General features: G+C 38.9%; 3 protein-coding genes across 3 annotated transcripts in view; 1 reads left to right on the top strand and 2 right to left on the bottom strand.

Annotated features, from left to right (window-relative positions):
* LOC150081691 (cytochrome P450 4C1-like) overlaps positions 1-14,961 on the bottom strand; it is a 52,177-nt gene extending 37,216 nt beyond the window's left edge. Inside the window, exons 1-2 of the mRNA XM_090380288.1 lie at positions 14,677-14,961; positions 46-161 (exon numbers count right to left, since the gene is read on the bottom strand). Coding sequence (XP_090236414.1) covers positions 46-161; positions 14,677-14,923 — 363 coding nt within the window. The 5' untranslated portion in view covers positions 14,924-14,961. The remainder of the gene's footprint in view (positions 1-45; positions 162-14,676) is intronic.
* Positions 14,962-48,128: 33,167 nt separating this feature from the next.
* On the top strand, positions 48,129-48,539 carry LOC150081690 (uncharacterized). Its single transcript, XM_090380287.1, has one exon. The coding sequence runs from the start codon at positions 48,129-48,131 to the stop codon at positions 48,537-48,539; it is 411 nt and encodes a 136-aa protein (XP_090236413.1).
* A 6,652-nt stretch (positions 48,540-55,191) lies between these two features.
* Positions 55,192-111,112, bottom strand: LOC150081689 (cytochrome P450 4c3-like). Its single transcript, XM_090378809.1, has 11 exons — positions 110,690-111,112; positions 99,887-99,999; positions 95,108-95,193; positions 92,374-92,567; positions 86,889-86,958; positions 86,512-86,638; positions 83,314-83,499; positions 76,892-77,065; positions 73,605-73,671; positions 56,011-56,190; positions 55,192-55,605 (listed from the first exon to the last, which is right to left on the bottom strand). Exons 1-11 carry the CDS (start codon positions 110,931-110,933, stop codon positions 55,400-55,402), a joined length of 1,647 nt encoding a protein of 548 aa, XP_090234935.1. The 5' UTR covers positions 110,934-111,112; the 3' UTR covers positions 55,192-55,399.
* Positions 111,113-116,371: the final 5,259 nt, after the last annotated feature.

Below are 116,371 nucleotides of genomic sequence, written 5' to 3'. Positions count from 1 at the left end.
TATTTAGTTAATTTTAATTAACGTTGAATCTTTTTTCGGCCTTACCTCAAAAGCTTCCGGGTTATAGCAAAGTACGATAGGATGAGGACCAACCCAAAGGCGATACACTTTGTGAGTTTTACCCATAACGATGGGTACTCCTGATAACATCTGTAAAAACACTGAACAATAAAGAGTACTTTAATGACATTCTAGTTAAGTGTTTCTTGAAAAGGAATTGAATGAATAAATCAAGAGAAGGAGATACTTTTACGATACTTTATCATTTATCATTATTTATCATTTAAATTTATAATTTTATGATTATTTTTTCCATACATCTGGCAACGCACTTTATCACTGTGTGATTAGTATTGCTGGTTTTATTGTGTATCTTCAGCTATTACTGCATGATTGAATAGCAACTATATAGCGTGCCAATGCGTCATTCTAATTATGTGGATACATTACTATCATTCCAGAAAGATTTCTGCTTTTTGTGTCAAGTGTAATAACAAAACATGAATAAATAAAATAATAATCCATTTATCTTTTGTCATCCCTCCCAACCTAGTTTTAGTGTTATTTGTTACTAGGATGCTAGTACTACGAGTTCATCAAAGGAAAATGTAATTTATTATCAGAATAATTAACAAGTCTTAGATTATAAACAATGCTGGAAGTTCCCTTTGTTGTTAGCAATGCTTAGATATTGCTAGCGTTAATCATTAATTCGTTGCTAGCATGAATTCATTAATCATTAAAAGAATACTATAATCATTAAAAATGTTGCTAGCAATAATAATTTTTTTGAGCTGCTGAGTGCTTCTTGGATTGCTCTCTTAAGATTTTTACTTTAATAGCCTCCATGAAAAGAAGAATGGGGATGTTAAATCAGGAGACATATGTGGCCAAAATCTTGTGATATCATTCGATCCCAAAAAACATTTGCAACGTTTCAGTAGTTAAGCGTACTGTATGGAGCCAGATGTCTCTTTCATTTTCCTTTATCAGTGCAACAATCTGCATTATGGTGCCTTGGTAAACATCAGAGGTGATAATTTGTTGAAAAAATAATACGTGCCCAACTATCCTTCTTCGTGATATTGGAGATTTTAGGTCTCCAAGTATGCTGCCTCCATACTTGGAGACGACACGTAAAATAAGTTAGTTAATGTACATTGAGTGGACAGAAATCATAGGATACCTACCTAGTAACGGGTAGAGCCACTTTTCGCTCAGATAACGGCAGTCATACAACGACGGCATTGAGTCCACTACTTCACGAAAGCGTTCCGCAGGTATTTCCATCCATACTTGCTGCACCGCTGTCCATAATTTCGTCGCTTTCCTGGGTGGAGGTTCCGAATCTCGATCGGACATTTCCACAACATCCCAAAGGTGCTGCACAGGATTCATGTCCGGTGAACGGGGAGGCCATTCCATGGTGGTAAAATCTGCGGAATGCTCTTCGAACCATGTTCTAGTCGCCGCGGCTCTGCTGGAAGAGTCCATTGCCCTGTGAGTGCACGATGAGACATGAAGAGATGCAGATGGTCTACAAAGATGAACACGTACCTGGACCGTTCAGAGATACGTACCAGAGGTCCCAACGTGTTCCATAATTCCGTCGCTTGAACCTGCCCAGACCATTACTGACCGTTCACCTGCCTGAACAGTTCCTTGTTGACATGACAAGTGCATAACTTCGTGCGGTTTCTGCCAGATACGCACCCTCCGATCCGCTCTAAACTGGAAACGGGACTCATCGGACCAGGAGACCCGTCTCCAATCATCCAAGGTCCAGTGCCGATGTTCTTTCGCCTAGCTGAGACGTAGAGTCCTGTGTCCTGGTGTTAGCAATGGGACTCTGGTGGGTTGGCGGCTTCCATAACATATTGCGGCTAATGATAGCCTCGTGGTCTTGGTGGAGACGTTTCTGGCACCTCTCTCGTTGAAAGTCGGCGGTGATTTGTGCCACTATCGGTCTCGGGTTGGCTGAAACAATGCGAGACAGTCGTCGACGGCTACGTTCATCCACCACCTTTCTCCGCCTACAGCGCTGTCCACGATGAAATGTTATTCCGGAAATGGCATATTCCCGATATGCTATTTCCGGAATAACTTGATACTGTCGATACCTTCTTGATACTGTCGAACAGGGATGGTGCAATTTCTGTACCACCTCCGCGATAGAGTAATCCATGTGTCGGGCACCCACTATCATCCCTCTTTCAAAGTCGGTTAACTCACGACATTTATCCATATTGACATCGAATTACCCTCTACGTGAATGCAGTGTACCCATATACCGGCCAAGAGGTGGGTTTGTCCACTAGCGAGAGAGAGAGAGAGGTGACAGTGTCGCGTTGCCCTGGAATCAGATATATCAAGAATTCTGTCCTTTCAGTGTATAGCGCGTTAAATTTCATGCGTGTTAGATTTTTATTCCTTAAATTAATTGATTTTTTTAAATTTTCTGTGATTAATATGAAAAGTTAATAACAAGTTATCTGGTTACGAATTGATTACTAATTGATTAACAAATAATATATAAGAGTAATTGTTTTCGCTCCACTGAGCATACCTTCCAACGTAATATTCACTCGGCGTTTTGTAATACTACTTAATCAATTGCGCGTGAAATGCAACACGTATTTCAGGTTATATGTTTTAATAAATGAAACAATCATAGTATATTGTCAACGCTTTCTTAATGCAGTTTACGTATTTCTTCTTGGATTTTAATAACAATGGAAATATAACACATAGTCAACGTTTCTGCTGCGATTAATATAAAAAGCAAATTCATGATTTCATGAATAATAATTTATGAAATAATTATAATAATTTGTGAATTTATGTATTTAGTTAACTCATAACAAAAAACGAGTAGAAAAGATACAACTTTTATGCGTGAATCAAAAAATGAGAACATTTCGTTTTTGCGTATCAACCATATTTCACATTCATTCCTTCGGTCAGCCGACCTCAATAATCAAAATATTCATCGCTTTAACTGATATATTTGGCATAGCCTGTTTTATATGTAGGGAAAAAATAATAATTGCCCGATTTCTATTCCGATTCTAATGAAATTTGAGATGGCTCAAGAAATCTTTCTAAAAGAGCCAAATATAAAATATATAAAATCTCTAAATGCATCGTGTACACAAACCTAAATGTCATTCCCTGGATCAAGTTATCGCAGGCCGTAATATCGGAACCCTCACTCAACTTATATCCGAAAAAAATTGAATGCTCCCAGAACCATCTCTTGTCCTCATCACACACGAAAAGTGAAAGCGAATACGAAAGACTTTTCCCTACAATCGCACGAACATGATAGTTGCATGGTAGTAGAATCGTCCTACACACACACACACACACACACACACACACACACACACACACACACACACACACAATAAGACGTGTTCCTTTTCTATTTGACATTACAAAGAACATTAACCTACAGTGGGCTGGCAACGGCCTGCAGGCATATGGATACAGGATCTGCATATATCGTCTCTCTCTATACATATATACGTTTAGTTAATCACGAGTGTAAACACTGTAAATGGTAGCTTTTGTAATTAAACTAAACTATAAATAGTATGTAAAATGAACTTTCCTTACGATCAAGAAACTAAATAGCTAAACTAGCTATTTAATTTTCACACGTGTTCCTTAATTCTCACTTTCAAAATTACGTACAATACTGTGATTATAGTACGCATTACGTACTGTAGCCACAACCAGCTTGCTGAAAGTCTTGCTTAAAGACTGTATGACTTTCACGAATAAACAGATTTAAAAATACTTTAAAATAAGTAAACTGGGAGTAAAGCATGCTGGCCTAAACAAAGGTAATGTGTATGTTTAAAAAACAGCTGTATACAAATCAATCTCTAAAGCAAACCTACTATCGGCACCATTGACTCGACTAATATTTCTGGTTCTTGATTAGTTCCATTACCAGTTTACTTTTGGGAAGGAGGCTGTTCGATGAAGATAGTAGAGAGAGAGAGAGAGAGAGAGAGAGAGAGAGAGAGAGAGAGTGGTGAGATCATCTATACCAATGATAACTGCCTGAGTCCTGGGAATGCATCGAATCATACATCACTTTTCAAGGAACAGCACATTTTGGCAATGCCAAATGCACTATTAGTCTTCTTAGTTTGAATCAGTATCCTTCAGTACCTAAGCATTCCACTATCAGCAAACGTTGAATTCTCAGCCGTCTTCGACCCACAACAATGCTTGTTGAGATTTTAATTGAATCCCTGACTTCACCAACGCCGACCTCGCATCAATAGTCAAAGATTTGATGGCCAGAAGCTTCTTTGAATGATCATAGCGCAACATCTTCCTGGTTTGTTTACCTGCTTCATCCTACAATCTCCCCAATTCGTCATTATAAGTGTTCTGCCCGAACGAAGATCCACAACTCCAGGATAATGGAAAGGCAATCTTTGTCTTTTGCTTATCGTAACATAACAGTGCTGACCAGCAGCATCTAAAGCAGTCATGCTACCTGTGCGAACCAAGGCATGGCGAATACTGCAATGAATAATAAATATAAACGCAAAGGCATTTCATGCTTCGGAATTCCAGGATGTCGGCGTTGTTTTTCTTCCAGAGCAAGGGCTCAGTTCAATACGATGTCAATAGCTATTAAACATCGCTTTTCTTCAACGTTAAGTAAAAGAAAAATTCCAGCATCTGCAAAACAATTACCATTTCCCGAAGTAGCCTGGACTCTCTTGGATGGCGTAATCATTCTTTACCATCTTTTAGGAGCAGTGGCTTCTAGTGAGAAAATCTTCATATTTTTAATTTTTTAGATTTTAAATGCAAGTTTTAATTGTTAAGTATTCTAAACATGCCTTCCTTTTTTTGTGCTTTAATTCATTTCTCCCCTCTTTTTTATCTTATTCATTTCGAGACATAGTTTCGCCCTTGGATAACGAGTGTCAGCAGGGTTTACTTTCAGTACACTGATAACATATTAGAGGAGGAACAAATCATTAGAAATTTTAAACCTCAGTTGTAATGTTACCTGTGTTTTGGTTAAATTATTTATTCAGTTGCTATCAGGTTATTTGTAATTTGTTTCCATATGCGTTCTCTACTCGCTCAGTGTTTAGTCTCGCCATGAAGGTTTTGAAATGCGACTCAAGAATATAGAACCATTTATGTAACAAAATTTCCTCAATTCATGGCGTGATGTAGGCAGAGGATTGTGCTGACGAATACGATGGATCCCGATGTACATTGAAAAGGTAAATCGAGACTCATCGAGCCAAATCCGTTACCAGTCGCTGATACGCCTAAAACCCTCTGTAGGGTTTAGGCATATCAGCGACTTGGTCCATGTTGGGCCATGTGTATTATGCTGTACAGTTGGGTTTGTTCACGGGTCGATTTGCATGTTGTGCTGGATGAAAAACCGGCAATAACTCGTGGGTGAACCCTACTCCCTCCGCTTGAGATTGGCTAATCTAAAACCCCGATTGAAGAAACCTTTAGAAATTACTCCAGTCTATGAAAAGGACTCAACACAGACCTCTCCAAACGAGTGACAAGTAGCGAAACAACTATACAGTCGAAGGAGGATATGGTGAATTGCCTCCAGTTTTCCTACGTCCATCTCTATTGCATCACCTTGGTAACAAGGTGATGTAGGAGAAATGATGGTATTTTGTGGTAGCTGTCGGAGATCAGTAGCTCCTTCCGCAGTTGCCTTCAAATTCCATGTCCATTTTTTTTAGGTTAATGGTTTAAGCTTGATGTTTGTATCATTAAACGTAAAGGTAATGGTTGCGTTGTTTGACGACGAAACAGTTAATTGACGGATGGAACATTTGATCAACCACTCCAGGCCGAGCATCTCCTTCCTTCACCTTACAATTTCTTCCCTAGTCGCGGAAATTGTAAGGTGAAGTATGTTCACGGTTTTTTCGTACCTTTTATTTCCATTTATTAAGAAGTTGAATGATGCTAGTCTTTAAGCATCCGACAAGTGCAGCTGCCTTCTCTGCCGAGTACCTGCCAAACACGCACTGGCAATCATACTTCCTTGAGAAAGTCCATGAGATCCTATCCGCCCTCTATTGCCAGTAACATTTTGGCACTTGTTGTGGTAGAGTAGCTTTATATTTCTTTTGTGCACAAACTACACACCATGTAACCTTTTTGATTTTGAGTTATATTTTTTGCATAGATTCTTGTATATAGCCAGAGGTTCCCAAAGTGTGCGAACACGCGCACCATGGGGGGGGGGGTGCGTGTTGTTTTTATGAAGCTGTTTTTTTTTTTGTTTTTTTTCAACGAAATATAGACAAACCATCTCCCTAATCCAGGTGTGACTAGTATTTTATTTTAACCTTTGATATTAAACGTTTAAGTATATATTAATTTATAAAAGTGCGCATATTTTATATACCATTTTATACAATAGCTAAATTTTATGTCATATTTGTTTATTTGAACTTGCACTGGAAAATGGGCAGCAGGAATTTAATGATATATTTTAAGAGGGCTCGAGTATAAAAAGTTTGGAACTTCTGATATAGCCCAAGTCTCTGTGTTCCTAGTAAAGTGGCCATGCAGTGTACGATATTAACTGATATACATCTTTTCCTGATTGTTTTCCGGAGATAATGTTCTTTTTTAATGTTATTTTCTTTCATACTTGAAATATGTACAGCTAAGGAGACTCTATATTTCCTAAAACGTTGCACTTCAAAAATTTATACGCTAATTTAAGTTTGCATTTATTTATATAAAATCCAACTTTAACAGTCTGAAATCTAACACTCAATAACGAAAACCTTCCGCCATTTTCGTCTGACCATGTGTCTTTCCCGAAGTGCAAACAGAAAATTTATTTGTTTTGGTTTTACTTTTTGGGTGCGTTCTTGAGTCGACTTCGGGCTTAATGGGCTATCCTTTTTTTTTTTTTTATGGGCGTGAAAATTTATTTCTTAACCTTTATGAAGAATTCTTTGGTGAATTTTAGGTCAGCTGTTTCTCTAAACTGCAGAACTACTCCCTTTGACAAAGTGTAACAGGGGTGTTCAGCAAAAAACGACAACCTTTGTCTTTTTAAATGTCTCTTCCTTAAAGTAAAAAAGGGTATTTGCACTGGTATGATTGTCAACTGGAAAAAGGACTTGATTTGTAAAAGTTGTTATTTTAAAGCTGTATATCTTATCATTTTCTGACGTATAGGGAATATATCTAGGGTAATAGCAAATATTTTCAACTGATTAATATTTGAGATGAATAAGTTTTTTCTAATTAGAAAACTGTTCATTACTTTGGTCCTGTAGTAATAGCAGTAGTGTAATAAGATTATCTTAGAACAGTTCTGCTGAATATTTAACAATGACCTTTGAGAGATTCTCTACAATAACTCTCCTGTTATTCCTAATGCCTATGATTAGTTGTAATTATATGCCACTTCCATTTCGTGCCTAGGTGCGAATCCCGTTAGTGAAGCGAAGAACATTCATAGGATTTTTTGCACCGTGGCCAAGTTAGTTAGTTTCAGCCGTGGGGTCGAAATCATTTTTGTTCGGAAAATTAAAAAAAAAAAAAAAAAAAAAAATGCGTACCTGTGTCAATCTGCGCTCAAGCGTTAAACAGAGATTCACTGACCAGCCTCGTGGAATCATTATTTAGGATCGCATGTTCCTAAAGAAGAAATTGGGTTAGTTTATGAGAAAACTAATATTCAACCATCCCTTTTATTCTGGAGAAATGCGTAATAAATATCCTCAGAGTAAGAAACTTCTCAGCTTTGAGTGACCGGGTTCCAGCCCGTGACTGCTAAATACGGTTCTGTTTCTTATATTCTCTCTCTCTATAATGTGAACTCCACTGACCGTGTGGTAGTCCCGGAGTATAAACAGAAAATTTATTTATTTATTTGTCTGAGAAAAGTTCTGAATTAATTTCCTTAGATAAAATGGACTCATTTTGAGCCTGTCTGCGACAGCCCAAATGGCCTTCACTAATAAAAAGGACATTAAGTGATTACACATCGTCCTTGAAGGTGTCATTAATAAAGGAAGATTTCGTAAGGCTCATGAGTTCTCTGGGATTAGCTTAATATTACTCACTATTTCACAAATGCAAGAAAAAATCTTTCAGTCTTAATGATCCAAAAGCAAAAACTTGCGGTTTGCATAACACAAAAGTGGAAAGAGGTACATTATAAATAGATTCCTTACCTCTTTAGCTCTCTACGTATCACCAATTTCGTCTTATGAGAAATTTCTATATTTGGAATACTGGATTATTCGTTGGATTAATAAAATATTAGCGAAACCCCCCCCCCCACACTTTCTCAAAGAATTCTGTTTCAAATTCCTCTAGAAGCTATTTAAATTCAAATTTATTGCGAACAAAATGGACAGACCAGATCAGGACCTGTACGAGAAATTTAGAGGAAAGGATTTTGACTATTCGAAATGGTTGAGGAGTTTTCACTTATTAAAAGGGAAGAGATTATGACTGTTGGATTAACAAGTCTGTCGTACATTTCAGTCTTGAGTTTAGGGGAGGTGGGTTGCACCGCTAATCCCCCATCTCCATACTTATCGCCCTGAACCAGACATCTCTTTTATTGTGCTTTACCCAAGCAGGGGAAGAAGCACTGATGCTGGTATAGTTCTCCTTCGTTACAAGATCTTCAACACGAACTTCAACAGCTTGCGAAGCATGTACCCCGCGAGCACAACTGATATTCTGAATAAATACACCGTGAATTGCTGTGCGTCAAAAGAAAATACAGGAACCCTTCCAAACTAGCTAAAGTTTATGTTCTGGGTTTCTCTGTAAACATTTAGTTTATTTATATATCATTAATTTTTGCTAAGCCTGTCTACTACACACATTTTATGAGTAGTTTTGAAAATGTTACAATGTCAGTGGAACCTACCTTCGTGGAGGAAAATTTTCAAACCACTCATCAGATTCTGTATCTTAAAAACATGCGTGTTGTCTGTTTACAGAATATCAGCATAACTGTAAAATTTAATATTGTAAAGACAACAACGTTGTGATGCGATCCCTCGCTAGTTTGCATACTGCACAGGGGAAAATCCGTGTAATCTACATTGCATATGTTTGATCTTGATGAGATAATACTCCTTACAGATTTATTATGAAATAATAAATAATAAATAAATTGTGAAACATTTCTTTTAATGCATATTAATAATGCAAAAAGGACCATGTAGTAGTAGTAGTCGTGGCATGTGATGCAAGAAAGCAAATGTATGAGCTTATGCAGCATCAGCCAAAAAAAAAAAAAAAAAAAAAAAAAAAATCACACCATTCCCTCAGTGGAACCTACCTTCGTGGAGGTAGGTTCAGTTCCTCCTTAAATTTATCCAGTCTGTCTGTCCAGTTCCTCCTTAAATTTATTCAACCTATCAACTTCCACAACGACAGATGGAAGTTTGTTCCAGCAATTAACCACCCGCTGGCTAAAGGCAAATTTCCGCACATCTATTCTACATCTGTCTTTTCTTAATTTGAATTTATGCCCCCTTAGGTTCGTAATCTGAACAAGTGGAAGGATCCCATCAGAATTCAGCGTGCTCAACCCATTCAAGGCCTTATATACCTCAATCAGATCACCGCGCAGGTGCCTAGTCTCCAGCCACTGCAATCTGCAGAACTTAAGCCTCTCTTGATAAGAGGATCCCTTCATTCCCCTCACCAATCTTGTTGCCCTTCTCTGTACACGCTCAAGTAAATCTACATCCTTCCTAAAATGAGGCCTCCAGACCTGTACGCAGTACTCAAGGCGTGGCCTGACCATTGCCTTATACAGAGGGACAATAACCTCCTTCTCCCTGCTAGCAAAATTCCTATATATCATTGACAAAACCCCATGACCTGCCCTGGCAGCCTGTCTGCATTGCTCAGAAAACTTCATATCTGCCTGCACAATTACTCCCAGGTCTTTTTCATTTCTACCACCTTAAGTGTAGTACCACACAGTTGGTACGTTTCTCTGGGGTTACTTCTACCCATATGCAGTACTTTGCATTTGTCAAGGTTAAACTTCAGTTGCCACTTCTTAGCCCATCTGCCCAAATTATCTAGATCCTGTTGCAGTAGCACACTGCCATTACTGTCATTAACAACCCTGCCAAGCTTTGTATCATCTGCAAACTTCGACATTAAGCCTGATATACCTTCATCAATATCATTGATAAATATACAAAACAACAGTGGACCTAACACCGAACCCTGTGGGAGTTTCACTAATAACATCAGTCCAAGAAGAGCAACACCCATTGATTACCACCCTCTGTCTTCTCGCACTTAACCATCCTTTTATCCATTGTAGCAACTTACCCTTAATACCATTCTGCTCCAATTTGTACAATAGTCTTCCATGCGTAACAGTGTCAAAAGCTTTCCTGAAATCCAAATATATGATATCAAAATTATTTTTTGCATCCAGTTCCTTTGTAACCACATCATAATATCCTATCAAATTTGTCAGACAAGACTTTCCCTTAACAAACCCATGCTGTGTCTGAATTATTGCTGCAGTCTTGTCTAGATGATCCTGCAATGCATCTTTAACCAGCGACTCTATTATTTTACCTGGAACAGAAGTTAAACTAACTTCTGTTCCGGGCCCCTCAATTTAGATCTTTCGAGGGCATCCACCCTGTCCTTCAAACTCTCATATAGGCCCATAACAACGCTGAGTTGTTCGCCTGATTTCCTTACACTCCTTACATCGCGCACACACAAAGACATCCCCCATGGTAATATCATATTCCGTTCCAGATAGTTCGGCAAACATTTCACAAGTTACACATTTTTTTAGGCTGTGATGCGTTGGAGAATAGTCCCCCTCAGTTCTCCCCCGAGTCACAGCACTCCTGCCACTTTGTGCCCCTTGCTTTGCTGCTCTAGTTTGGGGCATGATATTTTAAATTAATAAGATAAATAAATTTAATTTAATTAAATGTCAATACCACGCTATCTAATAGAAACAGTGAAGCATATTACTGTTTATACAATTATACGTTAGAGCTACCTAGCTACCTCAATTAAAAATTTGAATTCCCTATCACTATATACAAAAACAATGCCTGCAAGAATCGAACGAAATAACGGTTTTATAAAGTATTATCGTTAATTTCGTCGAGCAGCGTAGTAATGCGGATTTGTATTAAAGAAATTAACAACAAAGAGTCCGCTTTTGATCGGAGTGACAACATTGAACTTTCGTGAGGGACTTTCGATCAGTTTTCGAAAGCTGTCAGCTGGAAGTTGAATCCATTTGTCCTTCAGTGTAGACAGTCAAAGTTGGCCGCACTGGTCCATCACTCATCTTTGGCATTCCATCTCGCAAAACGTGGCCTGTGGGATTCATATCAGCACTCTAGGCCTCCAGTCCGAATAATTTGTCTTCCTCAAACCAGATTCGTATAAGGTTTGCTTCGTGGGAGTGTGTGATCATTATCGAGCGGCAACGTCAAACCTCTACTTCCAGAGAACTGGTCTAAACACAGCAGTGAGGGTTTCGGTAGTACAACACTTTTATCCAAGCCCTCGTGGTTAGCACAGTTGGTAGGATCGCAGTCATCACCACACAGGATTGAAAAGACCCGAGTTCGAGTCCAGTGGATGACAGGAAGAATTTTTATGGGCCTTTTTCACAACGTGACTGAGTTAGTTGCTCTCAAGCAAGGGTAGCATTGTTTTTTCTCCTGGAAATTCAAGGTTATCGTCCAACGTACTTGGAACACACGCAGTTTACAGACAATATACACGGAGCAATATGGCCTTATTCGCCGAAGCTCCTAAAACCCTACTACGACGACGACTTTTAACTAATAGTAGCCTCACTGCATTGTGAGACTTTTTGCAATATTCGTTAGGTAGGCATATTTTTTCTTGCACTCTACAAACCGAAATTCGGCCATCACATTAAACACTGCGCATCGCGATTCGATGTTTCATGATTCTCTTTTCATTGTTTCCGAGTTCCACGATGGAAGGGCACTTATGAATAATCGTTTCCGGACCTAGAACTCCATGTCAAGTGTTTAGATTACCTTAGAAGATGTCGTAACTGCCTCTCTCAGGATTCGCAATATTCATGGTCTACCGGAATGTCGGTTTACTGTTGTAACTTACATATTTTACAACATCAGCCATCAGTTTTATTTTATTTTTTTATTCAATTCGGAAAAAACTATTCACGTTTTATTATTCACCTTCGGGAAAAAAAAAGTCATATTAGGTTATTCAGAAAGAACCTCAACCCCCCCATATGTGTATTATTCCCACAGATTGTGTCCTCTGTTCGGTTTGCCGAGCGAAAAACCCAATACCCTCACCTTATACCGACTATCTTAGCTACAGAATGAAAAAAGCCCATTAAAGTTTCTTGCGTCATTGGCGGGATTCGAACCAGGACGTTTTCCAACCGGTGCGAAGAAGACGGTGATTATAACCACTGTGCTGAGGCGAGGACGATTACCTCCAGAATTCTGAAATGGTCCTACTGTTAACAGACAGCGCCAAAAACTAACATGGCAAAGACAAGCGAACCTCTTTGGAATGTTATAAGCGCCTTACTGTGACTCAAATTGACTGATGGTGATCCATGGTAATTCATGTCGACCACAGTGCACCTCAGTTTCTTAGTATTCGATGCTACTAGATTCAGGCATGAACGACCTGTTCTACGACTTTCAGTCGTGTAAAATTGGACTGAGATCGGTTGTTTTTCGTTAAAATGTTTGCAGAAACAGCCTAAATTCAGTTCCTGCCCTGTGACACAGATTGTTGTCTTGTTGCCTTGATGGTCTCGGAAGGGGATCTTCATAAACAGTTGCACATGCCAGAAATGATGGGCCTGTAATCGAGTCGAGAGAAGTGCTGATAGATATGTATCAGGATTCCTGTAGGATGTGCCATCAAAACGTGTACCACACCGTTATGCTGTCCCTTCCAGAATGTACATTCCTCTTTCTGCTACAAAGTTGTTACGCCACATTCGTATTCGTCCGTCCGCATGGTGCAGCTGCCATTCTTTGAACTAGACAGCCAGTAACGTTAGTGTTCAATGGCTCCGCTCCTGTACTTGCCATGGGCTCATTTTCATGTGAAGGGTCGTCAGTAATACTTGAGTGGACTGTCGATTCCGATAGTCAAACCATGCTAGTGTCTAGCGCATGCTATACTTTGGAATGGGTGGTGTCATCCCCATGTTGAACTGTGTCTTCAGTTTCTCCACTGGGGCATGTCTGTTCCGCTGGGCAGCACGTTTTGATCTTCCTCTCGCCTTGTGGTCAACAACAGAAGACCAGCATAGGGTGTTTATGTGATGATTTTTAGTGGTTGGCCCACTCTTGATATAGAGGAGACAATGCCATATAAATATCCATCACCATTTATAACGAAGTTGCGGTTGGACGAAGGAAGCCATGTTCGATATCGCTTCTCGCTAATCTGGTACCCACTTCTTTGGTGGTCTCATGGGTAGCATATTCAGTATAATCACCGTCTTCCCCACCTCGAGGAATTTCTATTGGCCGTTTTCACAACGCGGCTGAGTTAGTCGGTTTCAGATGAGGACAGCATGTATTTTCTTCTGGAAACTTGTTTTTCATCCAGCAAACAGCAAATAAACCACAGAACACACGCAATTTACAGACATTTGTGGCGCAATATAACCTAAGTTGCTGAAGTGCCTAAAACCCTACAACAACTTCTTCGACCAGTTCTACCTTCTGAATACTGGTTTACTGAATGCTGTAGAGTCAGGCTCTGCTGTCATGTAGAGAGAGATAGCTTTATTTGGTGACTGTAGCGTCAGACGCCACGCATGAATTCACCGTTGGAGACGTTCCTAATGGAAAGCTATCCATATCATTGTATGCATTTGCCTCTTGTATATTTGCTACTTTCAGAATAATGTGAAATACCTTCTGGAGGATAGTGTATGGGTACTTTGTTCAGTGTGATAAACACACATTGTTGTCCTATAATTAATATTAAATCCACCACTTTTAGATCAGATTTTTGAATTTGATTGATTCTGTTGCTGCTTATTTGTCTAGTTATCATCTACAGCATTTACATCAAAAAATAAATGATAATAATAAAATTTTTTGTACGTAAAACTAATGTACTGTAACAAGGATGTTGAATTTCATACTTTTAAACGAATTGCTCCTGATTTTTCATTTAGATTGCAACAAAATCAACAGATATATTGGTGTCAGTTTATGCCTGTTTTTGTTTAAGCTTAGTGTTCCACTCCACCTAATATGCCAGTAGTCTTTATCATGTCTTGTGTATAGGTGTGTGTGTGTGTGTGTTTGTGTGTTGATCAACCAATTTACATGTTGTGCGGGCGCGCTATGCGAAATCCCGTTAATACGTCGTAAGACTTAAAACACAAAGAAAATCATGCTATACTGGGTGAAAAACTAGAACGTGCCTTTCGTGCATTCCTACCGTTTTATGTCATAAATTAAAAAAATGCACAAAACAACCAAACGTTTTTTTTTATAGTCATCTTAAGTTCATTTAATTTATCTTCTACCGAATTTAAAATCTCATACTTCCCACTGTAGTTTTAGAAAGTTTCATATTATGCATATACGTGATATTTATCCCTCAAGTAACCAAAGTACTTACATTCATTAGGATCAAGAGAATCCATCGCGTAGAAAGATTTCGCTACAGCGTAGATTAAACAAGGAGTGTTACACAAATTTCCAGGAAGACTCTGCACCATATTAAAAAATTTCATCCACCTCCTATAAGCGAATGCGGCGAGTACAGCAAAGGGCAAGATGACCAGGACCCACCAAAACTGTCTGAGGGAAACTGCTGACAAAGTAGTTTCTAGAGAAACAGGAAGCAAGAGATTGTTGCGATTCATTGTATACAGCGATGTTCTCTATGCCCGAGATGAATGAACGTCTTCCGTGTGAAGCATTTTGCTAGCTCCACGTGCTGTTAGTCATATTCACCACGATGCTCCGCCTCCTACCAAGGTGTTCCGCAACGTTAGCGTTACGCAATGGCACGCTCACGCAAACTCACTTTCGAAAAGTACTCGAGCGGTCATTCACAAATGAATTCTCTCTTTCCCTCTTGATTTTTTTTTTCTGCGCTTCTTGAAAGAGCCAGAGTAAGTGTCATATTACAGTGCTTTTGTAGGATGCAAAGTGTTCCTAATTGTTAAAAACCATGATTGTGAATCAGGACTGCCTAACCAGCTGTTGAATATTCTAGCACTACGTTCGATGAGTGCGGTTTTAATTTTTTCTCCAGTTAAATGAAAGCGGAACGCTTTGAATCAACCTTTGCTCTACCTACCGAAAAAGATTTCTCTATAAAGACTTTTCCCATTTCATTAAGGAAAAGGATTCTGTAAGTATCTGTAATTTGAAACGTGTTACTGTTTGTTTCCGAAACCTTTTCTCAAATAATTTCTTGTGGGGACAGCTTCTGAGAAAAGTTATATCAATGGCTTGAATATCAGTCAAGAGGGCTTCTTCAAGGTGGTATGGGGAGGACGGTCCACTGCTATCCGCTCAGACAAGGAGAAATTTCTAAAGCCCTCTTCAATCGAGAGCGTAGTTAGACAGATTTTTTCATGAATTATTCTGGTTTCTCAGCAGCAGGACATGCTAACCGGCCCGTGAGCACACTTTTGTATACACATACGGATATAAGCATTCGCTTGACTGCCTTTAAAATAATTATGCTATTTTATACCTCTGTATGGCACTTCTAATACAGTTTTCCGTATTCATTTCATGTCCAAACATTTACAGATTACAAATTTCACCGTATATGACAAAACAGAGAAGAAACAAAATTTTCAAAAACGATTTGTAATTTCACTGCAGAGTTTCAGAGTTTTCAGCAGGATTTCATAATGTTGAAACCAACCAAGAGAAGCATTGTAGATGTGCATAAAAGGAAACCATTTTTGTAATGCACTGAGCTTCCCATTTCCTATGATTAGCCCCCCCCCCCCTCTCTCTCTCTCTCTCGATCTTGTTTTCCAGTTCATGCTGACCATTGGAAGAAAAGAAGAGCTTGATTCAGTTAGTACTGTGGTCGCACAGTTTATGAGCAAATTCTTTCAAGAGTTTGCCTCTGTTTTCTCTGAAGACTACAGATAAGGCTCATTACTTTGAGTATAAACTGGTTGAAATTTGAATTGTTGGTCTGAGAGACTTTGCCCATAGATGGTTGGGATATCTCTCTCTCTCTCATTTCTTTTTTTTTTTTTTTTTTCATGTATATGGAGTAGAACTCCCAGTTAACAGTTCCAGACTTGTGCTCTCTTGAGCCAGTTTCAAATTATACAAGACTTGAATTACATCGATTTCCAAAGCTTAAGCAACAATCACAAAACGCAGCATATCGCAGGAACCCTTACCAATATTATTATTATTATCTTTATTTTCTCCTAAGACACACCCGCTTACAGCTATTAACCAGGGGGTGCACATTCATATATGCAAATATAATATATATACATAGTTATCTATTTATAATTTATACAAATCAGTCTTTATAAATTATACAAATTATACAATGTCTAAATTATACATTTTATAAATCATAGATTGTCTAATTAATTATATTATACACATCATTGCCTTATTTTACATGACAGGCAGATAGAAAGAGAGCACAAGCATAATTTACAATTTTACAAGGAATTAGAGAATGTTCACATCTACAGCACTATTTACAGAGAGTTCACAGAAAGACAAGACGTCCAATATAAACATAACAGGAACAAAAACAGTCCCGACCAGTTCATTCTTCATTCTCTTTTGTTTCCCTCTGTCGGCATCACTCAACATTTATAGGTGGAGCAATGCCTTTTGAAACACTTCGGTCCTGTATCTCCTCTCTGCGCAAAGCCTTTCTGGGTCTGCTTGAAGATCGTTGAACATCTTAATGGTGTTCAAAGGAAAAAATCGCCGAAGGCTTTCCAGCTGTGTAAGCGCGCTACTGATTGGAAGGGATGTTGTTCTATTCGCCCACCTTTGCGTCATGCGGGGCCGAGTCAGCAGGTGGTCAGTTTTCGGCGAGTCGACTCTCCCGGTCAGTAGTTTTGCAAAAGTGAGGATGTTCTTGGTGACAATAATGTGAGACCAAGGCGTGACATCCAAGTTGGCATATAAAATGGTTCTTGAGATTGTAAATGGCTGCGTAGTGATCCTGTTTAACCATCTCAGCATCCAGTACTCTAAACCCAGGAAAGCCTTGATGGTAGCATCTGAGGCAGAAGACCAAATCTGAGATGCGTAGAGAGGGATGGGGATGACACATCTTAAAATATATTGTTTAACAAGGTCAGGGTTCCTGATACCTACTAGTTCTTGTCTGAAGGTCCATAGCGCTGCGTAAGTTTTCTTCTTTACATGTCCGAAATGGGGTGTGAAGTTTAGGTTTTCGTCCCATTTCAGACCAAGATCAATATGTGTCCTGACTTTTTTGACCACACTGCCATTTACGCGTATTGATATGTGGTTTTTAAATACCTTGTTGGTGAAAACCATTTGTGCTGTCTTGTGTTCATTTAGTCGGAGCATGCAATTAAGGTATTCTTGCAACTCGGCGATTTTGGAGTTTGCTTCGTTGTTGCATTGTAAAGATGTGTTTTGGTCATTCGAGGTGACGAAATATTTCAAGTCGTCTGCATATACGACAAATTGCTTTTGATTTTGGGTCAGGAAGGGATGCAGTGCTGTTGCGAAGAGAGTAGCAGAGAGGACACCACCTTGTGGGACTCCCCTGTTGACTTGGAAGGTCTCTTTGGAAGTTCCATTTATGGCAGTGATGTGTCTCTCCCTCAAAGAACTCGTTATTATGGCTAATACATGCCCAGTTATATGGAAATATTCCTCCAAGATGATAGTAATAGCCGAGATGGATATACTGTCGAAAGCGGATGCAACGTCTAAGAAGACAATGTCTAATTGCTGTCTGAAGTTAAGGGAGTGTTGGATTCGAAATAGAGTCTCCATGAGATTGGTGGTAGTAGATCTTTGTGGGATCACTGAATGAAGGTACCCGGTCTATGCCTGAAGCAGTGATGGTTGATGGTATTTAAAATGGATTTCTCAAATATTTTTTGAAACGAACATCCAATTGCAATAGGCCTGTAGTCTTTGGCGGATTTAGGATTGTTATTTTTGGGAACAGGTTTAACGAAATATGTATTCCCTATCTTCGGAAAGTGGTTTTCACTTAAAATTTTGTGGAAAATGTGAAGGAGCAGATCTATGATGTATACACTGCTGATCTTAATCATGAAGAGCGGGAATTTATATTGGGCTGCAGCATAACAAGTGGTAGCCTTTAATGAATTCTACAGATTACTAAACCCACATTTACTTCATACCTGGTCCTTTTGAGTGATTCTTTGAAAACTCAACCCTCACGGTTACGTGGTGTAACCAGGTCCGTGCAAAGCTGGTAATAGGCCCAGGCCAGATGGGAAATGTAGGCCCCATTTCAAACTGCTTATTAAGTATTTTTGTAATCAGTGCTAAATACATTTGATTTATATATGTACCCCTCTGATATGTTGAGCTTGCGATGAAGGGAGACAAACAAAATTTGATATGGTGGTGTACCATAGAATAACGACGAAATAAGGAGACAGCGAGAAACTTCGGGCAGTTATAAGGGATATTTATAGGAGTCACATCACAGAAGTCGATACAAGATGCTCGAAAATATGGTCACATGATATCAGCAGGGCGTATGATCCCCTACAACGGCTAAATAGGCCTGACAGCGGTGAACCATGATCGATATACAGTGTTTATATGATTCTGCGGCAACAAATCCCATTCTTCCACTAGCGCAGACCTTGGCTCACCAAATGGCCGAGGAGTTGGCTGTCGGCGAGCAATGCGACGCCCAACGGCGTTCCACATATATTCCATCGGATTTAAGTCTGGTAATTGTTAATAAAAGACGTGTATATATGTTTTATTGACTACGAGAAAGCCTTCGATTCAGTAGACCACGACCGCCTAATTGACCGACTGAGAAAACTTGGGCTTGAAAACAATGATATCAACTTTATTACAACTCTCTACTGGAATCAAACAGCCCGGCTTCGCTATGACAACGACCTGACAGACCCAATTCCAATAAAAAAAGGCGTCCGGCAAGGCTGTCCATTATCTCCCATTCTTTTTAACATCTATTCGGAAATAATCTTCGACCAAACACTGGCTGACAAGAACATCGGCATAAAAGTTAACGGACACTACATCAATAACTTAAGATATGCCGATGACACAGCACTAATAGCGGATTCAGGACAAGATTTACAGACCATCTTGAACGAAGTGGACATAGAAAGCCAAGCATGGGGGCTACGAATCAACAAAAAGAAAACAAAGGTGATGAAGGTCAGCAGGACTGCAAGCAAAATCACGATCAAACTAAACAACGAAAAATTAGAGCAAATATACCGCTTCAAGTATCTCGGAGTACTCATTGATGACCAGCTGAACCATGAGGCCGAAATCAAAAGCAGAATTGAACAAGCCAGGCAGGCATTCACCAAATGGAGAATCCTCCTCACCGACAGAAGCTTGAACATCATGCTCAAATTACGCACATTGAAATGCTACATCTGGCCAATACTGCTCTACGGTGTAGAAACCTGGACTCTAACATCAGCCACTACAAAAAAGCTCCAGGCCTTCGAAATGTGGCTCTACCGAAGAATGCTGAAAATTCCGTGGACAGCCAAGATAACCAACGCACAGGTCCTGCAGGACATGCACACGGAACGGGACCTGCTCAAAACCATCATCAGCAGGAAATGCAAATACGTAGGTCACATCGCTAGGAACCAACAAAAATATCACCTACTACCACTCATTCTGGAGGGAAAGATCGAAGGCAAGAAACGCCCAGGCAGACCGAAAATGGCATGGCTAGATAACATCAACACCTGACTTCACATGACAACAGCACAAATTCTACACGCAGCGCTAGACAGAGAACAATATCAAAACGAAGTCGCAAACGCCATTCGGCAGCATTTAAAGAAGAAGAATTGTGCTGGCCACGTCTATCGTATATCTTCATTTCCAAGATATTACTCCACAACTTGAGCTCTTTTTGCAGTGGCTTTTCGTGCATGAAAATAAAATCTGGACCAACTGCACCCCCAAATGTCGCACCTAGGATTCGAGGATCTGTTCTCGGTATCTCTGCGCAGTTGCAGTACCCGTATCAAAAACATAGAGGAGCGCGGCCCATGATCATTATTGCGCCCTACACGAGAACACCACCTCAATAAGCATCCCTTTCTCTGATGTTGGAGGGATGCTACCGCATTCCTTGTTGTCTCCAGATGAAATAATATCTAGAATATGCAGGCTAAAACGGTACTCATCAACTGCGCCCTGTTTGTCAGAGCTCCAAGTCACTTGTTCATGGCGCCAGTTTTGAGAGGCTCTGAGGTGGTTTGGGGTTAATGTGATACAAACCACTGGCTTCCTTGAGTAGAGTCCACTTGAATTGAGCTTTCTTGGCAGAGTCCGGTTGGAAATGTTATCACCCGTGGCTGCAGCAACCTCAAGACACAGTTGATGACAGGACATCGTGTCTTGCTTTTAGAGCCAGATAGCGGTATGTTCTGGTTGACGTAGCCCTCGGGAGACTTTGGCCAGCTCTTCTTGTAATGGTTCCTGTCTGCAGAAAGTGCTTTCATATTGCGGACGACACGGCGTGACGCATTAAGCTAACGTGCCGCCTCCGCCTCCGCCTCCGCCTGGCCGGCTTCAAATCGTCTAACGGTCTGTCATCTCAAAGAATCATCTAAACGACGAGATTTGCCATCCTGAGTATTGGATGTGTGACTGAGCAAGGCAGTGAAGCCAAAAAACTGGGAATGAAATGATGTGGTCGTAACGCGTGTGTTTATAGACATGAATAATTTGCTAATGTGCGGCTGTATAAGGTGGTAGATCGATTTCTATTGGATACTCGGAATTTGCATGCCAGGATGCTTATTATATCAAATATTCTCCTTCGGCAACACTGTTCACACTAAAATATTAATGAAAATCATTTTGTTTTTTCAATTTTGTCGAGCTGTGTAGTTCTGAAATTTCATATAGTCTGTATAATTTCGTGTTTCCTTAATATTTTTTTATCGTTCCAAAATACCTATCGCATGGTAAGAAGCTGTGTCCTCTAATGGAGAAAAAATAATGTGATTTTTCTCAGTGTTTGATTTTTGTTTTGGCCCGAACAGTTGTCTGAAAAAGAAAAAAAAAAATGCTTAGTTCGATAAATTTTGATGGTACCTGTTTCAAATATTCGTTTAAAAATAGCAAACTACATGAGTTCTTGTGTATTTCGTACGTGGGTCTCCATTGATTTTAGCCGGCTTAATTTAATTCGCTTATATTCATCGGAATGTCTCCTTTTTCTCTTCGGAATGCCTGTTGCACTAACTCTACTAGAATCTCTTCAGTCATACTAAATTTAAGTAATTATACACAGAAATAAACAGGTTATTTACTAGATGACTAGAAAACGTTCAGCTAAAAACTAAATTTAATTTAATGTCTAAACAAAGCAACAGGTTGGGAAGAACAAGATGGCTGCCATGCATGCGCTGTCTACTACAAGACTGTGGTAGTTAAAAGAGAATCGCTCGCTGACTCCTGCTCTTTTAACAAAAACCAAGAATTTTAATACTTAATTTTTTATAGAAAATAGCTTTGACTGATGCTCTTTTAATATCAATTGATAGAGCTCCTTCATATTTAGCGAAAACTAAATAAAATCAAAAATGGCCTAAAAAATTACTGATGCCTTTTTAACAAATAGCGATTCAAGTATGGAATTCAAGAAGGTGGAAACGTAGAAGATAAGAGAGGTGGCCAAGTTAAAATATGTCTGGCGATGTGTAAATTAATGTGATTTTGCTACTCCCATAAAACTGAAGCCAAATATCGTGGTCGACTTAAAGGTTTCCAACTTGACTAATTTTACTGCATTTATATTGACGGCCTGCAACGTAAAAAATTGTAAGTTACACACACTTTCGGTAGTTTCTCCACAATTGCGCCATCAGTACTCTTGTGAAGAAAATAAAACTCCCTGAATGCCAGAAGTATGTTTAATGTGTGCTTTGCGTAGTATAATGTGTTGTTCTTCTCTTGTGAATAAAATAAAACTCCCTGAATGACAGAAGTATGTTTAATGTGTGGTTTGCCTAGTATAATGTGTTGTTCTTCTGGCTACTTGGCCACAGAGCCCCTAGTGGGACCCCACATTGCCTGCCATCACCACGGTGAGGCGAGCCAGGTAGTACGACTATCGTTGTCTGGCTAGCCTCCGCCACGGTCGCATGAGCTTTCTTTTGACGGAGACCAAGGAGAGAAAAAAATGTTGAAGAGAGGAAATAGGGATATTAGCGTTTGGTGCGTCCAATGCTAATATAGGGATATTAGATTTCTTTACTTGGTCTCGATCTTCACTTTTCTGCACCGATAGTAGGGTGAAAATGTATCGTGAATCTCCTGAAGCTATGCATGCAGACTGTCTCTTGTCCACCACTCAAGTGGCTGGAGGTGGTATCATGGTAGGCAATATGTTCTGTTGGTACGCAGGGGGTTAGTTCATACTATTAGAAGGTGGTGGTACCTTCAATGATTATCCTTCTGTCGTATCGGACCGGATTCACTCGACAAGGCTTCATTTTTACCTGGATTTCTATGGATTCTTTCAACGCCAAACGCAACTATCTACCTTACAAAAGTTGTATTATGGTTCAGGGAATATTCTTATGATTTCTAATGCCTCTAATGCCTATCTTGGCCGCCTAATTCTCCAGATCTGAATCTATATGAGAATATCTGGGATATAGGGATTTTTCTAGCAATAAAGAGGGAATTCTCCCATTGTATAAGGCAATGGTCAGTCGACATCTTGAGTACTGCATACATGTCCGCAGGCCTCATTTTAAGAAGGATGTAGAGCTTCTAGAACGATTACAGAGGACAACGAGATTGGTGAGGGGAACAAAGGGGTGCTCTTAACAAAGGTTTAATTTCTGTAAATTGCAGCGTCTGGAGACTAGGCACCTGCGAGGTGATCTGATTGAGGTGTTTAAGTCTTTGAATGGATTGAGCAACTCAATGCCTATGGAATTCTTCCTCTTGTTCAAAGCATTAAACACACACACACACACACACACGAGAGGACATAAATTCAAATTGAGAAAGGACGGTTACGGAACAGATGTGCGGAAGTTTGCCTTTAGCCAGAGAGTGGTTGATTGCTGGAACAAACTTCCATCTGTTGTTGTGGAAGTTGATAGCTAAATAAATTCAAGGAAGAATTAGACAACCTGTTGGAGGGAATGGATGGGTGAAATGGGATTTATTTTTCTGGCTGGTGCTTTCTTGCATCATTTGCCACTACTAATACTAACATGTTGGGAATGGCAGTTCGACTTCGCATTTTTCTACCGACCGCAATATAGCAGGTGACAAATATCCTGACGGAATGGTGAAATGTGATGTTAGACTTCCTCGGACGCTTATTGGAATGCATGCCACGACTTGTATTGGTTGTAATCGCCCGAATTACAGCCCAATTTTTTTCGAATTACAGCTGTGTATATGGGACTTACTTATTCGGGTGGCCTTACTAAGCACTGAATAAAGGTTTCTAAATTTTTGGCCAGCTAGTGTAAAAGGCATTTCGACCGCAGAATGAGCACGATCTGAAATCAGTTTATGGTTCTGGTGGTACCACTTGGAGATCGAATGTTTAATGTTTGTATTTTATTATTATTATTTTTTGTTGTCTTTGTTGTAGAAGAGGAAAGGATCCGTTAAGTTCAGCCGGTAGTCAATTTGACAGCATAAGCATTCAGTTTTATCCTTAGTTAACTTATGAACGAATATCTTTTTTTAAATGAGTTTTAGCTAAAATCGCAACACGCTCTCAGATTTTATCCCATCTCTCTGCTGGGGAAAAAAAAAATGCCGTGCACAAAACATGAGCACAAATTAATCTGCGAGTGATGGTTAATTAACCGTGTTTCCGTGAACAATAAGATTTCATAATCCAAACTAGTAGAAATATCGCTTAAACAATAAGTTTATCATTTTCTGAATTTAAAACTTGTTTAGTTATCACGTTATTTTTACCCTTGACATGAAAATTGCAAGTTCCCCTTCCTATGAATAAAAACCAAACAATGGAATAGCGATAGTGGTAGTGAATTTTAAATTATACTTTCACGGAACAAGGTCTTCGCAAATTAAGTTCACTTTGCGTCCCTACTATCATTATCCATACGTAGCTGCCAAACAACTCTGCAACAGATTTATTCTATCTGGTTCATGTTCTATGAAATTGCCATTAACAAAAACGATTTCGTAACTTTGTTTAAAAGTTGTTATAACGCATAGTTTATTTGCTATTCTGCTTGTATGTTCAGACGATTTAAACGAGAAGAAAAAAGTTGAACAGTACCGTTTTGTTTTTCACTTTCTGAATTAAAGTTTCGCAACCATCGCTTGACAATGTGATGGTTAATATGAGCATTCACACAAAACCTAATTGACGACCAATTAACCTTCACTCACTCGGACCCTCAATTGTAACCAGGAAACTCGCGTGGCGTCTATTTAACCCCCCCCCCCCTGTTTTGTTTTAATTATAAAAAAAATATTTTTATTAATTTTAGGTTTTTTGCTGAATTGAAAACGGTGTCTATGATTCTGTAAACCCAATTAGTGTTTAATTTGGTGTTTAATCTGTCATTAAACACCAAATAAAAATTTATTGTCTCGTAAATTCATCGATATCGAAATGTATTGATATCATAGAATATCGAAATGAAAACACAAAATACAGTAAAACTAATTATACAATGTTGGTGTAGAAAGATACACAGGTGAGTTTCTTTCCAGATTTGTAAAAAATAGAAATTTTTTTAAAAAAAGATGGCGTTTCTCAGAAGGCATGGTAGCGGATGAATTGCAGGCCCGTTAATGAATTGCGGGCCTGTCTCGAGCAGAAATACGTTGTAGAGTACAGCACAGCTGTTGTTTGTTTGTTTTTTGCTCGTAACAAAGGCTTTGAAGCATTAATGTATTGTGTCTGCGATTTCCGTATGTTCTTTTGTCGCCTTACTTGTTTTTGAGTGATGGAAAATCGAAATTTCCGAATGAAGCCGTTTTTAACGAATCTTAAACAAAAACAACTGAATTTATTTACATCTGTAAACATTTATAATGACTGTCTTCTTGTAAGCACGATTTGAATTGCACAGCTAATGCAATGATCTTCATTCTCACAGCAAAACAAACTTGCTTTTGAATCAATTGTCCTAGTGTTGCGCTACTTTCAACAGATTTTAGCTCTAGTACAACTTTAAAACTTTAGCAGTTTCTTTCCAACTGTTTTGTTGTTGTTTAGTTTTTAGGAGCATTAGCAACTAAGGCCATATTGCTCCGGGGATATGCGGTGGTCATTCCCTGACCTTTCCGCATCCTCCGTATTTGGTGGTCACGGGCTCGAACCCCGGTCTAAATCAAGAAGCGTGTGCTACCACTGCTGCTTCTGCCCACCTGGCTACGGAGGTGCCAACTGTTTTGTCTGTGTGTTATCACTAAAGACTACCTGATATCTGATGAACGAAGAGTTACTCTTGAAACATGCTGTCATAGCAGGCTCATCTTATAAAGAAGTGGCCAGTTAACAGTGGCAAAAGAACCGATCCTTTAGGGGAAGACTCCATTTCTGACGTTACACCATTCTGGTTTCTGCCCTGCAGCCACCTTGAAACCCACCTTAAAATACTTCCAGTAATCCCAAAATGTTCCATCTTATACAGTAACCTCTCATGAGAGACTGTGTCAAAAGCTTTATTAAAATCCAAATAAACTATGTCAAAATTGTTCCTTACATTGAGCTCATGAATAACTGTGTCAAATTTCTTCCTAGGTTAGTTAAACATGATTTTCTCTTAACAAAACTATTGTGTGTCCTTCCGAATGCCAATTCTTTCTAAATGTCCCTGGATTGCCTTCTTAATCATTACCTTGAAGATTTTTCCTTGCCAGTGAAGTCAGACTAACCGGTCTGTAGTTACCTGCTCACTAAACGGCCTTTATGCATTGGCGATATGTTGGCACTTCTCCAATCCGAAGGAATCTCTCTCGAGTCCAAAGATGCCCTCTTAATTAACCTCATCGGTTCAATGTCTGGCACCCACACATACTTACACACCTATATACATACTTGTATATACACACCACGGCAAGTGTATATATACACACCACGGCAAGTGTATATATACACACCTATATACACTTGCCGGCCTTTTCAGATGCTACAGCGGTATATAGGGGAAACCCTGGAGATCGCAATTAAACGTACACACTTTGACCGTGTCTGGCACCCAACATAATATCACACCTTCAACACAGAGCACTTTCCTGGCATTTACAGTAGTACTGTACTTATTTCTTCACAGCGTACGTACGGCGCAGACGTGAGAAACCCAGGCTGACCCTAACACTTTGCATGTTTGGCAGCCTTCCTCAAAATTATTCGGTATATGCCATCAACTCAGGAACCTTACTTGCCTTTAGGCTTGAAAGTTTTTTTTAATAAACAGTCATCTATACCTTCGAAATTACTAATTTCATACGGCGCAGCCTCACTCTCACAGTGTGTCCTCAGCATGTAGAGGTTTTCGTCAGTAAAGACAGATGCAAAGTATTCAATTCAGCAACGTCAGTTGGGTTATCTAAGGCTGTACCACACCCAGTACACATGGGTCCGATCTGAATTGTTTTTTTTTTTTGATTCTTTGTATTCACAGACAAGAAAAATTCCTTGTCCCCATCTTTCCTCTTTTAGCCAATGTTTTCTCATTCACAGCCTTGGCCTCTCTGACCTTATATGAGGTACTATTATAGATCAACTTGTAGCCGTTACAGGCTTCAATACTTTTCATTGCTCTGTAACTTTCCCACGCTACCTTTTTCTGCTCTATTAGACCAGCCAGCTCCGTTTTCATCCTCAGCATCTTCCTGATGCAGTATTTTCTTAATGGTATATATGCGTTCATGACTTCTGTGATTTTTGCTTTAAAGGTATTCTATAATTTAATTGTATTCACTCTTCCTTTGAAATGTGTCCAATTAATAGATGCTATGTAGCTCCTTAAACTGTCATAGCCTCTTCTTCTAAATTAAAAACCCGTGCCTTTACCTTTAACTACTCTAACATCTTTCGTCATCTTCTAACTGACGACTGTGTGATCACTACCTGCCAATGAGTGCTGTACTTTACGCCCTCTGATGTCATCTGATTCGTGAGTAATAATGAGGTCAAGAATATTCTCAAACTTAGAGTCTATTGTTCCTCATGGTAGTTTCCCTCCCACTTATTTCAATCAATTAGGGGCTGATTGAAGTTACCCTTAATAAGACATTCACGCTTGCTTGCACATTCCATCTGCATGAAAAGGCTCGTCATACTCTTCGCAATCTCCTTGTCTGTAGCTTACTCCAACTCTCATTATACCTTTGCTTCCAAGTAACTCATACCACATATTCTCTACTGGCTGAAGTAACTTCTGAGTCAGCAAAAGCCCTTTTCGCACTCAGGCTGTTTTTAATAAGAAGCATGACCCCCCCCCCTCTGTTTTCCCTGCCTTTCTTAAATATATTATACATACCATCGTGGAACTCAACATCTCCAATGTGTGGGTGGCACCACGTTTCTGTTTGTTCTATTATGTCAACATTTGTTGTCCTAATGAGTTCAAATTCACCCATTTTGTTAGAATTCAGCCATTTTATTGACAAAACTCCTGACATTACTGTAGACACACAGTTAAGAGTAAGTATTATTTTATAGTTGTGATGTGAAAAAGGTAAAAAAGATTATTAGATGCACTATTCCTAACTCCATAAAATAGCTTTCCAACAATTCATGGACCAATTATAATGGGTGGTGCACGAGGAAAGTCGACGCTGAGCTTTGCATGCCCTAATGTTTGAGTTTTTCTTTGCAGCATAAAAAGCAAACATCAAGGCGCTCAATGCTCCTTACGTGTCGCTAATATCTGTTCCAGTTTCCCTAAATCCTGATTGACAGGATTTAGGGAAATTTGCTTAACGTTCTATCATATTTGCTTAACGTTCTATTGATTACTCTTTGTCCGAAAACTCACTAGCTGTAGTTATACCACGACGTTTCTATTTTGTAATTACATGAGCTATCGTTGATTTAGTTATTATGTTATATAAACACTTGCAGTAATGGTGTATCGCACGTTTGCTTTTTGTCAACGCTTTACTGGATATACCCAAAATAATGGGCTACAATGTAGATAATAAACGAAATAGTTAATGTACGCAATGCTTTACATTTCAGGCGCATAAAGAAATAGGAATAAAGCGTGATTTATAACAAAAAAAAAAAAAAAAAAAAAAGAGTAAAAAGCAAAAATTTTCATTCCTGAACCTTTTCGTTTCAGTGCATCCGCTACTTGCCCATTCATTCCTCTCCAACCAGCGCATTGTTGGAGGAACGAATAGCTCTGGATATTACGAGTAATATCTAGTGCTTCGGCTACAGTATACAATATACGGATAGCCTGTGATATGTATGAAAAAACTAATAAATAAATAATATTAACAATAATTACCGGATTTCTATTAGTAAGATTTTAATGAAATTTGGGAAGCCTGGACAAATCTTTTCAAAAAGCTCAAATATAAAATTTTACAAAAAATTCACTGAGAGTGGATGGATTTTCGTGAAATCCCATCCATTCTCGTGCAGATGGACAGAAAAAGATAGAATAATTGTCGAATTCGCGTTGATCCGATATTTATGAATTTTTGGATATTTCTACTTATCTTTCTGAAAGTCAGGTATATAAAATTTCATGAAATCCATCTGCTTGAAGTCGTGTTATTATATGAGAACGAAAAAAAGAAAAGAAAGAAATGATAGTTCCGGATTTCTGTTGTCCGATTTTAAATAAATTTGGAATGGCTCGAAAAGTCTTTTTTAAAAACCAAAATATAAAATTTCATGAAAATCGGTTCATTGGGAGTCGTGTTGGTCATGAACGGATGGATGGAAGGACATGGTGAAGACAATAGGAGTAGTATGCGTATATGTTTACCCAACTAAAAATACATGCAGATTTCGACTGTATTATTTGAGACAAGCATTTAATAACGATTATTCTTCATTGTTCATCTTTAAATTAGGAATAGATAAATTGCAGAGAACTTACACAACAAACCCGTTTCTTTGTGAACAATAGAACAAACAAAAATTGTTTTTGTTTGTTCTTTTTCCGATTGAACCTTTGCCGATTCGTTGTCACGTGCACTGATGCCTCATAGAAGGAGTATAGAAGTACACAAGGGGTAAAAATAAAATATACAACTGCCTAAATAAATAGGTAAATACATTTAATCAAGGTACTGTCTCATATCATAAGCTAATTGCCACTGTTGTTCGAAACAGGTATTTTTCCCGTAGAAACTGCACATGTAAAATGGTTTCAACTAGTGTCCGAATAGTCCCACTTAAATATCTTCAGTATCTCTACCGTTATTTATATTTATCGTAGATTATTATAATTTCTAATGTAAGTGACCTCTTTTATTTTAATTTTCGGAAAAAATTTCTTTGATTATACCCGTTAGTGAAATGATTTTTATTAAATGAATTTTCCCAGATATACCCGTCTTCTGCAGTTTCCAATGTTTTTTTTTTACCTTTATCAATATGTTATGGTTTCCACATTCTCGTGGGATAAAGTCTCTCTGATATTTTTCTGCATCAACATATATTTTAGTAAATAACATGAATTCTGTCGAAATAATTGATCTGGTCTTTGAAATAGTTCCCCATCCTGTTCACTGCTTTCAAAATAACCCATATTTTGCAAATTCCCTTTTGTCTCTTATACCCTTAATATATACACTGCGTGATCACTGAATTATGACCGCCACTATGAAACTGAATATGATCCGTTGACCACGTGAGGTACGAGAGTGCGCAGTTAGTCGACTACGTAGCATAGATAACGTGTCAGTGGTTCAGTCGGTAGTAAAATTCCGAGCGTTCTGGGTAAAAGGAAGGATTTATCGGACTTTGATAAAGGACAGATTGTGGGTGCTCGACGAGCTGGTGCCTCGATTTCCCAAACGGATGAACTCGTGGAGTGTTCGAGAGCCGCCGTTGTTAAAGTGTACTAGGACTGGCGTCATAATGGTCAAACAACGACCCGACGGCAAAACTGCAAAGGTCAGTAAAAGGTTGATGTTAGAGGTGAGCGCCGGGTCCGACGACTCGTACAGGCGCAGCACTGTTGGAGAGTTGACTACCCAAAACAACATGGACCAACCCGGAACAATATCTGGCATGATCATGCGTCGCACGCTCGCACGTATGGACTATACCAGTAGACGACCCCTACGGCATCCTCTCCTAACCAAGGTTCATCGGCGTAAGACTCTCCTGGTGTAAAAGAGCATGCAAATTGGACGTTAGAAGACTGGAAGAAGTTGTGTTGGTCGGATGAGTCACGTTATTTACTCCATACAGTGAATGGTCGTGTACGGATTTGGCGTCAACAACATGAGACTCTTCGTCCATCATGCATGGTATCAAACTTGCAGGCCGGTGGAGGCGGTTGTATGATGTGGGGCATGTTTCACTGGTAGGAACGTGAACCCCCCTGGTGCATGTGGAACATGCACCAGGGGGGTTCACGTTCTGAACAACGTATCAGTGATCTCCGCTATCGTCAACTGCTTGCTGACTGTGTACACCCCGCTATGTTACACCTTTTCCCGAATGGCGATGGTGTCTTCCAAGATGACAATGCGTCGAGCCATCGGGCACTTGTTGTGCAAGAATGTTTTGAGGAACACGATTCTGATTTCTAGCATATCGATTGGCCTCCACACTTTCACCGATATCAATCCCATAGAGCACTTCTAGGACACTATGGAAAGGCATATCAGGCGTCTGGATACACCAATCACCTCCATACCTGCATTGCTGACCGCGTTACACACAGCTTGGTTAGCCCTACCTCCCGAACGCTTCCGACATCTTGTTGAATCAATGCCACGTCGGATAGCTGCTGTACTGAAGGCAAAAGGAGGACCTACGAAGTATTAGGTAGGTGGTCATAATTAAATGATCACTCAGCAATACGACCACTTTTCTGAAATTAAGATTTTTCATATTTTGCACCTGTTTTCATATTTCATATTTTCATGTTTCATATTTTCTCTGTTTGGCAAAGTAATGTTCGATCCTGTTGTCAATGTCTTTGTGGGAATCCATTGTTCAGAAAGGTATTTTTTTATTTTATATATTTTTGCTCGTTTGGGAAGTAAAAGTCCTGACATACTTGGTCTGCTCTCTGGGTTAATGTTCTGGATTAAAATTCATATATTTGCTGACGAGAGGAATTTTTATTTACCTTTTTTCAAAACGTGGCTGAGTTAGCCGGTAGTTAGTAGTCGTAGTAGGGTTTTGGGAGTATCAACGACTAAGACCATATTGCTCCGTATATATTGTCTGTAAATTACGAGTTTCTGAGGTCGATTTTCTGTTTGCTGGATGAAAAACTCGAGTTTCCGGGAGAAAAAAAAACCATACTACCCTCGCCTGAGACTGACTAACTTAGCCACGTTGTGAAAGAGTTCCATAAAAGTTCCTCCCATCATCGACGTGACTCGAACTTAAGCCTTTTCTACTCGGTATGGAAAGGACGGTGATTCTACCAACTGTGCTACCCACGAAGGCCCCGAGGGTAATATGGATCGTTCTCCCCCCCCCCTCAGAAATTCGGGTTTTTCGTCCGGCAAACAGGCAAATTCACACAGAAAACACGCGTAATATACCTATAATTCTAATTTATACGTAATCAGTCTGTGTCTCTTATATCCCCATCTTCCTATGTCAAAAAATATCATCACCCTAACCTACCCATAATGGTTGTTTGAAGGAAGACCCGTCTATTAGATTTTTAGATTTTCTTCAAAGGAAAATATCAATTCCATGAAAATGGCCGAAATGAGTGGAGAAAGATTACTCATGCTTTTAGGCCAAATTGTTGTATATGAATTTTTCCTTTATAAATAAGGGATCCAGCTTCTAATCTTACCTTAATAAGCTTACCGTACCTTAATAAGTTACCGTAGCTTCTAGTCTAACCTTAGTATTTCTGTCAGTGTTTCATTTGATAATATTTTGCTAGTTCGAGGAATTCTCATCACTTCTAGCCATCTGCTCTTCGCTAGATGAAGCAACGTTGATTGCTTTTTACACTCATGGAGGATTAAATTCGTGGATATATATATTTTCATTTGAAGAAAATGCTATTGGCCCCTTCAAATCGTCATTATGGGTATGCTACGTTCAGGATAAAATTGGCAGGCCTAAATTTCTTCTTCATATAGTATCAACAAAAGAAAACGCAGTTTTCTTGGACATTAGTAAGAAGGGAAAACTTTCTGTTGAAGAATATAATGGAAGGAAAAATCGAGGGGAAGAGGTGCAGAGGAAAACCTACAACTAGGTGGAAGGATGGGATCAGTGAACTTCTGGGCATGACACTTTGCGATGCCACTCGTAGAGCACATGATCGATGCAGTTGGAGGAATTTGTTGGTGGTCACAACAGCTTCTCAACTCCTTGTGCGGATAATTCACTTTCTATAATAATAATCAATGAAAACGGTCGTCTGAAGGCATGATTAAAGAAAAATATTCATTCGACCTCCGTATAATGAACGTAGTTCCGTTGGCATGTGAGAAATGATCACAACCCTTTTAGCACACGAATGTTTGTCATATTATGTTTCGTAGGCATTTCATAGAGATTTCAAATCACCTTTTTAGTGGGTCAAATATATTTGAGCGTTAGTAGTATACGCCTTCAAGATGGTGCCAGTACATTCAAAATTACTTGCCAAACATCCCCAGGATATAACAGATGTTGTCTTTCAAGAGAGAATAAAGAGAACATCTCACTTGACCTACTAAGCTCTAACTTGTAGACAAAGCAGACAGTGTAAGAAAGCTAGCTAATCGAATTTAATTTTTTTTTTCCACGATTGTTTCCCGGTGACTACATAAAAACCACCTTATTCTGTTATAAGTAACGATCCATTAAGCATTCAGTTAATTCTAATCGAAGTAGAACTGTAGTTCTGAATTAACACCTGCTGCGATAGAGAGAATGTCTTTTCATATACTTAAAACGAACTTAACCTCTTTTCTCATATAAAGTTGTTAGCATTCTCCGGCCTGCTTGAAGAGTGTAATTGTGTGTGACAGGTTTGTGTACTTCTTACTCTTTGTAAAGGTTATGAGTAAATGTAATCAAAGTGGGAAAGAAAATCTTGTTTTCAAAAAAACATCACGAGTTAGTTGCACAAATACAAATTATGTTTTATTTTGAGAGTAGCATACAAATTTGATAATATTAACTAGAAGCCGAGTGGTTATCCACGCCGCATATTCAAAGTCACATCATACCACAAAATGTGGTAATTTTCTTATAGTGTTTTACTTATGGACACTTCGATAGCGTGTTCTTTTGCTCAGAATAAATTAAAAGGTTTTATTAAAAGTCCGAAAAAGGTAATTACCGAGATACGTATATCTGAATTTTTATGAAATCAGTTCCAGGGGTTAACAATAATGTAAAAAGACCTAATAAACAATTAGGGGGCTTCGTCCTCTGCTCGCTTCTTTTGATAAAATAACATGAAATACTTACAGAAGCTTTCGACTCTGTGTGTGTCTCTTCCTCAGCTATGAATATATAACTACGTTACATATGGAAATCAAGAATTGTACCGCGTGGTAATGCTAGATAAACAACGCGCGTGCACGAGGTTTATCTAGCATGATCACGCTAAAACAGAAGCTTGTTTTACCACAGTAAAACAAGCTTCTGTTATGTATTACACGTAATCCGCATCCCTCTTCTCCCATTGGCTGAATAAATATCACTAGGAACACAATTATTTTAATGTATAGAAAGATCATCATTTTACAAATCGAAAATATTTAAAAAGCAATCCCGCACAAGTATCAAGAATCACATCTGTGTTTAAGAATCCATGCAAAATAAGAGTGACATTTCTCTCTTTTAGTGCTAAAGCTTATTGATTAAACTTCGTAACTTAGTAACCTACTTGCAAATTACAGCTGTAACCGGTCACCAACAGATTGCCAGATTTTAAAGGGGGTAAAGAGAATATTATTATTCATGTGGGGACTAATGATATTAAACGTACATGATCTGACGATTTGTTGGAAAAATACAGGACCATGCAGAGGAAATTTCGCGAGCTAGGCCATAACGTCTATGTGTCTGCAATTCTGCCCAGACACGATAGGAGGGATTATATGTTAAGAGCCTTGTGGATTAACTCAAGACTTGAAGGAATCTGCAAGGCTTTAGGGGGAAAATTTCTATCAGCATGGCCCACACTTGTAGGTAGAAGAAATTTGTTTTGTAGAGACGGGATACACTTAAACAAAGGTGGTGCAAACGTTTTTGACAGTATTATTGAGGATACCTTAAAGGTTCAGGGAAACTGCTAATTAGGGGGGATGTGGGTAATACTGACACGCGTTTATCTGATAATATTGGTCAATGTAACACTTGCACATACTTTAAGAGTTCTTATCTGTTACCCCAACTGGACGTATTATTATCTAGATGTTCTGATGGCAAAGAAGTTTTACCTGAGCGGGTAGCTAATATCAGGGAAGAGAGCCTAAAAAACTTCAAGGATTGTGTTAGGGTTGTTAAATATACAAGAACATTAAATCTTAATTGTTTATACAGTAACGTTAGAAGTGTCGTCAATAAAATGATCGAATTCGAACTGCTGGTTAAAACAAGTAACGCGGACATAATAGGGCTTACAGAGACGTGGTGCTACCCGGAATTTGGTGATGATGAGTTTAAGTACGGCTTGTATAATGTATTTAGGAAGGATAGGGTAGATAGAAGGGGTGGTGGGGTAATGCTTCTTATCAGAAGCAGCCTGAATGCGACGATAGCTTTCCCGGATTCAGACATTTCACATGCTAGTATAGAGTCTGTATGGTGTGAGATAGTTGGAAAGAAAGGTATAATGCGAGTAGGAGTAATCTACAGACCAGGTGATTGTGAAGATTATGACAAAAGCCTCTACATGCAAATGGAATGGGCAAGTAAGCGTCAATGCCTTATTATGGGTGATTTCAATTTGCCTCTAATTGATTGGAGTAAATGGGAAGGAAACTCGACATGGGGAACAAAATTTTTAAATCAACTAGATGACTGTTATTTGTATCAACATGTCAGGGAAAGTACTAGAGAAAAGAATATCCTAGACCTCATCATCACCCGTGAATCAGATGACATAACAGGGCTGACAGTAGAGGAACCAGTAGCAGGAAGTGATCACGGAGTTCTACGGTGGATGATGATGAGAGAGGTAGCAGCAGTAAAAGGCAAAGGATTGGGTTTTAATTTCAGAAAAGGAAATTACGATGCCTTAAGGTACTACATGGCCTCTATTAACTGGGTAGATATCGCGCAGAGAATGAATACAATTGAACTGTGGTACGCTTTTAAAACATTAATCACAGATGTCTTGAATGCGTATATACCATTAAAAAATACTCCACGAGGAGGTTTCCAAGTTGGATGAATAGTGAAGTTGCCACATTACTTGAGCAGAAAAAGGTAGCATGGAAAGGTTACAGAGCAATAAAAAGTACTGAAGCCTACAACAGCTACAAGGTGATGTGTAATAAAGCCACAGAAAAGGTTCGACAGGCAAAGGCAGTTAATGAGAAATCACTAGGAAACAGAGCAAAGAGGGGGGGGGGATAAAGAATTCTTCATATATATAAATGCCAAGAAGAGCAGGACAAACCAGATCGGACCTTTACCTAAGGGAAAGGCGATATTATTAAATTCACCAGTTGCCGTTGCAGATGAACTCAACAATTATTTTGCATCGATATTTACAAATGAAAAACCTTTTGTGGCAATGGGAAATTGTGGGAGCGAAGTTGAAAAATATGTAATTAATGATATTGAAATTTCGCAAGATTATTTAATGAAAAAACTTTTGATCCTACAGACTAGTAAGGCTCCTGGAGTTGATGGAATATACCCTATAATCTAAAGGGAGGCGGCAAGCGAGTGCATTGAACCATTGAGGCTAATAATGCGAGCATCACTAGATTCTGGAGAGATTCCCTTGGATTGGAAAAGTGCAAATGTATCTCCCATACATAAGGGTGGCTCTAAGAGTGAAGTGGGAAATTATCGACCTGTCAGTCTGACTTCAGTAGTAGGGAAAATCATGGAGGCAATGATCAAGGGTGGAATTCAGGATCATTTTGATCGAATTGAAATTCTGAAGGATACTCAGCATGGTTTTGTAAAGGGAAAATCATGTTTAACAAACCTGGTTCGCTATTTCGAAAGGGTCACTCACGAGCTGGATTTAGGGAATAATTTCGACATTGTTTATTTAGATTTCAGCAAAGCTTTTTTTTGACTCAGTCCCACATGAGCGGTTGCTTTATAAGCTGGAACAGGTTGGAATCACTGGGAAAATCCTTAGATGGATAGAAGGATGGCTTCAGGGCAGGAGGCAGAGGGTTGTGATAAATGGCTATTCCTCAGATTGGGTTGATGTAAGAAGTGGGGTTCCCCAAGGATCAGTATTAGGACCACTGTTGTTTTTAATTTTCATAAACGACATCGATGAAGGGATAGAGGGCGTGATGTCTAAATTTGCAGATGATGTTAAAATTGGTAGAGTAGTTAATGATCACTGTCACGCTGAGCGTCTTCAGAGAGACCTAGATAGACTTCAGGAATGGTCAGAAAAATGGCAGCTATGCTTTAATCCAACAAAGTGTAAGGTATTACACCTAGGAAAAAATTATCCCAAAATAACTTATTTACTTGGTGGAGTTCAACTAAACCCAGTACTGGAGGAAATGGACTTGGGTGTTACGATACGGTCAGACATGAAATTCTGTGAGCATTATAAACAGGTTGCAAGGAAGGCCCATGGTGTCCTATCGATGATCTATCGAACTTTTTCAAGTAGAGAGAGGGACGTGATAATCCCATTATATAAGGCTTATGTTAGACCTCACTTGGAATACTGTGTTCAAGTATGGAGACCGCACCTAAAGAAAGACATCGAGCTTCTTGAAAGGGTGCAAAGACGAGTAACTCGCCTGGTGAGATCGGCAAGAGGGCGTCCTTATGAAGAAAGACTTCGAATATGTGGGTTGCAGAGTTTGGAAACTAGACACCTTAGAGGAGATTTGATTGAGGTGTTTAAGGCTCTGAGAGGCATCAGTAAAATGAATGAGGGCGAAATTTTCAAGATTATAAATGATGCTAGAACTAGGGGACATAAATTCAAGTTACAGGGGGGGGGGAATGTTTAGATTGGACTGCAGGAAGTTTTATTTTAGCCAGCGAGTTATAAATTACTGGAATAAGTTGCCTTCATGGGTGGTAGAGGCCGACAGTTTGGGGAGATTCAAAGGTCATCTGGATAGTACTTTCGGGTAAGGGAAGCGCATAGGATGATAGGTTTAATTTCCTTTTTTTTATTAATTATTATTATTTATTTATTTATTATTATTTATTTTTTTTTGTTTTTATCATTGTTTTGTTCGGATTTTTTTTTTTTTTTTTTTTTGGCTGGTGCAGCATAAGCCATAGGCTTTTTTGCACCATGCGGCCCTTACTAATACTAATACTAATAGCACCTGAGTGAACCGGTAACCAGTTTGTCGTCACTTAAGACCAGCTGAGAGCGAAGAGAAAAAGATAGAAAATGTCCAGTGTGCATACATCAAGGAAAATGTATACGTCATTAACGTTATACAGAAGTGTCCAGAGCCAACACGGACCTTGGGTTATACATTCTCATTGGTCGGCCCGCCTTTCTCTATAGGGGAACTGAAATTGAAATCTGGGCTTCCTTCAAACAGGTGACCTGCCTGCTCCCCCCCCCCTCTCTCTCTCTCTCGACGCTCCTGTATCTATGTTCCATAGAGATAACTTACTGATGCGCATAAACAAGATATACTGTAATTTTACACAATCAGAGGCTTTAGTTGTCATTGTAACTGGTCATACAGCTCGTCAACTGCGCGACCAGTTATAATGGTGACAAAAACAACTTAGTGATCTTTGTTGTACGCTCGTATAACATGCGAGATAATCGACTGAATTTTTCCACAGTAAATTTTTAAAATGAAAATGCGACGTAATCTAATAAAGATTGCACATATCCGGTTATAATTATTCCTTATGAAGATTACTCATTACTTCTTTTTTTATCCTCCATTGCGAAAGTGTTTTTCTCTGAAGCACATTCGTTTATATTTTCTCTGATATGTATCACGCATGCATTTAAAATTGATATTCAATGAAGGGCATTTGTTAAGCGCGTTAGCATATATGCATAAGCGCCTACTGTCTTCATCGTGTTCGTCCGTCTGTCTGTCCGCACGTAACAACTCGACTCATAGTGGACAGATTTTCATGAAATTTTATATTTGGTTCATATAGAAAGATGAGATGTGTCAAGTCATCCCAAATTTCATAAAAATCGGGGGAAAAAAATTCCGGCAATTATTATTTATTTTTTCCATATAATTTGTACGGAAAAAGCAAATTCATAGATGAAATGTAGTTTTAATGCAGTGTTGTCAGTTTTAGTGCACACGTGTATTGTTATGTACGGCTACTCATGAACGTGGTGTCGCTTGTGAAGAGAAACACACATATAGAGAAAAGAGTTGAATAAAGGGTGATAAATGTTCAGTTGTAATTAAATTTAATGGCTATGTTTAGAGAACGTAAAACGGGAGAGCTTTATTAAGTTTTCTATAAAGTTATAATCTTAGCAATTAATTGATAATAAGGATAATTATATTTACTTTTCCCTTCAGTTAATCACAGAAAAAAAAAATCAATTAATTTTAAGAAAAAAATAGAAGGCACCTGAAATGTAACGCACTGTGTGAGTAGATATATATGGCGGAATCGTACCAGTCTGAAATTGAAGTACGCATATCAGCGAAGAAATCATATTTTAAATACTTACTATTTTTATATTGAAATTGAAATTGATATTAAGATGTAAAAAATTATACATTTTAATACTAAGTATTTCCAACAGATGTCATGTCATGTCACTACACTACACTACACTACATACACACAGTGAGCTGATACGAATATGCTGGATCATTCAAGGGTTTAGTCCAATAAAATTAGATGAACGGAGAAAAAAGAAAAGAATTTTAGAAGAATTTTACATACTGTACCGTATAAAGAGTTCGTTCAGATTTTCAAGTTTATTCAATAAAGCGGCTGATCAATTAACCAGTGATTCTTATAAGTATAACCTACTGTACTAAATTTTATTGAATTGTTTCTACAGCTAAAAAAAACTACGATAAAGTAAAATAAAAAAATTCTGCCGTGTACCCATTAACCATTTCGCGTACCTCCAGGGGTACCCCTGGAGGTACGCGAAAATATAGCGCAGGGTACCAGGGGTACCCTGCGCTATATTATTCCGAGAACTCACAGGAGTGAAAGAAAACTTGTTGAACGAAATTTTGAAGCCGGTGGAGAGAAAGAATGTAAAGATGGAGGTAAGAAAAATGTTTCTAATTTGGAACGTAGTCTAATTAAATGGAAAATAAACAAAGAAATTAATTAATAGAATTTTATTTAATTTTTAAATATAACTGTGATTAATTTCATTTTGCTCTACTTTCGAACATTTCTTCGAAATAGTTTATAACATTACTGTATATTGTATACTTTAATACTTTAAGTAATCAAATAGTTAATTTGATTACTTCTACTAGCTACTTTCTACTAGTAATTTTATATTTTATAGAATTTTATTTTTACTTTTGTTTGGGTTTTTGTCTTTCATTCGGATTTTATCTCCTTTTACATTCCTTTTTTATCGTTTTTTTTTTAAATTAAATTGTTTATTTTGATTTTTGGATTTTCATTTTACTTTCAAATATTTCCTACTTAATTCATAACATTATACTGTATTGCAGACTGTAATACTGTTAGGTTACAAATTTCTACTAAAGAGAGAGAGAGAGAGAGAGAGAGAGAGAGAGAGAGAGAGAGAGAGAGAATGCGAGCAACTACGTAATCAGTTACCATGTCAACACTTGTCGAACGCTGATGAATTTAATAGCGATTAAAAGTTTTCGTCTGCTTTTATTGCATATTTATTTCCGGATTTACTCTAGGCAGATACATTTAGTTATTCATGTGCTTCAGTTACAAATGAAATTCGTTATTTGAGAAATTAGTGGTTAATATAGCGCAGTTATTCTTTTTCTAAAATAATATTTAAAGGTAAGTGGTGAATTTTAATGTGATTACAAATGATATATATTTTAACTTTTTTATTTCTGTAGCGCTTACGTTAGAGAGGGACACTAATTGGAGAAATCGTACTTTTACTTTACTTTATGAAGATTACTTATTGCTTATTAGTTTTGATTACAGTTATTAGAACCGTGCCATAATCTGTCCCAATAAAAACTCTTTCAGTCGGTTTTTATTTATTTTTTTATCGTTTTTTTTTTAATCAAATTGGTTTCGTTTCACTTTACTTTCGAAAATTTCCAACATAGTTTATAACATTATATTGTGTACTGTAATACTCTTAGTTAGATTACAAATTTCTACTAGCTACTTTCTATTAGTAATTTTATATTTTATAGAATTTTATTTACTTTTATTTGTGTTTTTATTCTTCCATTCGGTTTTTGTTTATTTTTTCATTTAGTTTTTTATTTTATTTTTTCATTCAGTTTTTTATTTTATTTTTTCATTCAGTTTTTTTATTTTACTTTTTATAGCTTTTTTTTTTCTAATTATATTTAGTTTGGTTCGATATTTGGATTTTCACTTTACTTTCAAATATTTAGACTAGACCTGCATAGCTCATTACGTTATGTTGTGTACTGTAATACTGTTAGATTAAAAATCAGGGAGGAGAGAAAGAGAATGCTATTAATTACGTAATCAGTTACCATGTCAACACTTGCCGGGCGCTGATGGGTTAATAGTTTCGTCTACTTTTATCGCATACTACATTTATTTCCTCTAGGCAGCTGCGTTTAGTTATTCAAGTGAAGGTTATTTGTGAAATTAGTGGTGAACATAGCGCTGCATTATTCTAAAATAGCTTTTATTTTCTAAAATAATATTTGAAAGGTTAGTGGGATTTCATAATGGGATTTACTTTGAATGACATTTCCGAAGCTCTCCCAGCTTTTGTCAAAACTCTTAATCCTTTGTGAGTTAAGGAATATGCTGCTTTTTCGTAACGCTTCATTAAATAAGTAACGCTTCATTAAAAGAGAATACTATTGTTACTTATTCTCGGTGGGCACCACCACCCAGACGGCACCGTTTCAAGGCTTATTGGCCCTTCGTCGGTGGGTGGGCAGGCACCCTGGTATTGCAGACATGACAATCCAGTTGTGAAGATGTGTCATTGTGCAATACCAGGGTGCCCACCCACCGACGAAGGGCCAACAAGCCTTGAAACGGTGCCGTCTGGGTAGTGGTGGTGCCCACCGAGAATAAGTAACAACAGGCTTCTCTTTTGGTGAAGCGTTACTTATTCGATGTAGTGCAAAACATGGCAACTCGTTGTTGAAGGAGGAGCACAATATGAGATACAGACAAAATGATGCCCCTTCAAACTACAAACGTAATTTTTTCATTTAAGAGTTTTCTATGGTGTATTTACACCAATATTATATAGATAGCGGTTATATACATTGAACTTCACTGGAGCTTATTAATACAAAGATGTCAAACAGCAAAGATTAAAAACCGAACACAGAATATTTTTAAAAATACACCTATTATACTATTGTTTAATAAGTATTCAAGAAGGGATGACATTTCGAAGATTTGTACAATACATAGGGAATACTTTATTGATGCGTGATTTGAGCATAAGATTAAAAAAAAAGTTAATTGTGACAACATTAATAATGGGTATCAGGTCTTCTTTGTAGGCATGTTCTCTGCTATTATTCTAGTCTTCATATTATTCTGCGATTGATATCGTGCTATTTTTGTTACCTCCTCTTGAGATGACATTAACCGATTCCTCGTTCTCATGCTGAGAACGTGTGCTCAGTTAGTAATAAAAGCAATGATCGTCACCCAGATAAGTTTGATGTCTGGTGGAGGACTTTAATTTATCTGGGAGTGGTGATAATTGCGTGTATCATTAATTAATTGATTAATGTAAATTATGTCAGTTCCACTCGAATCATACTGTTTCTGTTCGATCCTTGGTCTTCACTGATTATTATATTTGAAAAATTCGTTGCTGGGAGCTTAGAACAGAAGTCAGAAAACTAACCAGAAGAATCCGACAAGATGACTGTGATAAATTTGTTAAATCCTTAGAACATGATATCATGGGCCCACAGAGAAGAGGTTTCAAATTTTTTAAGAAATTACAACTAGACACAAATGATCAATTAAAAATCAACTCTATTTCTCAAGCATAATGGAAGAAAAACTACTTCAAACTATGGTATAGCCCTGGAACTAGGGAACGGGATGATGAATCTGTGGTAACCAAAGATAAAGAAAATATAACAATGGAAGAACTAGATTTAATATTAGAAAAATCAGAAAAAAAATCGAAAAGGCCTAGACAACTTGAACGTAGAACTATTAAAATATGGTGGCACCTTACTGAAAAACCACTATTAAAATTATTTAACATCATATGGCATAAGCAGCAGATACGCAAAGATTGGGAAACAGGAATAGTAATCAATTTACACAAAAAAGGCTACAAAAGTAACCCTAACCAACTACAGAGGGATAACACTGCTGTCGACGTCAACTGCATCAAAGCTGTACTCTAATATACTAAAGAATAAACTTAATAAATATAGTGAACAATTCTTAGAAGAAGAGCAATGTGGATTCAGAAAAGGAAGAAGTACAACAGATACCATTTTCTCATTACAACAAATTTTGGAGAAAAGAAGAGAATTTAACCTACCAACGGTTGGTTATAGTAGTATCAGGCCAAGTTTTTTCTTAAAAGTGAGTAGCCAATTCAAAATTGTGGTGTGAAATTTGAGTCCCAATTTGGACCTTTTATCATTATATTGCTTCGGAAATACTGCTATTACAGATGATAATATTCTGACACCTCATAACCTTCGCTGCTGTGCATCTAACACGCTCTGAACAACAAAGTAACGGAATATAACTGGAATTTAAAACCTCTTGATAATATTGGACGAAACGTTTGATTTCGATATCTGCTCATCCAAATAATTTCTTTGTCTTTTTCATTAACCCCAGAGTTTTAATAAATTCGCCTCGCGCAGATCGATTTACAAACTTTACTAACATATATCTGCCATTTTTGGCATTACACATGTTTAATAATAATGTCAGTTGTAGGGTAACGTAAAATTTGTCAGTCAATGGGAAGAAAATGAATTGTACAATACTATTAACTTATTACTTAGAATTAATTAATATAGATCACCAATTCTGCATATTTACTGCCAAATTTCATTACTGAAGATTCATCTGCACTTTTTTTTTTTTGCTGATTAAGGTAGCAAAGATTAGCGGCAGTATTCTTCGCTATCGCCAGACTCTTCTCAGCTACAACCTTTTTGGGATTATGATTAAGAATGCTAACTAGAATCCTTCTCGTATATATTTTTTGTGCTTTGTAACCCTGAAATTATTTTGGCGTGACATGCATTTTCGTGATGACACAGTGATTTTTTAGACTGAGTATGGTTTTAAGGGCAACCATCGGCTGCAGGAATGGTATCCTGGCTGGTGGCTATGTACCAGCAGCTTTTTATGACGTTTTTATTTATTTATTTTAATTTTTATTAGTTTAATTTGTACAAAACATCAATATTTCCCGTGGTGTGTCAATATCAGTCGCCAACGAAAGTGCTAACATATGAAGTACTAATATTAATGCCGCAAAAACTTCTCTTCAACGGATTAGATGGGAGTAGGCTGTCTACTAAAAATCCAATCGTGCGTTAAACTTTAAAAGAGAGAAATATAGTTGCCGAAGTTGCTAAAATGTCTTGAAGACGTGCTGTATTGTGAGATAAAAAATGGAATGTTCTTATACTATATTATTATACGTAGTATTATAAATTGCAGAACTAATTATCATATTGAAATTGGCACAGAAAAAGGCTAGAAAAGCATTTGCTGAACATTAAAAGTATGCTTCACTGTTTTCTGCTCTATTTTATTTTCATGTATATTTTTTAATATGGGCTTAAAAGGCTATAAGTGGTCGGACGCTTCTTAGGACCTTTGACATAGACTTCAGCGCTTGCCTTTAATGAACAACGGAGAAAACAGATTTTATTTTGCTTAGCCTCCCAGTCCGTTTGCACAAAAAATCCTGGAAGACTAAATCGTGATTCACGGATTCAGATGCCCTGTAAAAATCCATGTATATGTCTGCTTCATAGCCAACGTCTAAAGACAATATAACATTTTGCCTAATGGTTAGAGAGCACACCTCCTCTTATCCTAAATCCATGCTGATGTTGAAAATTTGACAGGGAGTAAAAAAAATTGTTATTTTAACGACAGACTACGTATGTCTACGGTTATGTAGATTTTTAACGTTAAAAACGTTTTTACTGGCGTTATTCCAAAAATTTTGTAACGAAAAACCGTCATGAACTTTTATTCCAGTTTAATTTATCTTCTACTGGACCAAATTTAATAAAATTTTGCACGGAGCTTCATCTTAGCTCTATACTAGAGGAAAAACTTTCAAACCTATGAAAACTGCAGTAGTTTTTCCAGGATAGTGGAAAATATGAACGTGTAATCAAAGAAATTTTCTCACGTAATAAACGGGATAATGTTGACGTACAGCATACCGCTGTAAAGGAATTTATAAACAAAAATATTAAGGTTTTAAGATACAAAAAAACTTTCGGAATTGGTTAATGCGTTAATTCGAAAACGCATCTGGTTTCAAGTCACCCGGTGCTTTCAGATTGAATGTAATTTTTTTCTTTACAATTAAATCTGAGGCTGGAAGAGAGTTGTGCACATTTATGAAAACATTCAACTTGGACATGTCATCAGATCTTTCGATAAATACTACACGTAATAGAACAACTATAGATGGTGTATTTAGTCGTGAACTCTTCAATGTAAAAATTATATACCCTACTTTAGTCATCACAGACCAATACTTTCAGTAACCGATATGTAATTATTATCAATAAAATAAAAACATTGTTATATTATTATACATTAATTTTATTAATATCTGAAAACTGCCGAGAACTCTTAAATGTAAAACACGTTAAATATGCTAGCAGCAAGACATATTATGTACCTGGTGGTACAGAATTTTTTTTCAAGTGAATTTAAGAATAATTCGTCCATAACAGGTTCCAAAAGTGTAGGCGCGATATGTTTTATTGAATCACTTTTTTTTTAACGGACTATGGACAAACCATCTCACAGTACAATCAACTAACACATTTTTTCTCCTGTGATCCTTTGCGCGCATGACGTCATATTCGTATGCAAAGCAATTTGAAAGCATTTAAAATTGCTTTGCATAATTATAACATTTAATATAAATTATATTTAGAATAAATATTTTTATATAGATTATATTTTAAATTTTTAGTGTTGACCTTACTAAAACAGACGTAAGAAATTTTTCCCAATTGTAATTCTGCATTCACATTTTACACGTTAGATGGCAGCACTGTACAGATTAAATTTAAAGTCCTGCTTAAAGTCTACAAATTACTGTGGGTATAGTGGGCGCTGCTGTGCAGCGTTGTTTATTGATGAAGGAGCGGAAATATGTGCCTACAAAGGTGTATGTGGACAGAACGAAAACATTAAAATCAAGCAATAGCAAATTGATGAGAAAGTCATCAATAAAATTAAACTGTCTTAATGTTTCTGGAAATTAATGCTCCGCTGTAAAAACAGTGATTTGCACGAGTAGAGACACAATGCTTTCTTTCACGGAGTAGTAACACCAACACGAACTGTCGAAGCAACATCAGTAACTAGCCACGCAACGTGTCGGAGTTAAAGAACAAATGTTACGTAATCACTTCCACTGCACATGCTTAAACAGCGATAACTGTGTGTGTGTGTGTGTGTGTGTGTGTGTGTGTGTGTGTGTGTGTGTGTGTGTGTGTGTGTGTGTGTGTGTGTGTGTGTGTGTGTGTGTGGTTATTTGTATTTTGTAATACAAATAATTTAGCTCAAATACAAAGTTAAATTGTAATGTTGAATCCACATTTCTTCGATCTCAATATTTACTTGATAATTATTATTATTGGCTCAGCAGGTTAGAACATCTAAAGTCGATTGAAGAGCAATGCAGTCGGTAAATTGTACATACATTTTTTCAACGTTTTGTATGGAATTTGACAACAATAAGCCAACATGGACTAACATCCCTTTGGCAAGCATTGGGCACCTCGTTGAGTCCATGCCACAACGAATCGATGGCTGTTTTGAGAGCTTAAAAGGACCTACTGTCTATTAAACAGTGTACTTAACAAAATGGCCAATCTGTATCAAGAAAGAAATCCGAATTTGCTCATTGAATAATGTGGTTTGCCCAATTAAGAGCATAATTACACCACAGGCCCAGTTATTTACGTTGAAATATTATTTCAATTAGGTTACAACAAGAGGAATAATAGTTTTTTTGAGTATGATTGTGAAATTTGATAATAAGTATATAATCAATAGCCTGGTACTGAAGGTTTAATTAACGAAAATATTTCGATTTACTTTCAATAATTATCTTTACTAAGATGAACTATAGTTTACATATAAATAAATGTTTTTATAGGTCAGTCCACATCTGCTACTAATTCTTACCTGCGGTATAGAAGATAATATTATCTGCATGCAGTTTAACTTTGATTCTCTATATGTATAGAAGGAGAAAGATCATTTAAAATATTTGAAAGAATTAGGACAGAATGTGCGTGCCTTGGGAGCACCACAAGTAAGGTTTTATTTAATTAATTTTTACTTCTATTTTTTAAATAATTAAGTCATATATTTTGCCTCTAATACCTAACAGCTTTATTGGTACAAAATATTGATAACTTTTATACAAATCGACATGTAATTGTTAATATTTAGACTGGAGGTAAAGAATCAGGAAAAAAAATACTTGTCCATCCCTCAAATAGTTTGTATAGATCTTTCTTGAATTTATTCAAACTGCGCACTTCCACAACAACAACAGATGGAAGTTTGTTCCAATAGTCAACTACCCGCTGGCTGACTTCCGCACAACTATCCTGCAACTTCCTCAGTTTAAATTTATGTGTATAGTCCTCGTGTGTAGTCTGAGCAAGAGGAAGAATGTCATCAGCATTGAGCTTGCTCAATCCATTCAAAGCTTTAAACATATCAATGAGATCACCTGCAGATGCCTAGTTTCCAGATGCTACAATTTGCAGAAGTGAAGCCTTTCTTAGTAAGAGCATCCTTGCATTCCCCTCATCAATTTCGTTGACCATCTCTGCACCTCCAGCAGACCTGCATCCTTCCTAAAATGAGGCCTTCAGACTATATGCAGTACTCAAAGATGTGGCCTAGCCATTACCTTATATAACGGAATAATCATCTCTTTATCGCTGCTGTAAGAATTCCTGTATATCATTGACAAAACTCAATGAGCTATCCTAGCGCCTGTCTGCAGTGCCCAGAGAACGCCAAAATTTTAAAGTACGTTCACTCGAAGTGAAACCTTTCAAGAATGAGAATATCAGACTTGTCTTGATACAGACGAGCTAGTTGTGAGAATTAACGTGTGAGAGCTTCATGGAAGTCACGTTCATGATCATATGCTGTGAGTTGTCCGATTGCGTGGGTGATGAGCTGCGATTTCGTGAGTTATGATCATGGCAATCTGTTTTGTTGATATCGAAAAGGCTTTTGACAGAGTGAATTGGGTTAAGCTGATGGAAGTACTAGAAAAGGTTGGCCTAAATAAAAGAGATATAAAACTAATTTTGGAACTTTACATGGGACAGACCGCTGTGGTTTGGATTGACGGAGAGGATTCAGATGAAGTAGATATTAGTAGGAGTGTAAGGCAAGGATGTTCCATGTTCCCCTTACTATTTAATATATATGCAGAAGCATTGATGAAATACAAAGAAGAGCAGAAAGGAGGTGTAAAAGTAGGAGGGGAGAAGATGAAGACAATAAGATTTGTAGACGAACAGGTTTTGACTGCTAATAATGAGGAGGAATTAGAGCTCCTTGGATATCATGAACACCAAAATAAAGGAGTACAATGTGGAGATTAACAGCAAGAAAACCAAGAAAATGTTAATTTCAAAGTGGCCAGGAAGAAGAATCAATGTAACATTAGATGGAATAAGATTGGTAGGACAAATAAAGATTTTTATTATTGGAACAGGAGGACAAATACAGGTACTTGGGAAGCATAATGACAGAAAATAGGAAAAGCCTAGAGGAAATAAAAACAGGAATTGCAAAGTGTAAAAAGGCATTTAGTAATAGAAAAGAACTATTGAGAAGAAGTTTCAAGACAGAATTAAGAAAGTGAATGGTGAAAATATTAATATGGACTGTTGTACTTTATGGCTCAGAGACATGGACACCGAGAAGATAGGAGATCAGACGGCTAGAAGCTTTCGAGATGTGGGTGTGGAGGAGAATGGAAAGGGTGAAATGGGTGGACAGAGTGAGTAATGAGGAAGTTTTGAGGAAAGTAGAAGAGAGAACTTTAGTAAAAGAACTAAGAAGAAGACAGAAGAAATTTTTGGACATGTTTTAAGAAGAGAAAGCACGCTGAGGAAAGTGGCAGAGGGGAAGATGTGCGGGAAGAGCTTCTGGAAGAAGGAGAATTGGAATGATGGATTGGATGGGAAGAGGAAATTATGCAGGAATTAAAAGGAAAGCACAAGATAGAGCAAAATGGCGTCAATGGAGCCCTGAACCTGATTCATGATTCACGTCCAGTGTAAACTCGGCTTAAGGAGCCTCTCTCTCTCTTTCTCTCTCTCTCTTTGAAGTCTACGCTTCATATTTGAGAGAGGATGTACAAATTTCATACCACCAGCAACTGACTTGCATACTAGCAAGGCACGCAAAAATCCTCTCGATATGTGCATGACTAGTAACTGAGTTTAATCACCTCAATAACCAGTTCTTTCTACGCAAGAATTTTTTGATGCCAGGGAAGGAAGGAAAAGCAGAGGATCATATAGCAAAGTCTTACATGGCAGTCGGAACGAGTCATGGTTGAATATAATGAGTAGCAAGTTTTTCTTGCTGACTCCAACGACTTCCTGCCTTGTCATGCACATATCGAGAGGATTTTTGCGTTTGTGTTGGCGAAATGTTGTGTGAAAGCCAGGCCCTCACTTGCGTCAGTCCGAGATCCGTACAATACGAAACATTTTGGATACTAGTACCTTTGTTACTATCAGTGTTGTTCCTCTTCTTTAAAGTGATAAAGAATACTTGATCTGACTCGGGATGGACGGGCTGATTTTAATCAGAGGAGATCAGACGGCTAGAAGCTTTCTGGAGTTCCATGTAAGTGTTCTTTCGGAGGCCTATTGCTCCTAAGTTCTTATGGAGACTCTTTGGCACCATACCGGTGTTTGACACGGTGATCGGGATGGCCATTACTTGTTCCATATGTCACATTTCTTGGATTTCCTGGTTTAGGTCTGAGTATTATTATTATTCTATAATAGTAGAGTCATTTGTTACTTTTCTTACTGTTATTTCTTACTTTTCCGGTAACGGTGACCGGTATTGAAAGATCATTTAGTGAATTAATTAATAAAATACTATAAAATAAATTCTAAAGGGCAAAATATATTAAATGATATAAATATTAGCTGTTGAATACAAAAAGGCCGCCTAAATGGACTCTAAAGGAAATAAATTAGTGATTTTTGCTAACATAAAACTAACAAGATTGATTTTTAAATAAGAACCAATTAATGTACAAACTTTTTAACAGTTTTTTTTCTCTATTTATATTCGTTGAATATTACTTAAAACGTACATTATAAATAATATTTTTTACGAATAATGCAGTGACACTTCATATTAGTAAAAACAGAGGTGGGGGGCCCTTCGGTGGTCTTTGGATAAAGGCCCAAAAATCGTAGCTACGTCACTGGTTAAAATATGATATAGGCCGAAACCTACGACGTGTGGAATCTCCTCCTTCGCGTTACCAAGGCCACTGGGATGGCATTGGCCTACTACAAGATGCCATGAAGAGATGCTGAAGTGGTAAGTGGTAACGTAGGTAGAAAACGTCTCAAGGATCACTACTGTGGTCCTTGGAGCAACTTTAAAATGGGTCAGTATTTTAGAAAAATATTTTTTTATCTACTCTTAAGCTTAGCAGTTACATTACAAAGCACGACCAGGCGTTATTAATAGTTATTTGGTTTGGTTGTATCATTATGTTGCTTAGGTTGGTGCTTTTTAGTTCAACTGTGTCCAGTTTTTAGTTCAATTTTTTTTTACTTGTACTTTACCTGTTATACAGATAAAATAATATATAATTTCTGTTACTTTCATACTTCACATAACGGATGGATAAGTCCTCGCACTTCTTTTGCTTATGGCTATACGTTGGCCATTTCTAATACACTGTCCCACCAAAATTTATCGGAGTTATACTTGTAGGTGTGAACTAAACATGTACTGATTCGAATAAATTAATAGCGTGTTGGTTCCTGTAATTATTGTTTCAACATCCTGGACGACTTCCTACTGGATATTATTTCTTATATGTGTCTGCCTGTATAGTAGCAGGCAGCGTTGTCAAAAGCCCTCGTGGGTAGCACAAATATATCATAACCGTCCTTCCCACACAGGATGGAAAAGAGTTCGAATCCCCTCCTTAACGCGAGGAATTTTTATGGGTCTTTTTCACAGCATGGCTAAGTTAGTCGGTTTCAGGCGAGGTTAGCATGGTCCCTTCCTTCGGAAATTCCGGTTTTTAGTTCCGCAAACAGCAAATCGGCCACAGAAATAACGAAATACTGAAAAAGAAGGATGCCAAAATTTACGACAAGGGAGCTAAACGGTTTAATTTAAACAGTTTAAAGAAAAGAAAATGGCATTGGATCCATGATCCACATATGAAAGCGGATTTCGAGAAATTACTGGTGAAGAGAGCAAGAATGAAAACAAGGAATTCTACTTAAACACAAAATAGAAGAGAATAAAACAGATATGTGCCTCACAAGATTAAATCAGTGGAATTAAATATAACCCTAAAATGGCAGATGAGTTAAACAAGAACTTTGCAACAATTTTTGCAACTAAAATCTTGTTCAAACCAGATATAAACCAATGCTGAAGAGTCTGGCTGCTATAAAATAAGTGATGTTATCATCTTGGAGAATTGTCTATCAGAAAAATTACTGAGAATGATGGGAAAAAAACTACTAGGAAAATAAATAAAGAAAACAGTTTTGGAGGGGCAAATCCGTAATCCGAGACCAGCTTATACGGAACCGTGTAAAAAAGCTCATAAAGGATTCTCGCATCATTGATGGGATTTGAACCGACATTCTTTCAAAGGGCAGGGAAATACTGTGATTAACCGCTTTTTCAACCGCGATGACGGCCATTTTGCTAATAAAACATTGTGTCCACCAGGGATATGACACGAGATCTGTCCCTGGTGGACATTATGGACTGTGATCTTGATATGAGGAGAACATTTATCAACAGCTGCCTCGAAGCAACTTTTAATAAAAGTATTGCTTGACTATCTGATATTGGAGTCGATTAAAGTTAGCTCATGCCTCTGAATAGGTCACTAGGACCAACTCAGCCTGGGAATTTTTCGGAATCTTATGGAGTAGCTGCTGCATATGAAAATTGTCACTGAAAGAAGAAGAAGTCCGCATTGCTGTGGATCAAGCGGATATAGTGGTTCTCTTGGATGCAGCCTGTGAATGATTTATTTTGTAATTATGGTTATACATTAGCGGTGAATTACTTATCAGTAATTCACCGCTATTTTGCATCACATTTTTAGACATATCAGTTAGTGCAAATGCATCACATCATGTCTATACGCATTAAAGTAACCGAAGTTATTATAGTCACATAGTTATGTTACACCCCATATTGTGAACGAATTCACGAAGAATTGCCTGTCCGGTTATATTTCGAATAAGTAAATTTACTGCGTATTGACATGATGCATTTGCACTAATTTATGTTTGCAGTCTGAGGCTTTCGCCCTGAACTTATTAAGTCATCACATTTTTATAAATTCTAGTGAGTTGCAGATGCAAATTCAACAAGCTGCCTAAGGAACTTTGGAGCTGAAATTATGTTTCAATAAAAATAATAATAAAGCCTGTGAGGTCTATCTGGATGAGAGGCGTAATTTCAAGACGAACTAAATCGAACGAAGAATTTGAGGATGTTTAGACTTATAAGTTAGTTGTGGTACGCAAGCTAGATAAAAATGTTAAAATAAAGTTCATTTGGTCCTCTTTGTGAGATTTTGCATGACTGACATCGCTAGAGATTCAAGATTGCCGATCAGACTAGCTCCACAAGAATGAACTCAGGGTCACAACCATACGTAGCCTATTTAAGAAATATAACAGTGGTTCCCAACGAAGTGTCCGCGAGCACCATGGTGCCGCCAAGGCAAAAAGGCTGCCCGCCGCAGGAAGAAGTCAAGAATAATGAGAGCTCTAATATGAGTCGAGAACGTAGATAAGATTTTGAACTCGCGAGGCATGTCAACGCTATCCGTGTGCTAAATCTTCGCGGTAGCGCAGTAGTTATTTGTAATCACCGCCCTCCCCACACCGGAAAAAGCCTGGTTTGAATCTCGTGAGAGACACGGAGAACTTTTTGGACTTTTATTCACTCCATGGCTGAGTTAGTCGGTCTCAGACGAGGAGAGCAAGGTTTTACTCCCCGACTCGGGTTTTTAAAACGGCGAAACAGACAAAAGAGCAGAGAACAATCGCAATAATATACGGACGTAACGCACACCGGTAGATGAGGGAATTCTCTGGGCCTTAATGTGAGAGTTATTATTACTCCTTGATGGGGGTCCCACGTTGGTTGTTTTGTCCGGTGTTACTGTTGGTTGAGTAGCTCTCTGATACAGGTGTTCAGGATTGCGACTTTCTGGAGTTCCTAGGTATTCTCTGGGAGACTGTTGCTGCTGGGCTCTTGTGTAGGGTCTATGGGACCATATCTGTGGTTGACACCATCATCGGGATGGTCGTTACTTGTTGCATATGCCACATCTATTTGATCTCTTGTCATAGGTCTCTGCACGTCCTGATCTTTTCTTCGTGACTTTTCTAGAGGTCGTCGGTTTGAGCACCTGTGTCGATCATATAGGTAGCCCTTTCCTTCTTATCGACGAGGATTATGTGCTGTCTTTTGTGTGGGATTGTCTTATCCGTTATTATGGCGCAGTCCGAATACAGCTTGTGGGCTGGAATCTCTAGCACGGTCCGGGATTCGTACTTGTAATTCAGCACACTTTCTTTGATCAAATGGTATTTGCCCACTAGCTTCTGATGTATTATCCTGGCTGCCTGATCGTGTCTATGGATGTACTCCTTCTGGGTGATCACCCTGCATCCCGATGCATATTTGTGTGTGTTTGCGCGTTCGCACTTGGAAGGGGAGGTTAATGTTCCCCACATATAAGGTGCATTTCAGTAGCCACCGTTTGAAAATGTCATTAGTTATCTACTGCGAAGATATGTCAGCCCCATCATAGTAAAGTGGTTTTGCTACTTACCACACGTTTCTCGTTATAGACGAGAAAAATTACAAAGGAGGCATTATAAACAAGGCTGTAGTTACTGATCTCAGGCTGTGTGTAGTTTTCCCCCTTATTTAATTCGGATTTTTCAGCCCACACAACATTCAAATTGGCCTGTGAACACACACACAAACATCCGTATAGACAGGTAAACCGCAGCCATAATCAATCCACTGCAGGATGAAAGCCTTCTCCTCATGATTCATGTTGAGGGAAATGGACCACAATCTACCACGCTGGTCCAGTGCGGGTTGGCAGATCATTCGTATTTTAGCAGTCAGGGGCTTGAACCCCAATCTACTCAAAGAGCGTGTGTGCTACTGCACGCATGCTCTTGACCACTCGGCTACGGAGGCTTCTATAGATAAATATAATGGCGGAATATGGCCTAAGTTATTGATGCGCCGGGGAAGATGTAAATAATGGCGCCTTGTAACCATGCGGTTGGTTAGAAAATTAATTGCTGTTGTTTTCATAAATTCCCCCAACCCTCTGATTTTCTCTTCGTATGAACAGAGAATGTCGCTTGCAGTTTTGGGACAGGCTCTTTACTTTTTACAAGCTTAATCACTTTCAAGTATAAGATAACAACAGATTATGACAGTAGAAGCTGCTATGTAGTTTATTAATGATTCACCGCACATTATATCAATAATTTAGATATAAATGTTAAAATAATTGATCACATCGTAAGATCAGCAATCTACTCAATCTAAATACTCGTCCTGCAATTACCATCGAACCGGTTCTTACTAAACAACTGGAGTAACTTTAATGCCCTTTTTAATCACCGAAATGACACTGTCAATTTTGTTGACAGATATTTTTAAATCTTTAAGGATATATATATATACGTAAGTACTGTACGTTGCCACTCTGAGAGTGAAACATAATATTGTACACAGCTGTGTATTATGTTTGACTGTTAGAGAGGACTGTGTATATGTTTGACTAGAGAGGGGGAAGGGAACAAACCCATTGATGTTATGTAAAACAGTCACGACAGCCAAACTTAAAATTCGCTACTGCATGAAAATGATGATATAGCAATTATTTTGTCTGTTATTTACGTATAATTGTTATTTTATTTAAAGCTAGGATGTAACACATCATAAAATGACTGGGAACATACGATAAATTTAAAAAAATGGAATAAATAAAAAAAATTAGTCTACATATTTGCATATTGATAACGCTAGGTATAGCAACAGCACAGAAACACATATGCATGCAGCTCGACCAATTATTATGATTATATGTTGTGCACTGCATGTATCACATTGACACGAGCCTATCTCTTTAAAATACTGCGGTGCCTTCTCTGAAACCACTGCGTTTTATATTCGACCTCTAGGCTGCTAGACACTCATTTTCTTCCGGAACTATTTCTCCCCATTCAGTTCGTTTTGTAAAGGCAACACGCAATGCATTTTCGGATCTCAAAACTACTTCGTCCACCAAATGTATCTGATCTCTTGGATCTAGGGACCTCAGATTGAAGCAGCGAAGGACGTTGGCTACAACAGTTTTAGCTTCAAGCAGAGCAAATCTTTGACCTAAAAATAAACAAAGTGAACTTAAAAAAGGCATGATTTAAATGCAATATTTTTAAACAACTCTGTTTGTATGTGAAATTATATTCAATGAAAAGATATATACGTACATGTATCTTATTAATTATTTACTCCATTTTCAGGCTTATTTCAAATTTGGCACCCTTCACAACTCGCGAAATTTTAAATTATCCGAACCCCCCCCCCCCCCACCAAAATCAAATTACAACAATAAGAACCAACTGGATATTAAACCTGTTGTCAGAATTTTCTTGGTAAGAGAATTCAATTATTGATAAAATATCTGTAACAATCATATAACAGTAAATTATGATTACTGTTATATGATTATTTGATTCATTTTCAACCAAAGTTTTTATTTTATTTATGTCATTTATTTTTACTCACCGATGCAATTTCGAGGGCCAGCAGAAAATGGTACGTAAGCGAAAGGATGGCGACCAACACAGTTTTCTGGTAGGAATCGATCAGGGTTGAATACCTCTGGGTTCGGAAATGAGTCAGGGTTACGATGAAGCATGTGAATCAACACTCCACACGTCGTACCTTTAGGAATGGTATAGCCGTCTGAAAGACGAAGGATTCATTAAATAACCAAGGATATGTTCATTATGATTCTAAGGTCTGAATTTTTGAAACCTTTTGACTTAATAGTCTAGTGTTATTAATGAAATTGCTTAGCGACAAGAAACTTACTAATATTGGTAGGATATAATTTTCAGGATATAACAATACAAAAACGTACGGACTTTCCAAAGAACAGAAGAAGACACGTTGAATAAAGAGGGAATAAAGTTAGGTGAACTGTAAAGTGAATGTTATCCACACGCCTAATAGTGATATTAGAAACAGCAACTTTGTCACTTTCACTTGCCATAGTTTGATCGAAGCAGCAGATTATATTGTTGTAATGGTGGATTATATTGCATAATTGACCACTTTGCTTAGTTGGCATGGACATGTGGACATGTGTTTTTGTAATGGGCGGCTCCTAGAACGTTAGTTCAACTCCGCCTCGTATCTCTGTGAAGAACAGTATCACTACAAATGGGCCAGATATGTGTGTGACGTCGGTTTGTGTGTATTATGTGTGTGTTCTGTTCTGGCCACTTGGCTACCCAGAAGCATCAGTCACCTGGACAGATGATTCTGGGTACTCGTCCACACCACGGGAAGGTGGGCCAGTCTCAGCTAATCACGTACTGTCTCAATACGAGACTCTGATCCACCTGATGTTGCCAAAAGGTGGGCCAGATTCCTCTAGGGGCCCACTCCAGAGGAGAGAAGAAGAAAAAAAAAAAAAACAAAAAAAAAACATATATATTTATTTAGATTTTCCCGTGGTGCAAAAGAAAAAAAAATATATAAATAAAAAAAAAATAATAAAATAATAATATCACTGTAGAACGCAAAAAAAAAAAAAAAAAAAAAAAAACAACCATGTGACTGATTGTAGAACGCGAAGAGAAAGGAAAAAAAATAAATAAAATAATTAAAGAAATAAAATAAATTAAATAAATAAAAAATAATAATAATAATTAAAAAAATAAAATAAATTAAATAAATAAAAAATAATAATAATAATTAAAAAAATAAAATAAATTAAATAAATAAAAAAAATTAAAATAAATATAAAAAAAAAAAACAGCCATGGACTGATTGTAGAATGCGAGAAAAAAAAAAAAAAAAAAAAAACATATACAGTGGTACCTTGGATTATGAGTAACTTGGTATACGAGTGTTTTGCAAGACGAGCAAAAATTTTTAATAAATTTTAACTTGATAAACGAGCGAGATCTTGCAATACGAGTATAGTCAGTCCTTGTATAACACGTGTTTACATTACACGAATTCGATCATACACGATTTATAAATAGGAGAACGATATCTTATATAACACGAACCGAATTCGCTTATGCACGATTCGCCTTTGTGTTTACAAGGAACGGCAGTCGAACGCGAAATCACCCCAACCGAACGCAACACGATAGGAATGAAGAGAAGATTTTGAAAATGTATTTATGGTTTTTTATATCAGTGAAGGGGAAACACATTTCACCATAATAACATAAAAACCAACACAATTCCAGCTATCGGTATAATCGCAAATGCAATTAGATCGAGTTTACTACCAGTTTATAACAGATTCCACTAGCAGAAACGCAACTGGAAATTGTTTTTATTGTTTTATGGTAGTAACCCCTAGAATTGTGCTTTAGTAAAATGTGAGGTGTTAATAGTGTATCTCTGCCTTTACGGTGTTGTTTATTCAGTTGCTACACGCGCGCAGCTTTGTTTATGTGTATCAAGCGTGCCTCCTCATTTTGTAATTGTGCGAGCGATGAACCTGATTTCCGTGAAATCCTCAAAAGGAGGCAAAAGCAAGTGTCATTTCTTTTTGTGCGACTTTAACAAGATTCCTTGTTAAAGTCGCACAAAAAGAAAAAGTCAACAGATAGCAGTGATTCCGTTAGAGACAGTGAAAGTCGTCTTACCCAATAATTAATAAATTCGATTGCTTTATGTATATTAAATTTAAATATTAAAAATATAAAAAGGTATGTATTTTGTATTAATAATTTTTACAGTATATGTATATTTTTGAGTTTTGGAACAAATCATCTGGGTTTCCATTATTTCTTATGGGGAAATTCGCTTTGATATACGAGTGCTTTGGATTACGAGCACGTTTCCGGAACGAATTATGCTCGCAAACCAAGGTACCACTGTATATACATATATATCTATAAAAAAAGGGGGGGGGGAAGAGAAACAGAGAGAGAGAGATGTTTTCCTTCCTAAACACAGGCCGCAGAAACAAGCTCCACAGCCCATGCAGCAGGATGGGGGGAGGGGGGAAATACATGGTCGGTTTCAGTCCACTGCTGGGTCACCGATGTTTGCCACTGGTGGTCTGTTAATCCTTCTTCTGCGCCTAAAGACTTCAGCTGAGTACGTTTGCAGTGCAGGGTGGTTGTTAGGGTTCTGTAGGAAGAGCTCTAGATGCTCGCCAGAGATCTGTGTACATCTGACAAGGTTGTGTCTCAGATCAGCATACGCAATGCACTCGAATAGTACATGCCACCAGTTCTCTTTGGCTCCACAATGGCAGAGATCTGTTGGGTGGAGACCCAGATGGTGTAATTTTTCATTCATGGATCCGTGTCCGGTAATTAGGTATGATGTTTCTAGTGAAGGGGTGAACCAAGACTGTACAGATTTAGTAGCAGTGTAGGTTACATCAGGTAGGAATCTTTTTGTGACAATGCCCTTTGTTGAATTATGCCATCGAGTTTGCTAAATGTTGAAGAGCTCGTTGTAGCAACGTGTCATCTCAGCCTTGGGGTCAGCATCCAGATTAACCTCAATGTCAAGGATCCTTGTTGGGATATTTTTCTTAATTCGGAAGCACAACCCTCTGAAGGTGACATGTAGATCGAGCGGAAGTGCTCCCGCAATGACCTGAATGGCAGGAGTGGAGACCGTTCTACACACTCGGCAGATTGCCATTAACATTGACCTCTGGATGGTTCCAAGCTTGTCTCGCATCTTTACAAGAGTTACCCGATGGAACCAGGCTCCAGCTGCATAGGTCACAATTGGTAAAAATACTGCGTTGTAATACAACCGCAGGGACCTTTTGGAGAGTCCCCAATCATTCTTAGAGATGCGTATGATGGTTCCTGAGAATCTCTTAACTTTGTTTCTTAAATTAACAAGATGTGGAAGAAAGCTGAGTTTGTGGTCAATAATCACTCCAAGTACTTTGGTTTCGGTGACGATTGGCAGTTGAGCATTACATATCTTTACCTGCGGTGGGCGCCTGAGATCCAGTCTATTCTTGAATAGCATCATTTTGGTTTTTGTTGGGTTGATATGCAACTTATTAAGTGCGGCCCAAGTTGAGAGATCGTCGAGGACCTGGTTTGCATTTTCTTCAATGGCCTTCCGTGAATGCCCTGACACCACAACTGTGAGATCATCGGCAAAGGCCACAATTTTTGTATTCCTGAAGGTGCGGGAGAGCCAGTCTTGGAGGACTATGTTCCAAATGAGGGGTCCCAGGACTGACCCTTGGGGACAACCTCGATTTACTGATCTTGTGACTTGCTGGAATTTTGACTTGAGAATAACTGCTCGGTCGGAAAAATAGTTCTGGAAGAGGCTGTATAATTGCTGGGGGCAAGCGGCAGTTCGAAGGCGTGCCAAGGCACTGTCCCACCAGACGGTATCGAAGGCTCCCTCGAAGTCTATGAAGATGGCCAATTCGAATTTTTCTTCAGAACTTTCAATATGTAAAACCAAATCGAACAGAGCTTCTTCACACGACCTTCCACGGGTGAAGCCATACTGGCATGGCGAGACCAAATCGTGCATTTGTAACATGGAGACAACCCTGAGAGCCATGAGTCGCTCAAGGACCTTACCAAGGTTAGCCAGCAGGGCAATAGGCCGGAAGCTGCAGGGGTCTGTTGGTGGTTTGTGAGGCTTCTTGATGAGGCGATGAGGGCAAACTTCCATTCTTTTGGGAAGCATCCTTCTTCCAAGCATTTATTGAAGAGAAGGAGTAGATGGTGCGGCCGCAGTGTGTGAAAGCGGATGATGAAGATGTATTCTATTAGGTCAAGGCCTGGACACTTTTTGGCATTAATGTTTTTAATGACTGCTCCCAGTTCTTCTAGTGTGAATGGGTTGGCTTGCTCTTTTGCCATGTAATTGCTGTTGGCAGCTCTAATTGCTGAGTGTTCTGGATGATCCTCAGAGATGTCATCAGGTGGAAACAGTTTGTCTAGAATAAGGTTGGCAGAATCTTGCCAACACTTAGTTTCCTGAGCGTCTACTGAAACAGTGTTGAATATTTCTGGGGAGAAGGTTTTCTCTCTCAAAATCTTATATGCCAGGCCCCATGGATTTGTACGGTTGGTTTCTTTTACGAAATTTGCCCAAGTTTCTCTCTTTCTGGCTGCAATTGGCTTGGTATACTCATTCTTTTTGGCGATATAATCCCTATGAAGGCGTTCGACATCAGGAGCTGGCCAATCACGGTGTCGCTGGTAGTTCCTGCGCGCAGAGTGGACTGCCTTTGCAACAAAGGCAGTCCACTAAGTTTAGGATGGTAAGTTCCCGGGTCCACCATGGGCAGATTGCTGGGCGGAACACCTTCTTCCTTGAGGACCTGTATTAGGCTCTGAGTATGGAGTGCTGGATAAAGGTGGTCAAGTCCTGTGCATTTAGCGAGTCCATCTGTGATGGGTCTGGATTTGGAAAGTCCAGTTCTATGGAGCTGTCATATGCTTCCCAATTGACGTTTCTCGAAGAGAATCTAATGAAGTCAGTTGGCCTTGCTCTGTTGTTGTTTCTCGGTGGAACCAAGTCAAGATGGAACAGTATGGCTCTATGGTCGCTAACAGTCAGATCCGGAGTTACCTTCCAGCAACTAACTGACTGACGTAGGTCTTTTGTAGAGAGGGTTAAATCAATATTAGATTCACCGGTGGAGCTAGAGTAAGTAGTGAACTGGCTAGGCTGGTTATGGATAATAAGATTTTGGCTGAGGATGAAGTCCTCAAGAAGCTGGCCACGGCCATTGGCAACTGCACTGTGCCAGAAGGGGGTTTTGCGTTCAAGTCAGATGCAACCAGGAGTTGTTTGGAGCCAATAAAATTCAGGGCGAATTCCAAAAAGTTTAGTGCTTCATTGATGTTATTTGAGGGAGGGCTGTAGAGTGACATCAGGTAGAATGATTGATCTGTACATGTAATCTGGATACAGGTGGAGAACTGATTGCAGAGGCCGTGGACAACCAGGACATCGAGATCCCTATTTATGACTGCTATACATGTTTTTGGGTCCACTGGGACAGGTTGAATGACTCGCGTGTGTATGGAAAAGCCAGTAATTTTAGAGGTTGGATGGGGTTGTATTCTTGCAGCATACGGCTCTTGAATCAGAACAACATCAATTGAATGCTCCTCAGTGGCCTGGCGTATTTCATCCGCAACTGTGCGGGACCTTTGCCCATTTATTTGCATCATTCGCAAGTATTTAGTTTGAGATACAGGGGCTCCTCTTAGGCTCCCAGAAAGAGTGGGCAGGACTGGAGCGGGGACACAACTGGGATTTCTTGTTGGTTTAGGCATCAGCGGTCCTTAGTCTTACGAGTTCCAGAGCCCTTTGGTATTCTGGGCATAAAATATCCCGGAGGGAATGGTTATGTGCTCGCCTGTTCCTTTTGCAATTCACACAAGAGGGCTCTTCGTCAATGTAGGGACATTCTGCTTGGACATGCCCACTCCTGGCACAATGCCCGCAGGATGGAGATTTGTGGGAGCAGCGTTGGGAGGTATGCCCATATCCCAGACATAGGAAACACCTTGTGACAATTGTAAACGGGCGAAATCGGTGTGCACTGCAACCAAGGAATAATCTATCTGTAGAGAGGACAGTTCTATAAATCCGTGGAGAGAAGCTGATTACTTTGTGTTCTGTAGAGTTGGATTTTGATTTTGTTGCAAACCTAAAAGTGGTCTCAGCCTTAACTTCCTCCCAGGCGAATCCCCGGTCCTGTAGGTTTCTGTGGAACAGATCTTCAAGTAATTCGTCGTTGGAACTGTGCTTTGGAACATCGTACACTATGATTGACGGATTTGACTTTTTAGGAGGAGCTATGACCACTCCTGCATTTGTGAGAGTACCACATGTGGCAATACTTGTTAGGTCTTCTTTTGTTGCGGTCTCCAGTAGGACTCCTTTGTTCCTAATGGGTCTCAGGGATTTCACTTTTAGATTCTTATAATCAGCCCTTATAGTGCTTTGCACCAGATCTTTGACGTCATTGCTAGTCTTGAGCTCTGAGGTATCACTTGCTCTCAACAGTAGTAGATGCTGTGGCTTCTTCTCTGGGTGGTGCACATGGAGAGTTTGTATCATGCCACGGGCAAGGGGCTCCTGTCCCGACTTCACTGCATCAGCATGCTTAGTTGGCAGCCCTCACAGACTGCCACCAGCGTTATAATCCCTTTATCAATATTAATAATAATATTAAAATAGACCACTTGGCCCTGTCCACCGCCTGAAACTCAGTCTTGGTGGAGAGGTTTCCGCCCCTACCATTGGGAGGTGGTCTTCTGCTATCTAACTTATTCTCTTATTTAGTATAACTCACGATTTTGTCTCAAGTATCCACAACGAAAATTAAAATCAACACCACACATATTTTAAAATCTACTTATATACAATATGTACACATATTTACACAGCTCTTTATGCAGTATTTAAAATCTGCTTATATACAATATTTACACATTATTATACAGCTATATATATAATATTTAAAACTCACAATAAATACTTTTCAGATAAAATACCATATATACACAACCTATGTATATATATATAAAGTAAGACTAAACATTCCAAATTCTAAACGCTTCACTTAAAACGTATAAAAGCCAGATAAAATTCGTATACTTCAAAGAGCCTCTGCGGTTCATTTACACCTCCAAGTTAGCTATAAAATTCCTCTCTTGGTCTGTCACAGGGAGCATCTATGAATGATATGTTCTCTTGTCTGTGCCTTTCCACATACAATATGGATTCCCCCATTGGCGGCCGCCATTATATGTAAGTATATACACACACCATAGGCAGACATTTTGTGTCACTCAAAGGTGCATCTTCATTAAAATTAAGAGTAACAGTGATACCCATGTTTTAATATTCGTTCCACGTGAAATTATGAGTTATCAAATATGTACATTGGTTTCCATGGTGACCAGAGTGAAATTGGTGAAAGTGTATAACAGTGTCCAAAACATTAGGAACCCTACGTGCACTAACCTTACATACATATTCCTCAGCTCCTAATGGTCCTAGGGGTTTGATATTTAGTATATGAGGAGAGAATAAAATTACTTCATCCCCCCCGGAGTTTCAGCGCCCCCTGGTGGACAGGAGAGGAGATCACTTATAACCTTTGAACGGGTGGTCCGATCCCCACAAAAATTAGTGTGGTGGTTCCTTGTGCCCTCACCTGTCAGGGTACCAAGTTTCAACTTCATACAACGAGAACTCTATGTTCTGCGGGATGGAAAGTGCCACTGGCCTTTCATCCAGCTAACTTCAAAGCTACATAACTCCCTCCCTAATTGAGCTAGGGGGCTCCAACTTCAGGTGTGCCTGCCTCTTAAACACACCTGGAGACTGCAGGTATACACAACACAAGGTACTCTATACAATAGCATTGCTGCGCCCTCTGGCGGCTAAACCCTCCCTAACTGGGGAAGGAAATGAAAAAACAAGACACAACAAGTGATACTTCTAGTGAATCCTCTGAAGAGTCGACAAATACAACAAGCGACTCTGATGCAACCTCAATAGAAATGTATGAGAAAACATCTAGGACCCCAAATCGGAAAAAACCCTTAAAAACCCCTGCTAGGGAGACTGGCAAGCAACTGGCTGCCCCTACCAGCAAAAAAACTAAATCTGCTGGAGGGTGCAAAGGAGCCACAACTCCCCAACAAAGACAGACAAGAGTAAAACCAAAACAGAGAGAGAAGGAAGGAAAGAAGGAAAAAACCACTGACAACAAAACCAAATATGACAAACAAGTGGAGCCAAGCACATCTGTTGCTGGCATTTCCCACCTACCACCCAAAATAGAGAATGACACTGGAGACAATACAACTACTAACAACCAGCTGAGGTCAAATACTAACTCTAACACTGCCCAAACACACACAATTAGAAAAGGTACTGAAAATAAAATCCCTAACGACTGCGAACAGGAACCAGTCACCAGCAACCTGAACACTGCTGAAGAAGACTTTCCAGCAATCACCAAAACGGGTAGAGTTCACACCTCAACTCCCCCACAGGCCACTGCAAAGGACACAGTGGAGGGTGTTTTTACCTTGAGGGAACAATTGATCCATACGCTGGAAGCAGACCCAAATATTCTGGCTACAACAGTAGTTGAAATCACAAAAATTTTCACAGCACTGGAAAAAAGATGCCTTATGTCCATCACAAAGCCAATAACCTCATCACAGACCACCTTCGCCGCAATAGCAGTGGCCCCAAAACTGGCTGGAGTGCCAACTCCTCCTCAGCCACAGGCCCAACATGTAATTATTGTCAGAGCAGATGAACAGTCGAGTCTGGCAACAAGCGAAGAAGTTAAGAAAGAAATTACAACCAAACTTAAAGAAGAGCTACGAAGTGTGAAGATAAAGTCAATCAGAAAAATCAGAGAAAGAGGTGTAATTATTGAAACGGCCACCTCCTCTGACTTAGACATACTCAGACAGACCAAAAAGATCAGAGATCTTAACTTAAAAGTAGATCCTCTAAGAAAGCAGAAACCAACAATAGTATTATATAACATAAGTACAGACATGAATGAAGAAGAACTTCTTATGGACCTGTTCCACAAGAACCTCAGCAACACAGAATTGGATTACGACACCTTTTTACAAGAAATAAAGGTGCGATTTAAAATGAAGGCTCGCACCCAGAACTTACAACACTGGGTACTTGAAGTACCCGGCCATATCAGGAAAATCTTCCTAAAAGTAGAGAAAGTCTATATTGGTTGGACGGCCCATGGAGTCAGAGACTTCACCACTGTCACCAGATGCTACAAATGTCTGGGATATGGTCACACCTCCAAATATTGCAAGCAAACAGAAAATACTTGCGGTCATTGTGGAGTGCTGGGACACCGAACCACAGAATGCCCAAAGAAGGACTCCCCACCCATCTGTCCTAATTGCAGGAACAGGAAGAAGAGTGATCAACACACATACAGAGACCAGAGTTGTCCTGAATATTTAAGAGCCATTGACCAAACAAAAGCCAGAACGGACTATGACTGACAAAGCTGAATACGCATCTAAAGTTATGGAACACATCAAAGCCCTGCAACTCAATTGCCAAAGATCAATATCAGTAATGAACGGACTCTCTAAAATTGCTACAGAAGAGAAACTAACAATACTAGGGTTACAAGAACCCTATACATACAAAGGAAAGGTAAAAGGATTGCCCTTTGGATCCCAAATGGTGACATCAAACCCAGAAACTACTGGTACAGGAGGAAATGCAAGAACCTGGGTCTGGGCGGCCATTACTATCCTAGACCCACAAATAACAGTCACCAAGATAAACAAACTATGCACAGAATACGCAGCATGTGCATGTCTCGAAGGCTCATTTGGCCGCATTTATGTGGCTTCAGTATACATGAGATGTAGCCAAAACACGCAGTCAATTGACCCCTTCCTCAACTATTTAGAACACCTCCTACTCACACTCTCACAATCAGCAATACTAATAATGACAGACTCCAATGCAGCATCTACCCTGTGGAACAGCCCCACAACAAACCTCAAAGGAGAACTCCTAGAGGAATTTATCCATGCAAACAGCATAAAGGTACACAATACAAAAGGTCATCCACCAACATTTGTTAGTGCACATGGACAATCTTATATTGATGTCACCATGACAAACAGGTTCTTTACATATAATCTAACAAACTGGACAGTACATCCATCATGGACAACCAGTGATCACAACCCCATTACCTTCACGATAGCCACATTGCCTACAACACCAACCTTCCGCAGGAACTACGACACCCCAAGGTACAAAACTAAAAACGCAAACTGGGAACACTTTGACAGGAATCTAATAGATCTTACCAGGGAGCAACTGGAACAACAAAATGGGGATGTGAACAAGCTCCAGCAGAATATCACAGATACTATTAAAGAGGCGGCTAACAAAACCTTCCCACTCAAACAAAGGAAGCCCAGAACAGTCCCCTGGTGGACCCCAGCACTTGCAACACTAAGGAGGGAACTAAGAAAGGCTAGGAAGGAATTCCAAAAGGCAAAAAGAAACAACCACAATCAAGCGGAACTGGCCACTCTATATGAAACGTACAAAACAGCTAGGAACAATTATTTCAATAACATTCAAAAGGAGAAAAAACTAGCATGGGACAGACTAATTCAAAGAACACTGGGAAAAGATCCTTGGGGCTTACCGTACAAACTACTTATCAATAAGCTACATCCAACAACCCCATTAGCATCAATAGTAAAGCCTGACACAACGGAAACACTCTCCTGGAGTGCAACTATGGACACCATATTAGATGAAATTATATACCAAGATATAACTGTACCAGAAAACCTGGAACAGACAAACATTAGGATTCAGCACCTGACATATACTGCAGTGGCAGAAGAGGCACCGTTTACAGAACAGGAAATAGAAGCTGTGATCACATCTTTAAAGGATGGTAAAAGCCCTGGAATAGACCTGATTGAGGTCTCCATAATAAAAAGGGTATGGAAAACCTGCCCAGATATGCTGAGAAACCTTTATAACTCCTGTCTTGTAGCTGGCACCTTCCCTACAGCTTGGAAAACAGCCAACCTGAAAATTATATTAAAGTCCCCAGAAAAACCGACAAACCAGGCCACGTCATATCGACCAATAGCACTGTTACCCTTCCTTGGGAAAGTGCTGGAAAAACTCCTGGCCCAAAGACTCAGAAACTACTATAACTCAAAGGCACTAAATTCAAACGGGCAACTAGGCTTCACTCCACACAAGTGCACCACAGATGCAATTAACCTTATGCTAACAACAATTAAAAATTATAACCACAAATATGTCCTCGGCCTCTTCGTGGACTTCAAAGGGGCATTCGATACACTATGGTGGCCGAGTGCCCTTGCGAGGTTCCGAGAGGCTGGGGTATCAGCTCCAATCTACAAGCTTATGGACAGTTACTTTCAAGACCGGCGCGCAGTAGTCTCCTCGGGCTGTTGCTCAGTTATGCGAAAGATAACAAGAGGATGCCCGCAGGGTTCAGTCCTGGGACCCCTGTGCTGGAATATGGTGCTGGACGGGTGGCTAAATCTACCACATGGAGAGATTATACCCATCGCATACGCGGACGATCTCGCCCTGGTAATCCCAGGAAACTCACGCAAGGAACTCGAGGATAAAACAAACACAATCCTGCAGGAACTTTACACATGGAGCAATACTCATAAGTTGATAATATCAATACCAAAGACCAAGCAAATCCTTCTCAAAGGCCACCTCGACCTCAATAGACCACCAAATATTAAACTAGAAGGTCAAAGAATTGAACTAGTGCGTCAGCATAAATACCTGGGCATCTGGATAGATGACAAGCTATCCTTTCTGCCACACATCAGGCATATCGTCAAATCAATCAGGAAAATAGCAGGATGGCTCATTAACATCACAAAAGCCATATGGGGAATTAAATCCTCCACACTAAGCCTATACTACTCCTGCTTGTAGATTCCCATTGTCTGCTATGGAGCCGGGGCCTGGGGTTACAGAGCACTGAACTCGGCTTGCAAAAAATACTTATTGCAGTCACAAAGAGTCTTTCTCCTGGCAACCTGCAGAGCATGCAGGACAATTTCTACTGAGGCCCTCCAGGTACTGTGCGGGAGACCACCCGTATACTTTGATGTAATCTACCACTACCTGGCACACAACCAACGGCTAGGCATACAGGCTACGCTGGGAGGAATTGCCAACGACACCAACCAAAGTATAAAAGAAAACAAAGCAAGAATTTATAGGGACATAGGCACAAAATGGCAGGATATCTGGCAAACAACAACTAAGGGAAGAGACACCTTCACCCTCTTCCCACAAATATATCTGCGAGACAAATCCAGGAACTGGTGGACACCAAGCATGCATACTACTTTTCTAATCACAGGACATGGTAGTCTCAACTCCAAACTCCACAAATTAGGCCTAACTCTCTCCCCCCTTTGTCAATGCGGCGAAGAAGAAACAGTGAAACACCTCATACTTGACTGTTACCTCTACACAGATCTGAGACATCCCCTGACGCTGGAGAATTTCCACAACTGATAGCTGGGGCAGAATCGCTCAAACTTCTTTCAGCTTTTGCAGGAAAATTATTCAGGCGAAGGGCGGCCCTCCAGCAGGAAGCACAGAGAGACAGTAGGTAAATGGGAAAATGAAAAGAAGGAATGAAGTGGAAGGGACTCAACAGAACAAGAAAATAGGAAGTAACGCAGAACGGAAGCACAATTATACTGAACTGAATAAGAAGCAAAAGTAAGGACTCAAGAACAAGACATCCCACAGCTTAGGAGCAGCGGAGCACACTTAACTGTGATGTAGCTTCCTTGAAATTAGTGACTAACACTGAACATGCCCTAAAGAACTGGGTCGATGTCATAGGCCACATAGTGTCTTCAGTATGTGCGTTTTTTTTTTTTTTTTTTTTATTTATTAGTGAGGACCCTACCTTCATAGGACAGGACCGAGATCTACGAGAAGCTGAGCAATCGAGAATTTCACTTGGTTATAGCCCTACAGGACTGGGTCGAAGCCACTGGCAATAATCATGTTTCCCGTTAACTACCCTGCCACACTGGCTTGTCCGTCCTTCTACTCGCAAAACACACAATGAACTCATCTCCACACACTCTAGGACAGGATTGAGCCCTGCAAGAATGTGTGTCTTGAATGCGGTGCTTCCCCTCAAGATGAAATTAAACCCTGTAGGACGAGCAAAGATAACTGTGAACTGTATAGCTATGATAATTATAAGATATTCTTAACTACCTTAGAACTGTTAAGTTGCTGTTGCGGTAGCGCTGTGGTTAAGGACACTGGTTGTGTCTTCGGCCGTAGTGTTGTTGCGACAGTGGCTGTTTTGCCAAGTATTTATATTGTCAACTGTAAAATTGTAGTAATTACTAACTTAGAAGTGTTCACTTTTGTTCAGGTTTGCTGTGGCTCCGGGGGTGCCGCGGTTGTGGTGCACTGGTTTGTGTCTGTCGCCGCGGCTCCGTCGTGGCTGCCGCAGGTGCATGGAATTGATTGTTACGCCGTGCCCTCTTCTGGCAGGATGGGCCCCTACAAGGGCCAATATTTGGTATAGATCATTGGACAACCTAAACATTGAACATGCTAAACTCGCTAAACCCACTACTTTACTGCTCCCCTTAACTAAATCTAAATTCATCCACACGCTATGCTTTAATCTCCTGACGAAACTTAACTTATTTTAAATTATTACCATATTGTATGTAAAACACACTAGAAACATTCACTCCATTAATTGATCCCCACTCAACTAAACCAACTCTATCCACACTTGATGATTTACTCTTTTATTGCTATATTTATCTCTATTTTAATATTATTGTATAAACATATAGAGGTTCAAGAACCTCCTTTTGTGATAACCAGACTCCCTGGAGCGCCTCCACGTGGCTAGGGACGGGAGTCAGGACGCAAGATATATCTGTTCTTGCCTCCTGGCTGCAAAGTCTCCAGGTGCCGGCATACAACACAACAAAACAAACACTCAAACAAAAACCTCCCCATACACACACTCGCCGGCTTAAAAAACCTACAAGAATCATTGCGGCAATAGGGGAAACCCTGGAGGCTGCAGTAAACAAAAATACTTTGTATTCTGTGCCTTTCCACACCTGCAATTCAAATTCACTACTAACCCAACTGCTGAAGATATACATTCATACCATGTCCTGTCAAGACCATAGTTTAGTACAAACCCAACGCAAGCCAGGCCCAATTCCTCTGGTAACATCTGGTATTATACCATATGTCACTCGATCAGACTTACTCTAGCGAGCCTGCCATAACTTAATAGCCGCTTCTTCAAACCTTGCCTTTTCTCGCCTTATATCATTTTATCATATACCTTGCTTATGATTGGGCAAGATGTTACACCGTTAGCTCAATTGACTCATTTATTTTTGTCATATACAACAAACGTCTGCATTATTATCAAGTAAACAGGCTGCTTACTAGACATTACTTGCAAAGCTTCGCTGGAGACTGTGCGACAAGCCCTTATAATACAGAGAAGCTCAACTCTTTTGTGCCGCTTGAAGATGCCTTCTCACAAAGATATGATTAATTGCTGAGCCCAGAACCCACAAGCATAAGTCATAGTGGGAACGAAAATAAATTGATACAAGAATCTCAATGCCACTCTTCTCACACCCCATTCAGTCCTTACTGTTCTTTTAATCTTACCATTTATCTTTTTAACCCTATCTCTTAGATATCTTACATGGTGCACAAAGTTCAGCCTCTCATCCTGAATTACCCTCAGGTATTTAACTTGAGTACCATAACTTATAGGTGAGCCTCTTGTTCTTATGGTGAGACATCTATTTGCACTTCTCACAGAAAATTCTCAGGATCATGAGGATAATTTTCTTTGTTTCCCCTTAATCAGTTTCCAGGATTCTCTCGTCCAGTTTGCGGGGAACGAACTCTTAACTAGGCAAGTAAGGCGTGTGTTATTTAGAATAACAGGACTCAAAGTGAAAATAAAACATGAAATTTATTACATACATATATACAACGTAATATAGAACTGAACTAGATAGCATATAAAATTAAAAAATAAATAAAAATAAGTACTTTAATTTCAGGCGCATTCGATTTTTATTTCTTAAATGATTTGAATTTTATGATCATGATATACAAAGTTAAATTAGAGATACCTTAGTTATATTAGTCTTAGTACAGTTACCTTTCACTTGTTAATCTGATTAGACAATTACATAAAAATCATGATTCATTCTTCTTCTTCCCTTATTTCATAATTAACTCCTAACACTTATACATTCTTTTACCTCTTTTTCTTACTCCTGGGTACAATACTGTTTCATATAGTAATATTCAAAATGTTACATTCATCATTCGATTAAGCTATTTATACATCAGTTTCATCTATTAAAACACCATATTCAGATTTGCTCATATAACTTAATTATCTATCATTTAAGGCATATTCAGAATCTTTCTTTAAACACTTTTACTGCCCTTCTAACACATTATACACTCATAACTCTCCCAATGTTTCTATATGCCCAATATTTCAATCATTTTCCCACTGATACATATCTTAACCTAGTAACTACCCTATTCTCCGTCGCTTTAATCCTTTTCTCATCTGGACTCTTCCACTCTACTACTCATTCCGTTTCCCTTACATTATATACTAATCCCTTTTTAAAATTATAAAATCTGTTATTATATCTACCTCAGAGATAATTTATCTTTCAAACTTTACTTTCTAGTGCTGTCCCCTTTCATTAATTACTATTTTACTAACAGTTCTTGTTAACTTAGAATATACTTAATATTTTGCTCACCTACTATATTCTTCTCTTCTTCTCTAGGGAGGTTTCAGGCTTTCATCTTGGGCTCTCCAGGCTGTCGTCTAGGGCTTTCCTTTTTGGTTTCCTTCAATTTCTTTCTCCTGAATCTGCTTCAGATAATTTTCCGGAACTCTTGGCTGCTTAGGTCTGGCATCCTTGATCTCCTGGACTTTCTGCTTTGACACAACTCCTCCTTTACTATGGATCCCTCAGTTGTATTTTTCTCAAAGACCTCAAAGACGTTGTCACCTTTCTTGGTTCACCTAGCCATCCTTATAACTTTTTACTTCTCATACTTTGCCTTCCCTTTTCTTTGCTACTCTGAACTATTTTCCCCCTTACTATCTCGGGCCCTTTTCCACTCCCCGCATTTCTGCACTTTCCGACTTACTTTTCTTTTTTCACGATCAACGATCATGTGGATCGTGGTGATTGTGACACACTGTCTCCATGATCACTTTCTCTGTCCTCTCTCTTTTTCCCTCCCTCTCACACCCACGACCTCCAACTTTTTCTCCGTCGTTAGCACCTCCTCCAACGGGACTCTCTACCAATCCCGAGAATTCTCCTAACTTTCCCTTCTTCCTATTTGTTAAAAAAATCCCATAACCCTTTTCTCCTCTGTGCAAGCCAAGCCTATTTCCTGTAATTTTCTTGTTTGTTTCCCAGGGCAGCATAAACCTTTTATGTTTGCCGATCGCCTCCAAAGATACCTATTTTCTTGTTCTCACATTTGTGAAATGTTGTCAACTTACCAAAAAGTCCCTACAGTGACTCGGTCTTTTCCGACACAAACGCCAGCCGGTCGGGACTTATGTCTAGATGCCACATGCATCAAACGTTTCTTAATCACCCGCATTTCACTGTCCTATTGTTCTGCTTCTAGTAGACCTTTCTCACCCGTTCGCAAATGACCGCTCTTTCCTTAGTAAGACTACAATCTTTGTTTACTATCAGTTCACCCCTTTTTCACACATCTGCGTTTACAGTACTTGTTACTTCTCTTCCATTTAACTGCTATTCAAGTTACAAATCTATAATCTCTTACTTCTAAATCCAGTATTCTTCCCATATATGCATCACTTAAATGTCAAAAACTCCTTTCCATGTCAAAGAATAATTTATTCCCAAATCACAAAAATTTCCCATAAACTCTAACTCTCCATATTTGTAAGATCTATAGCTTATTTTACTTTCTTCATACTACCTACCACATTCTTCAGACTCCTCGTACCCATACAGTGTAGTGGTGTAGGCGTTAGCTGGCAGGCAGCACAGACTACAACCAGCTAGTTACCATCCGTCCATCCCTAGCGCTTGGAGCCGAACGAAAGAGATACGCAGAACTTGACCTGGAGATATGGACACCGCTTCCAGAAAAGTGTTCAAAAGTGTTCTTAGTCGCCACAGGTCAGACGGCTCTGTCACAATAAGAAACGCGAATACATCAATATAACTAAATATAATCTTAAATATGAACCGACCAAATATGGATATGAATTGACCAAAGCAACACAAAAATTTGTTGATGACTGAAATTATTCCAGTGTTGGCAGACTTAAATTACTGCGAAACTTTTGGATATTTGGAATTTTTCGCCGTATTTCAAAATTTATTTGTTTATTCCACTATTTCCAGCGGAACCCTTGACAGTGCTCTGCGAGACCCAGATTAAGAAACACCACCTTAAATAGTGATATTAGAGAGATCAATATTTCACTATTTGCTACTCACTTATAACGGTGTCTTGACAAAGTTTTCTTCCTATGAATGGAGTTGGAGCATATAGACGACGTCCTTCCTGAAAATATTAAGATATTTCAAGCATTTTTTTCGCTTATGTCCTATTTTAAAATTTAGTAACGTATTAAGTTAAAAAATATATATTTTAAGGTGATATAATGAATGGAGACTGTGATACCAGCAGTTAGTAAGCTTCGTGATCAACAGCGTTAAGTTTACTGCATGCCTTTTACCACTAAGGAGCAGATTAGTTCACATAAAACTGTGCATTTTTATATGTTTTCAGTGATGTAATAGAATAGAAAAACAGAATGTCAAATTAAAAAAATAAATAAAAGAAATTTAGCGTGTTGAGGTGTAAATCTGAAAGTGTGAATATCTGTGGCAGGACTGTCCAGCTGGCGACTCTCCAGTCATTTTTCTGCGGCCCGCAAGAGTATTCTTTCATTTTATTGCAATGTCACATTTCCAATTTACTGTTTGTAAAAAAAAAAATGATTTATATGTTTTAGGAGATTGTGTATAATGCAAATGATTATTAGTACGATGGATTGCTCTGCCCTCGTGGGTCGAACAGTTGGTAGATTGCAGCCCTCCCTACACTAGGTGGAAAAGACCTGAATTCGAGCCCCATCGATAACATGAGGAATTTTTATGGGCCTTTTTCACAGATGAGTCGGTCTCAGGCGAGGGTAGCGTGGTTTTTTCTCCCGGAAACTCAGATTTATTCCAGCAATCAGAAAATCGACCACAGAACACAGACAGTATATACTGAACAATATGGCCTTAGTCGCTGAAACTCCCAAAACCCTAATACAATAAAAACAACAATTGATCGCCCTCTTGGCTGAATGGCCGTGTAAAGGGTGCAAACCATTTATTGGTTGAATAAACTGATTTAATAATATATTAAATTTGAAGAAACGACTTTGAATCTAATGGGTCTAATTCTTGCTCTTATGATTCATAGAGCTAAATGATTAGGACAGATATTTCTATCGGTATATTTTAAAAATATGTTTTTATAATGTACTTCCTTGGTAGTGTGCAATCTTTTCCTCGCAGTCATTTTTCTTGGCATCTCTTCCAGATTCTGCTATAGCACAAAATTACTGTTCTGAAATAAGTTGTGCACCTTGCACTTCTTTAGCGGTTGTTGACGAATGAATATGGTGACTTACCCATTTTCCTCCTATTTGGAAAGGTCTGAGCTCTGGTCCAATCATCGACCAGAAAAATTTCTGGCAATTTTTATTTATTTTTTTCTTCTCAAGTTCGAATTAGCTGGTCTCAATCGGAGGTTCGACGTTTTTTCCCACGAGATATCACGGAGTTTTTCAGCAAACCGACCTTGAGCGTATATGCATGAGATTGGCAATTGCGTAATCCCCGCAATTGCCAAGCACTAACAGAGGTCCTCATGGTAGCTGTCCTTTCACAGTGTGTGGAAAAAGCCTAGATTCCCTAGACGGAATAAACTTTTATCGGAAGTTTTCACGTGATCGAGTTATTTAGTCTCAGAGGGTTGCATAATTTCATCTCCCAGAAATTCGGCTTTTTAATTCAGAAACTGCTGAATACAGGCAAAACTGCTGAAGAATACAGACATAATGCTTTGACACTTCATAGCAAATACAGGCACAATACGTTGACACCTCGTAGCCTTAGTTGCTTTGGTGCTTAACACACACACACTTAACCCAACATATAGTGCTAATAGAGTTAACTCATTCCGTAGTAGTATTATGGCCAGCTCAACGATGCAGGATCTAAAACTTCTACTCTACTCATCTATAGAGGTCTGGGTTAGATTTCCGTTGATGACTGTAAGTCTAAAGGCGTCTTCAATCGGGATCGTAGTTAGCCGATCCCAAACGGAAGGAATAGGGTGTTTCCTTGTGAGTTATTTTAAATTTTGTCAGCTCGTACAACATGCAAATCGGCTCTGAACATGCACTTCTGCAAATAATTACACATGCAGATATGAGAAAAAAACTGGGATGCGGTTAAAGTAACGCTTTGAATTTAAATTTTGCTTTAAAAGTGTCATGTATTGGAGGATTTGACACGAATGCATTTCTCGATAATGAAAGCTTTTAAAACGTTGGGGTTGATTCTTACAGCTTCCTGTGTAAATTGTGGGTAAACGGTGCCAAGAAATGGTTCATGGTGGGACAGAGTAACTCTCTGGTGGCAGACTGAGTGCAGTCAACATAAAGGTAAAGAAATGAGAGAAAATCTTTATTGTACAGTAAAGATATAATAATGTGCCAGCCACAGCCAGGAGGCCAGGGGCTTGACAATGATATAGGGTAATATAAAAATATGTACAGTATAACAAAAAGATAACATAACATGAAATTAACTTAAAAACGTAGCATTAACCATTCTATAGATATGAGTATATACATAGTTGTGAGGCAAACAGTACACCAAGATATGTACGCGTTCATATGTACAAAGCACATTTCAGGATTATTCATAGAAGTCAGAATATTTCACAGGCGTGCATTAAGTTGTTCGGTCTCGCATTTTCTTGCGAAACAGTTCGTCGATGTGCCTGCGACGTGCCGTTCTGCGCCTCATAGCAGATAGCGGGTGGAGATATCGGTATGAGTCGACATCAGGGGCCAAACCAAAGGGGAACAAGTTCTGCCAACGAGCGCCTGTAATTGCGATCCGAAGCGAATTTCTGGAGATCAACTCCTGACCGTTAGCAGGGCTTGTATTGTAGGAAGTACTTGGCCAGGTAGGAATCTGTCACTGATCTTCAGCCTGTTCCGTTGTAGCTGAAGAAGAGAAGTGGTTTGATCTATTCGTCTAGTACGGATAATGACAATGAATGGCAGCTCCCATGTGGCAGATCTAGAGATGAAATCATAATCGAGATTATAATAGTTTTAATGAAGACATGCAGTTGGTTTGAACTCACGTCCCTATTGAATTTGGTTAATGATTGCATTCTTGTTAAGATATTAAACTCTGACGTGTGTCGTCACGCCTGTGAGTATAAGCAGAACATTTATTATTTTTGATTATTTACATATTTTGCACTCACACAATTTCCTGCCATCAGAAGGGTCTTTTTATAGGACAGCATATAATAATAAAAAAGCTGATGCTCATAATAAAGCAAAGTCCGTTTATATTAGCATAAACAGTACATTGTCTTTTTAAGGATATTAGATTAAAAAAAAAAAAATAGAAGGCGTAGTAGCTCCAGAATAATTACATTTGTTATTATAGTACTGAAAACTCAAATTGTCATTTTTCATTACCTTTAGGACACAGTCTAAATATTTCATCCTCTTGAGATCTTGTAATGTCACGGGCCGTTCGAGGTCACTGCCAAATATAGCGTCTACTTCTTCCCTGGCTTTTTTTTGAATGCGGGGATCTAGTCCTAATGAGTAGAGAGTGAATTGCAGAGCTGTTGCTGTTGTGTCATGACCCTGCCGGCAAAAATTTAAATAAATATAAGACATCGCTTTGTGCACAATAAGCAATATAATTCTGTGTTTAAATAATTATATTCAGGATTTTTTGTCTTGATAAATCGTGTTGAAAAGTCATTTCTTAAAAAAAAATGAGGTTTTTTTCCACCAGAAAAACAGGCAATCAGACCATGGGATACGCACGTTTCACAGACTCTGTATACTGATGCATCATGACTTCTGTTACCTCGGTGAATATTTGAAAACATACATTACTCAATTATTTATATTTTTCCCATAAAGCTGCTAAGATAACACATCATTTCTATCCTCGTTCTGTTCACGAAGACCTTCTGATGATATGATTCTTATATGCCATTGCCTGTGAAATGTAAAACTGTCAAATAGGCTAAACATACTTATGGCATACTCAGGTAATCACGATAATCAAGATACACCTGTTCTATCACTATATTTTGAAAGAAGATTAAGTCACTTATTTGCTCCTATCAGAGACCACACCATTCCATAATGTGATTCACGTTGCCCTTAAGATGGGTTAATCCAATTCGGATTACTTTTGGACCAGTAATGTGTATTTTGCCGCTTAACCCCACCAGACATAAAAATTAGCCTTATCACTGAAAAGCACGGTTGTTGAGAAATCAGGATTTTCTTGCGCCGTGAGCAGTGCTTAATCACAGAACTCCATACGTGAATGAGAATTATTCTCACTCACTGCGTGAAGACTTTGCTGTTTGCAAGAATACACCGATTTCAAGATGTGTAACGTGTGTTTAGGGTCTAACGGCACCATGGGGTCCCCCATCTCCGCGTAGTATACAGTACATTGTAGTGTGAAACAGAGCACTGTCGAGGCCAGAGATTTAAAAGCGTGTGGGTAATGTATATGTGTAGTGTTGTGTACCGTTGTTCATCTGAATTTTTAGCCATTGGGCCCCTGTTGGGGCCCACCGTTGCCCACACTAAGTACACCAGGTACACAAGTACAACTTTTATTTTACTTTGGCAGACCCTGCCACCTAGTTTCCTGAGATTTCAGTGGCTAGGACCTAAAAAAGTGTTCTTAAGTTTAGAAAAAGCCAGGAGAGGTTGATGTGGTTGAGGTTTCAATTTAGACATCGTTAATTTTGATTAGTTGAATGGGATTTACGCTAGGGTATTAGTCAGAGTAGGAGAAGGGAGAGCGAGAAGACTGGGGGGAAAGACAGAAGTATGGGATCGATAGGGAAGGCAACCATAGGTGGTCAGTAAGGTATGCCCATGCCTCACCAGGCGAGGTATATGGGGTGGCAGGGGAGGGAGGAGACGGGTAGACCGTCTCCTCCCCCCCCTGCCGGGTAGAGGAGAAAAGGTACCAGGCAAGGAGCTGGTACAGATCGCCATTTGTCTACATGGCAGCGAGGCTGCAGTAGACGTAGTGTAGTCATATAAGATCATGTCTGGTAGTAGAGTCTCGCGTGGGACAGTGTCCCGTCCAGATTGAATGTCTTTGTATTTGGTTCTCTATTCTTCGGTTAGAACATTTGTCACTTTCACTTAGGTCTCATATTTGTTGGTACATAGGCAGGGTTTCTTCGTTCCAGTGTTGGTTCGTATCATTGCAGGAAGTGCACCGTCACTATTCCTAGGCAAGACAGCTAGTATCTTCCACATAATTATCATTCCGGGGTGTGTCCGAAAGGATGTTTTGATTTGTTATCTGGCTGGTCGTCTTTCACTCCTGGTGTATTGCATTTAGTGTTCTCCTTCTTGAGAAGAACTCTTGAGCAAAGTTGGTCAGGGCTCTGTATTCCTCCTCTGAATCCAGTAGGTGAAACTCTTTCCCTTCGAGGCAAGAGTTTAACTTTGTTTCATCTTATACTCGTGATTAGGATGCACCTGAGATCCTCGTATTGCGGACAGTTATAAATCAGGTGTTCCCAGGTTTCGACCTCTCAACATGTACAGCACCTCTACGAGGGCGAAGTCCATTAAGTTTGAGTTGAAGAGGCCGTGTGCAGTTAATAAGTACGTTGTTTGCAACCTCGAAAAGAACCAAGTAGGTGATTTTGGATAATTTTTTTCCAGTACGGAAAGAACTTGTGGGTGATGGCTCCTTTGGTTGTTTCTGCCCACCTGTCCTGCCACACCTGCAACAGGTGAGACTGAACCCGGATCTTTTCTGCCTTGTGGTTGTTTGTTGGGTCTAATGAAAATTCCAGGAAAGTGGTAGTTATTCCCTTAGATAAGTAGTAGAGGAGTCCTGTTCTTGCGATTTCAAGATCAAGTGGAAGTACTGCTACTATTACCTGCAGTGCAGGGTTACTCACAGGATTTTGACACCCCAGTTTCCGTAGACATACGGAAAACAGATTTATTCGAATGAGCACATACCTTTTTAGTACCGCTGTCAATTTGCTTTATTAGAAAATTTCTGTGAACGTTCACTATGTCCTTGTAAAAATCTATGGATGTAATGGTTGCTACCTTAACCGGAGCGTAATATTAAAAACTCCAGGTTCTGGAGTTTAATATAATAATAATAATAAGATTCTTTATTAACATAAATTTTATACACTAGTGATTCCTTACACAGAAAGCCAGAGGAATCTTACAATTAGTTGTTTATACAAGTGATTTTGATTTATAAAATAATAATAATAATAATAATAATAAAATAATAATAATAACTAAATCATAATTAATAGATCAAAGCAAAGATAATAGTCAAAATGTAAAAATGAATGAAGTAGTAATTACAGCGAAAAAGGAATACAAGTTGAGCAGAAACAAATTACATAAGTTAACTAAGATCGGCACTAACACAAATGTCCTTTACAAACAGCAAGATAGGACAAGATGCCATCTCGGTATGCCTTGTCTATCGTCCACAGGTCGATGTCGACGTTGAGCGAGTTGAGAGTGTCCAGAGTCACATTAGGGAAGTGTCTCTTGAAATTCTGTAACCGCTGGAGCCTTGAGCATAAGGAAGGAGTACTACGGAGATGTCTGCCTGGCAAACGCCAACCAACCGTGTTCCAGATGTTGATGTGATCCTGCTTAGCTGAGCAAAGATGAAGGAATGACTTTATTTTTATCACATGGGCTCTGTGGACTATGGGCGTATATTGCAGGTTGCAGCAGAGAGTAGATTTAGATGTTGTGTAGATCTGGTGCGACCACAAGTTGGCCCACTTCAGCACCCAGAAATCGAGGCCCCATAGTTTCCTGAGGCTGGTGGGTGGTGCCGCCGACCAAACTTCCACGGCATAGGAGAGTACACTACAGAAGTAAGTTGCGAGGTACTTCTTGATTATTTTCTTATTGTGTGTTTTGCACAGATCAATTTTCATTCCCCAGAACGCTCTCAGGGCTTTGGAATACTGTGCTTGGATTTGTTTTTTATAGGTGAGGTTGGCATCCAGGATTACTCCTAGGAATTTGACACTGTCTGTGGGAGTCAGGACATTTCCTGCCAATACCGGAAGTAGAGAAGATGCAGTATCAGTAGAAGTCATCCGACTTGGCGTAAACATGAGATAGTTTGACTTCTCTGGATTGACTGACAGGCCAAAAAATTTAGCATACTTACAGAATGTATTTAGGTAGCTGTTTAATGATTCAGAGGCGGTTTGTCTTTCTTGTGAAGGACCAACATTGCGTCTGCATGGCAAGTAGCAAACAATATCATCAGCATACGATAGGAACGCTGGAATTTGATCCATTAGTGGAACGAATATTGCTGCAAATAACAAGGCTGAGAGACAACCACCTTGTGGGATCCCTACCTCGACGCTTTTAGTGACTTTAACGCCATCGCCTTTGAAGTGAAGCATTCTCCTAGATAGCAAATTATTGAGGATCTCGAGCATATTTCCGGATATCCCGTAGAATCTCTCAAGTAAGGCAAGAAGGGGTGTTATTTGGACTGAGTCGAAAGCAGATTTCATGTCGAGAAAAATAGTGTGAAGATCTTCGTTGTCATTCCAGGCCTGAAGTATTTTCTGTGATAATGACTGTAGGAAGGTTACCGTAGATCTATTAGGCATGGCATAATGGGTGTGTTCTGGCCTATGCGCAAAGATTGCGAGTGCTACATCATTATAGATGCACTTCTCGAGGCATTTCAGGAAGGGAGAGGCAATTGATATTGGTCTGAAGTCAGCCGGTCTTTTCGCATGAGGCTTTTTCGGAACTGCCACGACTCTGTATGATAACCAGCTTGAAGGCACCTGTGCAAATTTGAGTACTTTGTTGTAGAGTTGAATGAGCTCTTTGCTGATGAAATGAGAAGCAATTTTTAGACTAAACAGAGGTATTGCGTCAATTCCTATGGTGGACTTGTCAGGTAGTGAATTTATTATTTTTATTAGTTGTTCTTCGGAAATTTCTGTATTACTAGTAGGTGAAGAAATGTTAAACCCTTCGTTCCAAGGATATGCTTCGGACACACGGTGATCTCGCTTAAAACGCAGCACATGCTCACACCATTCCAGGACATCTAAAGATAGAGGGGCGCAAGTATGGCTAGTGGACCACATACGTTTTCCTCTGGATAGCCGGCCGTTCATGAAATTGTCAATAGAAAATTGTTTCCTCTTCTGGAAATCCATCCTTGCCTTTGAAAATCTGGCGTATGACTCTTGTGAAGGCGACTTCTTGTAAGAGGCATGGGCTGCCTGTTTTTCCCTAAAGGCCTTGGTCAGGAGGTCATTCCACCATGGCTTTGAGTGGGGGACTAAGGATGCAAGTTTTTGACATTGCAGACCTTGCATTGAATTCCATCCATCTCGAAAGCCAGTAGGCAGCCTCATCTATGTTAAGCTCAGCCAGTATATTCCATGGGTAAAGTTGGAAAAGGGTAGTAACTTTTCCAAAGTTGATGTACTTTGGATTGTATACTCTCCTAACAGTGTTCGTAGTTTGTACTTGTGTACGTTCATCCTTAGGTGCCTGCAGAGATATCATCGCAGCAATCGGAACATGATCGGATGGGAGGAAGTTCTCAGTTATGGTCAGGGTTTCCTCTACTAAACAGTTTGAGAAGATGCGCTGCAGGGTGGCATCGCCGTGTGAGGGAGGAACATGAATAAGAGCAATGCCCATTTCCGACATGTTCAATGACAGAGTATCTAGGATCTTCTTTGTATGATGGAACTGAGAACTGAGAATATATGATGGAACTGAGAACTGAGAATATATGATGGAACTGAGAATTGCATTTACCAGAAAAAAATGTCAGAAACATTCAAACTAACTGGAGATATAAGCACATTTTAAAGTGGCTCTGGCCTTCATTCCCACATTTACAAGGTGTGCTTGAAAGTTTATAGGAATAGCCATAGTAAGGCGCTGCTGTTGCGACCAACGACAAAGCTCGCAGAGGGTGTTGTACCTTGTATCGTGTTTTTCAGTCCATCATTACATCATTCGTAAGTTGCATTTATTGTGTTACACTATATTAAATTAAATTGAAGTGGTTTTGCTTCAAGATCATAAAAATGTCTGAAAAATTTAGGGAAAGCGCATGAACGTGTAATTTCTGACTAAATTAAAACAAATGTTAACAGATGTACATTCTAATGTTCTAATAATGAAATACTAGAAATCAAACCACGCTCCTTGCAAACGAAACCTTTCTCCCAGTGATTATTTCCTCTTCGGAAATCTATGGTCATCGATTTTTAGCTGATGATCTCAAGGAAGCTGTAAATGATTTTGTTTTTCAGAGACCAAACAAAGACTTCTGATTTACTGGATATGAAAGATGTCTGTATGTAAGGTGTATTATTTATCATATCAGCGATGTAATATATCTTTCTAGCCTGTCGAAAATTGCAGTTTGGAATAAATTGGTATTTATTATTAATACTATAACTGCACCAGAAAGTTAAGAATTGTTACAAGAAATTTATAGGGAGTCGGCAATGGATAGGAGATGCGTTTTTGAGTGACACAAGCGATGTGATGGAAGTGAAAATGTCCATGATGATTCTCAAGAAAAAAAAAAAAAAAAAAGAAACCAGTCCTTCATACTTTCTAGATTTGGCTCCATCTAACTTTTTCCAATTAAGTATCAAAACTTCGCAAAGGAATTCATGTTGTATCTTTGGATGAAGTCTAGCAGAGAAGGTCGAAAGTTCTAAAATCGATAAATTAGTTCCAGAAATGCTTGAAATCATGGTAGAAGACAATGATTTCAAGGAAAATAAAAATTGTTGGTATCTCACTGAGGAAACCTTATCGTAATCGTGCATACCTACCGCAAACATAAAATTATCAACTTCTTCGGCGATGTCCTCCAACGATAATGAATTATCTTCTATGTGTATTCTTAATAAAAGGTCCAATAAGGCTTGTCTCTTCTTTGTTGCGTTGTTCTCCCAGATTTCTCCTTCTTTTTCCATGCGGATTCGTTCCAAATTTTTTTCTTTCCTCTTTTTAATTACCTTAACATGGAAAAATAACATAATAAATTGACTTTTTTGAATCATATATTTTTAAGGTGAATAATAAATAAATTTAAGGTGAACATAAATAGAAATTAAAAACACAAATTAAAAGATTATATCAACTGTACTACCAACACGGGCTTTGGAATTTTATAAAATTTATATTCAGACGATAGGGTAAATTTGAATTTATACAGGGTGTCTCAAAAATATTGGTACAAACGTTTAGGGGAGGTAGGTAACATCTAAAGGAATGTGAATCGCATAGGAACCCATAACCGGAAACATCACCGTAAGTCGGTAGACGGCACTGTTCATCAGTTTGCGAGAGGGAAAATTTCTAGTTTACTCATTCAAGCTGTAGTCGCCGCACGAAGAGCATGCATCGATATACGAACTGTGAGCTTTCAGACAAGCACCTAGTGTATGGATTAGCAGAGGGCAATGGACGAGCCGCTCAACTAATTTATGGAGAACGCTTTCCAGACAGACATGTACCGGACCACCGTTTGTTTGCGCGTGTGCATCAAAATTTGTGCGATTATGGGTGATTTAGAGGTAACAGGAGTAGTGCGGGCAGACCACATTCGACGCGAACTCCCGCCATGGAAGAAAGTGTGTTGAATGCCGTCCAGAATAATCCTACTACCAGCACACGTGCCGTTGCCTCTGCCTTATGAGTGTCTCGTTACAGTGTACAGCGTGTCTGGCACGACGATTCCTTACACCCCTTTCATCTCCAAAGGGTTCAGTTACTGCTCCCCCAAGATCATCCTGCCCGTGTGGCTTTTGCGCAGTGGTTTCTCCAAGAAAGTGTTCAAGACTTGAATTTTCCAGCCTATGTTTTGGTCACGGATGAAGCTTATTTCACTCGGGAAGGCTTATTCAATCAGCACAATGCTCATGTGTGGGCCCACGACAACCCACACGGTGTGTGCCCCCATGCGGCACAACATCGCTTCTCAATAAATGTGTCGGCAAGTATGGTCGGTGACTGCTTAGTCGGCCCATACCTGTTACCATCCCGCATGAACTCCGCTAAATATAGGATCTTTCTTCAACAAGTTCTACCAGGGTTACTTGACGATGTTCCAGCAAATGTGAGACGCAACATTTGGTTTCAACATGACGGGGCGCCTGCCCATTATGGAAGGTGTGTTCGTGACCATTTGAACAGGCGTTTTGGGCGTCGATGGATTGGCCGTGGTGGACCCATTGCCTGGCCCCCACGTTCACCTGATTTATCGAGCCTTGATTTCTTTCTGTGGGGGGGCCCTCAAATCTATCGTGTATGAATCGCCTGTGGAGAAGGAAATGGATCTCGTGGCGAGACTCGTCTGCGCTGCTGCTACTGTCAAAGAAACTCCAGGTGTGTTCGAGTGTGTCCGCCAATCCATGCTGCGTCGGTGTCATGCATGCATCGCGTCTCATGGTGGAACCTTGGAGCATCTGTTGTAACATCATGAAATGCATCCATCTCGTACTCCATTGTTAATATTATGTCAAATAAATGTTTGCCACTAATTACTGTCTTGTGTCATTTCTGCTTCTTGTGCCTCTGTTACTACTTTCCCTTGACGTTTCCGGTTATGGGTTCCTATGCGATTCACATTCCTTTAGATGTTACTTACCTCCCCTAAACGTTTGTACCAATATTTTTGAGACACCCTGTATAAGAAACATGACTTATTCAGATTTATTGTTGCATATTAAGTTAGTTTGATTTTGTTGTTATCTGATCGGCCTTCAAGCCTTTCCAACCTCTGTGTTGCTATTATCGATTCAGAGATTGTACGTTATCTTATAGGTCAGGAAATTACGATCCGGGTCAGTCCGAGTGTATGCGTTGTTTACTGTTCTTTCTTTAACTTGCTTTTTTTTTTTACTGTCTGTTTCTCATTTTTATGCCTTGTAGTTAAATGTTAAGTACCCTACATACATGTGAAGTACCCTACAAAGAATATATTGCGGGAATAGGAGACTTTCATGATAACCACAGATCTCGGACACCAACTATAAAATACTCTGCTTTTCCAAGAACAAAAAGGATGAACGCAGGAGAATTGGAAGCAAGTTGTGTGGCCCGTTGAGCTCTTATTTATGCTTTGCAGCACCGATGGAAAGTGCTCTTAAGGATCACACCACACGAGGCTCTGGGACCATTCTGTTATGTACAGACAGTACCGGTTTATGGTGGAGAAGAAGGATGAGGTATAATGATTTGAGGCACGATTTCCTGGGGTAACCTTGATTCCACTGGAAGGCAGTGAATGCGAGAGCATATCTGAGCATCGTTACTGATCAGGTACATCCAGCAGTGTTGCATGTTTACCCGTATGGACAGGGGTATTTCTAGATGACAACGGAAACAAAACATCCACACACACACACTAGTTGTGTGAAAGAGTGGTTCAAGAAATTCAAGTAAGACTTAAAAACACCTGCCCCTCAGTTCTTAATGGCATTGCGATTCAAGAGGATGAACAGGAGACGCAATCAGGAGTTCTGGACAGTTTTTTTGCGAGATGAATTGTCTAGTATTCCTCTTGTCATTTTCAACACCTTGTTGACTTCATGTCGGAGCAGTGATTGGAGGCAACGTCAGTTGAACATCCTATTTAGCTCATGGTCCGAGTGAATTGGCCAGGCACTATATGTTTTTAATTTTTCTTTAACAGATTTGAATTGGTCGTTACAGCGAATTAGGTTTTGCGATATTGTATAAAAAAGTTATTTCGTATTATATTACATTATATAATATTTTGTATGGAATCCGCGGAAGAGGAGTTTATAACTTCACTATAACATCATTGTAATTACAGAAGATAAACTAGCGTAAAAATTAATAATTGGTTGTGCCTTATTTGTGTAAAGTATGTGCTAGATCTAGCAATTTACATGCAAATATTCGCATTTTCTTGGGGTAAAGTATTTGTTTTTACTTATAAACTTAATACTTTGCAGACATATGCTATTCAACAGATGAATAATAAGTATAGAGCTGCTTACCTCTTTAGTAAATTCTTCCATCCTTTTTAAGTGCTTCATGAACATTGCTCCGTGACGTGTGTTATAAAATACGAAATCTGGCCACAGCCATGGACTAACAAAGCGGTTAACTATCTCTATACACGCGCTATTCAATGAAGAGAAAAAAAGCAAACAGAGCAGCTATTATTATTCTATTTTAATGTGATATTTAGAAATAAAATAATGTAATTAAAATTGAATTCATATATTGTTAACACAATATATAATTAAATTAAGAGCATTGATAAAACTGTTCTGATTAAAATATAAAACTGTTTTATATAAAATTTAAAAACAAGATAAAACTGTTCTGATTAAAATAATCATTCATTGTATACTCAATCATAAACACTTACTCATGTACTGCCTTGACATAGATATTGTTACTGTCTCTTTGTGCTCCAATATTTTTGCCCATCGCTGTTTCTGGAATGAAAAAAATTTGAATTATTTGAAAAAAAAAAAGCATTAATTGACCTAGTTTATAGCATAATCAGTAATTGTAAGGGAGTTTAAATTCCGTGTGACCGGTGTAGAACGATATTATTTCTGCTAACTTTATATTAAAATTCAATTAGAAAAAAAAACATTAAAATATATATAACAAATGCAGTTTTGCTTAAAGATATTTTTGTCGTTTGCTTATTAAAATGTAACTTGTTAAAATTATTAATATATTACAAAACTGCATCTTTAAGCGATGGTTTGAATTTAATTCCACCCCTACCTGCAGGTTAAAAAACTTTTTCCAATTCTAACTCTCAATGGGGATTCAGGTCCGAAAGCCAAACGTAGATCAAATCAATGCAGCGTGGGATGAGGTGTAATGTAACACAGGAATACAAATATTTTCGATTGTAGTAAAAGCTACATAGAAAAATTATTTTATATAATGGAAATTATGATAATTTCGAAGCACTAAGATTAAACCATTAAGTATTCTGTTAGTTTTTAATTTAATGGTCTGTTTTTAATTAATCAAGTAATAAGGTGTTTCGAAATTGCAGGATCAAACGTAGAAGCAATATTACAGCTAAAATTAATCCAAAATTACAAAACGCAAAAAGAAACGAAATAAACCGCTAAAAAGAAAACATCTAAAGTAGCTTCTCCAAGTGATCTCAATTTTGTTCAATACAGCATTCAGCCCGACGAATCCTCCAGTATTCCCTCACATGTTTTACCGTTTCGGGACTATTCTTAATGGTTTCAACCAGCTTCCGAAATACGATTTCTCAACTCGCTTTTCATTTCCAGGTACGCATCGCTTTCTCTGCATTTTGTAGGTTTTTGAAATTGTAAGTTGTATCACTCCAGGATGTTCATTTTGTAAGATACTGTGCCTCACTTTGCATTTTGTATGACATTCTAAATTTTATCATAATATCTGTGTATGAAACTGTAAACTGTACTCTAGTTTGGTGGGGTTGCCGAAAATTGGCTGGAATTGCCTAATGAAATAAATAAAAAAAAGTTCGTGTTGCATGAGAAACCTTATGGTGGCTCCACATGCCTTGTGCAATGATCATATATAGTGTTATGCAAATTAACTTGCGATTTCCACCCATTGACTTAACTTGGGGTGTAGGGAGTCCCCTTTTAGGCAAAACAGAAACAGAATGCAATGGGAACCGGTCAAAAATGTCTCCAGAGGGGTAATCTTGCTTAATTTTATCTTCTGATTAGAGTGGAACTGTCAAAATTAATGTAAAATCTTCCTCTCTTCCACTTTCAGTGGCTACTTCCGGTTCAATATGAACCCATAGTAACTTATATAGGTGGTTACTGGCCAAGTTTGTTAAGAAAGGAACATTGGAACAGCGCAAAAGTTTCAGGAGAGGGATAAATGAGGCCACTGATTAAGATTAATAATAATTAATCAAGATTAACTCTTCACCTTCCTATGTTTCTCTACTTGTTCGATACTAACTTATGGTTATACCGAAGGGATGCTCTGGCTCCGTTTGGGATGAGAGGATCCTGCGTCCAAAATTAAGGTTCAACCTTCCTCTCTTCTACTTCAGGCAACTTCTGGTTCTTATGTCAACCTATGACAGGCAAGGAAGGGGAATTGTTGGGCAAGCCTGCATGTGTGCGTTTGTATGTGGGTGGATGGCTTTGCTGGGTTGGGAGAACTGCTTCATCCTGCCTTCAACAGTCATAAAGATTTACACCTTATGCAAATCCTTATGACTTTTGTATCTAGGTAGTCTTAGCCTACAAAAAAAGAAAAAAATGTGTATCGACCATATTCAGAGTGCTGTGAGGAGAGGAAGTGAAAACATCCAAATTAATATAAACTGTTATTAACTATATAATATCGGTCTAGATACACCATAGTTTACCCATAAATTTGAACTACGAATGTAGTGTAAAAGGTATCGTTTTAATTGTATCTCATATTGTATCGCATTTCGTCTTCTAATACATTATCACCTTAATTGTACGCATTTCGTCTTCTAATGCATTATTACCAACACCATTTGGCACATCTCATATTGTGGAAATAACTTCGCAACTGTGATAGCATGTTGCATTACCAGGGCACCTGCCCGCCCACTGATGAAATCCACTAGCTTCGAAACGATCGTCTGGGTGGTGGTATCCTCTGAAAATAAATAACAGTAGTGTTCTCTACTAGAGAAGCGTTATTTATTTGAAGTAGTCCAATACCAGCTATCTCGTTGTGAAGGCACCCACAATATGAGATACAATTAAAACGATGCCTTTACACTACATACGTAGTTCAAATTTATGGGTAAACTATAGTGTATCTACACCGATATTATATAGTTAATTACCTAAAATAAGGAATTATGCCTTGTGCATTTCGTCTTCTAATAAAATGTTATAAATGTGCATTCCTGAATACATGTAAAAAATAATCGCATAGTCCCACTGCAGGATAAGATGTGTATTTGTTGTACGAATGATCTGGTCATGTGTGTGTACTATGCGATGACCAAGTGAGTGCCCTCGTGGGTAGCAAGCTGGTTGGATTGTCGTCCTCCCCACACCGGGTGGAAAATACCTGAGTTCGAGTCCCGTTGATGACGAGAGGAATTTTTGTGGGCCTTTTTCACGTGGCTGAGTTAGTCGGTCTCAAGCGAGGGTAGCATGGTTTTTTCTCTGTAAACACAGGTTTTTCTTCCAGGAAACAGAAAATCAACCTCAGAACAGACGAAATCTACACACAACACACACCGAGAAATATGGCCTCAGTCGCTGATGCTCTTAAAATCCTACAACAACAACAACCAAGTGAGTGCTATGTGACTCCTCCTATAAATAAAAAAAAAAATTAAAATGGTGTGTGGTCTTCATATTCAGTGTACGTGCAGTGATGTACTCGTTGTGCAAGAATGAGTGAAAGAGAGCAAATGGAAGGCGAATGCTAAGTGTTGTTATCAGTTTTATTGTTTTTTGTGCACTTTTTATATATATATATACGTTATAAGAAAAATCCTAAAACGCTTTATGTGGATTTAGGTATGATAGGAGTATGACTAATTGGAGTGCATGTATTCTGTACCCTCTTGAATGACAGGAGCCGCCCTCCGATCATGACTGCAGTGTGGGAGCCACCAATTTTGGTAGCTCCCACACTGCACTTGCGGACGCCATTTTGATATCTCTTTCTCGATACACGGCGTGTTACATGTTGATACTTGTTTAAGCTGGTCTGACCAGTGTGGTAGTGTCAGATTCTTCTGACCCAACCAGTTAGGATGGCGACCAGGATTCCCGTATAGGACGCCCTGGCCCCATGACCTTAAGTCCCCAACTTCATTCACATGGTATTTCCCATCTCCCTTCCCACCTCCCTACCCAACTTTCGCTTGGTGGGCCTTACCACCTTAAATACTTTTCATTAGTTTTAACTGTCCATCCCCGTGGAGGGCGGGTTGCCTCTGCTTGTATGCTCCTTTTGGCCCCTATTCTTCCAATTCCTGGTGGACACCTTCATGTCATCCACCCTTTTGGTCTTCACCTGGTATTCAAAACTTAAATTCTCATCCCCGTGCTCCCTTCCAATAAAAACGTTTTTCTTTCTCTCTGTTTTTTTGGCCGGGGGGGGGGGGGATCTCCCTGGTAAGCTCGGGCAACCCAAGGGTTTGCCTCGTCAAAGATTTTATTGCCTACTGCCACAGCCTTCCTCCCCGTGGTATTGGACGTCAACTAGGGGATTGCGGTGTTACACCGTCCCCTAGTCTAAGAGGCTAGATTAACACCATACCAACATAACCTAACACTACGTGATGCGAACCACAATATACACACGTTTGGCCTTCACAGAGTTTGTATTTCTGCATAACAACAATACTTGGAATTGGTGGGGGGAAATCTCCAGTGCCGCCACACAGAGTAATCTAAGGGTACGGCATAGGATGAGTATAATATGGAGCACAATAATCCATCGGTTATTGTACTCCTTATATAAAAAGACAGAAACATCGTGGAAAAGTAGGCTGCTGCAATCATAAACCGTATCCTCTGCTGATTTTCAAGAGTTTCAGGCTTCCAACAGTTCCCACAAATTCTGTCGCACAAAATGTAGATATGCCATTCCCGAAAATCTTTGCTGGCAAGAAATAAGAACCAATAATATGATCCTCCTAGAATAACACCAAACCAAACGTTAAAGGAAAAGGTATGATGACAATAAGGCAAACGCTGAGGAAAACTCAGCGTCTTGTTCACCAGGACAACGCGCCTGCTCACAATCTGTCATTGTCATAGCTGCACTGCACGAGTAGTGCAGCTTTGAAATCTTGCACCGTCCCCCTATTCACCAGATCTAGTACCATCGTACTTTCACCTATTTCCTAATTAAAAATATATATACTTCTCTGGCATACATTTTCCCACGACGATGGATGCCTGGAGGCTGAAGAGAAAACTTTCTTTGTATCTGGAATTAAAGCATTGCAGAGTCGGTAGTAAAAGTGTGTGGATTCCAAAGGGGCCCATGTGGAAAAGCAATATGTTACCAGACTATTCAAAGAAACTCTTCATACTTTTTCCATGAACTATTCAAAATACCGTTCATATACATCTACTAACGTTCAGTTGTTATGTTTTCAGTGTACATATCTGTTTTTCTAAGTCAATACTCGTGTGTCTTTTAGCAAACTGAGTAACTGATTATGTCGCCGTATAAAGCCACATCTTGAGTACTGCGTACAGGTCTGGAAGAATCATTTTAGGGAGAATGTGGATCTGTTGAAACGAGTGCAGAGAAGGGCAACAAGATTAGTGAAAGGGAAACAAAAGGATGCTCTTTCTTGCCTTCAAGGCTTTGAATGGATTTGGCAAGCAGCTAAATGCTGATGAAGTCCTTCCTCTTGTTCAGACAGCACAGATAAATGGGCGTAAATTTAAATTTTAATTTAGAAAGGATAGTTGCAGGATAGATGTATGGAAATTTGTCTTCAACCAGCGCGTAGTTTATTGTCGGAGCGGTCTTCCAGCTGGTGTTATGAAAGTGGGTGTTTGAATAAATTTAAGAAATATTAGACAGTTTATTAGAGGGGTTGAATAGATGATGTGAGAAGTTTATTATTATTATTTTTTGGCTGGTGCTATATAAGCTTGCTTTTGTGCAGCATTTTTCACTGGTAATAATGATACTAATAACAAGCAGATGCTTGTTATATGCTGATACCATCCGATTTCCCTCAGTCCGATGGTGTCAGATATGCGTGACTGTTTCAACAGGGATGATGCAATTTTGTAGATTTTGTTAAGACCACATTGGCAATATAGTATGATATTTTGATATTCGTTATGATATCAACTCTAATGTTGATACTTATTATATATAGGTATAAAGATATTTACCACAGAGAATATCTAGTGTACAAAGAGAGACTAAAGGAGCTATGTCCATCCATGGTTTTTTCTCCATTTCTTTGCTAATTTCATCTACAAATACCCTGGACTGCTCGTCAAAGATCGGTATGAAGTCATCCAAAATACGAAAATGGAACGTTGGTGTCATGAGTCGTCTTCTCTGCTTCCATTTAGCTCCCGAACTAAAAGAAAACGGTGAGTTAGAAAAATTTACATTATATTATATCTCTCACACACAATACACGTTAATTAAAGTTTTTTTTTTGATTACATATAAAAAAAACTCTCGTTAATGGGCAGACTTGAACACCAAGGTAAGTGCTAAAAATTCCTGGAATGACAAAACAGCAATGTTCCTTGATTTCTGTACCCCTAAGACTTTAATCTTGATAATTTTAATTATTCTGTATCATTCTGAAGGGTTAACAGAAATATTCTAATATGAAATGGATAAAATTGAAATTGAATAAAATAACAAAAAAGCAAAAAACAGTGACATTTTATAATAATATAATTTTATGTTTTAATTAATCTTGAAAGAGTCACGTTGGACTAGGTAGTTATCATGTCGCATAACAAGCAGTAGGTGTTAAAATTAACAGAGAAATTATTTTTTCCGATTTTGCTGGAATCTGTAAGGCCAAATTTGACAAAACTGCACAGTATTTTAAAGGTTTAATTGGAGTGTTATATCTACAACAGAAAAAAAAAACTAATGTTTTTAAAGAAAAATATTTTTAGCCACTGAATTTACAGTTTATAATAGTTTCTTTACAAGTTTTATGTAGTGAGGAAATATCTATACCTTGGAGACCCCAAGGGTTCTGTGCTGGGCCCATTGTTGTTTTCTACATTTATTAATAATATTGATGAAGGTATATCAGGTTTAATGACTAAGTTTGTAGGTAATACAAAGGTTGGCGCGATAGTTAATGACGATATGCTACAACAACAATATGTAGAAAAATTAAGCAGATGGGCTCGAGAGTTTAATCTCGAGAAATGCAAAGTATTTACTGCATATGGGTAGTGGTAGCCCCAGATTAACGTACGAACTGTGTGGTACTATATTTGTGGTAGTGGAAAATGAAAATGACCTGGGGGTAATTGTGCAGTCAGTCAGATATGAAGTTCTCTAAGCAGAGCAGACAACCTGCCAGGTCAGCTCATGGGATTTTATCAATGATATACAGGAATTTTGCTAGCAAAGATAAGGAGGGGATCATCCCATTGCACAAAGGAAATATCACATCTTGAGTACTGCATACAGGTCCAGAGGTCGTATTTTAGGAATGTTGTAGGGCTTCTGGAACGGGTACAGAGAAAGACAACGAGATTGATGAGGGGAACACTTGGGTGCTCTTATTAAGCAAGTCTTCGATTCTCCAAATTGTAACATCTGGAGACTAGGCACCTGCGAGGTAATCTGATTCAGGTGTTGAAGGTTTTGAATTGATTGAGCAAGTCCAATGCTGATGGGATTCTTCCTCCTGTTCAGACTACGCATATGAGGTTGGTTGGTTGATTGGGGATTTATTTGGCGCATCAGCATCTGTGGCCATAGTGCGCCACGCACATGAGGAGGCATAACTTCAAATTGAGGAATTGCAGAATAGATGAGCGAAAGTTTCCGTTTAGCTAGCAGGTGGTTGATTGTTGGAACAAACTTTCATCTGTTGTGGAAGTGGATAGCTTGAATAAATTCAAGGAGGAACTAGACAAAATATTGGAGCATATGGATAGATGAAATGGGAAAGTGCTTTTTTTTGTTTTTTTTTGGCTAATGCTTTATAAGATTACTTTCTTGCATCACTTGCCACTACTAATACTAACAAATAAAATTCTCTCCAACCACGGATTTGCCAATGGCAGTTTTTCCTCATTGTCTCCGGTAAGCCTAATTTTGTATGGGCTCTTTGTTTTGTCAGTCGCTGTTTGGCCAAACACGGTACTTTTTTAGAGATGTGTCCTCCCCTGTTAGCGAGGGATAACTCTATTAAAAATGGATTGCACATCTAAATTAAGATTGCAGGATGCAACGATATACGCTAATGTCTAAAATACACCGTGCTGTTTTTTATTTTTTTAAAGTAATGGAGTAAGTTTTCCTTGAAATTCGTTGCGACGTACTTCCAATTATAACGCCATATGTACTTTTAATACCGGATCATGCAAGCATATGGACTATAAAATGTCACACTACGAGAGCGAGCATTACTCATTTCAATCTGATGTGGCACAGAAGCATCAGAATGAGGTGTTCACTTTAATATTATGGAATGCACAAAAGACCTGTTTGGGGATCGTAGCAATCTATGTGAATGTAATGGGAAGACGAGACACAAGGTGAGGCGGCTAGAATCTAAACGTATATATCAAGAATAGTAGTTTACCTCTATCTGGCCCTGACAGCGAGGTGTTATGGCAATATGATAGCCAAGCAGCAACCATAGTAACGATAGTTTCAAGGTAAACTTTGACACAGAAAGCTTCAGGAGAGGTGGGCTCTGTATTACAAACCCTTTCACGAGCTGCTAATAAATTATGACCAATGTCTTGGTTGTCCTTGAGCTAGGGAATTAGACAAAATTCAACCACTCCTATAAAGGAGCATTTCTGCAGTAAACTTTTCCTGTATACTTCGCTGCTACGTGTATTGATTCTATTTAAACTTAAAATTAGATCTTAATTTATTTCGTTGTTTCTATGCTTGGTTTCATACCTTCTAAGGAGTCCTTCCTTTAACCAAAACTTGAGAAAGTCGTACTCGAAAGACTTATCGATGAGTGTGTTGCTACTAAGCAGCGTCTGGAAAGAAATTTAGAATTAAAGTACAACTTATTACCAACTCCATATTAATTAAATAAAGATTAGTTAGCTTAATTTGAATATAATATTTATCTTTACTGCCCATATAAGATTGAATACAGCGGGCCCACTTCAATTTGTTGCATGACTGTTTGGTATACGACGGTGCATGTGACAGTTTGGTGAATGACACACACACACACACACACACACACACACACACACACACACACACACACACACACACACACACACACACACACACACACACACACACACACACACACACACACGCACGCGCGCACGCGTATGTAAAATGACATAAAAATAAAGAAATGGAATTAAACGCAATGATTTTACTTATTTTTATCCTTATATCTCATATTTATAGTCATATTTTGTGGTGACCCTGACAGCGAGAATCAGCACACAATCTGTTATTTTTGATGTATGCTGGTTGTAGGGCATCCAGATATCCAGATTCAGGAACAGATAATTAAATAAACACAAATGCTTCACTGTGTTAAAGCTCTATTTATTTAACAATAAATAACAGTTAACTAAAGCAGAAATCACCACATGTATATGAAGTGTTCTGAGAATAGTCTGTGACTATAATTTAACCCCTGGCTAACACATGACAGGTACAATGATTATATATTGTGCTATGTAACCAAAAGTATCAGTCGGGCCAACTTTGGTCTATATGATAAACAATAATAAGAAATATGTAATATTAGGTAATACAAAGGGTTTGAGAAAGCAGAAGAGGAGGAAAAACAAGTTTGAGCTTCTGCAGACCTTTCAGGTCCAAGATATCGACGAGGAATACAACACTTTTCTGAAAGTGATAAAGCCCGAGAAACTACAGGTAAAAAGAAATCCAAAGAAGAAAAATTAGTCAAGAAACACTTGTCATGATGAACCGAAGACGACAAATGAAGAGCAAGATAAACACTGACAACGACAAAATTGAGTATACTGAGTTATGCAAAGCCATTAGAAAGAAACTCAGAAAGAACATAAGAAATTTTAACACAAGAAAAGTGGAACAAGCATTAAGGGAAAACAAAGGATTTAAATCAGGAGCCATGAGTAGTAATACAGAAAGACAAATGATACTGAAACTGAAGAATAGCGATGGTTTTCTTATAAATAGCAGAGAAGGCATAATTCAAATAGCAGAGAAGGCATAATTCAAATAGGAGAGAAGGCATAGTTCAAATAGCAGAGAAGGCATAATTCAAATAGCAGAAGACTACTATAGAGAATTATACAAGGGGCGAGGGAATGATGCCAGCACTGGGGGAGATGGATCGCAAATTAGCAATACATACGACATACTCGATATTCTTCCTGATGAGGTAGAACATGCGTTGAAGAAAATGAAGAATCAGAAAGCCCCGTGGGAAGATGAAGTTACTGTAGAGTTGTTAAAATTGGGAGGAAGAGACATAACACAAAAACTGGCAAGGCTCTTCACAAAATGCATTAGAAAAGGTGTGACGCCTAAGCAGTGGAATAATGCAATCAGTTTTGCTGCATAAGAAAGGAGATAAATCAGAAATCGGAAATTATAGACCAATTAGCTTGTTATCTCACGTCTACAAGTTGTTTACAAGGGTCATTAGTAACAGATTAGAAAGAATACTTGATGAGAATCAACCAAAAGAGCAAGCTGGCTTTAGGACAGGATTCTTAATTGTGGATCACCTTCACGTAATATCACAGCTAATGGAGAAAGCAAATGAATATAAAACACCATTATGCCTGGCATTTGTGGATTATGAAAAGGCATTTGACTTTGTACAGCATAAGGCAATGTTTCGGGCACTGGAAAGACAAGGCATAGATAACCAACATATTATGATTTAGAAGAAAAGATATGATAACGCTACCTCCTTTATTAGACTAGACAAAGACAATAGCAAATTTAAAATTGAGAAAGGAGTTCGACAAGGAGACACAATATCTCCGAAGCTGTTTACTGCTGCTCTTGAAGAAACTTTCAGAAGGAATCAATGTGAACGGAGAGTACCTAAACCATTTCCGATTCGCAGATGACATTGTGATAAAAAGTCATGATTCCAAAGAATTAGAGGAAAATCTTAATCAGTTATACAGAGTTAGTAAGGATTTTGGACTAAAGATGAATATGGCTTAAACAAAAGTAATGATGAACAAGTATGCCACAGAAAGTGATAAAATGATTGAAGAAGTAGTAATTGAAAAGGTGGATTCATATACTTATCAGGTACAAGTCATTATCTGTAATAATGATAAATGGCTGGAAGTCAAGAGAAGAATAAATTTTGGATGGATAGCATTCAGGAAATATAGTCACATACTGAGGAGCAATATCCCAGTTTGTCTGAAACGTAAAATAATGAACCAATGAATACTCCCCACCATGACTGATGGAAGTGCGGTGAGTGCAATGACATGGCACTCAACAAGAGAATGGAAGAGAAGCTGAACACTACACAGCGAAGAATGGAACGAATTATATTGGGAATCACTGTTAAATAAGAAGAGAAACACATGGATTTGGCAGCAAACACAAATAAAGGACATTCTTATCGAAACTAAAGAACTGAAATGGACTTGGGCAGGACACATAGCTCGAAGACATGATGACAAATGGACTAAGAAAATAACAGAATGGTACCTAAGATGAGCTAAAAAAAACCTGGAAGACAAAAACGGAGATGGATAGATGAAATTCAAGAGTTCGTAGGTAGTAAATAGATGGTTATTGCACAAAATAGAAGGAACTGGAAAGTTGCTGGAGAGGCCTTCATCCTGCAGTGGATTGAAAATGGCTGATGATGATTATTAGGTTACCTGAGAAAACAAATTCATCGACCTATTTGTACTACTCCGTAAATTGCATTTGTTCTTTACCCGTTCCCTGTTTTTCTGGACGAAAACTTGTGCTGTCCTGACATGAGACCGACTAACTTAGCACGGTGTGAAAAGGGCCCGTAAAATGTCTTCACTTCGGTGACAGCATTCGAACTCTTTACCACACGGTGTGGAAAAGAGGCCTGTAATTATATTAATATTAATAAGAATTGTTATTTTTCCCTTGGAGTAACCCATATTCTTATGTGCGTACTGTGTTTGTAGAAGCATGTGTTCACTGGCAGATTTGTATGTGGTGCCGGCTGAAAAAACCGGAATAATTCTGCGAAAACCTCTGTTTCTTTATCCTGAAATCAGATAACTACAGCGTCGGTTGAAGAGGACTTTGGAGTTTCCTCCAGTGGTCGACGGGACTCGAACCCAGACCTTTCTAAATGAGGGACACGTAGGGAAACCACTATACTCTCACGGTGGATAGGCCTATATGGTAGCCTGAATGCTCTGCACGTACTTTCTACCAACATCTGGTAGGTGTTGGCCGAAATAAAAGTTTGTCGTGCAAAGCAGCTTTCAGAGCCAATTTGGAACAAGGTCGTTTTAGCTGTAATCTAAAATCCTAAAATTATTTTTTGATGTTATTGGTTGTCTGTGCTGATAGCACAGTGGATGCAATCACCATTATCCCCACACTGGATGGAAAAGGGGCCCTGGTTCGAATCCCATCAATGAAACGGAGGACGTTTATGGGCTTTTTTCACTCCGTTACTAATATAGTCGGTCTCAGGCCTCTACAGTAAGGTACTTCCATAAACTCGAGTTTTGAGTCCAGCAAACCATGGCAATTGATTTGCCTGTTAACAGACGCAATTTATGGACGTGTTACACATGGACAGATGAAAAAAAGCTGGCAGGTGGCCGTTGAAAGTTTTTTTTTTTAATTTATTATTATTATTATTGTCCATGTACCAGTCCAATAAACACGTGGAAAGTTGTGTTGATACTGAAAGGGCTGTTTACATAGTAAATAACCATGTGTTGCCTGCGTTCTATGGTGGTTTTGCCTGTTTTGCTGGACAAAAAACCCCAGTTTCTCGGGAAAAAACTTTGGTATCTACGCCTGAGACAAACTCAGCCACCGAGTGAAAAAAGCCCATAAAAGTTCCCCGCGTCATCGATAGGATTCGAACTTTGGCCTTTTCCGCTTGATGTGGGGAGGATGGTGATGATGACACTTTGCTATCCGCGTAGACACCATAGTAGTAAGATGCTTAAGTGTCCAAACCGCAAGTAGGTCACTGATACCGTGGTTTCAGATGCTATACCAAACGCTTTAGATATGCACCACCTACTTGTTTGGTTTATCGAATATGTCCCGTGAATTTTGGGGGCTGTTTTTGAAAGGTTCTCAAACTGTCCGTCCCAATCTCACTCCAGGGGGGTTGCAAGCAATTCAGAGGGGATCGCGAATTTTTTTCCTTTATTTAACTCAAGTTTTCAATGTCATTGTGTTAATGATGTATATAGATTAAAATTTAATTTTTAAAGTGGTGTATTTATTCCTTGCCAAATTCAAATAAAACTGAAATGAAAAAAACTCAAAATCCAAAAACTCAAATTATATTAGTTTTGTTTATGGGGGCCTGAAGGGATCGCATAGATTTATTTATCATTTAGAGGGTCGCAGTATCGCAAAGTTTGAGAATAGCTGACTTTATACTAAGACTTATGTTGTTATATCTACATAGAAACTTTTCATTGTGATTTTTCGAACAGTATTATATAAATTTAGTAAAATAGAAAAGCAGCTTATGAGCTTATCTAACAATACCTCTGTAGCTGGAGGATCAAGAAGTAAGACAACTGGACGAGTTCCCATCCACATTCGAAATAATCCTTCCTTTTGGAATACCCGAGCATATCCACATATCGTCTGGAATAGCACTATAAAAGAACCACAGAAATAACTAAACAAATACGCTTTGAATAAATATAATAATTAACTAAATTAAGTAGATTGTCACAAAGTGACCTAATTGCAGTGACCTACTTTCCCGTACAGATTCCGTAGGGAAATCCTATAAGGGAATAGGAAATGCGAGTTATATATTTAAAAATAATAATAAATAAATAATGAAGACTTTTAGAATGTAAGCCAGAAAAAAAAACGTGTCATGCGAGATGCACGTATTAAAATTGCCCCGTATGAACATACATTTCAAAATCCGGTACAGAAAGTCAAAAATTATAATTTAAATAATGAAAGATTTCATTTAACTAATAGTATGCAGATCTAGCATTTCTCTCATGCTCGTGCTTATGTTCTGAAGCAACTCAATAACGCAGTACTATTCGCTATTAAAGTACGCAGAAAAATTCATTATTAAAGTAGGAGAAAAAAAAGTGGCATCGCTATGGAGAGAAGGCTTGGTGGGTGATCTTGAGCCTTCATTGTTTTCTCCTTGCTATAGTTAAGTTATAGTATATTTACCGTCCCAACCCCCCCCCCCCCCTACCTGAGCAAGGTCCTGGAACGCAGGCAAAATTAAACCGCTCCTTTCCACCAGTGTTCCTCACTTTGACAGATAGTTCGATTTTAGCTCTGCATATCCTGCGAAGATGCTGTAGTTGACTTATTGAAATTTGTTAACCCCTCCGATTCCAAGTATATATTCACCGTTTTCATCGATTTCGAGGGAGCTTTCGATTCTCTCTAGTGAAAAAGTGTCTTCGCATGGCTTCGCTTCTTTGGGTGCTCCCAGACAGCTCTACTCCTTAATACCCAGTTGTTTTTCTAAATAGATATGCAGTCATTAATAGCAAGCATCACTTCACCCACAGAACCGTTACTAGAGGCTGCTCTCATGGATATATCCTGGGCCCTCTTCTCCGGATCCGGAATGGCAAATTGGATGGATGGCTGCAGAAACATTTCAAAAACATGTACAAAGTAGCGTATAGACGACATTGCCATCCTTTTCCAAGTCGCTGCGAGGGTCCACTTTAAAATTACGGTTAATTCTGTCCAAATGTATTGGACTCGGAACACAAACTCTCTCTCTCTCTATCTCTCTCTCTCTAGCTCTAGCAGTCTAAGGTGGTCCTCTTCAAGAACAAGTTTCAATCTAGCAGACTTCCTACTATAAAAATCAGCGCAGCAAATCTCCGAAATCAAGTACAGTACCAGATAAGACCTTGACAGCAGGTTCGCCTCTTCACTCACCTAAAACGGATGTCTATTAAAACGAAACAATTCGTCGGCTTGGTCATACGTATCTCTAAACATGACAGCGATCTAAAAAGCAAAACTGCCATACTTCCATAAGGCTATATGTTGTTCTCGTGGGTAGCACAATAGTTTTAATCACCGTTCACTCCAGACCGCTTGGAAAGGGCCTGGGTTAGAATCCCAATGACTCGATAAATTTTTCTTGGCTTTTTTCACAACGTTCCTGAATCAGTCAGCCTCAGCAAGGGTTTCATGGTTTTTTCTCCCAGAAACTCCCGTTTTTCGTCCAGCAAACAGAAAATCAATCACAAGCTCAGTTTACAGACATAAATATACGGTGCAATATAGTCTTCGAATATACGGTGCAATATGGTTCTAGTCGCTGATGCGCCTCAAACCGTACAACAACAAAAACACAGCGTGGAAAAAGCCCGGTTCGAATACCACCAGTGACGCGATTAGCTTTTATGGGCTTTTTTCACATCATGGCTGAATTAGTCTTAGGCGAGATTGAATGTGTTTCCCTAACGGAAGCTCTGATTTTTCATCCAACAAAACAGGCACATCGACCAAAGAACAAATGCAATTTATGGACATAATTCACATCGGTGGATGAGATTGTTCAAGGGAAACCTAATATGACAGTTTATTTTTATAAGGCTATATTCATTCCGATAATTATGTTCAGTACCAGTGGCTGGTATCATAGGGAAATCTACTACGTTTAGGAACAAGCTGGACTCTATCCAGACGACTATGCTATTTGCCATCTCACTTGATTACAAGATGTTTGCCACTTCGGCACTGCAAGTTATCACCGGATCTCCTCCCCTGAATCTGCACTTCACTTAGAGTGGCCTCAGTTACTTCTTTCGGAAACAATAAAACAGGGATATAGTGAACATTAAATCAGCCCGTAAGCTAAATCCGAAACAGAAAAGTCCAGATGCTGGAATGAACCATTAAAAATCTGGCAGAAGCGTGCGTAGGTCTAGTAAACAAAGCATTCTTTCTGAAGGTCGACTTAACAAAAAAGTTAAATCTTGGCTATACCCTAATGCTTTTATGGCATTCCTTCCGAGCAGGGTTCTTTAAACGCAAAATTACACGAACTTCGTCTCCCGCATTCTGATACCGGCCTTTGTAGAGGACTGGCCACACGTGCCATCACTCTGATGATAAATAAGATTGTCCTGCTGGATTCGAAGTGCCCAAGCCAAGAGCATAAATTAATCGAAAGTATACGCACGTTCATTGTATTCAACAGCGTATAGCTAAAGGAAAAGTTTTCCAAAGGAGATGGACGCAACGACATAATTGGCAGGCTTCCTTCAACTACATCATATCCTTAGAAAGTGGTCACCTAAACTCTTTTTCTTTCTGATTTAGCCGCTCGGGATAATCCTCCTTACACTAGGCAGGGCCCCTGATTTTAGGGGCTAATCCTTGCCCCTTCGATCGGTTTTACTTTTTTTAGGTTAATATGGCCATGGACTCAAAGAAAATTTGGATTGTGGAAAGGTTAAGCTCAAAAAAGGACGTCTGTAAAGGAAGTAAATAAATAAATAAATTTTCAGTTTATACTCCGGGACGACCAAACGGTCAGAGCAGTTCGCAAGATAGACAGAATACAAGAAACAGCACCGTATTCTTCTAGTAAGCATAAGAACAGTATATTTACATGCCGGGCCAACTTTGTAAAAACTACAAATTTTATTGAATTGCCTGTACAATATAAACACTAATGTACTTACATAGTACGTGAAGACGATGATAAATGTTCTTTTGTACACTGAAAGGACAGGATTCATGGGATACCTGGTTCCTGGGCAATGCAACACTGTCACCTCTCTCGTTAGTGGACGAACTCACCGCTTGGCAGGTATATAGGTACACTGCAACACTGCATTCACGTAGACGGTAATTCGATGTCAGTATGGATAAACGTCGTGAGTTAAACGACTTTGAAAGAGGGATGATAGTGGTGCTCGATGCATGGGTCACTATCGCGGTGGTGTACAGAAATTGCATGATCCCCATTATACTCTTGGGACGAACCAAGGAAGGAGTTGTATGACACTGTTCCCACGGACTTTTACTGTTGAGGTAAAGTTCGCTGCCTGGCAAAAAAAAAGGTCTTCGGCAAACTTGGAAAAGGCGCGGTAGTGTTGCTTGTGTTCCAGAAGGTGATTTTCTTGATTACCTTCCGTGAGGGAGGTTTTATTATCTTCCGTGAGAGAAGGTAATGAATTTGTGTAATGAGAATGCGTCAGAGATCTTCGTAAAGCGGGCAGTGGTACATAAGGTGGTCCCAGGTTTCCTGGGACCCAAAGTTACACACAGGGTTGTCTATTATACGGAAGTAAGTAAGTTTTGCACGAATGGAACCATGCCCTGTGAGAAGGAAGGTGGTTTGTAGGCCAGGGGAGAACCATATCGGGCATTTGGGATAAACTGTTTGGACTTCCTGAAGAAATTTTCAGGTTATGCCCCCCCCCCTTTGTAGACTCCGTCCATGTAGTCTGCCAGACCTGTGTAAATGGGTGATACGTTTCTTTTTTTCTGCAGTCCTGTCGTTGAGTGGAACAAAGGTGAAGTCTAATACTGTGTCTGATTTTCCTTTGGAGAGTTGATAGAGTAGACCTGTACGGACAATTTCTAGGTCTAAAGGTAGTAAACCTGCTAGGACTTGCAGGGCATGAGTTGAGACTTTGCAACAAGCTCTTGTTATTGTTAGGCGGATAGAGCGCTGGATGGTTTCTAGCTTTTGGCGATTAACGACGATCTGCGTCTTTGCGAACCTAAGTGACAGCAGGGATGAAAAGTGCCTTATAGAAGACAGTTTTCATCCCTGCCATCACTGACGCGTCCGAAAGCTAGAAACCATCCAGCACTCTATCCTCCTAACAATAACAAGAGCTTACCGGAGAGCGACAGTGGCACAAATCACCGCCGGCCGACTTCAACGAGGGAGGTGCCAGAAACATCTCCACCAAGACCATCAGGCGATCATTAGCCGCAATAGGTTATGGAAGCCGTCGACCCATCAGAGTCCCATTGCTAACACCACGACACAGGACTCTACGCCTGAATTGGGCGAAAGAACATCGGCACTGGACCTTAGATGATTGGAGACGGGTCTCCTGGTCTGATGAGTCCCGTTTCTAGCTATTTCGAGTGGATGGGAGTGGGCTTATCTTGCGGAAACTGCACGAAGCTTTGCACCTGTCATGTCAACAAGGAACTGTTCAGGCAGGTGAATGGGCGGTTGGTAATGGTCTGTAGCGTGTCCAGTTGGCACACGTTGGGACCTCTAGCACGACGTCTAGCCGTACTAGAAATGCAATATTATTGCAGACTGCCCTATAGTATTGCAGGTTTTCTGTATTGAATTCTAAATAAAAAAAATGTTAGAAATAAATTTTATTTATTTATTTATTATAACTACGGCTGTTATCTTTATGATAAATAAATAAATAAATAACATGTTGTGTAATGTAGTACGCATTCATGTTAGGTGCTAGTACTTTAATGACATCAGCTTAATGTCAAACTATGCGTACATATTAGGTATTCGAAAAAATGCTGAAAAAGAAGAAAATAAGATGGAAAAAGAAGCTTTTAGCAAAAGAAATTTGGGTAATTTTAATATATGCAACTTCTTTGGAAACATTTTAGAGATACTGCAATTTATAAATTTATTTCTATAATTAGCTTCAATTAACAAAGCAGCAGCTTAGAAGTAATTAAATTTCAACTGTGACTGGAAGAAGAAGAAGCTCGTACAATTCCTTTCTCCCCTCTTATATATGGGAAGGTTTTCTCTTGCGCATACCGCTATAACCTTTTGTTTGGGAGTTTGGCCAAGAGCAGGGGCCTCATGATACTGAGAAAGTTGTTGCACCGGTTCTTTTAATTATGATCCGCCAAGGGAAAAATATGAAATGTTTTCGTGGAAATATTTCGCCAGTCCGGGCCTCACATCTTTCTTGGCTTTTGCTGAGAAAAAGGGAACGATATAGGTACTTTCAATTCAAAATAAACCACTGCAGCACTTAAGGAATAGTTTTAATACGACTGGAGATAACTTGACTGCTTATTGAAGAACGAATAAATAATGATGAAAGAGTAGTATGCGAAATCTCTCACGTGGTTCTTCAGTTTCATTTTATGAAAGTGAAGTGTTAAAAGCGGTGTGTGTATCATAATTTTTCCAGATCGCTTAAAATCAAGAAAGAATGATGTAGGATTAAAACAAGTGATGGACATAATCGAATGATTAATAGTTGATTATTTAAATAATCGAAAGAATTGATTAAACTTAATTATGAAAATAAGGCGGTTATGATACAATCGATACAAACGATCCTAAGTCAATTATGGTAAAATCTGCGATAATCAATTATTGCATTTTCATTATCGATTATAAGCAAAGTATTTGGCTACCCAATCAGTATATGCATATACTGATATATGTATGAATGAAACTATTACTGAAGTGGTATATATTATTAATTCATTCATTTATTAATTACACACAATATACAGTATCAAGATTACAGGGTGACTCCCAGGCATAACCCAACTCCACCTTAAAAAGTTGTGAATATGTAAAGTCTCTACAAAGCGGGCCTCGGAGAGTATGTTGAACTACCTGGGTTTGGTTTTACTGCAGCGCAATTCGCGCATGAAATCCCGCACCCACCCGAGGTAGTGCAATACCATTGGGTGCCAGCAATCGCGCTTCCCGGTTGCCCATACCAGGGAACCAGTAGGGGGGAAGCACAGTTGAACTGAATATCTCTTCATTTGCTGTTCCACAAGCACTAGAGCCTCAAAATCCAATAAAGATACTGTCCATCAATTATCCAACAGTCTGCCATGGAAAACAGAATCATTAGAGCACCAGACCAGACACAATGAATCATGTCCAGCACTCCAACTGTCAGCCAAAGTTACAATCCTATAGTTGAAGGCAATGTTCTCCAAAATCACAGAACACACACACACACACACACACACACACACACACACACACACACACACACACACACACACACACACACACACACACACAGTGATCACTGAACTGTGACCACCTACCGAGTACGCTGTTGGGTCACCATGCGCTCGGATAACAGCCGCTATTCGCCGAGGCTTTGACTCGACTGGATGTCTGAGACGTCAGTTGGGATCTGCAGCCATGTTGCCTGCAAGGATTTGCACAGTGTCGGAATAGATGACGGTTGCGTGCCCATACCCCTCACTTCCCGTTCCAGAACATCCATTCCATAGGTGTTCAATTGGATTGAAGTCAGGCGAATTTGGAGGTCAATCAAGATGGGTGAAATTTTCACTGTGTTCCTCGAACCATTCGTGCACAGTGAGGGCCCGATGACACGGCGCATTATCGTCTTGGAAGATCCTGTTTCTGTCCGGAAAAAAAATGCTACGTCGTAGTGTGCACATGGTCTCCTAAGAACTACCGGTATTTATGGCTGAATGTGTTTTTGTATTTGGGTGTCTCCAAGACGGTCATCCAACTTCACCTGAATACAGAAACTTCGTATATAAGGCCTGAGTGTGTTGTATTATGTTTGTTTATGCAATGAGTGCGGCTGTGTTGTTTGCGTTCTTTTAGGCCACTTTGCCACTAGGGAGCAGTCAACACCTGGGCAAATGCTGCCTGGTGCTCGTCCCTAAACATTGAGCCGGTTCTACTGGCTGCACTGTTTATGTGCTAAAATCCCATATCCACTGGAAGTAGTGCAATTAGTGCTACCAGCAAAAAAAAAAAAAAAAGTGGAAAGAAACTGAGATCAAGAGCTTATGGACAGTAACAGTTATTACATATGTATATTCCTATGGAATTCCAGGATTCCATACCTTTCTGCATTTTTCAGAGACGAGACAAAGGTTGAACATCCAAATATAGCCTTCGTGGGTAGAACAGCTAGTAGAATCACGGCCCTCCCCATACTGAGACAAAAAGACGTGAGTTCGAGTCCAGTCGATGACAACATGAATTTTTATGGGCCTTTGTCACAACTTGGCTGAATTAGTTGATCTCAGGAGAGGGTAGATGGGTTTTTCTCCCGGAAACTGCAGTTTTTCGTCCAGAAAATAGAAAATCGAACTCAGAACACATTCAATTTACAGAAAATATGCACAGAACAATATGGCCTTACTCGCTGCTGCTCCTAAAACTATGCTGCACCAACATCCAAATATACAATGATCCACCCAGAACAAGAGTCTTCAGGAGATGAGGTTTTAATCTGTAACCATCTAAATTTCCTATACAAAACGTTTTGGCAATATTTCAGCCATTAAGCGTGGTACATTGCTCGATAATATTAACAGAACAAAACGTTTTTCATGAATATGTTATTGTGAAGAGTGTCTCGAAGGTGAATATTTCATATAATAGGCGTCCTGGCATGCAAATTCCGAGTATCCAATAGAAATTGCCCTATCACCGTACAGAGCCGCACATTGTGCAAATTATTCTTGCCTGTTAAAACACAGGTTGTGACCACATCACCTCATTCCCGTTTTCAGGCTTGCTCTGTGGGACAGCCACACCTCCAGTACTCAGAATGGCAAATCATCGTTTAGATGACTCTTTTAGATGGTAGACCATTGGACGACTTGAAGCCGGACAGTTTTAGGCGGAGGTGGCATGTTGGCTTAATGTGTCACGGAGTATCGTCTCGACACTATGGAAACAGTTCCAGGAGACAGGAACCATTACTGGAAGAGCTGGCCAAGGTCACTCAAAAGCACTGGAAAAACGTCTCCTGGTTTGAAAAACGTCAACCAGAACAGACCGCTTTCTGGTTCTAACAGCAAGGGAAAACCTTTACGATATCCTGCCATCAACGTCTCTTGAGATTGCTATGGTCACAGATAAAAACATTTTCAACCGATTTGTGTTAAGCGGCTCAATTCAAGTGTACTCTACGCAAGTAAGCCAGTGATTTGTATCTCATTAACCAAAAACATCGCAGAGCTCATCCAAACTGGTGCCATGAACATGTGACTTCGAGTCTTGACAAATGAGATAGTAGTATTTTCTCCGATTAGTCCCATGTTAGCCTACTAACGGATTCTAGACGTTATTTTATTTAATCTAGAAACGATGAATGCGATACCATCCCTCCGAAATCAGAGAAAGGGCACTTACGGTGGAGGCGGTGCTTTCGTGTGGGGATCAATAATGACCAACGGCCGCACTCCTCTTCATGTTTTTGATAGAGCTACCGAAACTATGGAAGTTACCTAGAATAGATTCTCGAACCCTGTGTGCGACTTTTTAGATGTTTGGTTGGCCCCAGATTTTTCTTTCCTGCACGAAAACGCCACTGCACCTAGAGCTCAAGTGGTGGAGTAATATTTTGAAACTGAAGGTATTCAACGTCTGCAGTGGCCAGTGCGATCAGCAGACTTAAATCCGAGCGAAATGTATGGGACGCCCTTGGGCGTCGCATTACACGCCGACAGCCAACTCTTGCATTTGTCTTGGTATTGGCTTAATGGGCTATCAAAAGGGATGCTGACCCGTTGATTTAGTTGTTCTCATAGTTATTGCAATTGGATGTTTGCGGATCTCTACTCCAGAGATTTCGTTCCACCTAGTTCCTTGGTACTCAATTGGTTTTGGAATCAATTCACTGTCATCTTTCTGGCACTAGTTATGTACAATTCTGGCCATTGTCCTGTTGGAAGAATCTATTTGTAGATGGATGCACTGCCGTCATGAAAGAATGTGCCTGATCGGATATAATTTGCAGATAACCTGTGGTACAAAATGCTGCACCACCACTGGTAGCAATGAGCCCAGTGTGCACCACGAAGGCACTCCCTATGCCATTATATTACCATCACCGAACTGAATTGTTGACACCTGTCAGGATAAGTCCATGCACTTATTCTGTTTTCGTCATATTCTTTTTCACTAATCAGAAAAAAATGGCATTTTTCAGACCAGGAGACATTTTTCCAGTGCTTCACTGTCTAGTGTTGGTGTTCCTGAGCCCATTGTAATCGTATCGTCTTGTGTTTTGTTGGCAGGAGCGGAACCTGGTTCATCCAGGTACGACGAGTTGGACGTAATGAAATGCCTCTTTCGTTTCCACTGTTTTATTGGGTTGTCATTATATATTTTCTGTAGCCTTTCTGTGACCCTGCACAAGTCTTGTTAGTCTCCGTTGGCCTCCTGCATGAATGAGCTGTTTTCGGCCTTAGGCTCACCGTTGGCTTTATGTTATTTGGTTATTGGACTGTTACATTCGTAGGTAAAAACCTTACATACTCGTAGGTAAAAACCTTAAAAGGGTTGCAGTTCCCGAGATACTCTGAGTGCCAGCGCTTTTGACGTCAACTACCAGGCTACTTTGAAAGTCGCTTAATTCTTTCGTCTAGCCAATTGTCTCACTGGATAGCACGTATGCAGTACCTGCTAACCCGCTTTATACTGCATAGCAAGAATATTATGCTGTTCTGAAAGAGCGCTTCATTAAAAAAAAGTCTGTGAACATAATAATAACCCAGTGGAAAATATCATAATAAACCACTTGCCTAAATGCTTAAACACTAGCTAAGTGTCCCCGTGGGTGGCACAGTTTTCAGAATCAGCGTCCACCCCACACTGAGTGGAAAAGATCTGAGTTCCAGCCTGTTTCTTCGCTTGACCATTAAACCTTCAGCGACTGAAGTTATAACGAATAAAGCAGTTGATAATGGAAATTGTAACATCGCCATTTATAGTTTCACGAGGATTTTCGTTTGCTTGTACCAATCACAATTTTTTCTTTCTTTTTAATCAACAACGCTTATAATTTATTTTAGAAATTTAGCCGTGAAATAGTCATCATATTTAAAGTAGAGCCTAATAGAAATCTTTCGATGTCGACGTATTTTAGCTGCATAACTTGGTTCTCGCCTAACCATCAATCTAAGACAATATTAAACGCGCTCAAAGCATTCAAAAACAGTAGTTGCTTAAACTGTGGTTATAAAAATAAAATGTAGTTAGGGTTCTTTTCTTTTTACATTACTTTACAAAATTAATTGATGCCAAGGAGGTGTAGACTAAGAATGCGACCTTGGTGTGTATTAAATTGGCCGTAGACATTAAATTAAATGTAAATAAACTAATCTTTAATGTTTGTACATTAATTGATTAATCGACTTTTTTTTCCTGTTTAATCTCTTACACTTAAACAAGTCTAGGTAGAGTAGATCCCATTCGCCACATTCTTAATAAACTAATTTCAGTAGAAAAAAAAAAAAAAAAAACTATTGCACATATTACAGGTTAAATGTTTAACATGATCCATTTTGCGCCTCCCTCCCCTCTCTCATCCTAAATGTAAAGATGCTATGACATATAGATATACTTACGGCAGCTTTTACTGGCACTTTTGCTAAAATAAATTGCTTTTAAGGGAATTAGAGTAGCTGTCAGTGGGTTCACTTTTGGTCCTGGTATTCGTTTCTTTGGATCTTTTGGATTATAGGCCCTATCGAGGTAGTTAAACGCTGCTGAGATTACTACGATACAAGAAAGAAAGAGTAACCAACCGAAGGGTAAACTGTTTCCTAGGAAACGGATGTTTTCCAAAAATAAGGAAGGAACGGATGTCATCTTGGAGATTTAACACTTTTCTCCCGTGTTAACTAAAAATGGGTTGATTGTTGACTTAAACACTCATACTTTATATACAACAATTCCGAACGAGTCACGGATCTTCTATACACAAGCATGATCTCATTCTCTTTCCTCTGATTCTCTTCTTTCAGTTGTCGACCTTAGTTACCAGTTATCACAAGGACCGATCATTTACAAGTTGACGGAAGGAAGCAGTAGTATGTCAGTAGGACGTCTTCTGACATCACTTGTACGTGCAGCCAATGAGAGAGGGGTATTAGTTTGGGGAATGGAGTTGAAACAATTAAGTCTCAAGGTTTTCATTCTGTTATAGTTAAAAAGAGGGTGGGAGGGGAGGAGCGTGGTTGAGGAAAGGGAAAGGAAAAGCAAGCCAGCATCTTTCTTTCGCATATCGCATTCCCCCTGTCATTGCACACCTCTCTCTCTCTCTCTCTCTCTCTCTCTCTCTCTCTCTCTCTAATATTTAATTTGATTTTAGTATTAGTATTAGCCATATGATGCAAGGAAGTTCTAAGCTTTTGCTGCACCAGCCAAAAAAATAAATAAATAAAATAAAATAAATAAATAATAATTTAAAAAATAATAAAATAAAATTACAGTAATCAGTAACTGGCTGGCAAAAAGAAAACTTTCTGAGATCCACCCTAAACCTCTTCCCCAGTAATTTACGTTTATGATCCTCTGGTAATAGAAGTAAAAGTAAATGTGTTTGACTTATTCAAAAACCTGTTTCTGTTATAAAATAATGAAATATAAAGAATGATTAACCTTTGGTTTATCTTAGCCGTGAATTGATTTCAGTGTATTTTTAAATGTAAAGATTATATTTATTTACGAGAGAAAGAATTCGAATTTAATTTTCTCACTATCGAACTTTAGAAAAAATAAAATCTGCACTTTGAAAGTTTCTTTGATGCGTCAACAAAACGTCTTCAAGAATCTATGCATTCAAGAATTATCAGTAGTGTATGCTAGTTACGTAGTAGCTGAAACTATTGAAAAGCCACGATTTTTTCCTTATTTTCACGAGACGTTCTTTTCTTACTTTCCCCAAACTTGTTTAAAGATGTACAGAAGAATTCGGAGCACATTTATTTGAACAACTCTTAAGTTGAGGGGAAAAAATCATTCGAAAGTTGTGCTCATGCAGTAGAGCAAAGTAATGTAACAATCCAGTTGTTGTGTTCAGCCGTGGAATTGATGCTACCTTTATGAGGTTCGAAAGATACCACCACGAACGAAGATTTGTTCCTGGAAGTAAAAGAAATTCTTGCTTTTTTGAGCTGGAAAAGGTTTAAAAGTGTCGTAAGTTGGCTCCCTGCTATCAAATTTCCATATGTCATTGACAAAACCCCATTACCTGCTCTTGCAGCCTGTCTGCATTGCTCAAAAAACTTCATATCTGATTGCACAATTAACCCCAGGTCTCTTTCATTCTCCAGTACCCTGAGTGTAACACCACAGAGTTGGGATATTTCTCTGGGGGTTTCTTCTACCCATATGCGGTACTTTGCATTTTAAAATTTTACACTTCATTTGCTACTTCTCAGCACATCTGCCCAAAATTTCTAGATTCTGTTGCAGTAGCACACTGCCATTACTGTCAACCTTTGTATCATCTGCAAACTTCGACAAAACTAAGCCTGATATACCTTCATCAATATCATTGATAAATATACAAAACAACAGAGGGCCCAACACCGAAACCTGTGGGACTCCACTATAAATGTTCTATTTATACTCTGGACATCCACTAGGTTAGAGAAATTTCGATAATGAATACAATCGTTACTTATATGGCAGACACGTGAGCTTGAACCACAGTCCACTGAAACTTGAAATGCTGCTTTCGATGTTACAGAAGACGTGTTTTGCTTCATCATAAAGACAAATTCGATTATGATTCGAAGACTATTGGAGAAAAATCCTAATTGTAACATTAATTTTTTACATTTGTTTCTCGGTAATTATATTTCTATTTCTACAATAGTCTTGTTTTTATTTTATTTTTGAAGATCATAATCATCCATGAGTGCAGCATGCCGGCCAGTTATTCAGGAAAATGTTTCCTAAATCGAAGTCCTTCGTTTTGCCATTATCTGTCTTGCCACTAGTTTGGAGAGGTCCTGGATCGATATCCGTCTATGATTGGAGGAATTTATAAAGTCCTTTTCCATCTGGGTTCTAATTACCCGATGGAAATTACCCTATAGCCTAGATGGAAAAGGAGCCCGCAACATGAAAATCGGCCTGAAGACACACTCGTAGGAAAACGGTCATATTAGGATCACTGGATTAAAAACCCGTGTTTCCAGGAAAAAAAAATTCAGAATTCTGTGTTCAATATGGAGACCGCACCTAAAGAATGACTTCGAGCTTCTCGAAAGGGTCCAAAGATGGGAAAAGTGCCTGATGAAATTAGTAAAATGACGTCCATATGAGAAAGGGCAGTGCGTGAGCTGCAGAGTTTGGTAATTAGGCACCTTACAGGAGGCTTGATTGGGGTGTACATGGCTCTGACGGGAGAATGTAAAATGAATGAGGGTGAAATTTTCACTATTCAATTTAAAATTTTCACTTTTATAAATTATTTCAGAACTAGGGAACAAAACTTCAAATTACTGGGGAAGAGCTTTAGATTGCATTGCAGGAAGATTTCTTCAAGCCAGCGAGTTGTTTCCTCCTGGAATAAGTTTCCTCCATGGGTGGTTGAGGCTGACATCAATTTAGCTAGACATCTAAGTGAGGAGTGAATCAAATAAGTAGTTTATTTATTTATTGTTCTTATTTTGTTTTATTTATTATTTATTTTATTTTTTGTTTGGTGCAGCAAAAGCTTTTGGCTTTCTTGCATCATATATCTAATACTAGTACTAAACAGTAGGCAACAATCCGTCGCGATAAGAACGGCAGAGACTGTGACCTTTAGTATTACATTTACAAATGACAGTAGATATTAGCATTAATGAGATTTAAATTATTGTGAATTTGATTGACTAAAGTGAAGTCGTGTAAGTTGACAGTCTAGCACGACTTATCATAATACAGGAAATGGCATACGTAATTCCATTGTAGAAAATTACAAGAAATAATGACATCACAAAATTTCACATACCATATGTAGTAGACAAAATATTGACAATGAATCACTGTTCCAGCATAACTGAGGAATCTGGGTAAACCATACGAGTATGTTTAACCAGGTTCCGAGTATCCGATTTGGTTTTGATTTATTGAAAGTAAGGGTTAGTTTTAAAAGAAATAATTATTATCGTTATATGATCTGCAATATTAGATGTCGAAGCAGATTTAATATGGTTTTAATAACTTAAAATAACTATCATTTTCATAATACATTAGCTTAATAGTAAAGATAAAATAGATAATTACGCCATCCGGATTGATAAGTTGAAACATAAGAACAATAGCTTGAAACGAGGGGAATGTTTTGAGCATCCACCATTATTACAGAAAGTGGTAGTTAATTTACTGCGCATGTTCTTTATGACAAAGTTTGTCAAGGTTCGATGCTCGTCACTAAGCCACAAACGATGTATAAACCGGTTTAAATAACTGCATTTCATCTTAAGACGTTCTTGTCGATTGCGCACTCCCTTCACCTTAGTTCCACCTCCCATCCCTTTGCTTCAGACATGACAAAGAAATTTAACAGATTAGCATTTACTGCTTTCCTTAGCTAACAATCGCTTAAACTGTGAATTTAAGCGAAAGGTGTTGATAACTTATTGATAACCACATACACTGCAGAAAAATATTTTAGGACTCTTGGGAAAGCTTTTCTAGATTGTTTAGTACGGATGGCAATAAAACGCCTTATGTAATCCTCTGAAATTCTCCCTAAGTGGTTGTGCTAAGCGGATAAGTGGTTTTAGAATAGGATTACATAAATATTATGTTGTTCATGTGATGCAATCTCTTATAAGTCATGACGATTTAACCTCAAGTTGTCTTCCGATGGTTTCACGAAGTAACAAAGAGATAATATTTGCGAGAAAAGATTTTAGACCATATCTAAAACGATTTCCTCGTTGAAACTTCAGACCCCTGCTTTTATAGTTCTCTGTTTCCTCACAACCTAGATCTTTACCGAGTGAAGCATCCAGGAAGTGTGCTGAGAGGAAATGGGCGTTGGCAGCCTTTCAGAGCCGCTTATTGGGTTTACTCTTGATAAGAAGTTTCTGATTCTATTCGTCCCTTTTTAAAATGGGAGGCATGTCGTAAAAGGTACCTGCTGCAAAAAAAATTACCTAGTCACAAAGGCTACTTCTCGGTGACTGTAGTTTCGCCACTTGTCACTCGTTTTGAGAGGTCTGGGTTCGATTTTCGTCAACGACTAGAAGAATATCTAAGGTCCTCTTCTGTCGAGGTTCTAATTAACCGAATTCAATTCTGTTGCAGAAACGGATTTACCAAAGTTAGTGGAGTTTTTTTTATGTATTTAGGGGAATTCACTTTAAAATTAAATTTCGAATACGGAAACTTGCTGGTCTTTTTGTTTTGGTTGGCGCCAGGGCAGTTAAGACCATGAGGTGTTAATGTGTTGTGTCTGTAAATTGAAGGTATTCCGTAATCTGTTTTCCTGATTTCTAGATGAAAAAAATACCGAATTTCTGGAGATAACATAAAGCAACTCTCGTTCGAGATCAAGTAATTCGACCATGGCGTGGAAAAAAGAATCCGGCTCCGAGGGGGAACTCTCGAATTCACGGCTTTTCCGCACGGTCAGGAAAAGCGGCGATCATAACAACCGTGCTAGACACAAAGGTTCTGCGACAGTAGTTTTGCCACTTGTCACTCGTTTTGAGAGGTCAGGGTTCGATTTCCGTGAACGACTGGAGGAATTACTAAAGTCGTATTCAGTCGAGGCTGTAATTAGCCAATCTCAGGCGGAGAGAGGGGGAGAGGAGGTTCCCCGCGAGTTATTCCGGGTTTTTCAGTTTCTACAACTCGGTCAGTAAACACGCACTTCTTCAGACATAATACACTTATAAACAGTTTACACTTGAGAGCCGTTAATAGAATAATTATTATTATTTGTCACAAAGGTGGAAAACGGGAACCCCTATCTGTCATTTGGCATCTTTCGTTTCTAATGCCTTTGGATCAAACGTTGCGGGACCACTTTTGCCCGTAATACAGAGAGTACACTTTTCGCGTGATTGGTTGGCTGTAGGGTTTTAGGCTCATCAACATCTTTGGCCATATTGCGCGCGCCGTATATAATATGTCTGTCAATTGCGTGTTTTCTCTGGTCGATTTACTGTTTGCCGAACGAAAAACCCGAGTTTCCGAGGTTAAAAAAAAACATGCTACACTCACTTGAGACCGACTAACTGAGCCGCGTGAAAATGATCCATAAAAATTCCTAGCGTCATTAAAAGGATTTGAACTGA

The sequence above is a fragment of the Mastigoproctus giganteus genome, chromosome 8 (assembly GCF_048544385.1).
Source record: "Mastigoproctus giganteus isolate SK-2022 chromosome 8, ASM4854438v1, whole genome shotgun sequence".
NCBI lineage: Eukaryota > Metazoa > Arthropoda > Arachnida > Uropygi > Thelyphonidae > Mastigoproctus > Mastigoproctus giganteus.
Note: the sequence above shows the minus strand (reverse complement) of the source record. Positions and strands in the feature narration are given on the sequence as shown.

Excerpts from the sequence above, each read along its gene's own strand:
- LOC150081690 (XM_090380287.1), top strand. The coding sequence starts at position 48,129 with ATGGCAATCTGTTTTGTTGATATCGAAAAGGCTTTTGACAGAGTGAAT.
- LOC150081689 (XM_090378809.1), bottom strand. The coding sequence starts at position 110,933 with ATGACATCCGTTCCTTCCTTATTTTTGGAAAACATCCGTTTCCTAGGA. Across the intron at positions 95,194-99,886 it reads TTGATCCTCCAGCTACAGAG|ACGCTGCTTAGTAGCAACAC; the intron begins GTATTGTTAGAT and ends ATTTCTTTCCAG. Across the intron at positions 73,672-76,891 it reads ATTTAGACTGTGTCCTAAAG|GAAGGACGTCGTCTATATGC; the intron begins GTAATGAAAAAT and ends TAATATTTTCAG.